A 129,062-nucleotide genomic window follows, 5' to 3' on the forward strand; every position below is an offset into this window, starting at 1 on the left:
TATCAAGTATAAAAAATCATGTGGTTATTCTTTTAGGTGACAAAGTCAAGGTCAAGTGTCATTTCAGGTCTGCAAACTTAGACTTTGTTGTGGCATCAACACCAAGATTTTGAATTTTTTGCGTAATTTCAAAAGTGTTTGTTCAAAATTCCAAGAAACTTGTACCCAAGGGTTATCAAGTATCTCAAATCAGATGACTCAAGTCCAGTTCACGAGGTCAAGGTCAAAGGTAATTTTAGGTCAATAGACTTGAATTACGTTTATTCTCAAATCACAACTTAATATGAGAATTAATAAATCAATTTTTGTTCATATTTCATGAAAGTTATCAATCTTGGTACAAATAATAGTAAACAATTCTTCTGATGATTCTTAGTCGATATGCACTTCAAAATGCTGATGATATACAGAAGATTTCATATATAGGGGCTTTTTAATTAGCCACCCTGCATATTAATAATGTCCAAACCTCAATTTGTCATCAAGGGGGGGGGGGGTGCAAACCCTTGTTGAATCCTTGTCTACATGCACACGGAGGTTCATTTTGTCTTCCTTGAGGAAGAAAGTGAGGTTATAGAACTTGCCTAGAAACGCCACCTGTGTACAGTGGCCAGTATTCCCTTGGATGTTTGACTGTATTTGAAATAATTTGCTTGTTTTGTGTGGTAAGATGAACACAATCATTTAAAGATCACCAAACACGCAGTCATATGACCCTGTTGATTTATATGCCTGTGCTACTGTGATCCAATGTGTTTCTTCAAAACTTCCAAGGGGGATTTCACAGGGACTCCAGAAATATGATTTGATGAAGTGCTAAATAAAATTTCATTGTAATCTATTTTTTCATGCAGTGAAGTAACCCTAGTGTAAATTAATAGTTATACCTCTTTCTTTGATAGTGGGCATTTCCATGTACTTTGTCCAACGGGAAGTCATGTTTCAATTTAATTAGATATCTACATTCTATTATTCCTTTTAGCAGATGACCCTGTAAATATAGGAGTGGAAGATCACAAATCGTTCATCAACTGTTCACTAATTGCGTTCACACCAACACACAACGTATTCTAATCAGAGGGGGCGGAGCGATTTCCAAAGTGGGGGGGGGGGCACCAACAAAAAAAGGGCACTTTCAAAGGGAAATCTCACAGCGAAAATATACAATTGTTTAGACATTGTTATATAGCCCTATATTGTGAGTACAGTATCAGGGATGATTTCAATATTTGTTTCTCTTTATACCTTATATAAGATATTGCTTAAGCATCATACTTTGCAGTTGGATTTGATGGTCTGAAAATGTTAAAGATCTGTGAGGTCGCAGTGCGAAAAATTATATCTTATAAAGAGAAAGAACCCAATCATGATGGGATTATAAGCACATTCTCATAACAGAAGACTGAAAAGACCTTTGATAAGTTACATAATTATAACATCCAAAACTTACTATGAGCGAGCGTAGCGAGCAAGCTTTGGGGGAAATTTCTCTTAGTCGCTTGAAATTAGGGGCACGTTTAATGATGAGAGGAAAAGGGGACACTAATCGAAATGGTTAAGACACCTATTAGAAAAGAAAAGGAGCACGTGTAAAAAAAGGCTATTTATCAGAGGTGAAAATGGGCACTTCTTACACCTAAAAATGAGGCATGCGCACCAGGGATAAAAAGGGATTTTATGAAAATAGGAAATGGGCATTTGTCGATGGAAAAGAGGCACCATCAGATTTTGATAGGGGCATTTTTAAGAAGTGAAAAGGGCCGTTTATGAGAAAGGGATAGGTTCCTTATAAGAAAGGAATAGGGGGAACATATCATTGTTAAAAGGGTAATTATCAGAGGTGAAAAGGGGCACTTATCGCATCTGAAAGGGGCACTGACCATACATGAAAAGAGGCACTTATAAGAATTGAAAAGGGGCACTACAATAAAGGGAAATGTGCATTTGTTGAAAGAAAAGATTTTAATAGGGGCATTTATTGGAGGTGAAAGGGGGCTTTTATGAGAAGGGGAAGTGGCTCTTATTAAAGAGAAAATGAGGCACATGTTAAAATAAACGGGGCACTTTTCAAAGATGAAAATGGGTAATTATGAGAAGGGGAGGGGGCACTTATTAGAAGGGAAAAGAGCATTGATTGGGAAAAAGGGGAACGTGTCAAAAAAGAAGGGGCATTTATAAGAGATGAAAGAGCACTTATCAGGAGGGGAAGGGGCACTTGTCAAATTAAAAGGGACACTTATCAGAGGTGGAAAGGGGAAGGGGCACTTTTAAAAATTAATAGGGGCACTTGTCTCAAAATTGAATAGGATGCATATACAAAAGATGAAAAGGGGCATTTATGAGAAAGGAAAGGGGCTCTTTTTAAATGGGGGCACTTATCATAAGGGAAAGGAAAGGGGGCACATGAGAAAATATAAGGTGCGCTCATCCGAGTTAAAAAGGGGTAGTTATTGAAAGGAGAAGGGGTACTTTTTACAAAGGAAAGGGGAACTTGTCAAAGCAGAAGGGGTACGTGTCAAAATAAAAGGGGCACGTATCAGAGGTGGAAAGGGGAAGGGGCACTTTTAAAAATTAATAGGGGAACTTGTCAAAGTAAACCGGGCACTTTTCCTTTGTAAAAAGGGGCACTTCTTACAAAGTTAAAGGGGCACTTTTCCTATGTAAAAAGGGGCACTTTTGGGGTACTTGAACAAATTGGGGGCAATGTGTCCCCCCTGCCCCCGGGATCGCCGCTTCTGATTCTTATACGACTATGGTTTGAGAACTTAGTGACTATACGATGTAAATATGACTTGGTCAATTTAGCGCCCTATGCAAAACCAATTTGTATATTCAGGTTTGATGGGAGTGCTGAGAAAGTTACATATTTAAGACATTTTACATCTCCGTAAAGTCTTTGTTAAAACTTATTTTACCGAATAACTAAATGAGTTCAATTTTCTTTCTTTTTCCCCTCAACATATCTTTCTAATATTGATTGTAAACTCTATAGATGTAACCATCTACTCGTTAAAGCTTCTTGGTGAAAAGATAAATGAAGGAACACTTTCTTTAGCGTCCCGCTCCAGTCCTAAACGTACATGCTGGTACATCAAGATCCTTGGAACAGGAACTTATCCCAATTGGCATGTCAGTATCTAGGGTTTGAAGGTAAGACATTATCAATGTCAATGGCCTTCCATTTTTGGTTGCAAGTTTGTTCAGGCTTTGCCAAATGTGTGAGCCGTTGCCTTCCCCTGCTTCTCTTTTCAGCAATCTTCCCTGATAATACATAAATATATTTCTCTACATTTATCCTTACTGTATGATTATGTTACCTACAAATTGCATTTGCTTCTTTCTTATTGTGTTGATGAGTCTTGATTTTCTAAACACTTCTTAATTATTTATTTTTTCATCATGATATATTCATAATCTTACTCAAGAACCGGGTCTCTGTGGCCTTTACTTTTCTCTCAAGCTCTTTGACTATTGTAAGCATTGCAATTTTTTCATTTATCTCATGAATACCTTTCCAATCTGATGCTGCAGTGTACCCAAGGTATTGCAATGTGGACTTGCTTTATTGTTTCCCTTTATTTTTGAGATTCCATGGAGGTGTTTGAGTTTTTAAATAATACACCATGTTTTCTTCTTTTTAAATGTAATTTGTTTAAATAATTTATTGTAAGTTATTTATTAATGAAGTTACTCTTTTTTCTTCAAACACTGGTATTATAATCAGTAGTATATATATTTTGGTCGAGTTGGAGATTTTAATTCCATTTTATAAATGAAGTTTCTCCCTCTTCAACCTTAGTCCTTTTCTTATACTTTCCAGGTTTCGAAACGCTTGTTTCGGGAGCCTGGCCAAATTGTGTATGGTGTATGTCATCCTAAATTAGTTCTTGTGGTACCCGATAAAGTAAATATTAGTGTTGTGGTTTGCATTTATTTTCTTCAAAATATTATTGTGACTACTCTGCTATCCTACTTTTTACTTCAACTTTATTGAACAAGGAGTATTTGCGACGGTGAGCGGTCCGCTGTACGAGTCCTCGTCCGTCGATGCTCTAGCTGAAGCCGAATCAGTGATCTGCCCTCCTAATGCCACAAACATCACAGACTGTTGGTACAGTGAGACTAGAGTGGGACGGGTAAACGAGAGTGAAATTATTTCCATTGTGTGTTGCCCAGGTGAGTTATAGTAATAATGATAAAGGTATTAGTAATCATGATTTTAAAAAAATATTATAATTGTAATGGTAATATTTAATTATATTAAAAAATCATAATAATACTGATTGTTTTTATTAAAATAAAAACGTGTTCTATATGTACAGGGAGTCTAAAAAAAACGGAGATACATTTTGATTGGCAATATCTTTAAAAATGCTCGACCATCCTCGATACAAATTGATTGAACACATGCAGTAGCATCTCCTTAATATAGTGGTTCTGTGAAATTCAAAATAATGCCAGCAAAAAAATACTAACTTACAATCAACTCTTATTATTATAGGCTAATCTCTAATTTTTTCATTAAAATTCACGAACATGCATGAACGTGCATTCAAATTTACATAGGGGTCGCTCGCAGGTGAATTTGGACATTCAATTTCAAAACCCGAGCAATCGATTTAATTTTAATATCGGCACTCTTTTACTTGTTCAGTGAAATCAAATTCACGAATGTGCGTACAATTTTCTACTTCGTGCATTCAAATTAACGCGGCACTCACGATGAGCCTGTTTGGGGCATTCAATTTCATTTTTCGGTGATCAATCTCCTACTACGTGCATTCAATTTAGTTTAATATTGAGAGGGATTCCAGATAAGAGGGACACTTTGATTACTTGGAATTATTGCTAATCACTGTTTCAAATGATATCTCCACAGTCTAGTTAATGTTCATTGTTCAGTGAAATCAAATTCACGAATGTGCGTACAATTTTCCACTTCGTGCATTCAAATTAATGCGGCGCTCACGATGAGCCTGTTTTGGGCATCCAATGTCATGTTTCGGTGATCAATTTCCTACTACGTGCATTCAATTTAGTTTAATATTGAGAGGGATTCCAGATAAGAGGGACACTTTGATTTCTTTAAATTGATTACTTGGAATTTTTGCTAATCACTGTTAAGATCTCCACAGTTTAGGTGTTCTTTGTTCATATGAAATCAAAGTCACGAATGTGCAAACAATTTTCCACTTCGTGCATTCAAATTAATGGGGCGCTCACGATGAGCCTGTTTTGGGCATCCAATTTCATGTTTCGGTGATCAATTTCCTACTACGTGCATTCAATTTAGTTTAATATTGAGAGGGATTCCAGATAAGAGGGACACTTTGATTTCTTTAAATTGATTACTTGGAATTATTGCTAATCACTGTTACAAATGGGATCTCCACAGTGTAGTTAATATTCTTTGTTTATATGACAACTGCTGCCTTTTGATCATGTATTTGATGATCATATATCTAATTATATATACATAATTATATACACATAATTATCCTGTGCTACACATTTCTATCAATATATATATATATATATATATATACACATTCGAAATAATTGGAAACATTTATATTGTTTAAAAACATAAAAACTAGTGATTTGGAGGTGATGTCTGCTATAGTACTGTGGAAATGCATTTTTCCTTAATTTAAAAAAAAAATGCAATTACTTTGAAATGCATTTACACAAACTTGAATGAATAGACTTTTTAATGAAATTGTTCTTTTGCATGATGTATATATACCCGTGATGTGTTTGTGTTCCTCTCTCTCTCTCTCTCCCCCCTCTCCCCCTCTCCCTCTCTCTCTCTCTCTCTCTCTCTATCACACACGTTTCTCTCTCTCTCTCTCCCCCCTCTCCCCCTCTCCCTCTCTCTCTCTCTCTCTCTCTATCACACACGTTCTCTCTCTCTCTCTCTCTCTCCCCCCTCTCCCCCTCTCCCTCTCTCTCTCTCTCTCTATCACACACGTTCTCTCTCTCTCTCTCTCTCCCCTCTCCCCCTCTCTCTCTCTCTCTCTCTCTCTCTCTCTATCACACACGTTCTCTCTCTCTCTCTCTCCCCCCTCTCCCCCTCTCCCTCTCTCTCTCTCTCTCTCTCTATCACACACGTTCTCTCTCTCTCTCTCTCCCCCCCTCTCCCCCTCTCCTCTCTCTCTCTCTCTCTCTCTCTCTCTATCACTGTCTCGCTCTCTCTCTATCTCTCATGTCACCCTCTCTCCATTCTCACTTTCACACTATCTGTCTCTCTCCGTCTTCAATTGCTTCTCTCCATGTCACCATCTCCCCATTCGCGCGCTCTATCTCTCTCCCTCTTTCTCTCTCTCACTCTCCCCCTCTTTCTTCCTCTCTCTCTCTCTCTCTCTCTCTATCACTGTCTCGCTCTCTCTCTATCTCTCATGTCACCCTCTCTCCATTCTCACTTTCACACTATCTGTCTCTCTCCGTCTTCCATTGCTTCTCTCCCATGTCACCATCTCCCCATTCGCGCGCTCTATCTCTCTCCCTCTTTCTCTCTCTCACTCTCCCCCTCTTTCTTCTCTCTCTCTCTCTCTCTCTCTCTATCACTGTCTCGCTCTCTCTCTATCTCTCATGTCACCCTCTCTCCATTCTCACTTTCACACTATCTGTCTCTCTCCGTCTTCCATTGCTTCTCTCCCATGTCACCATCTCCCCATTCGCGCGCTCTATCTCTCTCCCTCTTTCTCTCTCTCACTCTCCCCCTCTTTCTCCCTCTCTCTCTCTCTCTCTCTATCACTGTCTCGCTCTCTCTCTATCTCTCATGTCACCCTCTCTCCGTCTTCCATTCCTTCTCTCCCATGTCACCATCTCCCCATTCGCGCGCTCTATCTCTCTCCCTCTTTCTCTCTCTCACACTCTCTCTCTCTCTCTCTCTCTCTCTCTCTCTCTCTCTCTATCGCTCGTTGTCTCTCTCTAATCTCTTTCCCTCGTCTTTTATTCCTTTTCTCTTTTACTAGCCCCCCAAACTTTCTTTATATATTTTGTTTACTTTTTTTGTTGGTAGGCCTAATCAGATATGATAAGCTGAATACCAGTCATTGATCCAAAGACACTTCCTATAAAGACATAGGCCTACTTTGCTAATGAAATCACAAATTATCAAACACGGATAACACCCTCTACAAGAACAAGTACTTCACCCATCATCAGCTCAGCATACACAATGTTACACTACTCAGACATCACCGAGTCCACCACATAATAATCAAAACTTTTGAATTTGTTTTATCTTAGGCATATCTTGTTATGTGCGTTTATATATTTTGAACATGCCACGAAAAGTGTGATATTTGTACAAAATTTGATGAGTTGAAAGGGAAAAAGAGTGTCATTTTGGATCCAGTGATCATTGACACTTCACACAAAAAAAATCGATCACAGTTCTTAGGCAGTTTCTGCAGTTTTCATATACACTTGTATACAGCTTTTTGTTATATGTGTGTGCCATGAGTAATATGGCAAGTTATATATTTATGCATGTGTTTAACTTTTGTTTAGCCTACAGAGTTTACAAATGAGAATGATTGAAGATAATACTAATGTCATGTTAATGAAACCTACATTATTCACAAACTGAGCAAAAAGCTTCTCAAAGACCCCAACGAAACTAAACGCAATATATATTATTGAAATTGAATGCACTTTTTTCAAACATGCCTGCTCATTCACAAATTTGAATGACAACCGAGGTACCATAGCCGATATTAGACGAATTTGAATGCTCTTTGCATGAAATGTACGCTCTTAGTGAACAATATTGAATGACCCGATTTAACAACTGATTGCACGGATAGTGAATTTGAATGACGGATTTTGAATTTGAAAGCTGATTTAATGCTGCGAGTGCGATTTGCGCGAATTCGAATGCTGGGAATATGAACTTGAATGAAAAAAAGTGTAAAATTGGCCGTGAATACCTTTATTATTTCTGTATTGCAACCAAAACTTGAGGTTGGATTTGAAATACAAATATAATTACAAACATATAGGTAACAATGTTAAAAATAATGTTCGCAAAGCTAAAGAAACTGTTGAAACTGTTACATAAACATATGACTAACAATGTGCAATAATCAAATCATTAAACATTGCCAAATAAATTAATGTAAGCTTATGAGTACAACATTTCGTTAGGAATTTTTTACGAGTCATTGCTACGATGAAAGTGCATTAACTAGCATCCATGCACAATTAGCGTTCACCTGGCGCCTGAACGATTTGTTGCAAGCTCTCAAATATTTGTACAAAAAGGAGTTAATTATCATATACACAATTGTCTTTATTTGTTGCACAACCTATAATAAAACAGTAGAAAACGAAATACAGTTTTTTTTTTAAAATCAATGCCTTGTGTTTCCTACAGAATATTACTTGTCGTATTGATTGAAATATAAATGAATAGAAAACGAACGTACCTCATATATTACTTCAAAATCTTCTTGAAATGCTTTCTTTTGCATGTTGTTCTTAAAAGATGTTTTAAATACAATATGGTTTCATGACATTGGCTAAATGGAAATATTTGTCTCGAAATACAAAAGCAAAATGTTTACGCTAGATATATCTGGGCACTGATGCTTTTTAATGAGATATCTTTGTAAATATTTAAAAGATTATACATTTTGCTAAAATTATGTTATCTCTGTAGTCAGTTAACTTATAGATTGTAAAACCTTATAAACGCACCCGTCAGCTACATAATCGCCTCCGTCAGATTGCTCACGGGGGCGATTGCATAATTAAAAATCTCACTCGTGGAATTTTAAATTAAAGATAATCTTTTCTGTTATAACTTTCACACAATATTGAGTTTCAACTTTCAAACCTTAAACCAATGAAATGGAACTATGGAAGTAAGTTTAGCATGCAGGGTTTCTCGCTCGATTTTTTTTTTGGTGTCTAGAGGCCACCATATTGTAACCAAATGTACGCTTATTCGCCGCAAGATCTTCCTATATCATATAAAATGACTTTACACACACGGACTTTTGCTGAAAGGGGGGGGGGGTGCTGAAAAAGGCTCGTATAACAAAAGAGAAAGGTCGACCCGTATTGACTTTACACACCAGACTTTTGCTGAAAAGGGGGGTTCGCTTGGAACACGTATATGCGTACCCTAAATAACACTGAGTGGGGGGGGGGGGGGGGGCCGGGGTGGACACTAATCTGACATATATCATCTTTTATTTTCGTGAGCCGGAAGAAATCAGAAAAGTGTCAAATTGCAGGTTTTACGACTGTCAAATTTTACTATATTTCACAAATTTAAACTGCTATTATACAATATAAGCAAATTTGTTGACACAGTTAGGCTTTTGTATTCATATTTTATCATCTGTTCGATTTTCCCTATGTTTAGTTCAAATAAAAAGTGGGATATAAACGATACTTCGTTGTGAACAAAAACACTACTCAAGCTTTCCAATGATATTGGTGGCTTCGAACCTAGGACATCAAAGGTGACAGCACACATCTAGATTCTATTGTGCAACCTTAGAAAACGGCAGCTGCTTAGAATAAATTGTTGTCAGTTGGGACTCCACCTCTTAACACTATGAATATGACGGACAAAGAAAGAGGACAAAATATACAGTTCCTCATTCTACCCTCAACAATTGCAAAGGAACATCCCTTCACTGCTATTTATGTAAAAATGTGTATAACAGGTGTCACATGCATATTCACCTGTTCTACACATTTGTACTCTGTAATATGCTCTTATTATTTCTTTACTTTATTTCCTACAGTGAACCCGTGTAATATATCTGGTCAACCACTAGGCCTTGAAAGTGGTGCTCTTCCCGATTCTGCATTATCTGCATCATCCTGCGACTCGGAGCCCTTCTGCAGCAGTTTTGGTCGCCTGAACTCTAAGACAGCGTGGATCCCAGACTCTAACAACCCCGACCAATGGATACAGGTCCATTTTGAGTCAAGTTATATCGTAACGGCCATAACGACTCAGGGTAAAAATGACGATGATCAATGGGTGACGTCATACATCGTTTCATCTAGTTTCGACAACATGGCTTGGACTGATTATTTGAATGTATACTCTGGATCAGTTGAGGTAATTGCAAAACTGCGGTTTCTCAATTACATTAAAAAATTAATTAATCAGTGGTCTTTGTGTTCAGAGATAAATGTAAACTCGTTGAAACTCTATTAAACTATGGAAAATTTGTTGATGTACAGCTTTGTGTGCCATGGCTGAGAACCCCCCCCCCCCCCCCCCAAAAAAAAAAAAAAAACAAACAAACAAAAACAAAAACAAACAAACATACAAACAAACAAACAAACAAACAGTATATACTACTTAAGAATAAAACTGATTTGATCGTCTTGCAGAAGTTAAAGTTAATATAACAATGTTTTTAATAACAATGTCCCACTGTAATTTTATATTTAAAAATTATTATTACTTATTTTTTAGGCAATAAAGAGAAGAAAAATTAAATCAGATAACAGGAACTGCCATTTCTCATTTTATATATGTATAATGGGCAGAAGAAAAGTCAAAATAGCAATATACATAATATAAGCCTGCGCATATTAAAACCTCAGAGGATCATTATCAACCCAATAAGGATTTTAAAAAAAAAATTATTAGGAAAAAAAGAATAAAAACTCTCAAAAATGACACCTTGGTTGAGCAAGCCATGTTAATAGGGACGTTTCGACCACCCCCGAGCGATGGAACTCGGGTTGCTCTTCTTCTTTTTACACGATACTGTTCAGGATACTGAGATATGGACTTGACAAAAAATGGAAAAAAGAAGAACAACAAAAAATGGCCATGTTATTTGTAATTGGCCCTTTTTGACAACAACGTGTGTATAGTCAGCATCGTATTAATTCATATGCCGTATAGGTTAATGAACTAACGATCAGCTTCATTACGAATGAGTTTTCTTTGCAATATTACTTAACGTCATTCTCATTAACTATAGATATTTCCGGGAAATTATGACCGTGGTTATGTGACTCACACGCTTGCTAGGCCGGTAGTCGGACGCTCTTTCCGGATCCATCCAAAGAACCGTTATTATCCCGTTTCTTTGAGGATGGAACTATATGGGTATGGACCTCTAACTGATGCCATAGGTAAGTGCAGAGTAGGACTGTTACTTAAAGAGAAGGCTTATACATATAGATTTGTCGGTGCTGAACTCAATGACTTTTTTAGGTGAGATCGTCGTCCCCCCCCCCCCTGAAAATTTGTAAAAGTGCCACAAAAAAAATGTATAGCAAATACTGACTAAAGGCTGGAACATACTTTTAGGCTCTAGAGGGCCCAAGAGTGCAGCGTTTAGACAAATAAAAATGCAAAAATTTTCTCGTTCCGTTGCGTAATATCCTTCAAAATATACAAGTAAATACTGAGAAAAGTGAAGTGTGAAAATAGTATATTGTTTGTTTTAATAGTATAGTTTTGCTAAGGAATGTAATTTTTTAATACAACAAAACTTCAAAAACCTATGCGGGGGTATTCACTTCCGTCACCTTCACCCCTCTCGTTCACTGTGCTCCCTCGCCCTTGCGTACTGATAGGGGGAGCTAATGGGGCAGTCCCCCCCAAACAATTGCATGATGGCATGATTTTTCCCTGAGCTTCCAGGGGCTCTGCCCCCTGGACCCCACCAAGGCCCTAAGGCGAGCCCCTGGTTGATCAACTGACCGTTATTAAATGCCTAAAACCCCTTAGCTTCCGGGGGCTCTGCCCCTGGACCCCACCAGGGCCCTAAGGCGGGCTCCTGGATGCTCATCTGACTGTTATTAAATGCCTAAAACTCCTGAGTTTCTGGGGACTCCGCACCCTGGACCCCACTCCTATTAGTGACCTGCATGCCAGTGTCACAAATAAGGTATAAGAATATGCTCATCTGACCTAAATGCCTAAAACCCCTGAGCTTCATGGGTCTCTCCCCTTGGCCCTCGCCGGTGCTTTGCCTCTGGACCCCACTTCAATTTACGCTCCACTTGCTTCGCTCGCTTGGCTACCTGATCGTAAATACTTAAGCCCCCCCCCCCCACTTTGAAAAATGTTCCGCGGGGCCTGCATGTAACATGTAAGGGTGGTGGTGATGCGGATTTGTTTTTCTGACACCCCCCCCCCCCCCCCAAAAAAAAAAAAAATTAAAAAAAAAAAAAAAAAAAAAGCTTTTGCTCATTGCGCCACTGCTCCCTCGTCCCCCCGGTCATGAAAAGAAATCGCCGCCCTTGGTGCACTATTAAGACCGACCCTCTATCCTGTTCAGCAGAACCGCCTCACCGCACACTACACCATCCTCCTGCGATCTGATTTTCGAAGATTAATGGTAATTACATAAGTGATGGAAATCTAAACAGTTCAGTTCAGTTCAGTTCAGTTCTGAATAATGTTAAGAATAGTATCCACTGGAATCTTGATGGATTTAATTCTTCTAGTCATAATAAACGCCGAATCGGCTTCAAATTGTAGACAATCGCACTACTGGCCTGACGTCACTACGAGTCAGAGCCGATTTAGCATGTCCTCCCTCAAGAAAGTTTCAAATCCCTCAAAAATTAAATTGGATAATTCATGAGAGTGATGAGACTATTTGGACCCTCGATCAATAAGATTTAGTTAAGTTCGAATGTCCTATCAAATGTTGTTGCAAATGCTTCCTAAATCAGTTCGTAGTCAGATCGTATTTAGCGTGCGATGGGTTTAACTCATCCATCATAAATCTCCCTCATCCGAATGCTCCCCGAGCGCAGAGGCAAACTCAAGACATTTCCAGGTGGGCCAGCGATGGTACGTGCGGTCGGGTTTCATTTCTTTAAGATTTCAACGAATACGGTGATAATTTGATCACATTATGTCAAAGATTAATTTAATTAAATCGGCAATTGCCAAACGGTACTACTCTTAAGAATAAATAATTATCTTTTCCATCAATATAGAATTCTCGTTTGGGTAACGAGATGCCCGGCCCCCCCCCCCCCCACTCAGTGTTATTTAGGGTTCGCGTATGCTTGTTCCCTCTTTTTGAAAGCACCCCCTATCTGAGGACAGCCAACATTTCCGAACCCCCCTTTCGCGGGCTTTTCGCAGGCTTTTCCTGCCTTGGAGACCCCCCCTAAATCATGAAAAATGCACAATGTACCCCCCTAAATTCGGAATAATTTCTCAGGAGTCCAAAGAGATGAGAGAAAAAAAGAAAAGACAACCCCTTTTTAAAGAAATCTCAGGGTGAAAAGTTAATACACCCCTTTTTTTTACAATTCTCGGCCCGGCCTTTGTCGCACGAAAAGTACCCCTTTACCAGACATTTGGTAACACGCATGGGGTCCGTCTGTTCTCGGAGTGGGGGGGGGGGGGGGGGGGCCGGGACGAGATGTCGCGGGTTGAACGCCTGGACAGGCCGGCACCCATCTGTTTAAACATGAATATTGTAGGTGATTACAAGAGCATCCTGTCACACGAATGCTGAAGGAATACAGGAAAATGCAGGAACTCTTGTGTACCAATATGACAGGTGTTTTTATTGACACGCAAAAAATCAACATACTTGTATATTCATAATCGTGATAATTATTGGTTTCCTAAGATTCGTACTATTCCCCGATTAAAATTCTTTTGTTTCCTTCTACAGTTGTTGTTTTTATTTTGTTTTGTATTCCTTGCTCGTTTGTTCTTATTAATTCGTTGTATAACTTGTTGACAGAGTAGATTACCGGATTACATTCATAAAAAATACATTAAAAGGACAACCTTGCCTTGCGAGTAAGTAGGAAATATACAAAAGTTAGTTACAAGGTCAGTTAGTTGTCTTTGTCTTTTTTTGTGTGTGTGTGCAGCGTCGCTGAACCTCGATGCAGAATTTGGTTGTAATCCTCCTGTCCTCGGTGAGGGGCTTGGTGTGGAAAATAGCCGTATACCAGACTCTCAACTGACCTCGTCATCGAACTATAATTTTGTATATGCAGCTTACAAAGGAAGGCTGAATGCCGTTGTCACTGCATGGGGTCCCGCCATGACAGACAAGAATATGTGGGTTAAGGTAATTTGCTCTAGCATGTATGCGCGTTGAGATGATATCAAAAGATAATTTGTGTACAGCTAAAATGCATAAAAATCTAACTTCTCTTCGTGATAGGCTGCACCTTGACAGATTATTATATTATAAGATACAAACTAGGATACAATGCTATAACAAAATTAAAAAAGTAAGGGCTGGTCAGACTCGACCTTCAACGAAAACGTAATTTTCCTCCTGAGGTCCATCCTAAATAAACATTAAAGCCCGGTCCCACTGCACTTACGGATGTAAAACGTAAAAAAATCTTGCCATCCGTTGGAAAACGCTATGCATCCATTGTGTACTCATTGCATACGTGTTTCATACGCTCTATCCATCGAGCATCCGTCCACTTTGATTTCATCCGCGCAAAAAGTTTTGAGCTGCACAAAACTTTTAGAACGGATGAACTTACGCCGTGTACGATGTAAATCCGCGACAAATACGAGCAACAAACATTATATGTCCTTTATCATCCGTTACACGTCCGATGTATCCGATGGGACCAGGCCATTAAAGGGCGTACCTTCAATCGAAAATCCCGCTATCGCTATCATTCAAATCTGACCAGCTCTTTCGTTTTGCTCATTTTGAAAGCAACAATTGTGTTCAAATATACATAAAAATTATGTTTGCTTGTCCTTACTATCAAATGCAAGATAATCTGCCATCGGATATATTAATATTTTGTCTTCTTTTCATCATTAAAATCACCAAAAGGTCGATCTCGGCAAGAATACTTTGGTAACTGGTGTTATCACACAGGGTAACTATTATGCTAACCTATGGGTTACGTCATTCCAAATCTCCTACTCAAGAGATGATATGATTTGGACCTTTGCTCTAGAAGAGCATTGCGGGGTACGAAAAGTGAGTGTCATTTTCGCACTTCCAGAAAAGGCCAATTTTGTTTTGGTTAAATTTATCATCTTCCTTGTTTATTCATGTTCTTTTAATTACTTGTATATTTAAATACTTGTTTAAAATTTCCTTATTTAATTTTGCATGCAATTTTTCAACCATATCTACATACGTTTACACATCCAAAAGGATGAATTTCCTATGCAAAATTAAAGGATTTGAAAAAAGTATTTTTGAAATATGAAATCATTCATGTGCCTCGGATACGATATCTCTAACATTAACCAACGTTTGCCATTCTCCACCTAGGTGTAATTCAGTACCTGGAAGTTTCCGAGGGTCATAGGGATTGCGGGGCACTTGGGAAGAGCATAAATGATACTCATGATGAGCCTTTACATGGTTACTACAAAAATTATAGATCACTATTATTATCATTATTAGAAATAAACATTATCTATCGCTTTCATTCTTTTTCAGACTTATGCAGGAAATTTTGATTCTAACACACATGTGACCACACTGTTTCCTGAGCCAGTAACCGCACGGTACGTCAGGTTTCATCCTAAAACATTTCGTTTTCGGACGAGTATGAGATTCGAAGTACTTGGTATCAACACTTGAAGAATAACGAGTTATCATTAAATTGATTTATTGTTTTATTAAATCTTTTTTATTCATTTAGCGAGTTATCATTAAACTGATTTATTGTTTTAATAAATCTTTTTTATTCATTTAACGAGTTATCATTAAATTGATTTATTGTTTTATTAAATCTTTTGTATTCATTTATTTATTTACTTTTTTTATTTTGTTATCTATTAATATATCTATATATGAATTAATTCATTTATTTAATGAAATAATTATCGTGCTATAGCATCTAAATAAAAGGGTTTGATTAAAATTCTAAATGATTTGAATATAGCGCCATAGTTGTGTTGTCATAGGATTACACGATTACAAGTGACAGCAAGATCTTTAACTCTAATAAGGCCGGGGACCATTATGGCCCCCCCCCCCCTCCGCGATTTTTATGATTGTTCGGGAATGCATACGGATGGCGCCCCGCCGCTCGCTGACTTTTTGGTTGTTGGGTCTTGTTTAAAGTTTAGGTGTTTGTGTTGGGAGTCAAAATTGTAGTTAGAAATTTAAAAAAAATATAAAAAAATACAATAAAATACAAAAAAAAAAAAATGAAATACATAAGAAATTATCAAAACAAGAGATAACATAATGAATAACCTATCTCTTCCAAATTTTATGTCGTATTATTGTTTCAAATAGTCTAACGAATACATGTAGTGAAAAAGAATCCTTAAATATAAAGAAAATATGATTTATGGGTAAAAATGTTAATTTTATGACCTTATTTGCATACATTACCATAGATATGCAAATGAGTGAATTTTTCAAAAAATTAAATTTACCATAGTATTCTATACACTTCACTTAAAATGCGTGCAAAGTTTCGCAGCGATCGGCCGTTTCACGGCCGAGATCTTAAGGGGGCCATAATGCCCCCCCCCCCGGCCGCATCAAAACCTCAAATAGTCCAGCCTTTTTAGAGTTAAAGATAAATAATCTACTTTCTTTTTTTTCATGGAGATTTTATACCATGTTTGTACCGGGTGTTTACCCGATATTAGCTGTATTTGATAACCGAGGGTAAACTTTACATTTAGGATGGAGTGATAATTAAGTCTGAAATGATCAACAATATACGGCAAACTTCGATAAACCCTACTCCTATGGAAAGCTCATCATCATAAATCTCCATAGGTAGCATATATTGGCACGAGCTTTAGTGGAGTCATGAATATTCATTAGTCCCTACGTCACAGACGTGCGGCGTGCGTAGTGTGTCATATACACAATGTACTAGTACACGAGTACGTTTGTAAGTATTAGAACATGACTTGTACGTTGCTCCGGAATGAAGAGAATCGCTATAAAGGACGAATTACTCCGTGAAGCCAAGTACGAACAGAGAATTGAAAGCAACCTAATCTAGCTAGTTTTGTAATAACAAATAGGTATTTTTTTTTCATAATAGTTTACTCTTTCGTGGCTTCGTACTAAGGAACCTTCAAAAAGATGATTTGTAGAAAAAAGAAAACTGAAGAAAAGAAAACATGTGCACCCAGCAGTTCAATGCAGTTCCTACCTACCTAGGCCTACCTAAACCCACCTACAAAATATTACTTGCATGTTGCTTAAATAGTTGACAGCCACAATATTTAGTAAAATAATAGGCGTTTCATGTATTTTAATACTGGTAAGTTGCTCGATATGATTTGATTCGATATAATTTATATCTCATTAATGAAACCATCTCAAGGCTATAAGTCTCAAACATATCTTCACCATTAAACCGAGTGCCAGCAGCATTAAACCATGCCCCCAAATTTAGTGATCTTCTTTTGGATATCGAAAAACCGAGGTTTCACTGGTTTATTTAGCAAAATGGAAATTGTAATACTATAATGTTCGAGTACATCACTTTGTATATAATTTGATCCGAGATATATCTCATTAATGAAACCACGCAAAGGCATGCTAGTTTCAAACAAACCATCACCATTAAACCGAGGGCCAACACCATTAAACCATGCGCCAAATTTAGTAATCTTCTTTTGTGCATCGAAAGACCGATCGAGGTTTCCCGGGTTTAATTAGAGAATTGGAAATTTGATACTATAATGTTCGATTACATCACTCAGTATTTGATTTGATCAGATATATATCTCATTAATGAAACCATCTAAAGGCTATTATAGTCTCAAGCAAACCATCACCATTAAACCGAGTGCCAACACCATTAAACCATGCGCCAAATTTTGTAATCTTCTTTTGTGTATCGAAAGACCGAGGTTTTCCGGGTTTATTTAGGGAATTGGAAATTTGATACTGGTAAGATGCTCGATAACATCACTAAGTCTGATTTGATTAGATATATATCTCATTAATGAAACCATGCAAAGGCATTCTGGTCTCAAACAATCCAACACCATTAAACCGAGTGCCAACACCATTAAACCATGTGCCAAATTTAGTAATCTTCTTTTGTGTGTCGACAGACGAGGATTCACGGGTTTATTTAGAGAATTGGAAATTTGATACTATAATGTTCGATTACATCACTCAGTATATGATTTGATCAGATATGTATCTCATTATGAAACCATCTAAAGGCTATTATAGTCTCAAGCAAACCATCACCATAAAACCGAGTGCCAACACCATTAAACCATGTGCCAAATTTAATCTTCTTTTGTGTAACGACAAACCGAGGTTTCACGGGTTTATTTAGGAAAATGGAAATTTAATACTAGTAAAATGCTTGATATTAAACATCGGTCAGTCTATAATTTGATCCGAGATAATGTCTCATAAATGAAACCATCTAAATAGTCTCAAACAAACCATCACCATTAAACCGAGTGCCAACACCATTAAACCATGCGCCAAATTTAGTAATCTTCTTTTGTGCATCGAAAGACCGAGGTTTCCCGGGTTTATTTAGGGAATTGGAAATTTGATACTATAATGTTCGATAACATCACTCAGTATTTGATTTGATCCGAGATATATCTCATTAATGAAACCACGCAAAGGCATGCTAGTCTCAAACAAACCATCACCATTAAACCGAGGGCCAACACCATTAAACCATGCGCCAAATTTTGTAATCTTCTTTTGTGTATCAAAAGACCGAGGTTTTCCGGGTTTATTTAGGGAATTGGAAATTTGATACTGGTAAGATGCTCGATAACATCACTAAGTCTGATTTGATTAGATATGTATCTAATTATGAAACCATCTAAAGGCTATTATAGTCTCAAGCAAACCATCACCATAAAACCGAGTGCTAACACCATTAAACCATGTGCCAAATTTTGTAATCTTCTTGTGTGTAACGACAAACCGAGGTTTCACGGGTTTATTTAGGATAAATTATTTTGATCCGAGATATATCTCATTAATGAAACCATCTAAAGGCATGCTAGTCTCAAACAAACCATCACCATTAAACCGAGGGCCAACACCATTAAACCATGCGCCAAATTTAGTAATTTTCTTTTGTGTATCGAAAGACCGAGGTTTCCCGGGTTTATTTAGGAAAATGGACGTGAGGGTCGCTATTCATAATGCGGAATGAGAGTCTCTATTTATAATGGTCATTATCATTCATAAAGATGTTGTATTGCCCTTTAGCCAAAAAATTGGGTCGGTCGGGTTTTTTTTCCCTCCCTCTTTGGGCTGATATTTCTCAGTTTTGTAATTATTTTTATTTTGTATTCATTAAACATTTGCGGGGGGGGGGGCGCCACGTGACCCCGAATATTTGTAGAAAACATTTATTGAAAACATTGAAAACGTACATTTCTGAACCAAAAAAGAAAAAGAAAAAAAGGCGTGCCCCAAATATGTACGTGAGCCATCATCCCAGTCCCCAGGCCCCGCCCCTTAATCAGTCCGACCACGCTGCGCCATTCGGCCCACTCTCCACGCAGTATTCCCTTGGTACAAGTATATTACCGACAATTCTCGTCCAATTAGTTCATAGATGGTGTAGCCTGTTTATGTTTCAAGGAGGGAGGGACAGTGGGGATGTGGCAGCGTTGCCATCAAGGGGCTGATCCAGGCGCGGATCCAGGGGAGCCGAGCGGGCCTTGCCCCCCCCCCCCAAAAAAAAGAGAGAGAGAGAGAGAGAGAGAGAAGGAAAATATGGGAAAGGGAAAGGGAAAGAGGAGAGAAAGTTTAAGAAAGAAGAGGCAAAATAAAAGTAAAGGGGCGAGAAGAAGGAGATAGGGGGGGGGGGGGCGAAAGGGTGTTACCTCCCCCCCCCCCCCCCCCCATCAAAAAAAATTAGAAAAAAGGAAGGAAAGGGAAAGAACAAATGAAAGAAGAGAAAAAGGGAAGGATAAAAAGAGGAAGAAGGGGGATATCAGTTGCAATTTTTCAGCCAACAAGTTGTGGATCGGGGGAGGGACCACAAGGCTCTTCCCTCCCCCCCCCCCCCCCTGCCAAAAAAAGAGAAGTGAGGTACAGGTAAAGAGGAGAGCTGAAAGGGCACAAAAAGAGGAAGAAGAAAAGAAAAGGGTGAAAAGAAGGGGAGATCAGTTGCGATTAAGCCAACAACGTGTGGATCGGCGGCGGGGGGGGGGGGCAAAAGGCCCTTGCCCCCCCCCAAGCAAACCCAAACGAGAGAGAAGGAATGTAAGGGAAAGGGAAAGAGGAGAGAAAGGGAAAGAACAAAAAGAGAAAGAAGAAAGGTATAGGGGAGATCAGTTGCGATTTTGTCCCGCCAACAAGGTGTAGATCGGGGGGGGGGGGGGCACTATAAATAAAACATGGTTTATTTCTAATTCGATACCGGTGATTTACAAATGTGTATAAATGACATACTTTTCCGAGAATTTTCCTCACTTTTTAGTAAAGTATAATTTTTAAGGCATCCGTTTGTTGGAAAATGACAAATTCCTAAATTTACAGTGAGGCAAGAAATATGATTATTTAGAGGCCTTCATGTCAGAGCCCGCGAAATAGCGGGGCTCGGAGGCCTCGAGCTACCCCACACTTTTTTTGAAAAAGTATATTAAAGAGAATATAGAAAGAAAGGGAGAATGGAAGAAATAATAGTGTCCAGCGAGATTCACATAATAATAAGGTATCAAAATATGCTCATCTGACCGTGATTAAATGCGTAAACCCCTGAGCCTTCGAAGGCTCTGCCCCCTGAATTCCACCTAGGGCCCTAAGGCGGGCCCTTGGATGCTCATCTTTCGGTAATTTAATGCCTAAAACTTCTGAGCTTCTGTGGGCTTCGCCCCCTGGACCCCACGCCAATAAGTAACCTGCCAGTGTCACAAATAAGGTATCAAAATATGTTCATCTGGCCGTAATTAAATGCTTAAAAAACCGCTGAGTTTCTGGGGCTCCGCCCCCTCGACCTCACCAGGCTCCTTAATGCTTATCTGACCGGTATAAAATGTCTTAAACTCCTGAGCTTCTGGGAGCTTCGCCCCCTCGATTCCACGCTAATTAGGGTCATGCCAGTCTCACAAAAAAGTATCATAATATGCTCATCTGACAGTAATTAAACGCCTAAAACCCCTGAGCTTCCGGGGACTCTGCCCCTATAACGAATGACCCTAAGGCGGGCCCCTGAATGCTTATCTGACCGTATTTAAATGCCTAAAACCCCTGAGCTTCCGGGGGCTCTGCCCCTGGACCCCACCTTGGGCACTAAGCCGGGCCCCTAGATGCTCATCTGACCGTCATTACATGCCCATACCCCTGAGCTTCCGGGGGCTCCGCCCCTTCACCCCCATCGGGGCTTTGCCCCTAGACCCATCACCAATTTAAGCTACGTTCTACCTGATCGTAAATACTGATCGTAAAAAGACCCCCGACCACTTTGAAAAACGTTTAGCGGGGCCGCATGTATGAGCCCGGATTTTTGTCTGCCCTCCAAACGTTTTTGCTCATTACACCACTGCTGATCACCATTACGTTCCAATATTTGGCTCGCATGATTCCAAATTTTGGCCCCCCCCCCTTCTAAGAAATCCTGGATTCGCGCCTGGGCTGATCTATCATGTCCCTAATCCTCAGCAAAGGAAGGAAGCGACAGAGAGTGGAATTTGTTACCGTAAAGCATTATGCGAACGGTGGCGTCCCCTGTACTATCATGTCTTTTTAAAAATATATTTGTCTATTTAGCTTATAATATTATATGGAGACATCTTAATGATCTAGCTAATATTCTCCCGCTCCTGTGATGAAAATCTTGCCCCCCCCTCCTTCGACTGAGAGTCAAACTTGTGAAAATTTGATTTGGTGACAAGACGATATATTTTACAAGAAAACCACTTCAGCCCCCCCCCCCCCCCGAAAATAAATATAATTGTCCGACATCTGAATTTCCGAGTCGTCGGTTTAATGGGGCTGGTGTTGGTTTGTTTGAGACTCATATAGCCTTTAGATGGATTTATTAATGAGATATATATCTAATCAAATCAGACTTAGTGATGTTATCGAGCATCTTACCAGTATCAAATTCCAATTCCCTAAATAAACCCGGGAAACCTCGGTCTTTCGATACACAAAAGAAGATTACAAAATTTGGCGCATGGTTTAATGGTGTCGGCACTCGGTTTAATGGTGCAGGTTTGTTTGAGACTATAACAGCCTTTAGATGGTTTCATTAATAAGATATATATCTGATCAAATCATATACTGAGTTATGTAATCGAACATTATAGTATCAAATTTCCATTTTCCTAAATAAACCCGGGGACCTCGGTCTTTTGACACACAAAAGAAGATTACTAAATTTGGCACATGGTTTAATGGTGTTGGCACTCGGTTTAATGGTGAAGGTTTGTTTGAGAATGGAATCCCTTTGCATGGTTTTATTAATTAGATTATCTCGGATCAAATTATATACCTTGTGATGTAATTTAGCATCTTACCAGTATTAAATTTCCATTTTCCTAAATAAACCCGGGAAACCTCGGTCTTTCGATACACAAAAGAAGATTACAAAATTTGGCGCATGGTTTAATGGTGTTGGCACTCGGTTTAATGGTGTTGGTTTGTTTGAGACTCATATAGCCTTTAGATGGATTCATTAATGAGATATATATCTAATCAAATCAGACTTAGTGATGTTATCGAGCATCTTACCAGTATCAAATTTCCAATTCCCTAAATTAACCCGGGAAACCTCGGTCTTTCGATACACAAAAGAAGATTACACAATTTGACGAATGGTTTAATGGTGTTGGCACTCGGTTTAATGGTGCAGGTTTGTTTGAGACTATAATAGCCTTTTGATGGATTCATTAATGAGATATATATCTAATCAAATCAGACTTAGTGATGTTATCGAGCATCTAACCAGTATTAAATTTCCATTTTCCTAAATAAACCCGGGAAACCTCGGTCTTTCGATACACAAAAAAAGATTACAACATCTGGCGCATGGTTTAATGGTGTTGGCACTCGGTTTAATGGTGTTGGTTTGTTTGAGACTAATAGCCTTTAGATGGTTTCATTAATGAGATATATATCGAATCAAATCATATCGAGCAACTTACCAGTATTAAAATACATGAAACGCCTATTATTTTACTAAATATTGTGGCTGTCAACTATTTAAGCAACATGCAAGTAATATTTTGTAGGTGGGTTTAGGTAGGCCTAGGTAGGTAGGTTTTGAACTGCTGGGTGCACATGTTTTCTTTTCTTCAGTTTTCTTTTTTCTACAAATCATCTTTTTGAAGGTTCCTTAGTATGAAGCCACGAGAGAGTAAACTATTATGAAAAAAAATACCTATTTGTTATTACAAAACTAGCTAGATTAGGGAGTGTAGTTGCTTTCAATTCTCTGTTCGTACTTGGCTTCACGGAGTAATTCGTCCTTTATAGCGATTCTCTTCATTCCGGAGCAACGTACATGTTCTAATTTACAAACGTACTCGTGTACTAGTACATGTGTATATGACACACTACGCACGCCGCACGTCTGTGACGTAGGGACTAATGAATATTCATGACTCCACTAAAGCTCGTGCCAATATATGCTACCATCCAGAATGCTCTCCGAGACACAAAGACAAGCTAGAGTAATTTGATTCGGTGGGACATCAAGTTTCGCTGTTTGCGATATCGATATTCGTATACACGATAACTAGTAATTAAGCTCTTTCTTTTGTTTTGTTTTGTTTGTATTTGTACTTTTTGTTTATCTCTAATGTTTTTTCTTTTCTTTTGTTTTCGTTTTCTTATTTTTTTCTTCTTCTTAAAGACTAAGTGTATGGTTATTTGTTTGTTTGTTTTGTTGTCTGTCTTTTATATAGGTTCCGAATCATGGGTGTTAGTGCTAAAGGGTGTATTTTCTCATGTAAATTCAACACTTTAATTTTTCTTAACATACACTTAACTATAATGATGTTGATTTTGTTCATATGGTATTCATGAAGCACCGCCATCACTTCGACAGTGATCATTCTAAAATGCACAAGTGGGACGTATCCATAGTGTAAAAGATATGTGGATATTTGGGGGTCATGCGTTCCGAAGCTATTTACGAACTGGCTTATTATCAATTTTTGTTGAATGTTTACCAAATATTTATTTGTAACACCTGTGAATGATGGAAAAAATTAATTAACAAGATTAAAAGACGTCAAAGTCACCACCACAGATGTTGAAACGCTACAGGTACTGTAGAAAACAGCAGGGAAAGCTGCACGGAAAATGCTTTGCTATTCGCTAAAGCGTTTGCTAAATGTGGGGGAAAGAACTACTTCTCCGTCATGTGCAAAACCAACTAAAATCCAGAGAAAGTTCGTTAGAAATAAAGATGGGAAAACGGAGTTAAATGTATTTTAACTTGTATCATGTATATGAAATCCACTCAATGAAAACCAACTTATTATCAGGGTGGACTTCCCCTTTGAACCAGAATGTAGATGCTTACTAAAAGTGGCAAATCCGAAGGTCAACTAGGAGTATATTTGCAGTGTAATAGGAAGAAAAAATTCCCCCGAATCATTCTGCAAAATGATTGATATATGGGTGACACATCTGACTTGTGGTGTTTCGGTAGAAGTCTACAGCCACTAGAGTGATTGTACATATATTTTGAGAATGCGATATAAATCTGTGTTTCATACTATACTACTTACTACTACTACTACTACTACTTCTAATTATAATAATGAATTTATCTAGCGCATTTTGTATAGACATATTCAAACGCGATTTACATTTACTCAATATGATAATGTTGAAGGGTAACAGAGGATACGATAAAGCCATTCTCTGCCAAATGTTTAAGAATATATTTTGTATTAGATTCTGACCACGTTCCAACGGTAGTTTGTTTGCCAATTAGGCTTACGTCAGTTTGGGTCACATTGGTGACGTCGGCAGTTGAATAATTCGAAGATACAGATTTGGTATTGAGACCAACAGTAAATGAAAAGTTTGTTTTGCAGAGGTGTCGTAGTCGAGTGGTTCAATCTCTTTATTGGAAATGCTTAGGTCTTGGGTTCGAACTCCGGCACGGTAGTTATGTCCTTGAGTAATGTCTTATAAGACATTCCGGTAGAATATACGAAGTTCAAAAGGCGACCAACAGGAACGCTCCCCAGTAAGTGGAGAAAGTGTTCCATAATGTGCGGAATAGTTATTTAATCCAGCGACCGGGATAATAGTACGTGCTTTGGTATATATGGTAACGTTATATAAGTACCAGTTAAAGGAAACCAAAACCTTCATACTACGTTACTTTTATTGTAAAGTTTAAGATATTTGAAAAATATCAGTGAAAATTCAAACAAAATCAGGCAAGGAATAAGGAAGTAAGAGCTTTTTTAAATGACTAGTCACTAGAGGGCGGTATTCAATTTGATGACATCATCTGTGGACAACTCTCCATGCCTTTTGTACATCAAATTTCATGTTTTTCCTTCTTTCTTGTGATTGAGATAATGTACTCCCCTGAAAGCAAGATATAGAATGCAAAATGATATTCTACTTCACATGTTATGAAGTCGGATCAAGAACACAAATAAATACGAAGAAAACAAAAAAATTGTGAAATTTTATGTACAAAAGGCATGGAGAGTTGTTCACAGATGATGTCATCAAATTGAATACCGCCCTCTAGTGACTAGTCATTTCAAAATGCTCTAACTTTTTTATTCTTTGCCCGATTTTGTTCAAATTTTCACTGATTTTATTCAAATCTTTTAAACTTTACAATAAAAGTAACTTAATATAAAGGTTTTGGTTTCCTTTAATACTACTATTGTTATTATTGATTGACATTCCTTATTAAAAAAAAAGAAAGTATGTGTCCAATTATAAAGCAAAGGACATTAGTACTTGTTTTCAATGTGTCTTCATGTTTATGCAACTGCTGAAAGCTATTAGAATTTTATACTATCCCATTATACTGAAAGTACTGCAGTTGACTAATAATTATTCCACTATGCTGAATATACGGCAGTAGTGATTGTTGGCTATATGGAAAGCACTGTAACAGTAGTAGTTTGATGTAATTAGCATACACAGGTGTATTTAAAAAGATGTTAATTCATCAATGTTTTACAACTATTTGCATTTCATATACTCAATAAGGTGGGCTTTATATAATCATTGGTATTACTTATTCTATATAATTAAAATAATTAAACAAAACAAGAGAAGAGAAAGGAAAGGAACTATTAAAATGGTGTTAAAGAGTTTGAGACAATGACTTTTGATTTCATAAGTCAGAAATGTGTTTCTATTAGTTATATGGACTTGGTAATTGAACATTTCATCATTTTGTGAAGAAGTTTTTAGAGCCTAAGTGTAAAGCGTATTAACTTTTCTGGAGTTAGCATTTTGAAGTTTAAATAAAAAATGCTATATGTTCTAAAACAACTGAACATTTTATATGGACATTTCGGGAATTTCACCCAAACATGAATGTATAAGTTAATATGGTAGGTTTGGTGGACATTAAAGAGTTCAAAATGATTGCATGAGCAAATGTCAATTAATGGTTTTGTTTTAAATGGTAGCCATGAACAAAGAAGACGAAAGACTCGATGTATGGCTGATCGTCAACGAAACGGAGTTAAGTCTTTTGTCAACTCTGTTTGTTGCTACGGCAGGCAGCCAGTGAAAACGAACTCGTTTAATCAAATTATGGATATGCAAGCACTACTTTAAACAAACAGAACTTTGTTATTCCTGGCTCATTTTTCCTGATTGAGGTGTCATATGAAAGGGCAGAAATTGAACTTTCTCGAAATGTGATTTTCTCGTTGAAATTCAGATACCGCCTCCAAATGACATTTTGGTTTCCTCTCTTCAAATTGTTTTTAATCGCTCATGCAAAGAGGATCTAAGCTTTACAAATATGATAGTTGTGATTAAGTTATGATAAAACATCGATAATTCTCGGTTTCGTTTTTTTCTGGGACGCACTGTATACCTGTATTCGTGTATGATTTGGTGAACAAGTGTAGAATTGGAAACAGACTTGAATTAAATGTTACGTCACGACTTGACGCTCATGCGGGATCTCGATCCTTGTCAACTAATAAATAGTCTAGATATTTGATAATTTTACGGGATATTCGGCTAGCCTTAAATAAATGTGTTAAAAGTTAGATTTAAAACATATTATACCCCCCCCCTTCTCTCTCTCCCTCTCTCTCTCTCAATCCTTTATCTAGAACTCCCCCTCTCTTTCTCTCTCCGTCCCTCTCCTTTTTTCTCCATCCCTCACCTCTCCCCTATCTCTCACTTGCCATCTCTCTGAATCCCTCATATCTAACTCTGTCTCCGTCCCCCCCCCCCCACTCCGAACGGAGGGATACCATGCGTGTTCCCAAAATGTCCGGTAAAGGGGTACTTTTCACGCACCAAAGTCCGGCTCGTAGTACACAAAAATCCGGCCCGTATTGAGTTTACACACCGGACTTGGGGTGTTTTCAAAAGGAGGGAACATGCATATGCGTACCCTAAATAACACTGAGTAATGTTTATCATGATGCACAGGATCTTTTTAGAATTACAATCACATAAAATAATGATGATGATTATAATAATATTTTATATATTTAATATTTTAAATGCTGGCTTACAAAAATAGATAAACTTATGCAGCATAGCAAAAAGTGAAAATTGGACCCATCTTTACATCGTCAGTCCGAGACGGTGTCATCTATGAACAGATGTCACGTACAGGTAGATCTTTATGTATCAGATGTTTTGATTTTTGACACAGAGAATTAGATGTCATGAATTAACTATTCAAAAGAAAAGACAAGACACTTTGAAGCTGAAGTGAGCTTTTCGGTGGAAGACGGTCTGGACTTGAACATCCCAGTAATTGAATGTAAATAGTTGAAATCTCATAATACAAAAAGGGCTTGTTCTCTGAATATGGCAGAATACATTATAGTTCACTTGCAAAAGAATCTGTAAAATGATGTTCTACCTTGATTGAATGTGCCTATTACCTGAGTACTACAAATGCTTGTGTATATAACATACTTGTACAACATCGTAGATAATATCTACGTGGAGAATATTAAAGTAACAGTATCATAATCAAAGTAAATGTTATTCCTATGTGAATTTGTAAAGAAAACAAAGTGAAGAGGAAGCAGAAGGGAGAGAGAAAATGTGTGTGTGTGTGTGTGTGTGTGTGTGTGTGTGCGTGTGTGTGTGCGTGTGTGTGTGTGTGTGTGTGTAAGAGAGAGAGAGAGAGAGAGGGAAGAGGAGGGGGTGTAATGTAGGTATTAACATAGAGTGGAAATGTGATGAAAGTGAGAGGGAAGAAAAGGGCAGGGGAGGGATACTTGGAGACTGGCTCAGGTTAAAAACCAGAGCATTAAATTATCATTCACACAGAAATTGAAGCTAAAGATGTACCGTTCAATTATACAAGAAGATAATAAATGATACAGATTTTGCAAGAATATATGCATGAACACGTATTTTCTTTTTGCCTTATAAACAAGCGTATGCAAAATTCATTAACAGAAAGACTTTGAGGGAAGATGTGCAGACAAAATGGGATTAAATAGAAGGGCTCAAGACTGTGCACAGGATAGGAGAGACCCACAAAAGAGAAATGAATGAACAGAAAATCATATCAAGAGTAAGATGTATTAAGATTGGGAAAAGGGGAGAAGTGAGAAGAAAGAAAAGGAGGTGAGAAAGAAAGAGAGAGAGACTCGAGAGAGAAAAGCAGAAAAGGAATAAAGAAAGATGGAAAAATAATACTAAGAGTGAGAATAAGCCAAGAAATTTTGATTTATAGCTATTTATAAAGAAAAGAAAGAAAAAAAAATCCCCTTTCGTACAACACCTAAATGGAACATAATAACCTAGTATTAAAGCACATACGTGGCCAACCTACATGTATAGCTACACGAAGCTTTTCTTTTTGTCTTCCTCCCTAACAATTACATTTTGTCATTTCCCATTAATTTTCTGAAATGAGAGTGACCATCTCGTTAAAATCTTCTTTTTTTTTTAAAGAAGAAAAGTATTTACAGTATAACATTCATTGTCGTTTGTATTTTGAGAGACATTTTGTATCGATCAATTAAAAGAACAGTATAGTATTAATGACTGCTTTGAGAGAAATAGTTGTTTTTATACGCTCAAGGGAAGGTTAGAATTGTGCTATTACCCGAGGCGTGCCGAGGGGAATAGCCCAATTGTAACCTTCCCGAGAGCGTATAAAAACAACTATTTCTCGAATATTAAAGCAGTCATTAATACTTTTATATGCCGAAAACAAAAGAGTCAACTAATGACACCACCTTGGCCTTTCTCTAGTTTATCTGCACGGTTATTTTTTATGAGTGTAACTTTGAGAGTAGACTAGATCTAGATTCTAGTCTAAGCAAGATATTTTTACATTTTGGGGGTGAGCCGGCCCTGTGGGGAATATGGAGAAGAACCTGCGCTTTCATATGACACCTCACTTATTGAGTATCACCTTCAGGATCACAACAGATTATAAAGGTTTGAATCTCGAATTGAAAAAAAAACTTGACCTTAACACACAACATGCATCGGGTGCGCGATCAGACACCTGGCCTGACAACTGGATCTATTTTCGTATCTTTGAGAGTAGACTAGATCTAGATTCTAGTCTAAGCAAGATATTTTTACAATTTTGTGGGTGGGCCGGCCCTGTCGGGAATATGGAGAAGAACCTGCGCTTTCATATGACACCTCACTTATTGAGTATCACCTTCAGGATCACAACAGATTATAAAGGTTTGAATCTCGAATTGAAAAAAAAACTTGACCTTTTTTGCATGGTCGCGGAATGCACGTAGACTGCATAAGGAATGCATTGCGTACAATCTCTATGGAAATAATTTTAACACACAACATCGGGTGCGCGATCAACACCCTGACAACTAGATCTATTTTCGTATACAGTCTATACGTCTATGCTTTTTCAGCAACTAAACGAACATGTTTATGGATAATTTCACGTACCCTTTTTGTTGTTCTTGCTGTCAGCGAGTCTTGCATTTGATAAGTTGAAATCTTGGGAGAGATTCTTGAGCCATTTTTGTCTTGTTTGGAATTGTCTTGTCTTGTATGAAAATACCGACCAATTTTTCGCACACGTATGGTATCTTTGATCGCTCAAACCATTTTTTAACATGTAAACCTATGGGGTAACCATGGAGACTGACTTATTTTTTTAATAACCATGGTTATTAAAAATAGTGAAATGTTTTATGCATGGTTACCGAGAATTTTACAGGAACAGTTGAAGTTTATGAATGCAATTTCGACCAATCAGAGGGCTGGATTACTTAAGTGAGGTATATAACAGTAAATATGGACTTTGAATGAGATAAAATGGGTTTTAACATCAGTTTTTTTTCTTCGAAAATAAATTAAAAAACACTAGCTGGGTGTCGAACCTGATACCTTCCAGTTACCAGTCGATTGTCTATCCACTAGACTAATGTGTCACACTGGTAATCTTCATGTATTTTTTCATATTGATACTTATTGTTGTAGATGTAGCAAAAGACGTATTCTAACTACTTCAGAGAGTGTCCAATTAAAAAAAAAGAGAAGGAAAAGCCAATATCATGGGGGACAAGAAAAAAATGACACCAATAACATGGGGTATAAAGGAGAAACTGGGAGTCAAAATGGGAGTCAACTAGGCGTTGTGGCGTGCGCCTGTAATCCAGCTAACACTAACAGTGAAATTCACAAACTGATTCAGGCGAGGACGCAATTAAGCTCGAAACTGAGTCACGTCTTTCGGATGGTGACGTTTAAAGGTCGGTCCCCAGACGTAAATAATCATATCTGATTGATACACGTCTGTAAAAACCCAATAGACACACACAATCAGAATAAAAAAACTGAAAACAATAATGGACCTCTTTACCCAAGACTGTGGGTCTTTATTGTTGAGCAAGAAATTCACACAATCTTGCCCCAAATCGGTAACCCGACACATGCTCCGCCGACGATTGCTCCGCCGACATTTACTCCGCAAAACGCGACAATTGCTCCGCGACATTTGCTCCGCGACATTTGCTCCGACGTCAAATGCTCCGCCGACAGTTGCTCCGCCGACAGTTGCTCCGCCGACAGTTGCTCCGCCGACAATTGCTCCGCCGACAGATGCTCCGCCGACAATTGCTCCGCCGACAATTGCTCCGCCGACAATTGCTCCGCCGTCAATTGCTCCGCAAAACGCGACAATTGCTCCGCCGACATTTGCTCCGCCGACATTTGCTCCGCCTGAAGCGACACTTGCTCCGCCGACATTTGCTCCGCCGACAATTGCTCCGCCGACAATTGCTCCGCCTGAAGCGACAATTGCTCCGCCGACATTTGCTCCGCCGACATTTGCTCCACCGACATTTGCTCCGCCGACAATTGCTCCGCCGACAATTGCTCCGCCTGAAGCGACAATTGCTCCGCCGACATTTGCTCCGACGACATTTGCTCCGCCCAAAAAGTGTCCCATAAACTACAAATGCTACTAGTACTACGACAAATGCTTCGCCGACAATATTTTCTTTACACCTATTTTTTTCGTTTCTTTTTTTCTTCTTCATTTTCTGAATGCATTTCTTGAAATAATGTAGATGAAATGAAATGAATGAATGTTGATGAAGTGGGAGGAAAAAGGAGTTACCTAAAAGTCATTTCGAATATACTGAAATAACTTTCCATCTATCACTGTACGTCCCATATAATGTATACTAAACACTCATTACATGTCGTGGGAAGTTTTTTTAAAAAAGTAGAGCAGCAAGCCACATTCCCCAATACGCGCATACCTCCTGGTTAATTTCAAGTAGCTCATCAATATGTAATACCTGAAATTACCTCGATCAATGCATCTTACTAGGTAAAGCATTATACAATGTAATAGGTCATCATGGAAGTTTAGAAAATAAGTAAGGGGGATTTACCAAGTGTTGATCTTTTTAAGAGTTTTATAAAGAAACAAAAAGATATTGAATATTTCTCAGCGAAAAAAAGGAACAAGCTTGTTTCGCATTTTAAGAAATGGCGATTTGACTTATGATACTCATGTTGATTTAACTTTTATTCCTGTGCCCCCTCACTCCCCTTTATGCACTGGAGTTCAAACTATGATTTATATGTGTACAGTGTATTTTTTTTTACTATAATGTTTTTTTTTTTTAACTTTCTTGTCCTTTCATTATTGTTAGTTGTTCTTATACATATTGTTTTTTTTGTTTGTCTAATTATTACCAATGACTTGTAAATATGTAATGTTTATATGATTGAAAATTTAATAAACACACAAATATAAAAAAAAGTTTAGAAAATAAGGGCACTTATATACGTAAGGAAGAGAACCCATTCAGACGGGAAAATGAGATGGCAGCCTTTCTGCTTATTCACATTTATACAAATCGTTTTGTTGCAGTTTGATGTTAGTTCTTCATGATAAGCCAATTGCTCTTCTTCCGGTGGCTTCGTGAGTCCCTTAAATTATTTAGTGAAAACAAAGTACTCGAATGAAACGGAGTGTTTTGCACACGAACATATATATATTAAAGCTACATACACTTAACTAAAGGAAAGAAACCTTTAGAAAATGGACTGGATATTATTGAAAATATTATTCTAAACAAGAATGTACTACATGATTGTATTACTTTACGTTTCAATTTCACGAGAGAAATAGAACTCGAGAGGGGGAGCAGAGAAGAAGTGATGGAAATGAAAGAAGACTAATAGCATGAGAGGAAAGAAAAGAGCAAAGAAGACAAGAAAACGGTGTAAACAGGAAAAGGAGGAGCATGGGAGAGAGAGAAAGAGAGAGAGAGAGAGAGAGATAGCCTTGAGCTTTGGATCAGCTAATGAGTAATACATGAAACAGATTTTGAGCGGAGTAATTATCTTTCGCCGGAGAACTTGCGTAAGGAGCTATAATTTTATTTTTTATTTTTTTAAATCAAACATTATGGGGAATAGCAAAAAACGGTTGTCTTTTTTGCTCTTTTCTTTCCTCTCATGTTACTAGTCTTCTTTCATTGAGGTAATTTCAGGTCTTACATATTGATAAGCTGTTTGAAATTAACTAGGAGGTATGCGCGTATTGGGGAATGTGGCTTGCTGCTCTACTTTAAAAAAAAAAAACTTCCCATGACATGTAATGAGTGTTTAGTGTACATTATGTGGGACGTACAGTGATAGATGGAAAGTTATTTCAGTATATTCGAAATGACTTTTAGGCAACTGCTTTTTCCTCCCACATTATCAACATTCATTCATTTCATTTCATTTACATAATGTCATGAAATGCATTCAAAAAATGAAGAAAAAAAGAAAGAAACAAAAACAACCCGTGAAAAAAAAATATTGTCGGCGAAGCATTTGTCGTAGTACTAGTAGCATTTGTATTTAATGAGACACTTTTTGGGCGGAGCAAATGTCGTCGGAGCAAATGTCACCGGAGCAAGTGTCGCTTCATGCGGAGCAAATGTCGTCGGAGCAATTGTCGGCGGAGCAAATGTCACCGGAGCAATTGTCGCTTCAGGCGGAGCAATTGTCGGCGGAGCAATTGTCGACGGAGCAATTGTCGGCGGAGCAATTGTCGGCGGAGCAAATGTCGTCGGAGCAATTGTCGGCGGAGCATATGTCACCGGAGCAATTGTCGCTTCAGGCGGAGCAATTGTCGGCGGAGCAATTGACGGCGGAGCAAATGTCGGCGGAGCAAATGTCGGCGGAGCAAATGTCGGCGGAGCAAGTGTCGCTTCAGGCGGAGCAAATGTCGGCGGAGCAAATGTCGGCGGAGCAATTGTCGCGTTTTGCGGAGCAATTGACGGCGGAGCAATTGTCGGCGGAGCAATTGTCGGAGGAGCAATTGTCGGCGGAGCATCTGTCGGCGGAGCAATTGTCGGCGGAGCAACTGTCGGCGGAGCAACTGTCGGCGGAGCACCTGTCGGCGGAGCATTTGACGTCGGAGCAAATGTCGCGGAGCAAATGTCGCGGAGCAATTGTCGCGTTTTGCGGAGTAAATGTCGGCGGAGCAATCGTCGGCGGAGCATGTGTCATGGAACCCAATCTGTATAACATTGAAAATAGATGAAAATTACTGTGATCGAACGGAAAACCGATTGGTCTGACCTTGTCAAATATTATGATTCTAGGACACCTACCCCCTAGACATCTATCACCCGGATAACAGCCCCCAGTCAACTACCCCGTACGACAACCACCCTCTAGGACGACTACCCCCGGACAACTACCCCCCCCCCGGACAACTACCCCCTACGACAACCATCCTCTAGGACAACTACCCCCGGACAACTATCCTACGGGTAGTTGTCTGGGGTAGTTGTCCTAGGGGTTAGTTGTCCGGGGTTAGTTGTCCGGGGGTAGTTGTCCTAAGGGGTAGTTATCCTAGGAGGTAGTTGTCCTAGGGGGTAGTTGTCCTAGTGGGTAGGTGTCCGGATACGCAAATATATATGTATCTAAAACAATTTCACGCAATGTTGGCGTTCTATTCATAATGTATAATACTATGCTACTTTTGTATATAACATATTACTGTAATTATGGGCGAATTCCAAAAGTCTGAACAATTTTAAGATATCAAAAAGCATACGTATACTGGTTCTCGCTACAGAGATCACAGCGCCCCTTGTTTAAAACAAAAATGTTACCCTCAAAATTTCGGATATAATGGCCCGAATTCACAAAGGAGGTTTGTCGACAAACCTTGGTTTTCGTGCGTCATATGACGCGTTTTGACGCGTTTTTACAAACCAGGTTTGTAAAAAAAAACGCGTAAAAACGCGTCATGTTACGTACGAAAACCAAGGTTTGTCGACAAACCTCCTTTGTGAATTCGGGCCAATTTGTTTACAGACTGCATTGTGTATGTTTACCACGGCCAATTGCCTCCTGGCTTTGATTGCCCTTTTAAGCAAAACAAATATGTATATTCCTATCTGACACTATTAGACCGTCAAATAGTTTGTTCCACCTATCCATAATCCCAAAACTGCTACGGCACATATTACATCAATTATACATACAGTGTAGTGGCACTGACATATTGAAGTCGATCCCTGTCTTTTATTCAAATGATATTCACTCAGAGTTTGCATGCACCACCTCCTCTCCATATCCCTAAAAATTCCCTAAACTTTTACCGTATTACCATTTGCTATCCGCCTTCGGCACTATGCGACTAGACAATGTTCCTTTTTCACAATAAATTGAAGTCTCTCTCTCTCTCTCTCTCTCTCTCTCTCTCGAAATGATCCCTTTATCTGCTTATTCTTTGTCTTCTTCAATACCATTTGTGATGGAATACCTCAAAGGATTTATGTGAGTTCTAGTTTAAACACGTTGTTGCAATTCAATGATGAAACAAAGGAGACATCCGTTCAACTCATGTTGGTTCCTTTATTGTGACACTGTCGTGGACCATCATTGGAAAGTGAAGAGAAAAAATTCAACAACTGTGTGGGATAATTCCTGCAAAATACAACAAATGAAAACACTAAATACATGTTCTTGATGTACGTTTAACACTTAGAAATCCAATTTCCACATCCTCAAGTTCCATTCGTGTGTCAGTAATTCTAAACTTTATAGTTATAATAATATGCCAACTTTCGATAAACCACAAATCTATAAAGAAGCATAAATGCATAACCATAGACAAAAGAATAATCAATAACACAAACAAGAAACTTTCTCAAGCCCTAAAATGAGACTAACAATCATGAACTTATCACGTTATCTCTTAAATGATATTCATCCGCACATTAAATCGTGCATGAAGAGGTTCTCGTAACTAAGATACCTTCACACGTAAATACGCAAGTAAACATAGTTTGGTCTTAACTTATTCGAAGTCTACCCATGCTCATAACTAAGTTAAATTCACATATCATCTTCCTGACAACCATCAGTTTTAAACTACTTTATCTTTTCACAAAGGAAAAGGTCTTCAAAAGACCGTCTTAACTATCAATCAAACTTTCAACGAATCCATGTTCGCGATTCGTTTCACGTCACTACACACATTCATATAGGCTATCGCTTCCATCGTGCGACTGTAATCTCTCCAACTTGCAACTACTTTCAGTGGCATTTCACAGCACTGTATTTTAAGAATAACTCAATGAATAAACATACCTTAAAGCATGGGTGTCGATCCCGGGGGGATGGGGGGGGGGGGGGATATATCCCCCCCCCAATATTTCAGGTGGGGGGGGGGGGATGGCCTGTACAATCATCCCCCCCAATAATTCACCATCACAAAAAAAAAAACTAATGATGAGAGCCCGATGAGAGTACATGTAACGGTTATTATACTCGTCTTTTGTCTTCTTTCTCTAATAATTCAATGAAACATCAAAGCTTCCGCGCTTCGCGCTGAGGAAAGGGAACTTGATTCAAACAAGGATTAATAGTCGAGAACGGTACAACGAATCGTCTTCTTTCTCTCATAATGTAATGAAACGTCAGAGCTTCCGCGCTTCGCGCGGGAGGGGGGAACTGAATTCAGACAAGGATTAAGAGTCGAGAATGGTACAACGAAACGTCTTCTTTCTTTAATAATTTAATGAACTGTCAGAGCTCACTACCACCTCCTAAAATAAAATCCTGGTAATTACCCGCTTGAGAGGATAATAACCCAGGTAGCAAGCTCATGTGGGCCCCGCATGGGTCCCATATTCTCTGAAATGTTATCTTTATTGAGGGTGACTTGAAAAAGTTAATAACTTGGAAGGGAGGGGTGCAACCTGCCACACGCTTCTACCTCTTGGTTGCTTCGATCCATTGCCGAAAATATTTTGGCCCCTTTCATCCCCCCCCCCCCAACCACGGATACAAATCGACACCCCTGCCTTAAAGGATTATCTAAAGAGTTCCCATCTCAACATAGAAATGCAGGAACTGCAAGCAAACTGCCAAACTGTTAGCGACTGTCGTCGCTGTTGGCGAACTGCCATTACGTAGATAACAACTGTCGTCTTCCCCTTCTTCTCCAAACTATTTCTTCTAGTCTCGTCACAAGTCTTAAACATAACTTTCAGAACAAGAAAAGAGTCATTCCATGACACCATTGATAAAAATTGATCAACCTCAACAAATTACTTGAACCATAGAGGCTACTTTGAGGATGATAATGACATATCGAGGGAAGATAGAACTGTGGTAAATGAGGTCTTCTTGTAGACTCGGATGCTTTGCCCGTTACGGATGGCGAGTAGACAGCCAGTACTTGTCACAATTGGTTCGGAAAATGACCCTGGATACAGAGTGAAACAAATATGAACAGGGGGAAATCAAACGGCATGGGAATTTGAAAAGGGTTATTCACAATAACCATATAATTAATTTCCCTTCCCGCTATATCCCCTATCCTTTTTTCTTTTTTTTCATACTTCATCTGTCTTTTTACAAATCTGAAGTGGCTGTTGATCGCAATTGCACAGAAAAATAGTTATGAAACATACGTCCACAAAATGCTAGAATAATGTGAGAGATAATAATGTATAGGCTACACAACGAGCTTACCTTTCACTTTGTACTCCAAAACACCTTTCCTGATGATAGTCCCATCTAGTGCAACCTCGTCCATTCTGACGATATCACTGGCTTCTGGTTGGTAGCTCACATACAAGATGTCATCCAAAGGATCGGTTCCGCAAAGAGCATAGCCCCATTCTTTATGGTAGATTGTGGCGTCTTCGGTGCCATATTCGTTGATCACCGTGAACTCTGCTGGACCTGTGTCGACGACGAACTTCCCACCGGGTGTTACATGGAGCTTACCACCGATCTTCTTACTGCTTAGCCCGATCTTCCTCTTCTTTAGTCCAATCGTCTTCTGCTCCAGGTTATTTCCTGGTGTGCCTAAGTGACCTTTGACCTTGATGATGCTGTCAGCCCCATCATAAGCAACCATAAGGGCGCCTTTCTTATTCTCAGCTGCATAGACCGCCACAGGTTCATCCGTCTTGTAGTCCAACACTATTGGTGTCCCGTTCGTTGATGCCTCGTCCAGGTCAATTTGCGAGAGGTGTGCCTCATATTGCAACTCTGTCTTAGTGTTTTCACATGTTAAGATATTTTTGCCATTTGAGACACAGTCGGTGTAGTTACCTTTACCTTGAGATATGGGTTTTGATTCACCATTTTTGAGGTTCATCGCATGAACGGACCCTGATGCCACATCGATGTAAACAACTGTATCACCTCCAACGTAAGAACATGGCCACGGGTCGTGATTGAGGGGGTATTCCTGCTTCAATGTCCAAATGGTTGAAACCAGATTATTCTCTCTCAGCTTGTCTCTTCGGTCAGAGACGGCCCACACAATTTGATCTACATGAGAGTCAAGCTGTTCCAGTGCCTTCATCGTCACGTCGGGTGATGGGATACTATCATCTAATGTCCACTCTCTTGTCTCATCTCCAGGAACAGAAAGAGATTTTGCCTGGCCACTACTTTTGGCCACACCTGGTCCATGCAGAGCAGCAACAACCGCATTTGTCTTTGTCGTACTTGCGTCCTGTAGAACTGACAATTTATTCATGATATTATCTTTGGCTTTTTGAACACGTTCCTCGTCTTTCTTCGCTTCTATATTGTTGCAATTCAGCTGTGCCTCCTTTAGTCTCTCTATTTCCTCGATTTTGACTTGTGCATCTTTCCTTATTTTGTCTTCTTTCTGCTGACGGGTATTTTCGATCTTCGTCTGGCTCTCTCCCGTAGACGTATTGACGCCCAGCCGTACGGTCTGGAAATGTTGCTGAATTCTGGCAATGCTCTTGTCAGCAAAGTTCTGAAACTGACACCGTTCGTCCTCTTTGATCTTGATATGCTTAAGTCGTTCTTCATCATCGTCTTTGCGCTTTTGGATGACTTTCTTGAGTTCATCCTTCTCATGCGATGAGTGTGATGTCAATCCACACATCATACAAATTTCTCGCTTGCAGGTGTTGCAGAAAAGTTCCACTTTCCTGTCACTGTGATCGTCGCACATACGACTGTTCGGATCCGACGGTTCAGGGACGTTTTTCCGACATTTGTCGCAAAGATGCATCCTGGTTGTGACTAAATAAGATAGATGGGAGCCTTCTTTCGGAGGGTCGCCACATTCTCCGCAACGTACTTTCTTATCAAACCCTACCGACATCTTGTATTAGTACACGGGACCTTACTATAACTGTGCGCTGCCGCATGTAAGCTGGGATCCAGAATCAATAATGAAAACATCCAGATAGTCACCCTGGGCTTGTGCGATTCTTGTTTTGTTAGAAATTCCATGGGAGAAAGAGATGGGATTCCCCATGTTTTTTTTAAATAACCTTGTTTCATTTTCACTGTCAATATTAATTCAATTGCTTGCATTTATTGTTAGTCGAAGCGTAATGATACTGAAGAGAGCTAGTGTCCCGTTTGAATAGAGTATAAAGGTGAAGTCCTATTTTGAGCTGATGAGTCATTTTGGGGGGATCTTTTTCTGACATTTCGTGCTGTTTGTGAAGAAAGCAAAGAAAGGTTCTTTATTGAAATCTCAGTTACGGAATTCATTACTTAATGAATCATAAATGTACGCTGTTAAATATCTCATGTGGCGCCATATTATTCTAATGTGGGCGAACATCAAGAACAGCGGCGTAGATACGGGAGGGGATTGGAAGGCACCCACCCCCCCCCCCCATCGAATCCCCCTCAAAAAAAAATTAATAAAAGTAATAATGATGATAATAATAATAAATAAATAGATAAATAAAGAGGTGAGAGCGAGGGGAGAGATGAAGGAAAAGGAAAAAGGCCATGATAAAATATAATGAGAAAGATTGCTCACAAACTCTCTTCAAAGATTATAATAATTATTATGTCAGATGAGCATAATTATTTAGATACCTTATTTTTGACACTGGCAGGTCATTAATTGGCAGGGGTCCAGGGACAGAGCCCCCGGAATCTCAGAGGTTTTAGATATTTAATTACGGTTAGATGAACATCCAGGGCCCCACTAAGAGCCCTTGGTTGGGTCCAGGGGCAGAGCCCCCGCAAGCTCAGGGGTTTTAGGAATTTAATTACGGTCAGATGAGCATATTTTGATACCTCATTTGTGACATTGGCAGGTCACTTATTTTTTTCTCTCTCTCTCTTTCTTTCTTTTTCTCTGTAACATACTTTTTCAAAAAGTGAGGGGGGCTTCAGCCACCTAACCCAGCTGTTCTGCAGGACCTGACATGATCTCTTCTAAATAAGCATATTTTTCGCCCGACTGTAAATTTGGGAATTTCTAATTTTCCAACAAACGCATAAAAAAGCATGACTTACACAAAAATTGAGAACAAATATCGGAATATCATGTTATTTCAGCAACATTTGTAAATCACTGTTATCGAATTAGAAATCACATTTCACATTATGTATCAATGTGAACACTAAACGCATAACGATCATGCACCGCAAACAGGGGCGTACGCAGGATTTTTTCAAGGGTTTTTAAAAAATCGGGCCCAATATATTTTGCTCCCGAAAATTTGAAAATCGCCCGCCGGCCGAAAAGCCGCTCATTGGGGGGGGGGGGGGGGGGGGGGGGGGGGGGGGGGGGTAAGCGGACACTTCTTTTTTTTGGGGGGGGGGGGGAGTCCAAAAAAAATCGCAACGACTCTGCCAGCCGAAAAGTCGCTCAGTGGAGGGGGGGGGGGGGGGGGGGGGGGGTAAGCGGACAATGTTTTTTTGGTCTCAAAATTTGAAAATTTGACATTTTTTTTAGGTCACCTCTTTTAGGTTATAATTTTTTTTTTTTTTAATTTTATTTTTTTATAATTTAAACAAAAACAAAAACAAAAACAAAGGGGGGGATTAGGTTTTTTTTAGGGGGGTTTACACACATAAAAATACCAAAGGGGGGGTTTAACCCCAAAAACCCCCCCCCCCCCCCCCCCCTGTGTACGCCCCTGACCGCAAACATAATATATGCCACTTGAAATGCGGAAACAGAATAAACAAATTCTAGATTTGATTTTGATAAAATACTATTCGGCAATTAAGCATACTTTTTTGTGTGTTTTAGCTCTGAAATCAAATGAAAACTCAAACCTTTCCAGTGTTGTGTCATCATACACTCACTGAAGTGCATGTACATGTACTAGTTGGGGTCCAAACCTTTACTCATTGTTTGTGTAAACCTGCTATTGTACATCCCTTTTGTAGTTATCAAAACTTTCGCCAAAGTATATAAAAACAAATGAATTTCAAACATTTTTGTAATCCATCATGATTTGAAAATCTAGTGGCAACCCCCCCCCCCCCCCCCACCAACCATATAGGCTGAGCTATGATAGATAGACTTTATTTAAACTTTATGTTGAATAAATGATAAAATAATTAAAATAAAATATTTATTATGAACGTGCTTACAACTTGTTGTTATTATTATTTTTTTTGTATTATTATCATTGCAATGTAGTTGTGTTAATAACAATATTTTGAATTTTTAATATTTTAAATTTTATCATGATTTTAAAAATACTGGCATAAAAAATAAAAGCCTAACAGTATCGATAGCATAGATATAGCATTCAAGATCGCTTGCTATCCCGTTGTCAACTCAACTACTGACTTTCAGACATCAAACCGGCCCGTTTGAGGTAAGAATTTTGATACATTCCTGCCATCTTTATTGCTTTTTATATGATTATTTTTGTTGTAAAATGAGTATATGTCCATTTGTTTGGACAATTTGGTCGTATTTTATCGTAGAATATTGAATAAAATGACCTTGCAGAGCAGCGTGTCGCTTCAGCGATGAAACTGTCTGTGCCTGTGCCAGTGTGGGACAGTGAGGCCTCGCCTCGACTTCCCCACGCAATGATGATGCATGTCCCGTAACGTACGAGTACGTACGTGCTCTGGCTTCTTCTTGCATTTGATAACTGAATGCCATGTCGTAACGTAAGTGTTGCAGTTGCCATGTCAGATCTCGAATCTAGTGTTAGGGATGTCATGTGGATAAATCATCATGGACATTTGCATTTTCTCCTGCGGTCTTGATGTAGCGAACAAACTTGAGAACTTTGGCTTTGCGCATTGATTGAGCGCTGTACAGTGAGTGAGTTTACGCTCTCCCATTGGCCAATCCGCTCAAGTGGCTTCGAGTTTAAGTGAGAGAGGGCCTACTTAACTTAAGCGCAACTTAAGTTCAATGGCAATGCCAATGCTTAAAATTACATCACACCAAGGAGATTTCGACATGTCATGTTTTTTAAACAGGTGATGCACTTCACACATAGCTGACGCACACACATTATTTGTACCTCATAAAATAGACAAATCAACAAACATTTCAGAATAAATTTCCAGTTTGTACCTTAAATATGCAGTAAATGAGAATTCTTCAAACTCAAAAAAAGTTACGTAAGACTTAAGTCTACGTGAAAAAATTGTAACATTATTAAGCGGGTACCGGGTTTGACTGAAATATCATGAATTTGGTATCGGATCAAACAGAAAATTGCAAGTTTTCTCCTCGCACCAATAGCTTATAACATTGAATAAATGGTTGCCAGTGATAGCCAATAAGAAGGGCCCTTGTCGGCTATTCGCTGAGATCGGATGAACGTTATGTGCATGCACTAAATGTAAGCTAAAGTTCTACATACTTCTACGTGCACCGCCTACAATCTACATGTAGTAGTACAAATTCCGGCGCTAATTCAGAATCATCATTATTCATGCTTTGACCCATAATTCTGGCGTAGAGATACCGTACAGAAACATACCAAAAATCAACTAAATCTTCATCAATAATTCAATAATGGTCATGATTTAAAAGCCGTTATGTTTCTTATCTGTTTCGATCGTGTCAATTTTCTTATCTTTTTTGGAGTATTTTTCCACTGCAAACTGCTGCACAATACAATTGCAAACCGTACTGAAGGTGGGTGCGGCGCGTGCGGGCATGAAGTTAGCGACCGTAATGATGAATTTCTCACATGAATTTAATAAAGACTTGAAATTACAGCCGCACCCCGTCATCCGTACGCTAGACGGTATGCAATTGTATTGTACAGCTGTGAAACATGTGAGAAAGTGTATATTATCAGTCTTCGTTTCGGGGGAAAATACTCCAAAAAAAGATTTAAAAAATTGACATGAAACAGGTAAGAAACATTTACGACTTTTACATACACCATCTGAACAATTGATGAAGATTTAGTTGATTTTTTAGTATGTTTTAGTAGGGTATCTCCACGCCAGAGTTACGGGTCAAATTATGGATATGATTCTGAATTAGCGCCCAAATTCCAAATACAACTTACAACAATACAAGTGCAAACTACAAAACAACAACAACACAGTCGCCATTGTCACAGGAAATCTGCTAAACTGTGATCTGAGCTGAGTTCTTATTTATGTACATACGCTGTAATAAAAAACCAAGGCTTTCCGGAAGTTCATGTCATTGAAAAACAGAATTTGATTACATTTACAATTCACACCATCTTGAGTGGAAATTAGATATTCTACTATTGCTCTTTAGCAAGTTTAGGGAAGACTTTCTTTTGCGACAACCACCCAACTTGAAGAAGAAAAAAAATATTGGTACAGCTCAAACATGATAAACTAGGGTTAGATGGACAGAAGTCTGAACTATCTATAGCTAATATATCGCCGATCAATCTCAACTCGTTCTCGTAGATATATCGGGAGCATGCTGGACTGTAGACCGAAGGATCAGAAGCTCAAATCCACCCAGAGACTACGGTTTCTTGAAGTTTGAAGTTTGTGTGATGTGATGTTCTGTGCAATGTCAGAATGTTTGCTTTGATTGACAGCATGCAAGAGTATGAATAGATTGAAAGAGGAATGGAAGGAGAGAAGAAAGAATGTTGGCTAGAGGTGGCTGTCACAAAAAGAAATCTTTCCACTCTTTACAATTAAATTAGTCTCGAGCTTTTTACTTCAGAGTAAAATCTTTTCAGCCTAAAAAGTGGCGTGCAAAGGCTCAATTTGAGAATTATTTAAATATGTTATGAACGGAGGGCACAGCAATCTTCACTTTTTAGCTGGGTTGGCTTTAACAGCCTTAAAGGTAATACAAAGTTTTGGGAGATTTTTAAAATTGGCTGGATAGTGATTCTTTACAATTTTGATATATTTGGATGACCCTGTGGATGAAATATAAGCACTAGAAAATTTGGCCCTTAAAACACTTCTGCTTTCGAGAAAAATTGAATATCAAAATTTACCGGTGCTCCCGGTAAATTTTGATAAATTTCAAATAGCGCTTACGGCCATACAGTGGTACATGTAGCTGCGACCATGAAAATTTCAGAATATGTAGTTGTGATATCTAATTTCCAAACGGGAATAGCTAATCGGACGATTTTAGTCAGTAACCATTGTTGTATAGCTTAATTAATATCTTAATCTTAAAAGAGGGAGCTATACAACATAAAGAGTTTATCATTTACAATTTCATAACTTTAGACTCCATTTCAACCGCGACAACGATCACTGAATATTGTAGGATCGCATATGCTTCCAATATGTTCATTTGAACCAAAATGGCCTGCCATAGTTTAGTCTATTAAAGTTGAGCTTAGTCTTTGTGAAACACTCCACTGGTTTAATACCAAACTGTTGTTTCATCCACTTGGCTTCAGCAAAGTGAGCAAACCCATTTTCCATCTTAAAAGCAATGCACAAAGCGATCGCTCAGAGACTATGCTGACCAGTTTAAAATCCTGTCAGACAACCTAAATGCCTTTGTTCGTTTGTTACCTGCATTGTTGGTGCCTTGGTGACGATTCGTTTTACTCTTACTTTTATTTAAACGGCAGGGGGAAAAAATTGTAAAATTAATACATAAATACCTACCCTTTTTATTGTGGTGATTTTATGTCCTACTGCACAGCACTCTGTTCTCCTTGCCACAATAAATCATGTTTACGACAACAGTCGCCAAGAAATGGCGCTGCTCAGATTTTTTTTGATTTTTTTTTTTTTGCCGACGTTGTAGGAAGCACCCCATGCATGGTCCAGCCAGCAAGATGTAAGAGAACATCTTCCTGGTCCGGCTTACCGGCTACGAAAACCCATGCTATTTTACTGCGAGTTGCAATTGAAGGCTTGTGAACTGCTCACAAATAATAGTAAAAATGTTGTTTTTAGAACTAAAGATGACAGACAAATTATCCTCCAAGTTCAAACAGAAATCTGGATATTGGCAGCTAGTTTGGTCCTAGTTTCTGAGTGGTGAGTTGACAGTGACACCCTGTGTATGATTGAGCTGGGAAACATTTTTACTCACAGTACCATGACGGTGCTTTTCCGGGCACGGGTGAGCTTCGACCAGCCAGCACAGTGCAAGGTGGAGAAAAAAAATGGGCAAAAAAAAGTACATGTATTATCAGTAACAAGATAGATGGTTACTTGTCTTCTCTACATGGCACATCACTCCTAAATGAACATGTAGAAAGGTGTAGTTCTGTATGATAGACTATGTCAGTTTTAATGGAGACAAAGTGGCAAGAGGTATATCAATTAAAAGGGGCTTTTCATCACTTTAATGTGACAGGAGTCACAAGCACTCCCAAGTCATAATGTGAATGCATAGGTTCTATTAAAGCCACATGTGTTTCAGCATATGTACACTGTACACTGTACATGTAGGAAACAATTTTTGGCCACAAACCCAGGAAAACACTGCATCAGTTGAATTACAGCACCTAAGTTCCTCTTTGTGGTTAATACATGTACCGGTACTACATGTACATGTAGTGTCAGATTGCAGCCAAAATAAAAGGTGATTTAGACGGTCTTCTGATTTATGTGCGTACATGTACTTGACAAGATGCAGTACTTAAAAGCTTAGGTTTCATTAATATTTCAAGTTGCATACCATTCTTGATTTTAATTTTTTTTGATTTACGGTATTGTGTGTTTCATTTGAACAGTTCTGTTGAAGCAGACATTGAAGCAGCCAGGTTAATTCAACCCAGATCATCACACCAAGGTAAGTCAACTACATTTTAGAAGCAATTTTTAGGTGTATGCTTTGTAGTAGAGTGGTTAGAACACCTACATGTACATGTACATGTAGCTTGAAATTTGAATAGGTACATGTAGTTGTCATAACCCTTCAACTTAGTCTGAAGATACTGAATAGACTCCATTTGGTTTCGGTTCATTGTGTACCGTAATTAACGGTGTACATGTATAAACCGCCCTCGTGTATTAACCGCACCCCTCTTTTTCGCCCTAAAATATTTTTTTTTTAAATGCCAGGTCCGTGTTAAAAGAGAGAGAGAGAGACTTGAATTAGAGAAAGACAGAGAGAGAGAGAGATACAAAAAGATAGTAGTAGCAGTAGTAGCAGTGGTGGTGGTGGTAGTGGTACTAGTAAATGTAGGAGTAGTAGCAGTAGTAGCAGTGGTGGTGGTGGTAGTGGTACTAGTAAATGTAGGAGTAGTAGGAGTAGTAGCAGTGGTGGTGGTGGTAGTGGTACTAGTAAATGTAGGAGTAGTAGTAGTAGTAGCAGTGGTGGTGGTGGTAGTGGTACTAGTAAATGTAGGAGTAGTAGCAGTAGTAGCAGTGGTGGTGGTGGTAGTGGTACTAGTAAATGTATGAGTAGTAGCAGTGGTGGTGGTGGTAGTGGTACTAGTAAATGTAGGAGTAGTAGTAGTAGTAGCAGTGGTGGTGGTGGTAGTGGTACTAGTAAATGTAGGAGTAGTAGCAGTAGTAGCAGTGGTGGTGGTGGTAGTGGTACTAGTAGGAGTAGTAGTAGTAGTAGTAGTAGTGTCATTTCATGCTTTAACGTCGATCTGGCGCTGCTCAGTGGCTGCCGGGCTCACGATCAAATGGGCAAAAAGAATTTCCATTTTCGGTTTAACTTAATAATATTTGGAGTTTAAAAGATTATTATTATTATTATTATTATTATTATTCATCCCTTTTGTAAAGATCTGACCATGTTAAGACCTCTTTTACCTTAAAGTGCCCAATAATCCTCACAACAAATCTCAACACAACTCCCCTGACAATCTTTCCCAAATATGCATTCATTCAAAATGTGAACCAGGAATGGGATCCATTGATTTTATGACGCATGGCAGATGATTGTTCCCCTTCAGGCCAGTATGCATCTACCTGGATCTTACAACTCTCAGGTCCCAAGGATCTCATTTTTATTTACTTTTTCCTTTCAAAATTGAAGAAATTTTAAAAACATACACTCCACAAATGCCATTCAATCTAAGTTTGAATAAATTTTTGTAACTATCTACTAGCTTCACACTTCTAATTTTTCTATTTTTGTCCATCGTTGACTATACAGTACATTATATATAAATTATATAAATTGTGAGGATCCAAATTGTTATATTTTCCTGGTCGGTCACTTTTCGGTGATTTTTATCAATGCATGTCGTCCTCTTGAGGACTGTATGTCACCAATTACAAACATTAAGCCATTACCGAGGGTCTTTTTTTTTTTCCCCCTTGAAATGATTTTTTACACATTTTTTTTTTCATTTTTTTTTTTCTCCCTTGAAATTCAATTTTTTTTTTTTAATAAGAATTTGTTTTTTCTCCTTGAATTATCTCGAAATATTTTCCAAAAAAAAGTTGTTGCACTTCTTTTTCTAAAAAATGTTGATTGTCCCCCCCCCCCCCAAAAAAAAAAAACCATTTCCAGAAAGTTTGTTTTCTGCCATTTTATATGACACCTCAATCAAGAAAAGTGAGCCAGGAATAACAAAGTTCTGTTTGTTTAAAGTAATTCTTGCATTTCCATAATTTTATTCAACAAATTCGTTTTCACTGGCTGCCTTCCGTAAAAAGTACATTTGCCCTGACAGTCGGGCAATTTTTCAAGATGGCCGCCTGCATTTTTATTTTGTTTTTTTGTTTTTTTATCAGAAATACATCCATTTTAGCAGTGTTATTCTTGTGTTTTTGTTTTTTGTTTTTTTAATTAAAAAAAATTTAAAATTAAAATTTATTTTAAAAAAAAGAGGCGGCCCCAAAAAAGGAAGTGGGCGGGGATGCTAAACATGAATATTTTTTTTAATGGCCTTACATTGGGCAATATCCACTACTTCCTTCTAAATCAGAGAGCACTGCAGTGTATTATTGTAAATGTATAAACCTGATACTGTATCAATACTGTATACTCTATAGGTCAGAATGTATTTGTACATTACAGTTACACTCGTACTGTATACATGTAGTTTATACCAGCAGAACCTCCATGAAATTTGACACTTCACATTTGCCTTGTGTTCTGTGATTTGTTTGAAGATTAAGCCCTGCTGTGCTGTCAAGTTTACAAACATGTTTTCATTCAAAATAATATTCATCCTTAGAAATCGTTGAACATTGCTCTTTAATCAATGTTAACATTCATCATGATAGCACTTTTATGTACATGTACCATCAGCAACCGTGGCACTTCAAGTTCATGTTTTGAATTGCCAATTGTGAGGGCCTGCACATGAAATATTAATCAAAACATGACAAAATTCAAACAACAAAATTATGCGTACCAATACAAGTGTAACCATTGAAAACTGATTAAATGACAATGCTTGGTTGTACCATTGAATAACAACGACTGGATTTGATTTCAATCTTATCTTTGGGTGGGGGCTGGGGCATCTTTTGATACACCTGTACATATTGCACATATAACAATTTCATGTTGAAAATGAAACTGAAGATTATAGCCATTACATGTAGCCATTAGCCAATGATCTGTACAAGCTCAGAGTGAAATTAAAAATGAAAATTTAGAAGGTCAGAAAAACTGCATGTAAGAACACAAAAATGGATGATGAATATAAATTATAATCTCCCCTCCCTACCCCCCCCCTTTTTTTCCCCCCTCCGTCTCTCTCTCTCTCTCTCTCTCTCTCTCTCTCCCCCTCCCTCTTTTTCCTTCTCTCTGTCTCTCTGTCTCTTTTACCATCTCTCTTACTGTAATATACATGTAGTCAGATGTTCATGTCTTGTATAGCTGCATATTGTTCTTTTTAGATGATATACAGTATAAAACTCCATTTTTATGTAATTATCTTGTTTTATATCTTCTGAGTGTCAAGTGTCCTAGGCCTGAGGTGCCATACTACATTTATACGCCTTTTACCAGAACCCATTATTCTTTTTATTATTGAATAAAGAAACTACAGATTTTTATGTCGTTTCGTATTACAAACCACTGCATTTCCATTTTAAATGGGAAGAGCACTTTACATGTCGCATTCGTGAATGACCTTTTCTATATTGTGATACCCTTGGTGAGACACAGAAAGATAGAAATTGAGGGTAATAGACAGAGAGAGAGAGAGAGAAAGACAGACAAACAAGAGAGAGAGAGAAAGGTAAGGAAAAAAAAGAGAGGGAAATTATAAATAGAGTGAATTTGAAGAAGACAGAGAGGGAGAGAGAGAGAGGGAGAGACATCGAGTGCTTGAATAGCAAAGGAGAAAGAAAAATTAGTGACGATGACATCATACCCTCACTTTTGTTTGTGCATGTCTCTCTACTTCCATTTCCACCACCCTTATACCAGATTGGCGAGGGAGAAGTCGATCTCACGGTTTATCAGTACTGGGTAATATCACATCACAGGCAGGCAGGCAGTCAGGCAGGCTAGATCCACTTCCTTTCTGTTTTCCTGCATTTGCTTTATGTACCATAAATGTGGAATCTCGCCTTTTCTTACAATGTTTGGTGAGATACACAAGTGAAATTGGATATATTTGGTGGTGAGACTTGGCTGCATGTGAAGCGCCTTTCTTGGAGAAGAAAGTGTCAGAGAAAAGCAGTCCATTTGGGTAACAATTTTAATTGATGATTTAATGAGGATCGAGCTGCACTGTACAATTGCTTCTCTTCTGCCTTCTTGTTGTTTGTCATGACCCAACAGAATTATGACTGTACGTCTCGAGACTGGTGAGTGCATTGGAATTAATTTCTATCAAGGTCAAGAGATATTTGAGAGATATTCAGATTATATTTCCTCACCGAGTCTTCATCTACTCTCTGCACTGGTTGAAATTATGGCACCATGACAAAATGCCATACAACTTATAAATTGGAGAGCTCCAAAAAGGTTTTATAATCTAATTATCCATCAATCATGTACTGGAGATAGATTGTCATGAAAGTGGACTCTGCAGTTTTTATTTATATGGCCTTTTATCAAGGGTTCAGCCTGGACTGGATTTTGCTGTTTGTAGACTCCATTTACCAAATGTGTAGGTCATGCTGAAATACAATGTCATCTTGAAAATTGTGGTAATAAATACATGTAAATGAAATGAATTTTTGTTTAAATCCTTAGTCATACACCATATGTGTACAAATTCTGTGAAAGTGAATAACATCTTGAACTTGAAGCAGTCGGGTAAAATAACCACCACTAAAACCATGAACGTTTCATTTGTTGTTTTTGTTGTGCTGTTAATACATGTAATCTATTGTTTTTTATACGTGTAGGATTAGGAATACATGTACTAAATCTATTTGAACCATATCAAATATCCATGGTGTAAATGACTCTTAAAAAGAGTTTTAATCATGTACATGTATGTTGCAGTTATTGTTTTTGTTGTTCTTTTTTTCTGTTTCTTCTCTGTACTAGTATTTGCTTTTGTTTTTGCTGATCTGGATACTTTCTCAAAGAAATAACTGTACATGTGTGTAATTTCACTGTGAAAGGTGATAGTACATGTATACTGGTACTGTTAATGTTTTATCATTCCATGATTCAAGGATTCTGTCTACTTCCTGTCTGATTTCCTGAACTCAAGAAAATGTTTAGTTCTTGGAAGACTTAAGGATATTCATCCAATTTGTATATTTTATTCTCCCGTGAAAGTATATTTCCTTTCAAGATGCATTAAAATCATTCTGAAAAATTTCTCACAATTCATTTTAGGCATATAATTGGCATCCATTAATTTCACAAGTACCGTTGTCAATTTGTAGTACATACATTGTACATGTAGTATACACGCACAAGTGTACATTGTATGTTTTATATGGATCATTATTGTGTATTAATATGTATTTCATAATTTATATATTTGTTTATCCGTTAATTCATATATTTATTTATTCATATCCATTTATGAGTGTTATTTTTCCATTAGCTTCAGAGATATTTGTATAGACCAACATAGAGCGTAAATACCGGTAGCTCACTATTCTTTTTCAACCCAACTGAGTGACCCTTTTTTTCAGTCAACATCTTTAGCAAGATTGGTAACTCTCATTAAAGTTTTGTTGGTCTGTAGTGAGATTTATGGCACCAAATGGTAGCCCTACCAACTTTTCTGGTGTATATAACAAATATAGCTGGGTGAGACACTAGCAGGTGCCCCGGACACATGGATGCTCAAAATCTGAGTCTGGACCCCCAAGATTTTAAAATGTTTTTACATTGGGCTCATGCATACATGTACAGATTGTAAAAAAGTTCAAACTGGACCCCTTTCCAAAAAATTGAGCCCTGTGTATAGGGAATGCAATTTTGAGAAATGCCCCAGTGACTGATTACTGTAAAAGTAGAAATATTTGTGTTCATTAATTTTCGCGGATTTCGAGCTACATGTACTTTTGTCAGTTCGGCAAGTGCAAATTTTAGAACTCGCAAGAATATTAAGCATGACTTCTTTCGTGTGTTGTGAACGGGCTGAATTGCGTGCAACGAGAATTTAAGAACCAGCTAATGTGTTTTGGGGTCGCTCAGTGCGAAAAATTAATCAGGCAAAAATAACAGCGTTAAAAGTAATGGATATGAATGCACTTACATGTACTGTATGTAGTATAAGATGAACTTAAATGAGATTAGCAGAGCTATGAATGAATGATGAGTGATGAAGATGAAAATTCATGGTTGTTTGAAATGAAGGCAATACGTCTTGAATTAGTGACAGAAGATGAGTGCCATGGGAATCATAAGCGATAAATGTGCCTGATTATTAAGAGCATTATAATCAGCAAAAATGTGCGTCATAGGCCTTTGGAACGTTCTTGGAGCAGAGCACCATGATCTGGTCAAAGTCAATGTTTTCTTACTTCAGTGTGGGCTGGCATAATTGGAAACGGTAGTGATGCCTTTATGTGAAGGAAGCACAAGCACAATTACATGTACCCGTATTTGGGCATTTACAGGAAATAATGTGTCAGGGGTGTCAAGAGAAAGTTTGTTGATTAAAGGTAAATTTCACAGTCTTGGTCAAGGTAATAGAGTGCTAAAAATGCATTTTTCTTGTTGGTCTTATGACTCTTATCCCCTTTAGAGTTTAGACTACCAGCATTCATTGTATAGCTTCATGATTCTCGTATAGATAAACTAGGTAATTTTTTCTTCCCTAGTCTGTATATCGAAAAGCCAGTATGAGCGTCGTTTTAAAGAAAAACTAGTTTGAACGTCCGATCGTATGGAAATCATTTAACTAGGCAAGGCTTATTGTGAGCACTCTCTGATCTGGCTAATTGGTCAGCTAATTGGCCAGCTATCATGTCAATTGAACTCTTCAAAACTGGTTTCTTTAATGCAATTAACACTGTACATTTCTTCCTGCGATGTTGATCTCTAGTCTATATTCTGTATGCTTCTTTAGCTACTGTACACAATGATTCTTTATACAACATTTTTTTATACAAGTTTTCTATAGTTTCCCTGAAGTCATAACGTGCTACATGTATACACCAGTCTGTTTCAAGTGCTGGTAGCTTTGGGGGTATTATTAATAAAGGTGACAGAATAGAATAATTTGGATTGATCTCTTGCCAGAAAAATCTGTTTTCTTAATCAATATGTTCAATTTGCCTGTAAAGCGACAGCAATTCAATTCAATTCAATTCATATTTTTCCACTAAACTCATATTAAAACAGTAGAATTTGTAAAACAATGCAGAAATGAAATTGACTTATTATAATAGAGACAAAAACGTAATCAATGAAGAATGATACACCCTTAAAATGATAATTGAGTATATATGTGAAGGGCTAGCTAGCAAAGGCCCAATGCCTATCAAGGGGTAATCACCAGCGAGGTTGGGATGAGAAAGTAATTGAGCTCAATAAAATTATGCAATCGGTTAAGATAAAATATGGAACAATGCAAACCTATAAATATGCCATTCTGAATTTTCCATCATGCTATAAGGTGTGTTTTTTTTACTTCTAGAGAGTGTACAAAATATACTTACATGTACACATGTAGACCCACACATATATCTACCTTCATGTAAACAACAATTTGCAGCAGAACTTGAAAACCATGATGTAATCAAATTTATTACACAAATCTGTGTTACATTGTAAGTGCCCCATTACAAATTTGTTCATTCATCTGTTACGATTAATTGTATTTCAATAGTAAGAAATGTGAATTGGATACACCTTCTGTGTCATTATGTAGGACAAGCCATAATGTTTTTCCTTCCAAGCAACATTAATGTATGCAATCTGCACTTTTGAAATACAATTATTTGTATCAGGTGAATGGAATGATTTGTAACATGTCACTTAACAACCTGCATGATTACTGTTCATTACGAAAATGGCCTATTGAAACATCATGAACACATAATGGGACAGCATGATCTATTTGACAGCTGACTGTCTAGTGTCTGCCTTAATGTTTTAACCTTTTTTGCGTGTTTGTCGATCACCTTCATGGATTATACGTATTTCTTAGTTATTAACCAATTTGAATTCTCTCATTGTGAATTTGATTGGATTCTGTGACTGAAGATTTTGTTTTGGTTTTTTTTCTGTCGTTACTGGAACTCAGACTATCTCTAACCAAAACTAAATCAACGGTGGTTTGTTCTGCTTGATTTCCTTAGAGTATATCCCCACTAGGTGTGTCTTCATCAGCTCGAGATTGCCAAATATCCAGCTATTTGAACTATCCCGATCGCAAACTATCCAGCTAATTTGCGTCCTCATCAGACCAAAGTAGCAATTAGCGGGATATTTGGTCGGGATTGTCATCCCAAGATATCTTGGGCTAGATTGCAAAATATCTCGCTATTTGGTAAAGTATTCCGCTTTTTGTCCTGTGCGTCTTCACCAGCCCCGAAGACTCGCACTATCCGCGAACGCTGAGCAAAATATTTCGAGCTAATTTCTTGAGCTAGAGATTCAAGTTTCGAGGTCAAATCTCGAGCTGATGAAGACGCGATTTGTAACTTCAGGATTATTTCCCAAATCAGAAATAGCGGGCTATATTTGGCAATCTTGAGCTGATGAAAACACGCCTACTGATACCTCAATTTCTATTACAAGAAATATCCTGATTGAAATCAAGTCCTGGGGAGGGATCACTATGGAGGAGGTAATCTTTCTCTCAACACATTATCATGGGACATTGGATTATTTTTGGGGATGATATGAATTCATTATTCATAGTACTTAGCACTTTGAAATCTGGGTGAAATTGAGTGGGAGAAGCCATTGTACTATACAACCCGAACATGATGCTTCATATTATATGTCATTGCAGTTCCTATTGCGAAAATAGTAATACAATAGACTGAATTTGGAGTTATTTTCAGATCTCCATAAATAATATACCACAGCCTCTATTCAAAGAACAACCTCCCTCCCCCAGAATATGGAGTAATTTTCAGATCTCCATAAACAACATACTGTACCAGAGCCCTTTTAAATTCAAAGAATAACCTCTCTACCCTACAGTTTAAGATCAGTCCCCCTGTCCACACACAACATTTTCCGTGATTAGTTATACCGTTTCGCGATAGTGATACCGTTTCGCGATAGTTTTACGATGAAATTGTGTGTGTGGACGCTCACTAACGATACGTCGTATAACGAAACTAGTCTAACGAAATGCAGGTTTGGGCATCGTTTCGAACTGAAAGTCAATAAAGAATCACGCCTAATCACGAAAATGTTGTGTGTGGACAGGGGGAGTGTAACTAGTGTAACTAACTGGGCGGGGCTTAACGTGACCTCGAGCGAAAGGAGACCAGACTGTAGAGTTTCAGGATTACTTTCTTCTGTTTATGGACATCCTTGAATTTATACGATGATTATTTATATGACGTTTCTTGTGTGTGGACACTTTGAAATTTATACTATGATTCTTTATACGACGTTTTGTTATAGAGTTTCAGGATAAATTGTTTTGTGTGTGGACACGCTGTATGTCTGTTCATGAGTTGTAATATTGTGATAAGCTCCCAGCCCAATATCTATTTTCCATTTTACATGTTGATGGATGTACACAATGTACATGCAGATCATGAATGTCATATTATTATTGGAAGAATATGCTTTGCACTTGGCTGCCACATTTCATTCTTCTTTGTGCAAACATTGACCTCATTAAGGGGGATGTGCGCTCTAATGATATTGACAGACATTGACAATGCAAACACAATTTCCAGTAGACACTACCAGAGTTTCCAGGCACTCAAGGCATGTTATTCATCTTTGCAGTTTACATTTATAGTACATGCAGTTCTTTGGAATTTTGTACAAAGACTGATAGCCTATCTTACATTTCAGGTGAAAATTACTACGGGCTAAGTAAAAAATCAACATCAATTGCATTGCATGTACAAATGTAGCAATATAAAATGTTTGATCTTTGTTTCATTTGAATAAAACATTTCAGCCCAGCCCCTACAGTATTTGTATATTTGCAATTACCTGAATATAGCTGTAACTTGTTCTGTTCTCTATTCATATTGGAAGATGATATATACTTTTTAAATGCACCACCAGGTTTTGTGTTGCATTGTCTTGTGAGTGATACCAAGCCTTTGCAATTCAATGCCTTGCTATACGAGCTACAAATGTTACAGGTACCCACTCCCTAAAAGATGATGATTATTTTTCTATTTGGCAGAAGTGCACGGTTATTTCTAGACCACTGTTTTCAATTTTTTAAATGATAAACACTATAGGTAAAATATGGTACTTTAAAACCACCTTAGACGTTTAATAACATATATTTACATTTACATGAATGTACTCACTTTAAATGAAACTTAGGTGAACAGGGTTTTAAATGCTCTTGTCCTTTCAAGTGCTTGTGTACATTCTGTACAAGTGGTAGAGGAAGGTAGGATTAATTGATTGTTTTCAATCATTTCTCTCCATTGCCCCAAAGGAGGGAAGCAAATCGGAAAAAGTCACATCAGATACATTGTGTATGAGTGATGATGTAGCTCTCCTGCTTTGCTTTATCTTTCAGTAAATATTTGAATACCTGTAGGTATAGAGAGTGACTTTACAAACATTTGGACTGTCATGACTCATGAATGTGGTCTAAGGAATGTTTCACTATCCTGATGTTACCACATAATGTACCTTCCTCTGGATGTGAATTCCTTCCGTTGAGGTTTCCATGTCCACATTTCCCCTGTCCTGGTGCTCTTCTATCTCTCTCATTTCCCATGTTCATTCCATCCTGGCATATCCCCCTTCTGGTACTTACATGTACCTATACCGGTATGTACTCTTGTTGAAGTTACTGTACGTTATATCCTCCCCACTTCCCTGTTTTATTCCTGGTAGAGTAGCGGCAAGAATAATTTAACCTTACATTTGTTAAAGTTACACAACCATTTAAAGACCATTGTACTTTGTATCTTGCCATGCAGGTACAGTAAGATGACTTCCCACCAGAACATGCGTAAGATGGTCGAGCAGCTGAAGATGGAAGCCGAGGTGAAACCCATGCTGGTCTCCCAGGCTGCTCAGAGTCTCAAAGACTACTGTGAGAAGCACTACTCAAGCGACATGCTGTTGACTGGAATGTCCCCTACAGGAGACAACCCGTACAAGGACAAAGCCAAGTGCTTGCTACTCTAAAGCTAGTTCATCATCAGCTAGTCAATCCTTCCACCCACCCACCCACCCACCCACCAACCCTTCATTTTCAGCCAGCATCCGTGCTAGATCAATATTGTTTGAACAGATCTCCTTCATCGTAGCTGTTCTCTGTGGGACAACCGTTGGAAAGTACTGTACAGCCATTTCCCTGTTGCCTGCATGTGCCTATGTGCAAAGTTGACAGGAAGTGATGACACTACACTTCCAAATCATATAAGAACAGACCTTTATTCAGTGGATTTACATTTTGTTAACTACAAGTGAAATGTGACAGATATGGTTTATTCGGAGCAAGAAGGGCTTTAACTCTTTTGAAGAATGTGAATTGGCGCCCTTCTGGCTCCAGGCAGTCTGTACATCTGCCCCTCTCCCTACAAATTGGTATCTCTTCATTCAAATCTACCTAATATCCTTTCACATCTGACTAACAGATGTCTACGAAAGAAAACCCAAATTTGTGAAATATCATACATGTTATTGTGCAAGTACAATCAGAACAGTCAATGCATGATTATTTCTGTTTAACATTCTTGTATTACTTAGAGAAGTACACCTCTTAATTTTTGTATGTAGTATTTATTTTTCTCCTTTTTCTGATTCATATCATTGGATCTGCTTTTGTTTGTTTGTTTTTGCCTATTCTCATCATAGCATGTTAAATAGGAGGTTATTTTAAAGTTGTGTCAAAATAAGAAGAGGTTGATATAGTCCTGTGGGAATACACCTGAAATACTCTACCCACGTGTAATGCAAATGTGTGGAAAATAAAACTTGATAGTGGAAACGTCCTGTGATGTGTGGTACAGATTGGATGCATTAAGTGTTTCTGTGAGAGCATAGGGATTTATCTGAGATTCCCTAATTCTTGTGGGCAAAATATCAAGAGAGAGAAAAATAGTTTTCAAGGTAATGGAGAATGAAAGATGTTTATGCCACACGAAGCATGTAATTGCATTCAGGTTTGTAAGTGCTCTGACGCAGTAACACCGCAACTTTCCAGTGCAGAAGCTAAATCCCAACAATAACCATCTTCTCAATGCAAGCTTCAATGACTAATTTTGAGTTGACGCTTTACATGCATCCTTGCGTTGTCTATGTTGGACAGTGTAGGAAACTCACGTCACAATACCACACGTCAGAAATGATTTATGCACAAAATCGCACATCTCAAACTGCCATTATATTGTGATTCTACTTTGGTCTTTATTTTTTTGCACAATTACTCAGAGTGCTTCTTCTCAAAAGAATTAAAATTTCAGGGTGAGAAATTCATCCGTGCTGATAGTAAACAACTTGTACATTATTTTGTTTTTATAAATATGTACATGTTTATACAATATGATTATTGTAGTTAAAAATTGAGAACATGTTTTACTTCATTTGTTTTGTTAGTGCATCATTGAGCTCTATTTTACAAATGGAGTTATGAGAGTGTAAAACCGTAAAAAAAAAAAACACACATCAAAGTGTAGGTATAATCTGCAGTGGGTAAATTGACTTTTTCTAGATAAGGTATGAAGCAAATACTTGTATCACATGTGGCGATTTTGAATTTATTTTATTTGTATTTTGCTTTAAATGTACATGTATGTGCCAGTTTTTATTTACTATTTTTCTGAACTTAGAGAGTGAGGATGACCAAAATAGACAGGTGGTGGTCTGTTATGATTTAGTAAGTGCCAGTGCAGTGACACTCTTTATGTATAATATTTGAATATTTTTTATCACAATTTGTGTGATAACGTTGAAAATGAATACCCCCTCTCATTGTAAAAGTTACATTTCCATGATGCCTTATGATATATTTTGACTGATCTAAATAAGAGTCGATGCACTTTTGCACACTGTTCCAACCTGACCTTCTCTGAAGAAATCAAGGTATTTAACGTATTAGGAAGCGAATGAAAACTGCTCAGTTTATATGAACCAATGTCTGGCTCTCCCGAGTCATATATAGGGAGATATTAGCAGGAAATAGAAATCAATTTGAAGGGGGAAACTTTGATCTATAAAATGTGCTCCTCTGTGGCTCTGTAGTCTGTAGATATTGGTTGCATCCTAATTGTGACTTGATTGATAAATTCCTAGGCAGTTTCACTGAACATGGCTGTGTAATGAAAATGAAAGTGCAGTTTTATTACATTGAACATTATGAAGTGGTTTTTATGAGTCGGTGCTTTTGGTTTATCACTTATCAGTGCTAGAAAGCCCAGGATGTACAGGTAACCGTTCATTCAATTATTAGAAAGAAAAACTCCCCACCATCAGCAATGTCTATGCAAGTGAATAAAACGAAGCAAAGTCTGAACTGAAGCCTGTAATAATCTGCAAGTATCATCAAATAATTTTTTATAACAATAAAACAGTGATGCAAATTAATTTTATTCACAAAGAGGATTTTCCCTACAGATCAACTTTTTTGATGAAGAATATATAGGAAAAGGAGCAAAAACGATCAAAGAATGCAAAGAAACAGTATTGATGGATCAAATGATGGACAAATTGGATTAATTATGCAGTTAGTTTTTCTGTCTCTTTTCTACTCAAACATACTTTGTGTCTTCATTTTTACATATATATATGCCTAAGAAAGTGACTGCTACAATAATAATAATATCTGTAAAGTGCTTAGAAACAGTATTTCGTATTAAGCACAATATAAATCCAGGTTATTATTGTTATTATCATTACAATCATAACAATCATAATTATCTCTAGATTATTACAGTGAGTTTCCTATCAAATTAAATAATCAAGACAAATAATGAGCTCATTATTTTCTCTTTATATCATCAAATGTTTGAAATGGCTTCCAGTATCATGACAAAGTAATTGAAATTAACTGTACATAGTAGATATTGTGTCTTGTTTCTGTTTCAATCATTAAGACTTGTACAGATATGCTACGGACATGGTTAACCATGGATTTCTTTTCCTCATAATGATGTAAATGTAATGTGTCTCACATTTCTGTATCTTGAACCACACAGAGCTAAGTGAATACACGCATAGGACCTTTGCTAGGCGCAGTTGCTTTCATTTACACATTGTTATAAAAAAAAAACTCAGAGGCTTACCATGGCATATCTGAACTAGCCGTTAGGCTTCAAGTTTTTAATAGAGGTCCATTTTGAAAATCTTGATTCTTGAATCTAGTGAGATTTTTTTAATTGTCATTTCGAATCTAAACTTGTTGCGGTAGATTGGGTAATGACTGCGTGTAGATGGATGCATTTGTATGTGTGCCATCTGCGCAATCACCCATGAAAAGCCCAATTAAGTATGTGTTATATGACAATTGAAATCATTTCACTGAAATCAAGATCAAGTAATTTTCAGAATACCACCCCTGATCTTTCTTCATCAGCAAGGATAGAGACCATGAGATGAAACTATAGCCTTTGTTTTTAGAAAATATTCTTTATTAGAATGGGCATTATTATAGGTTTGACCTTCATGACATGGTTTGACCTTCATGACATGTTTGACCTTCATGACACAGTTTGACTTTCACAGCATGGTTTGTCTGTTAATCTAATATTCTTTGAAATCAAGCTTATATTGAAGCAGCAATCATGTTAGGAAATTTACCCCTGGACAAATTACTAAATACTCATGAGTAGTTAGTGCTATGCCTTCTTCTTTTGAATTTGCACTTAATTGCACGATTTTCAGAATCTTAAGCTATGTCAGGATGGTGTAGTCAAAGAATTTCTAATTACTTGTAAAGACTCACAATGCCTTAAACAATTTCTGGGTATTTTTTCTTCTTTGCTTCTATGTACAGTGTAGCACTCACATGTAATAAAGGTAGACTTTCTTGTATACGACTGATTTTCCTAGTCCTTTCTTTCTGTACTCGCACGTCGTATGTCCTGACAGGTTTTCTGGACAGTTGGTTTAAAACAGTTATTTGAGGGAAGTTAATCTTTGAAGACGTATGTTAGACAGTATTATTAAGCACAAACAATTATGTTAGTTTATAGAGGGTGGGGCGTTAGATGAAGAGATGAGAGAAAGAAAGAAGGGAGGGCGGGGCGTTCTTGGTTCTTGGTTGGTTGGTTGGTCCTCCAAAATACTCGTCTGAGTTTTAACTGGAGGGCGTTCGATGAAGAGATGAGAGAAAGAAAGAAGGGAGGGCGGGGCGTTAGATGAAGAGATGAGAGAATAAAAGGAAGGGAGGGTGTGGCATTAGATGAAAAGATGAAAGAAATAAAGAAGGGAGGGGTGGGGCGTAAGATGAAAAGATGAGAGAAATAAAGAGGGGAGGGGAGGGGTGTAAGATGAAAAGATGAGAGAAATAAAGAGGGGAGGGGTGTGGCGTTAGATGAAGAGATGAGAGAAATAAAGAAGGGAGGGTGGGGCGTTAGATGAAGAGATGAGAGAAATAAAGAAGGGAGGGCGGGGCGTTAGATGAAGAGATGAGAGAGAAAGAAAGAAGGGAGGGTGTGGCGTTAGATGAACAGATGGGAGAAAGAAGGGAGGGCGGGGCGTTCTTGGTTCTTGGTTGGTTGGTCCTCCAAAATACTCGTCTGAGTTTTAACTGGAGGGCGTTCGATGAAGAGATGAGAGAAAGAAAGAAGGGAGGGCGGGGCGTTAGATGAAGAGATGAGAGAGAAAGAAAGAAGGGAGGGTGTGGCGCTAGATGAACAGATGGGAGAAAGAAGGGAGGGTGGGGCGTTAGATGAAGAGATGAGAGAGAAAAGGGTTGGTGAGGTCCAATTATAGGGAAAAAATTAAACTGAGAGTTCACGACAGGGAAATGAGTGAGAGAAAGGAAAAGTGGTCGATGAAAAAGAGAGAGAGAGAATGGAATGCAGAAACGATCGATTCAAGAGAAACAAAGACCAGCTGCTTCTTGAGGGAACAAAATAGGTTGACAAAATTAAAATTGCGAATAAGCTCCGAAATATTACACGCAAACTTGACTGTCAATAAATCAGGGCTGAGTATCGTCGTATAGAAGTAGAAGTATAGAAGTAGGGCCCTTCCTTATTAAGAGTTGTAATTATCTGGTTTGACCACCTCCAGTCAAAACTCTTCGGAGTATTTAGGAGGAAAAGAATCCAAGATCCAAGATCAGTTTTAAGTTTGATGAGCTTTTAACAAAGAAGGTTCCAGGCCCCGTGCCCCCTCTTCCTCTTCCTCCTCCTCCTCTTCCCCCTCCTCCTCCTCCTCCTCCTCCTCCTCCTTCTTCTTATCCAGACCTCCTCCTTTTACCATTATCATTATAACCACCTTTCCTTCTTTTATTATATTCTTTTCCTCCTAGTCTTCTTTTTTGTTTCATTCCCTCCTCGTCTCACTCCTTAATCTCATTTTTTTCCTCCTTCTCTACTTGTTCTTGTTCTTCTTCTTCTTCTTCTTCTTCTTCTTCTTCTTCTTCTTCTTCTCCTCCTCCTCCTCCTGTCCTCCTCCTCCTCCTCCTTTCCATGTTACATGCTCTTCATTTTCTCTAGCGCGTATGGGCGCAGTCTGGCTGAGCTTGCCTTGTCTAATGCGCGCTGCGCGGAATATATCAACGCAATATATACAGCACACACGTGAGTGCATAATTAATATGCATAATTATATGCAGACTAGAGAGAACGTACCTTCTGTGGATGGGTCATATAATTCCAAAAATTGTTACTCCTGAGTTTTTGATCATATTCACTGAACTGCAACATACTATTGGTAAGTGACAATTATATCTCTGCATTATTGTTATCCCATTCAAAGTATTTTGTTTTAATTAATTTTGTTTTCTAAGAAGAGGGGATGGGCGCAAGCAAAATAAAAATGCGTTCTCCAACTCTAAAAAAAATAATGTTAATCTCTCGGGTTTAATTTAGATTTTAAGCAAAATATGAATTAAGTAGCCACATTATATTCTATTTTCAAATATCTTGCATGAAAGAACCAAAAAACTCGACAATGTTGTTATGTTTTTAATAAACAAGTTCTAGAAGAATAGGAAGAAGGTAAAAAAGAAGAACAAGAACAAGAACAAGAACAAGAATAAGAAAGAAAAAAGAACAAGAACAAGAACAAGAACAAGAACAAGGAGAAAAAGAGGGGGTAAATTATTTCATATAGACTAGGTCTAGATCTACCTTCAGTTACAACTAACAGTGAATAAGGTGTTTGTTCATGTATTTGATCCTCTGCTTTCTGTATTGTATCGGATATCAATTATTTAATAATCATATCTTTGCTTCAGCATTATGATTGTAGTCTTCTTCATCATCGCGAGCATCTTCGTATTGACCGGATATGGGAACGGTAAGTCATGCATAATAATATCCCTCCCTCCCCCCCCCCCCACCCCCCCCCCCCCGAAAAAAAATCAAAATCAGTATTAATCAATCAATCAATCAATAAATAAAATTTAAAATATAAATAAGTAGTCTAGACCTAAGTGGTAATTCCATTAACTTGTTGAGCATTACAACAACAAAAAAAAATAAATAAATAGCTGTTATTATTTCAGAGGTGACTCCATGACGGAATATGCTCTATGTATATAGGTTTCATTAATTTTATTTGAACCAGCAGAAAATGATATCCGACTATAGGATTTAAGGTTGATGTGAAGAACTTTTATTTACATGAATGCATGGGACGTGACTGAAACAGGATAGTGTTCATAAGAGTATATTGAGCAGACTGTCTCAAAAGGTACAAATTGAATATAAAGATGAAATGTACTCACAGTGTTCAATCGATTTAAAACGTGATTCAGCATGTATATGATTCCTTTAAATTGATAATTATATAGATCCATATTAGTCTTAAGCAGCTCTTTTATCCTACCACGTGAGAGGGTGGACAGACAAACTCGGGGAGTTCAGAGAGTTTTTCTATGGATCGAGAGGCTCGATATTTTGGCTTGAGGGCCGGTCGATTTGTGGTCTGAGGGCCGCTTAATTATGTACGATTGACCGGTCGCTTCGAATTTCTCAATTGATTTTCAGTCCTAGTGAGCCCCCCCCCCCCCTCTCTCTCTCTCTCTCTCTCTCTCTCCCCCCTAAGTCTACCCCCTCTATCCTCAGCATCAGTCTGAATTCGACAAAGATTGTTTGGGAGGTTTACCAAATTTTATTTGTAATTTTCATACTTTTGACCTGGCTATGTATATTTTCATAGCATAAAGTGGTTTGAAATAAAAAAGACGGCGTAGTTTTTAGATCCCTGTTTTTTGTTGTTGTTTTTTTTTTTGGGGGGGGGGGCGGGAGGAGGGCCTTCATAAGGATTTAGGTTTTATGTATGTTCTTTTTTATGTTTGTTTGCAACACTATTTGATGATATGGCCATTATTCCCTCTTGTATAGTGGTCGATGTAGAATACACAGCGGATGTCTTGGATCTCTTTGGAGTGCACGTTATGACATCACCAAACAACCCTTTTGATTTCGATGTCGTGCCTCCTATAGCAGCACCGAATCAAAACGAGTTCATTCTGAGGTTCCGGGTCAGGTCTGGAGCTGATACTCATGTTGCTCTCTCGACCAACGGTCGACAAGAGATTTATGATATCGGTAAGTCATTGATTTACATCATCAGGCTCAGAAAGTAAATATTGAATGAAATGAAATAATCTTTATTTATTCCATAACATTTTTATAAAGTTTGACACTGCAGCAAATGGAGGTACACAATAATTGTTTGTTCTATATATCATGATGAACAAAACATCCAGTACAGCCAAACTTTAACTTTAGATTCAAATCAGAAATAAAAATCAAAGTGTCAAAAGTATACCAGTCCTAGACGTTGTTAGTCCAAACAAGCTCTGTTTCCAGACAGTACTGTTGATTTAAAACAGCAATTTGAAAAAGTTTACGTACAACATTTCATAAATCTTCAAAAACTTAGTATACGGTTAGCAATATTATAAAGGACCAACGAATTAATATTCATGATGGGTAAATGCTATTTGATAAATATTTTTCGTTTCGATCCTACGGCAAAAGAGAAGTCTTCATGTTTGTTAAGTGTCCGGATTGACACTCAACCCCCCCCCCCCCCCCCCATAAGTCAGTCTACGCAATGTCGTCTGTCTACCTCGTCCGGAATACATTTTCAAATAATATCTTCTTCTTTAAGATTTATAAGTGAAAGACTTGGATGAAAATTAATTCACATTAAGCTCAACATTTTGTTAACATTATTGTGACATCAAATCCTTGTTTTTAGTATTTAGACATATTTTATTTATAAACGGGAGGGGCTAATCCCCCCCCCCCCAACTACTTATAGAAATATATATTTCTATGTCAAGCGGAGGAAGGTAGGACGGCCCCTTGCCCTGCTAAACACGCCACTTATTTGCATTTCTTTGTTGTCGTCTCCCCCCCCCTCCCCCTCCCCAGTTTTCGGAAGGAACAGGAACCGGTACACAGCCGTGAGTCAATGTTCCAATAGTGGATGTAACGAGTTAGGGGCAGTTAAAATGCCAGATGCCGTCAGCTTTTATCAGATCCAAGATCTGTGGATAGGATACGACTACTCTCAACGTATCATACAGGTCAGTATGATTATCAATATCTATACAGTAAACAGGAATAACATGATAAGGCAAAAAAAAAATCATTTGGTTGTCCTCGATTGCTTTTCTGGAGTAGGGGCGGGCGGGCGGATTTTTTTTAAAATTATTTTTAGGGGGGTCTTTTTTTTTTTCTTCTTTTTTTTTGGAGATAAATATTTTTCCATAAATAAACACAAAAAAAAAAATCATTGGGATGTCAAGCATTTAAACAAACGAAGTCAATAAATACTTTAATATGGTAAAAGACTATTTTAATGTACAATGAATATCAAGACCAACACAGAAAGTATTTTTGGCTTTGAAATACAGCATCTTTTAAATCCCCACTGTACTACGTATAGCTATACTTGCGCCCTCTATATAGCAAACAATGCCTAATCGGTGACCATTGGTCCCCCATGATCCTCTTTATCTTGTTAACTGGGAGCTGATTTGATGAGATAGCCACCTGTCCAGTGACTTTGCAGGGTGGTCTAATCCCTCCTGTAAACTAGTACAGATGGGCTTTAAGGATGAGTTAAAGAATGAACAGCATTTTGACATAGACAAATAAAAATGGCAAGTTTAATAAATACAGAATTGCCAACTGAAATGACCAAACTGGCAACGGGACCGATTTTGATCCTTGCAAAATGCATAAAATGGTATGTTTGGCGTATAAGATTGCTCCCCCCCCCCCTCCAAAAAAAAAAAAAAAAAAAGTGAATTAAAAAAAAAAAAGATATATATATATATATATATATATATATATATATATATATAAATACGAGCGGCCCGAAAATGACGAGCGGGCGGTCGAGGACAACCAAATGAATTTTGTGGGGGCCTATATATGGAATGGGCCTATTCTCTTGATTTGATTTGATTTTTTTATTTCTTTTTTATTTTCTTTTTCTTTTGCATTTTACAATATATAACGAACAAACACTGCAAATTTACACAATTGACAAAAGAATATAATGTAGAATAAAGTAAGGCTGGCTGTAACTAATCGAAAACATCAAGCAGGAGGGTTTACAAAGTAAGCAAAGCTTGATAGCATGACTACCATCAATGGGTACATAATAAAACTTATCTTCTTCAATTGTTTTATTTTTTTATTAACCGTATAGTCAGTCGTCGACGCATAGGCCCAAGTCGCAAAGACTGATATTTATATTTCAGATGAGAAGGAAAACAATTAGGGGATGGGGGCACTAATTAAAACAACTTCATTTAAAATATCCCTCCCCTCCTGAATAATCATTTTAGACAGTAGGCCTACTACCCGAAGTATGAACAAAACACATAAAGTAGACAACAGAACTACAATGAAAATCGCATGGCCTGCAGGAAGAGCAGTATTGATACTGATGCGGCTACCTTGGGTAAATTTGACCCAATTATTCATCATCATGATTGTTTTAATTCAATAATTATTATCATCGATGTGTTAAAATCGAATAAGATTGTTTGTTTTTATGTTTAGGTTGGTCGAGGAGCAGACAGCATCCCGAGGCTTGAAGTGGTGGTTCCTACACCTCTAAGTCTGGCTGAACTTGGATTCAGTACATCTGGTGGTACCGAGGGATACTGGTGGTTACCCGATGATTACCTAGTCCAAAGCTGCGGTGAGTAAGATGGATGTTTGAATTCATTAAATGTTTCGATCGGCTTCTATAGATTAGAGTTCATTAATTATGCTCTTTAAAGTGATCAGGTAACATTGTTGAAAGTTGATGAAAAAAATGCGTATTTTTTGTATGAAATGTTACTTTTTATATTCCTTCTACTGTATTTAGCCCTCTAACATTAAAAAAAAAACCTGAAAAAATTCTCAAACCACAAAGATATATTAATGGTTTACTCTGAAGGCGTCACTGTGCAACAGCCTCTGACAGTAAATTCTCCCGACCAATTTTGAATATTCCCAACCCATTTTCCTTGAAAATAAGACATAAGACAGGCTAGTTCAGGGTATTATTTTACAGCTTTACTTTCAGCTTCTTCTAATTAATGTGCAAAATCTTTATGATAGCTGTAATAATTATTAATATGACAAGACCTGGGGCGGATCCAGTCGGCGGTGAAGGCGGGGGCCTAAGGGGGGGGGGGGGGGGGGGGGGGGCTCAATTCGTGAGATTTTTTTTTTTTACTTAACACGCCCACCCCCCCCCCCCTCCCCGCTCTTTGAGGAAAACAAATGTAAAATTGTGGTTACCATCTTATTTTTTTTTTTTAATTAAAGGTGTCTTTTATTCCTTTTTTGCCACCCCCTCCTCCTCCATGTAGACAAGACACTTCACTCTATTTTCCTCTCCTTTCTCACTGTAGGGTCATTGTTGTACGAGACTGATGGGATATATTCACATCGCTATACCCTCCCTGTCATACCCCGGTTATCTTCTAGAAGTTTCGAGTTCGATTTTTACGTCATGGCCCTCGCCGATGTCCATATCCTTCTCGCATCAGAGGTAGAGTTATCAGACGATGAACCGGCGTACGAGATTGGTGAGAACATTCAGCTGGAGAGGAGGCAGAACTTTTTTTGAAATGCATCATGGAGCTGTTGCTCACTCCCTCCCTCCCTCCCTCTCTCTAAGTCTCTCCGTAACCACCCCCATCTCTCTCTCTCTCTCTCTCTCTCCCTCCCTCCCTCCCTCTCTCTCTCTCTCTCTCGTTTATCTTTCTCTCTTTTTATCTCTCTTTCCCCTTTCTGTCTGTCTCTCTCTCTGTCTCTCGATTTCGTTCTCCTCACTCCCACCCTCCGTTCTACTCTCTCTTTCTCTATCCTCCTCCTCTTATCCTCTGTCTTTCTCACTCACTCACTCTCTGTTTATCATGGATGATGAATGTAAAATATAATCGGCTTATAAGATCATCCTGTTCGAGCAGTACTCCAGAAATGTTTATACCTAATACCTGAATACCTGTAATTCGTAAATATCAACCAAGGAGGCAGCTTTAAAAAAAAGTATTATATTTAAATCATCGTGTCTTGAGTATTTCACCCCCCCCCCCCTTCCCTCTAACAAACAAAAACGGATTCTTGTATACCATTTTCGCTCCTATAATGATTATTTAGCCATATGCAGTCTTATAATCACAGGACTTAACGCGATTAACATTTCGATGCCAACATGCTTAAATTTCTCCCTTTTTTGTAAGTATATTATTTATTACATTTTGAAGCTGTTTTAATAAGATTTCTAAATATTCGTCTAGCCAATGAAACAGCCTCAAATCATTTTCACTCGGTACGTGTGTATTTGTTACTTCTTTCCAGCTCTGGCTGCTACCTCATGCGATTATTAACTCATACTATATAATTGTTTTAAATGTGTTGATTTTGTAAAAGACTAAGAATCAAATATAGTAGTACTTGAGTAACTTTACCAAAATAACAATTACAGTTATTATTATTAATACTTTTTTCTCTTCTTTCCTTTTCTTTATTTTTATGTATGCATCCTCCCCCCCCCCCCCCCCCCCCCGTTTGAAGGACCAGTATCAACAACACTTACACTGGGCCACGGGAGCTGGCATGTGTGTACGGCAGGTCCATCGCACCCCTGTATATCGGGGGGGGGGGGGGGTTGTAAAAAGATATGGTGCATTCTTAGAAATGAATGTAAAGCAACTTAATATCAAATCAAACAACTCATACTGGTTTTCTTTGCCCACATACAGTGCTTGGCAGTGCATCGAATACTGAGTCTGAGATCCGTCGATGTAAGCTTACAATCGAGTGCTGTCCATCTATTGCCTCCGCTCAAACACCCCAAATATTGAGCGAAGTAGCACTCTTGAAATTCACTATCAGGTCTGTTCATTTATTTATTTATTTTTTTTGTTTATTAATAGCAGTAACCCCCTGAAACAGTTTGCAATTTGAACATCAATCAGTGAAGTGTGCATGTTGAACCCTCGTGGTGCCGCCTGTGGCATGTTTGTAAAGAGAATTTGAAACAATAATTATTTCCTATAGTGTGTATTCAAAAAAGGTAAGAAATGCTGATTCATTGCCCGTAAAGAATACTTCTCCATATGCCTGAACCATCTTTGCTGGTTATAATGTTAAAGAAACTCTAGACTGTTCGCGATCCCTTTTGCAGCAAACATCAAAATTCTGTAGAATTTTCCAAGAATTATGAATATGTCACGAATGTCCTATATATTAAACGTTAGCAGCGTCCTGGTATTCAAATTATGCAAGGAAACCCGTTCACTGTCAGACACTATTGAGTGACTGACTGACTTTTTTTTTTCTTTGGTAATAACATGAGCTTTTGTCTACATCAATAATACCCCACTTCTTGTAATGGCCAAAATTAAACCGATTGAATCTTTGCGCAGCACAAAGCATATACGACCATTCGGTACAAGGGTCTGAAAATCAGACTATTTACTAAAAGGATTGCAATCTCTAAAGTCAACTCGACAACTAACGGTCGTTATTTTCACTCGAAAATACATTTTCAAGCCCTTTCGTTTGAAGGAAGTTCTAAAGTGGTATTATCTTCCAAATGCCGTTGGAATTTAACATTTTCTTTTTTCTTTGCCTGCAGATGGGACATACTGACATGTAGTACCTTTAACTCAATATTTCAAGTGATTTTCCGAAAAAATAACTTACGATCTTCTACCCCTAACAAATCATGTGGGTCTGCTCTCCTAAGCCCCCCCCCCCCCCCTTTCCCTCGTCAGTAACCACCGGATCACCCCTTCGTTAAAACAAAGGTATAATCCTTTTTTATTTCAAAATCAATTGATGATAATATGAAAATCGTCTTTCAGCTTGGATGTTAAAGGTACTATGTCCCATTTGCAGGCCAAAAAATTAAAATTGTTAATTCCAACGGCATTTGAAAGACAATACTAATTTAGAACTTCCCTAAAAAAAGAGGGCTTGAAAATGTCTTTAAGTGGGAAAATAACGAGTATTAGTTGTCGAATCGACTTAGGAGCTATACAGCCAGTAAGTGATAGTGTGATTTTTTAGACCATTGTACCGAATGGTCGTACGTTTTATGCTGCGCAAAGATTCAATCAGTTTAATTTTGGCCATTACAAGAAGTGGGTTATTGATGTAGACAAATGATCATGTACCCTTTACAGCTCATTTTATGTATGATAATACCAAAGATGAAAAAAAGCCAGTCAGTCACTCAATAGTGTCTGCCAGTGAAGTCTAGCAATTAAACGGGTTTCCTTGCATAATTAAAATATTAGGACACTGCTAACGTTTAAATTTCACAGATAGGACATACATGACATATTCATAATTCCTGCAAAGTTCTACATAATTTGATGTTGGCTGCAAAAGGGACATAGTATCTTTAAAGTAAATAAATCTTCAGAATAATACAATATTATTATGGTAACATTATTAACCAATATCTGCTCTGTGTTCAGATATAATTATGGACTGTTGAAGATATTCTCTGGTGATGAGGAGACACCCTTTCTCAGTGTCCTTGACCCCTCCCCCATCTCAGTACGAACTATCGCCTACTCAACAGGACCTAACAATGGGGGCATCTTTGAGTTTCCCTCAAAGGGTATTACGTCAGGTATTTGTTCCATTCATTTATTTATAGGTTATTTGTGCAAATGAATAGACCCAATGTAATTTAGAGTTATTCAAATTCTATTCATGTGAAAGTAATTATACCTAAAAAACATATTAAAATTCCAGTCAAAATAGGAAATTTTAAGGGGTAACCCATAACTAATTGCAACATTTTTATTCCACTACTATCATTATACAATAGTGCATTGGAGTCCGGTCCAATTATTAACGTACTAAACTTTTAGACAAAATGTGATTGTGAAATATAAGACAAAATATTATTTTTCCCACATATCTTTATCAAACACTCAATTGAAACTGCTTGTTAGTGTTTACACTAATGATTTTAACTGCTTATAAACATGATGACCCCATTCTCATGTTTTTCCTAGGTTTATAGATGTTCACACTTATATTTTTAATAACTGCATGCAAATTACCATGATGAATTATTCTCATAATTGCCTAGGTTTATTGACGTTCGACACCGAAGCGGATAGCCCTTTCAACCTTGACCTCCCTCTCGTACCCGTGGAAAAGGCTTACAATGTAAATTTTACATTCCTCGTCAAAGCAGAAAAATCTGTGGTCATTGTCTTCTCACCTGTAATCAACATCAATGAATACAGTGGACTGCTCTATGAGATAGGTAGGTAGACCGGCACAGGGGCCAGACCAGGATTCAAGGTGGGGGGGGGGGGGGGGTCCGGAAAAAATGACAAGCAAAACAAACAAAAAAAGAAATTAGTCAATCAATGAATAAATAGACAATAAAGATTCTACATTTTTAATGTTAGGCCTTCTCTATTTTCCGGGTCTCAAAATAATGTGATAGGCGGTCATAGTTCTGTTGTGTATAAAAGGTATGCTGGATATTTTTTGTTTTAATTGTGCCCCCACCCCCCCCCCCCCCCCAACACACACACAAATATACACTCCTTAAAGCACCACTGGGTAGACGCACCAATTCAGCTTCATTATGATCCGCCTATGTTTAGCTACTTTTGACAGGGAAAGTTACTGTGTTTACAATAATAATGATAAGTATTTAGATCAATTGATAATGGACAGGAAGAAATTGATATGGGAACCCCTGGTTTATTCAGGGAGGTGATAAAGAAGGAGTGGAATCAAGCCGCTCTCCTTAGACCCCATGCTCCTTATATAGCTCCAAGTCGCCGAAAAGTTATGCGCTAATCTGCAACCGTTGACCAGGTGGTGAGATAAAAGAACGCGTGAAATATCAGGATTTAGGATTCCTACATCAGAAAATGGTATCTCAGCAAATGTTCGCTGTCCCTTTCAATGATTTCTCATCAATTGTTGAATGTGTAATGAGTTGAACAAGCGAACTCAAACTTTTGTAATTTTTATACTTTTTTATCGACTGCAAAAATACAAAAAGCACGCAAAAGCTCGCATTTGCAAACTTAAAGTTATCGAAGATTGTAAATCATCTATTTAATGACGGGATATTGAATCATGCGAAAATAATCGGACTATCCTAAAATATTGAGTTTTTGTCAGGATCTAATTCTTCTTTTACCAACTCTGACACACAAATTATAGGAAGGGCTAAATACTAAAGTACTAAATTTGAAAAATTGTTTTATGCACTATTCCCAATACAATCCCCATATAAAGTTTATAATTTACACTAAAAATTGTCTGGTAATTTAATAAAATATGAAACTGGTGCCTGGCCTGCGAGATTCCCCGCAGTGGAAGAGTGGCTCTTAGCATGGAACTTCAAAGCCAAATGGAATGTGGTATCCCATTATTACGCTTTAGAACTCACGGATGCGTTTTAAGAAAATAACTTCTATATCACCTCCCTGGTCAGTCAAAACTTGAGGGCTGTTACATGTATGCAGTGGCGGATCCAGGGAGGCGGGGGCGGGGGGCAGGCCCCCTCTCCGGCCCCCCAAAAAGTAAAATCATTTTTATTTATTTATTTTTTGCTCAATGGGGGGGGGGGGGGGGGGGTGTTGAGTTTTTTTTTAAAGCACTCATTACCCCCCCCCCCCTCTCTCTCTCTCTCTCTCTCTCCCGCGTTGAGCAAAACAAAATGTAATCCTTACCCTAAAAGTTGGTCGGGCGCGTAATTCACCAGATGTTGGTTAATATTAGCCAAGATAACAGACATTATAAAGAAATATCTTTTTTTTTGTCCCTGCTCCCTCAGTGATCGGCGGTTTGAACGGCCTGACGACCATACGTTTATGCTCGGATTGCGACACATCAGCAAGTGTTGAGGACCATCAACCCCTCAATCAGAATGAATTCCGTCGCTTCAGGATCAATTTCTACGATGGATACATCAACCTGTTCGAGGAGCGGAGAGATCAGCCAACACTCTACTATCAAGATACCAACCCTCAAGGGGTGAGGGCTGTCGGCTTCACCACCCGTGATGGGGCAACAGGACGTTTTGTTTTCTCCACCTGCAATCTATACTAATGAAACTGAACGGTGATGGTCTGTTTAATATCTCTTTGGTCTGTTGGTCAACTTGGGTCATTCGGGTCAAACAAAATGTATTTCAGTGCCACAGGAAAATGTTTTGTTGCAGAGAATTCGTTTAAAAAAAATATGATGAAAGAGAGAGAGAAAGAAAGAGAGAGATAGAAAAAAATGGGGGAAGGGAGCGTTGGTAAAGTTGTATTAAGGATTTAGAATTAAGACAGTGAGTAGATACCAAAATATAGTTGTTATAAATCGTAATTAATAATAATCGTACTATATATACCGGTATATTTTTTTGAAGCTTCGTCATTGTTTTGTGTTTTAATTTGGGAAAGATTTCTTTTCATTCAAAATAATTGAGTTGTGTATATTGTGTACTCTATATGCTATGTAATGTAATTTGAAATAATTTGTATTTGTGTATGGTGTACATGTAGACATAATTTTTATGTAGAAATATTCTGTATATTGGGTATGTTGTTAATGCTGCCGGACTTATCCAAGTGTTTGAATTTTTATTTTACGCAATATGCATGTCAAACTCACACAACACATAAAAATGTGTGTATGAGTATGCAGTGGGTAGGGCACTATTTTTTCAATATGAAAATGTTCAATTTATGTTTATTTCATGGAACTTGTGGTAGATTACTACCACAACCTGGCCCCAACCCCAACACGTGCTACTACTAGGCCTGCTGCTACTGTTGAGAGAGGGAGGGAGGGAGAGAGAGGGAGAGGGAGAAAGAGAGAGAGGAGAGCAAGTGCGGATCTACCTCCTTCCACTGAGCGAAATATTGGTCGGCCCGATTTTCAAATTTCGTCCCCGCCCCTTAGCAAAAAGCTAGATTCGCCCCAGGAGAGAAAGAGAGAGAGAGAGAGAGAGAGAGGGTAGAACTGTACATGCAAGACCGAAGATTATTTTTTCTTCAAATGATATTCCACTTTTCTACAGTAATTTTTGTCTAATATTGTAATAAAAAATATAACCACCAGTTAATAATGTCTCCACCTTTGTTGCAGTTGGCATTGTTTGTTTGTTTGTTCTCAATAGATGGTTTATGTTGTCCCGTCTGCCTTGCCTTTGGATACATTCATAATGTCATACATAATATAAACTGAATAAGAGCGCGACACTCTTATGTAAAACATGTCTTCATGCACTTTATACTCACCGTCCTGGCCCGCAGTGGCGTAATGAGCAAAAACATTTTTTTGGGGGGAGGCAGGAACAAAAATCCACATCACCACCACTCTTACATGTTACATGCAGGCCCCGCGGAACGTTTTTTCAAAGTGGGGGGGGGGGGGGGGGCGGGCTAAAGTATTAACGATCAGGCGGAGCGTAAATTGGCGTGAGGTCCAGGTTAAAGCCCCGGCCGGGGTCAAGGGGCGGAGCATATTTTGATACCTTATTTGGGTATTACTTGGCCTGGCTCCTGGGGGCAGAGTTTTGGTCATTAAATTACTGTCAGAAACTGATGAGCATCCAGGGGCCCGCGTTAGGGCCCTTGATGGGGTCCAGGGGGCAGAGCCCCCGAAAGCTTAACGATTTAAGGCATTTAATTACGGTCAGATCAGTATATTTTGATACCTTACTATTTTGTGACACTGGCAGGTCACTACTTGGCGTGGAGTCCAGGGGCGGAGCCCCTAGAAGATATAACATAATTTTCAGAAAAATGAAGGAGGCTCTAGCCCTGCCGAACTGCGGGCCCTGACAAGTCATGTAGCCTTCTAAATATGCATATTTTTTTGGCCTGACTTTAAATTTGTTGTTTTTCTACAAAAGTATAACTAACAAAAAAAGTGAGAAAAAATCCCCAAAAAATCATTTCAGCAAAATGTGTGAATCACTGGTATCGAATTAGAAATAAACCATGTTTGCATTTTATTTGGGGGCAACTGCCCCCCCCCCCTCCCCCAATCAGTTCGCAAGTGGTGGCTTAGAAAGATATTAAAACAATTTTTCGAAAATTATTTTCGAGATGAAAATACTGTTAGCTGTGATGCATATACGTTGATAAAAAAATTAACATAGATGTTTATTTGAATTTAAAAAATATACTTTTTCACATGCCGTATCAGGCGTATAGATGGAAATGTTGGTTATTCCAAGGTTGGGCTATCCTTTTTTTTTAGTTCTTGACACCAATAAATATTGGTGTCATTGGTTTGGATGACGTTGAGTGTTGTATAGGCAATATCCAACGGCCTTGATGCCCCGTGATGTTTTAATTTAAATTTGACTAATCCTTACAATAAAAGTTGCAATATTTTGAACAAATTATGCATTGCCATTGGGAGCCTCCATGGCCGATTGGCAGTGATAGTTTAGAAGTGGGTTGGGCTGCATATATGGATTAAGCTCCCGCCTTGATTTGTTACCACTATAACAGTACCAGTAATCAATATAGGGAAGGAAAAGCATTTTCTCAGAATTGGTTTGGACGGGGGTGTGCCGCTCAAGCCTCGGTACCCCTACCCATTTTTAAGGGTCATTTAATTAGCGGGATTTTTCTCGAAATAAAGGCCAACTTTTTCACAATTTTGAAAAAAGCGAACCCATGTTTAGGGATATAAATTTCTGTTAAAAATGGGACGCATATTTAGGGAGTTTTTTTTTTGGTATAACTTACAGTGACCCATTATAGCGATATCCCCCCCCCCCCCCGGATTTTGTCACCTAGCTATCAATGCATCGTTAGCTGCAGCTGCACCAAGCGTGATCATCATTTGACCTCGATTTATCCGACCATTTACCAGCAGCGCATGCGCAACATACGATCTCAAAGGTTACTGCATGCAGTGATCGTGAGAGATCAGTGAGTGATACAGGGTAGACGTGGAGAAACTACAGTCTAAAGATGGATTCCGCAGCTGCAGATCAGGCAAAACGACCCCGGATCGGACAGTCAGCTTTTGCTGCTATCGAACAGGCCCCACCAGTGGCTGTTTTTAAGCTTATTGAAGCTTTCAAGGCAGATCCATTCCCGAACAAGGTTAATCTCGGACCTGGGAGTAAGTAAACCGTGGTCCCATGTATTGATTATTATGTAGGGGACCTAACTGTAGTGTAAGTGTAGGCGCTATAGTATAGAGTAAAGGAGCCGGTAATCGGCCAGCTCCAGTTTTCGGCCGATTGGTTGGATGCAAGGTAAAATCACTCTAAAATACATCGCATAATAGCATAACACATATCCCACTCATACCATACCATGCCAGTGTCACTGAAGAACCACATTTGCAATGAAAAATATATCCTAAAATATCACATATTTTACTAACTGTCAATTGTAGCGATGTAATCGGCGGTCCCGCTACCCGAATCTGAAAAATCAAGTATCTTACGTGTGTATTTAAGAAATATGGGTACCATAAAATCAGCTTTATTTCAAGTATTTTTCAGATTTAGAGCCCGATTTTGTGTTAGTCGCAAGCTCAAAAGTATCTCATCGCATGTATTAAATCAATGCAGCCGGACCCTGCCACGCACACACGATATGTCTGTCTAATTCAGATTCCAACTTCCGATCACCTCTGTGCCTGTCTTCGGCCAGGCGAGCACCAGGGAGCTCCGGCGTGGGATACCTGCTCCGCCCGCTTGTGCTGTACATCAGCGCGGAAACGCACGGCGCGCGCGAGCGCTTCCTATTGACTTTGTACATGCAGCCATAAATTGAAACGCTCGGCCGATAACTGGCTCAAAAACAGTGAAAATTGAAATGAATATTGTCATGGCAATTCGTGATTTTTTTCTGGGATTCTTTTTTTGTTTAAATAATAATAATATTTGCTTCATGATTTGAACAAAAAATGATAATAAATAGGAAGTAAAGGGTCCTAAAAATAGGATTTTGTCTTAAGTGGCCGAAAACGGGCTCCTTTACTCTAGATCTAGGCCTAACTGTCAATTGTCATGACTGTGTAAGGCTAAAATGATGAATGAGATGAGATGCGGAGTCTGGATGTAAATTCTAACCATGCATAGTCATATCACTCAAAGTGTGTGTGAAGTTAGCGACTGTGATAATGGTCATCATCCTCATGATGCATGATGTGGACTAGGTGTCCGTTTCTCGAAACCAACTCCATGACAGTCATATCTTTGTTGCCGACCTACGGAGATGTCATGAAGTGGTTAAACCATTTCACAAAGCCATGACAGACATGATATCGATATATCACGATACTAGCAGCTCAAAAACATAGTCTTTGTCACGATCCATTTGATTTATCAAGAATAACCCAAAACAAGTTTTGGAGCTAAAATTGTTCAAAAAGAAATATATACATATAAATTCTCCTAAAATAAATAATAAATAGTGTCATTATCATATTTACATCATCAAACGATTTGCATATTTCTGTAAAGATTCTTAAATTGAAGAAAAACCGGTGAGTATTTTTTTCTGACAGTCGAATGAAAAGTTAGTTGAAGGATACCGTAATGTGATAGTTTATCAATACATACTGTTTTTTTTTGGCCTGACTTTAAATTTGTAGTTTTTCTACAAAAGTATAACTAACAAAAAAGTGAGAAAAAATCCCGGAAAATCATTTCAGCAAAATGTGTGAATCACTGGTACCCCTTCGTCGGTACGGTATGCAATGGTATTGTAATTGAGAAAGTGTATATTATAATGTCTTTGTTTTTAGGAAAAATACTCCCCAAAAGATAAGAAAATTGACACGAAAGGGGTAAGAAATATAACGACTTACATGTATATCTTGACCATTATTTGAACAATTGTCTTGAAGAAGATTACTAGTATTAGTTGTTTTGGGGGTATGTTTTAGTAGGAGTTATGGGTCAAAAATGGATAAAAAAGTAATCTAACGCCTATATGAATATATGTGGGCTGTTTTAATAGGGAGTTTTATAGAGAGAAATGTTGCATGATTTGGTGACTTTAAAGGAAAAGAGTACTATTAAAGTCTTTACTGACACCTTCTTTTAATCAAACTGATTTTTGTTTTCCTGTTGCAAACCAGCGTATCGTACTGATGAGAGCAAACCATGGGTCTTACCAGTCGTGAAAAAGGTCGAAGCAGAGATGGCAGCTGATAATACTCTAGATCATGAATATCTTCCTATCGCTGGTCTCGCTGAATTCACCACTGCAGCTACCAAGATGCTGCTAGGAGCCGACAGTCCAGCCTTAAAGGAAAATAGGGTGAGTTTGGTAGAATATTCTACAAAAGATTGGGCATTCCCCCCCCCTTAATACTTGGTGTGATGAGCTGACAATCCTGTCATCAAGGAAAATAAAATGAGTTTAGGTGAATATTGTTTTAAAGATTTGTTATTATGGTAATCCCTGAATACTTGATGTGATAATACTCTTTTATCTTAGTGTCTACATGTATCCAGGGACAAATGTTTTGGTTTTGAAAACTCAAAAGGCAGCACTGCATTTTTAACCTTTTTTATACTACTGGTCCTACTCCTTTTAGGCAATGGGATTTCAAGCTCTGAGTGGAACCGGATCCCTTCGTCTTGGATGTGATTTTCTGTCTAGGAGGGCAAACTATAAAATCGTCTATGTACCTGATCCAACGTGGCGTAAGTTAACTCTCCTCCATCTAGCTTTCATGATATTGTCTGTTCTAACCCTGTAAGTTGGAGCTCTGATCGGATCGGAAGATCTGAGCGACACCCTCACACCTATGATCGGTATCGGATCGGAAGATCAACCAAAAAAATCCGCTGATTTTTTTTTTTTTTTTTTTTTTTTTTTTAATGACGAAAATGTTCAAGTTTTTGGCTATCAAATGCTCAACAAAAATTCATGGCTGGGATTATTTTGTCATTTGGAGTTGTTGTAGACCATGTTTGTTGATATTTAGTGCCTTTTCATGACTTTGAAATTAATAATATTGGTCTAAGAGAAGAGGCAAAACATGCGGGCTGCCATCTTGGATTATAATATAGGCATGCCAATTTTTTTCCGATCATTTTTATTGATCGGCGATCAGAAATTATTATCCGATCACCCCTGATCGGATCGGTATTGGCGTCCGATCCGATTATCGTTTACAGGTTAGGTCTGTTCAGGGCCAGAAGGGCATTAACTCTGTTTAAAAGTATGTGAGTTAATGCCCTTCATGTAGTCATGGTAGGGTTCTTTAAAGGAAGAAGATTGCTTATTCCTTTTAGGTGCTATTTAATAGTTACATGTAAGATGACCTGACACAAAAATATATTGTTTTTTAGAAAATTCAAGGTGTTTAAAAAAAAAAACACTTTTCCCTCCCTCATACATTGTGTAATCTGTACTTGCATATACATGTAAATTGGAAAAGTTTAGATATGAGCAATAACACAACACATAGACTTAATGCCCTTTTGCTTGATGATATAGTGAAATATAGATCAAACATAATAAAGAGAATACAGGAAGTACATTGTTTGCTTAAATACAAGAGCTAAGCTGCTCTCCATGCTTTTATGCACTATGCTGGTACTGCAAGGTACATGTAAATGCTTCATGTGCTGATTGTGCATAATGATGGCATACCCTTTGATCTACACACTTTGCTTAAATGAGGGGATGTCAAGAATACCAGCACTTTTGAACGATGTGCACATAAATGGGGGATGTTCTTCTTTGGTTCATCCATTCAGGAAAAATAACCATTAGTTAAAGCTGCATGCGCCCCTAACATACTTGAATGTAAATACAAAGTGTTTACAGAATTGCAATATATGTAAACATACTTGCTCATGTATACCTGGTAGTTATTCATATACAATGATATTAATAATAAACCATTCTTATATAGCTCATATCACAAAAATAAAATTAAGTCCCTATGCACTCAGAAAAAAAGAAAAGAAAGGATAATAGCAGACATGAGGGAAGAGAAAGAATTTTTTTTTATTCCTAACCTCAACCATTAACCCAACAATGTATCTGATCATAACCCGAAACATAAGTACCTGACCTTATATTATATCTTTAAGATTATATTCTTTTAGTAAAAGCAAAGAAATAATAAATCACATATATCTGGGATGGTGAATTAACGTTTGCTCTAGCAACAATGATAAAGGTTTTATCTTGGGAAAAAGAAAAGGATTGGGGTTAATAAGGCAACCCTTCCCTAAGGATATGTTTTAAGGTCAGGTAGTTATGTTTCAGGCTAGCGTACTCAGACTACAAAATTTAATTTAAATGCATTGTTTACCGGTAACAATGTTTCCAGTTTTACAAATCTGGGATGCATTGCCCTACGTGTTATTAGTGTCTCTGATATGGTGTAAAATTGAAGCCCTAAAAAGATTGCACTTCAAAATGATCATGAAGTGCTTCAAAAAAGTAAAAAATCTTTGAGTGACCGGTTTTACCTTACTCATTTTCCCCCAGAAGACTGTAGTGTTATAAAAAAAACTGAAATTTCTAATTTCAGTCATAAATATCTTGATAATCAGACAGGCGATCGGCTTGTAAACATCATGGGATTCCTGACTGACGTAAAGGTTTATAATTATTATTGCAGCATGAGCTAAATCAAGGATTTTTTTAGAATCTGAGGCATAGATACCCATCCCTTTAAATATGACTTACTAGTATTTTTGTTTCATTTGTATTTGTTCAGCTAATCAATTTGCATTTTGCAATTACTCAAAGTACAAAACTGTCATCTGAATGACCTGATTAAATTCTTCTTGTTTTGTTTTTTTAGCCAACCATAATAGTATTGCTCAGAATACAGACATGGAGGTGCGGAAGTACAGGTATTACAAGGAGTCTACCAAAGGTCTAGATCTAGAAGGCATGCTGGAAGATCTCAAGGTAAATAATGAAAAAGAATTATTCAGTTAAATTGTATACAAAGCTTGTTGGAATTGGATCATTAAGCTTTATTTAGATATGCAGCGATAAACTCTGGCAATTTTGTAATGATAATGTAAAATGAAATACATTTAACAAGTTCCTGCCTTGTAAGACAGAGCTAGGTTTTTTAATGATGATGTGACGTTTCATACACTTCCTAAGTTTCTATCTTTTAACACAGAGCTAAGTGAATACACAGCAGGACTTTCTTTTTTTCTTTTTTCTTTCTTTTTTTTTGGGGGGGGGGGGGGGGGGAGGAGGGCGGTGGTTTACCACGTCATATCTGAATGAGCCTTTATTATATTAAACCTAGAAGAATGACAAAACTCATAAATAAATGTGTTGCAGAGACAGTCCTTTTTCCTCCTTACCTTGATTTTGTAAATACAGAAAGTCCAGAGAAATTGGGCAAATTCAATGAAAGTTGGTTAGCCGGTATAATAAATTATATTTCATTTTATTTACCAGGTATTGCATTCTTATTAAATTGCATTTATTCATGATGACATGATTCAGATATTTTTGTTTAAAGTCTGTTTTACATCCTGGTTCTGAATAGATACCAAAGTGATACACAACATCTTATACAAAAATAAGAAAGAATAAAGTTTGGAAGATTTGAACGTCCCTATACCAGTCCAATTTATGTTTGAACCCCTTCAGTTTTATGTTTTGCGGCCTAGACTCCTTTCTTTTTCTGAAAATTTACCTTGAGAGATGCCTCGTTGGAAGGTTGCCACTTAATTATCCAAATCTTTGTACATGCATTTAGAAAGCATTCATTGGAGAATATATTGTGGGTATATATATATATATATATACTAGATTACAGTACCAGAGTAATGAGGGCAAGTAGATCCCTGCTGTTGATTGCTAAAATGCCTTTGGTTTCCCTCAACTTTATACACTGACCCTTCTGTTTGTTTGTTACCAGGGAGCACCATCTAATTCTGTGGTCATTCTTCATGGATGTGCTCATAACCCGACTGGTGTGGATGCAACTCAGGAGGACTGGAAACAGATTGCTGAAGTTGTCAAGGTAAACAAGTCTCACTGTTTAGCCTTGTTCACACGTGCCGTGATTAACCTCCTTAATAACACCATGGCTAAATTACTGTTGTGTGCTTCAAATTTCTGGAACTGATGACGCACAAATATGCTTAGGCGTGTAAATTTTCTTGTTGAGATCTTCTTACTATTTGTGTACATTTAGATTGTTTGATTTTGCCGCATCTGTATTTTTTTCTTTTTGTAGGCTGTTGATATTGTCTGATGTGAACAATGTTTTTATGTGCAGGTAGTAAAAATGACTTACAGCCATGCCACTTGATATAACATATGCTTATCTTGTTTAAAATATAACTTTATTCATCAAATTCTTGAACTTATCACGAATTACATACATGTACTACACATGCCAAGGTAGTGATATAAATGTAATTAAATAAGTTTATGAGTATGTCAATCTCTTTCTGTGCTGCTGGCAATGTAATCATCTAAATCTTACTATTTTATCTCATTCTTTTTGACTAAGAATGGCTTGCTACATTTCTTAAAGTTCAAAATTGGTTTGTGAGATGTTTGGTGCTATAAAACTCTGTTCCATGATTCAAATTTGTTGATTGAATGTATAATAGTTGTAATACCAAGTAGGATATTGATGGAGCCTTAAAGTAGATTCCTTTCCAACATCAATTCAGTTTATGACTTCCCACAATATATCCTGTTTGATTCAAGCTGAGTAAAATTTCCCAAGTTAGTGAGCTTTCCTCTTCATGTTAGGTAACCCCCTCACCCCCCCCCCCCCTCCTCCCTCCTCTCCCTCCCCCTTTTCATTGTGCATCATCATGTGGAATATTTTGTGCTTTGGCATTACAGAAAACAGGAGCTTTTGTCTTCTTTGACTGCGCCTACATTGGCTTTGCAACAGGCAGTGTAGCTAAAGATCGTTGGCCCGTGCAGTACTTTGTGGACCAAGGATTTGAATTCTTTGCAGCTCAGTCTTTCTCCAAGAACTTTGGTCTATACAGTGAGTAGTTTACAGCTAAGAAATGTTTTTATGTTGTTGTTTTAGGTATAATGTTTAGGATATCATGGCTTAAAGAATGATGTGAATATTGACTGAAGGCAGTGAGCAGTGATGATTAAGTCTTTTTCATTTGATGGGCTCCCAAAGCTGACTGGCAAACAAAGTTATTGATCAAAACTTCATGCCATGGATGTATGTTTATAAAAAAGATATATTACATACTTCATCATTATTGTATTGTAGAAAATATCATCAATGATATAAACAGACATCATGCTTTAGTATCTAACTTGTATTGATGATTTTTCATAGAAAATTCAGGAGAATGGTTGAGTAGTTAACATGGGTAAAATGACAGTTATCAACTCTACAGGTGTCCAGGACAATTTACCCTTCATGATTGAAAAGAAATACAAGTGTTTTCTTTTAAAGAGATACAACAAGGACCCCTTTCTTTGAAACTATTCCTTGAAATGACCCCTTTACATAATATGCTAATAGAGAAAAGCCCTTATGCACATATAGGAAACCTGCTATTGTTTAGAACAGTCAGCTATGAGTTTTGATCAGAAGTTGTGCCGCAGTAATGTGATTGAGATTTACACATATAATTGTGTTTCAGATGAGCGTGTAGGAAACCTGACTATTGTGTTGAACAACCCAGACCCCAAACCTCGCATCAAGTCACAGCTGGAGAAACTAGCAAGAGCTCTATGGTCTAATCCACCCAATCACGGAGCTCGCATCGTTGCCATGGTGCTTAATAACCCCGCCCTCAATGAGGAGTGGTAAGTAACTTGCACATAACATGCTCAAGCATACTGCTAGCATCATCTGTGCTTACATATCAAAGGATTATTTACATGAAATGACGTGATTTACCACTGCGTTAATGAATCATGCACTATTTTTATTATTTCTTGTAGTAAACATATTATTTAAGGAGGGCATTGTGTTGAATATTTGATCAACAACCAATAAAAGATAAGCAATTCAAATTATGTTATAGGGGAGGGTTATTGCTTCATAAAGTTCAACCTTTGATACCTGACCATGATTAACAAATGAATTATGTCTTCTTAATCTCATAGACATGATTTCTCAATTCCAAGGCACGTGGTCCTGTAACAATAGCTCCACATCAAATTCTTCCACTAACCGATTTCTTAACTTCAACCCTGGACCCAACACTACCTAACTCTAACCCTAAATCTATCCTAAACCTAATTGCAAGATGAACCCTAACCTTATATCTTTAAACAAAATAAAGCATCAAGCAATTGTCGCGGGAGCAAATGTTGCATCATTTATTTTTCTCAACCTTTCATTTTCTCCATTTAATTTCATGATGATTTCTGTGATCACCGTCATCTATTCTCTCTTGCTTGATGTTACAGGGAAGGCCACATTCAAACCATGTCTAATCGCATCATGGCCATGAGGGATCTACTCTACAGCAAGCTGAAGGAGCTCGGTACGCCCGGTACATGGACCCATATCACAAACCAGATTGGCATGTTCAGCTACACAGGACTAGGACGTGAGTAATCACCTATTCAGACTTGATTTGTTTAAACTTTTTTTCGGAAAAATATCATGGCAAAGTTTAAATGAATAGTGCACTTCAGGGTCCTATTTCACAAAACTTGTCATCAGTGACAAAAGACAGTTTTTGTTATAAGCTAGTGAAATCCTTGCTTCTGATTGGTTATCAGCAGATTTGTCACCCATTTTTGTCACTTGTCATTCGAAAAAGGCTTTGTGAAACAGGTCTCTGATTTCTGTATCTACTAACACAGCGATCAGTAGTATTGTGTTTTGTCTATATTAGATCTTTACTTTTTAAGATACATGTATTGCCAAAAGATAGATAGCCAGAGTAATCTGTCCTAATCCACCAATATTATTTACAAATTTCTTTTTGTGGCAGGTTTTTGAAGTGATTTACTGTGTTGGGTTTGAATATGACTAATGGGAGTTGGAAAGAGGAACGGGATGGGTAGGGCAAGAGATGAGAAGAGACAGAAGTAGAATGAGGAAGATTAGGAAATAAGGAAGGAAAAGAGAGGGAGAAGGTCTCAGAAGAATGGCTAGAGTGATACAACGAGGAGGAAGATACATCACAGAATTCTGAGGTCAGATAGAATTTCCAGAATTCTGAGGTCAGATAGAATTTCCAGAATTCATGCAATTTTCCCAAAAAAGATGTAAGAGGGTATGGTATAGTATAGGTAGGGGCTGAAACATGATGAAATATCATCTCTTTGTAGTTCCAGTGTAGACATATTCAAAAGATTGCAGTCCAACATTTACTTGGTTACTCAGTAAAGAGTCTCTATCATTCAGCCTTACCCTAAGGTTCTGCACACAGCAGTTTTAATTGATGTCTGTTTTCTTTTTCCAAACAGCCAAGCAAATGACCTTCTTAAAGGAGAAATACCACATCTATGGGATGCAGTCTGGCCGTATCAACATGTGTGCCGTCACAACAAAGAATTGCGAGTATGTTGCCAAGGCAATCCATGAGGCCGTAACCACGGTAACCGAGGACCCCAAATTGTAAGATGGAAAGAAAATGTAGGAGTCCACCTTGGAGCCAGTTTATATGGCTGAGAGTTTCATAGTACAGCATGAAAAATATGAATAAGCAATGGTAGAAGGTGAAACAAGAAAAATCTGCTTTGAAGAAAGATGGGAACAAATTTGTACCTCTTTGATTGTTATTACTACTATATATCTTCCATTAATCAATTGTGATTTTCACAGCTTTTGGTGTGGTACTTAGTAATGCATTCTTTGTGCTTGAGTTGAAGTTATGTGTGTGATTCATTATGGTTGTGTCATAGTTTAAATATAATGCCCAGTTGTTGCGGCATTCTTTACAATCTATAATTGAATAAACCTTTTCAAAGAAAAGCTGTTTTTGTTAATCCCGCTCATTCCTTCTCTCCCCATCGGTTAATCTTCTTCTTCTTTTTTGTTTCTCAGTGATTTTTCTTTCATCATTTTCTTTATATTCTCATGTATAGCAGCTAGGTCTTATAGACCCAAAACAAATCATATCAAAAGATTATGTGTACAATGGACATTATTTGGACAGCCAGCTGCCTTTATATATATATATATATACCGGTATATATATATCACTGATTTCTTGTGTGTATGATTATTGATGAATTGAGTTTCAGAGGGATAATTCAAGAATATGTTCTTGTGACATGGTATTTTTTGAGACATTCAAATGTCCTCAAATATTTTCAAATATTTTGTTGAAACACGCTTCTCCATATCCATCATCGTAGTCCTCAGTATTGCATATTTTATCACTATAATGTTACATGGTATTTGGTATTTGGTACATATAAGGATATAATATGATATGGTATTCTGTAACTCCATGTCCTTACAGTATTAACATGTAAGCATTAAACAGTCAAGCCTGTCTTTTACGGTCACCCAAGGGAAACTGAAAAAATAAGTTGCCAGTGTAGGTCAGGTGACCTTTCTAGACAAATTTTACACCACACATTTCTTACTTGAGGGAGACAGAAATACAGGGTTGCTATAGGCAGGTGGTCTTTATAGAGAGGTAGCCTGCTAAGACACATTTGACTGTACTATTGTGTGATCAGTGGTATTTCTCATACAGGTCATCTTGTTATAAACCTCTTTAAAGTTACCCATTTTACATTATATTTTGAAAACTACTGCAAAACTTGAGGGTATGATGTTTTTAGAAATTATTGTATCGTGTAGTATTTACAAGGTCAGTGTATACCCAAAGAAAATTATATACATATATTGCCAAAAAAATAAAAATCTACATTAACTATCACATGAATAAAATTGTTAAATGCAGGGAGCAATAGATTTGTATTTGTTAATAATGTTAGTGTGGTGACATAAAAGTGTGATACCCTGTATCTAAAATATATATCATTTTGCTTTTGCAGGGGTAAAATCATATGTACTGTAAAGTATTGTGATGCAGTCTGAAATATATGATATTTTTCAGTAAATCATGGTAATTGACCATGATTTGCCCTATCATAGTTTGAGTCCCTCTTACGTGAATCGTATTCAGCATAATTGATGTGATATGATGAATGCAATAAAGGGACAGATTTTAATCAAACTTTCTGCGTCTTATTTTTGTATCATGTTTAAGGACTTAATTATTACATTTAAAACTTTCATTTATGTAGGCTAATACATTGACACCGTAATCAGAAGGACAGGTTGAAAAATATCCTAGTTATTTGAGTGTGAATAAAACTGCATTGTAACCAAAAGTATAAAAGGGAAGGAGTAATGTAATAAGTTAAAGAGAGAGAGAGAGAGACAGACAGACAGAGAAGGGGGGGGGGTGCCTGTTATGTTACAAAAAGATCTTTCCCTTTCTGATTTGTAGCTTGGGAAACACTTTTGACCGTTCTATTCTCTCTTCTTTATCCCTCCCTCTTCCTTCTTCCTTTTTTTTAAAGGAGGGAGGGGTCTGTCCCAATAATTTCTCTCCGACTAGAGCCCATTTCATAAAATTGGTTATCAATAACAAGTGTCACATTTCTTTAACAAATTTGCTCTCAGTCAATCAAATGCAACAATTTCAGAAGCTTATAACAGATATTGCAACTTGTTAGTCATGACATTTAAATCATAAAATTGTACTTTACTTATTGAATATAACAAGGGAAATGTGTAAAAAGGAACATTCAAGCCTAGGCTACTTTCTGAATACACAGGAAAGCACAAGGTGGAAATTAATACACATTTTGATACATTTACAAACAAACAACAACAACAAAAAACACAAAAATAGGATAAACAATTAAGAGATGGAAAATGCAATGAAAGAAGAGGAACACAAACAGTATGACTTCTAGTATGAAGCAATCACAGACCAATAAGCAAATTTGGTATATTCTAACACAGGTACATTGTATATGGTAATCGTTATTCTGTAGCAATATGGAAGTATTTATTCACTTTGTAGAAGTGACATAATCATATTTATTCACTTCACTCGAATGCATGGCAAATGTTCATGTACATGTTATAAGAAACATCAAATCACCGTGGTTATTTGACCAACTATTTGACCAATCAGCGGCAAACATGTTTTGAAGTGGGCGGAGCGTAGCTACAGCAGGTGCATCAAGCTAAAACTTCTGTTCGAGAGACTACAATATTTTCTTATTTTGAAACATTGTTCTGTCATTTTATGGTTCAGTATGGTGTTTGACTTCAGGAGGTATGTTTATTTTAACGTGTAATATTTGAATTATTAAGTTACCATTTAGTTTATCGTACTAATGAATAAAATAATGCAGCAAGTGTTCTACAAGTGGTGTCCCATACGTTCATATTTGTGTGTGTGTCACAGTTAGATCTACCTGTGAATTGATATCGAGTATCGTGTCGCTGAAAAATCAAAGAGCATGAATGCCATAAATAAGATATGAAGTCTCGTTTTACAATTGTCGTCTATTGATACCCACCGCAAGGAGCTGTTGATTCCAAGCGACATTGGAGGAAAAGTTTGGGTTGCAGTAAGGAAAAGAAATTGAATAGATTGAGAGAAAGAAGAAGAAAGAAAAAAAGTTCAAAATTTGAAACATGAAAATTGAAAGGCTGAGCTGAAGCAAAGGAAGGATGGATTGAAATTGAAGTGAACAAACAAGGATGAATGAGGGGGGAAATTCATTTGTCAAAAACCAAATTAACCTTTCAAAGCTCATAAATGAGACAATAAATCTATTTTTAATATCAATTCATTTGGAGTTTTTAGATGGATAATAGGCCTAGACCTAGAGGTCTATATATTTTTTTTAAATTTAAAATTGGATACATCACAATTTTAGTTCTAAGTAGATATCATAACTGTTACTTTCGTTTAATAGCCTGCGGGTAACAAGCATCCTTCATAGTAGTGTACATTAAACATCGACCTCAATACATTATAGTTGATGAACATAAAACAGATTGTTAAAAAAACAGGAAAAATAAAAACATATCTTGTCGTTTAACGTTTGCGGTCTCCTCCAAGACACAGAGAGGGATTCCCTCAAGCCAGATGTAGTCTTGGTGTAACTTATCCAAAATAGCCCTTTTTACTCAAGGATGGACCAGGTGAATGGTAAAAAAACATTTCACAATTTTAAAAAAGCTAGAATGAGATTTAGGGCAAACAAAATATGAAATCGGTTAAAAAGTATGGGTTTTTCGAGATGAAAGAAAAAACTGTAAAAATTATACATCAATGATGTAATATTAAAATCAAAATGTATCTGTCTTAGTCTGACTACGTTTTCTTGTTCTTCTTCTGTTAGAATTGGTGATCAGCTCTGCCCAGTTCAGTTGTGCATAACTTAAAAAAACAAGGTTGTCTCATATCAGTCACCTCGTGTCCTTTAACACCTCCCCTAAATGATTTCTTACAATAGATAGCTGAGACGAGTACTTGAATTCTCGAGTACTCACACTGTTTTCAACTACTTGAGTATGATTACTCATACTCGTATACACGGCCGCAATTTTTTTTTTAAAGTGCCGATTTATGCCCCTCCACTTGGCACTGTGCCTGCCGAAGCTCAACCGTGCCCGGAAAAGCACCAGCATGCTACCATGAGTAAAATTGTTTGCCAGCTCAGTCATAAATGGGGTGTCACTGTCAACTCACCACTCAGAAACTAGGACCAAACTAGCTGCCAATGTCTGGATTTCTGTTTGGACTCGGAGGAAAAATTTGTCTGTCATCTTTATTTCTAAAAACAACATTGTTACTATTATTTGTGACAAGTTCATAAGCACAAATCGGCACCTTCAGCTGCAACTCGCAGTAAAATCGCGTGGGTTTTTTCGTAGATGGACCCGGGATGCTTCCTATGACGTCAGCAAAAAAAAAATCTGAGCAGCGCCATCTCTTGGCGCCTGTTGGCGTAAATATGATTTATCGTAGCAAGGAGTTACGAGTGCTGTGCAGTATAGTGTAAAATAACCACACAAAAAAGGCTAGGTATTTATGGTATTGATTTTACGACAATTTTTTCCCTGCCGTGTCTATAAATAAAAGGGGTCTGGAAAAAAAAAAAAAAAAAATGAAGGAAAAAAATGGCCGCAGAGCACTCGAGTATCCACCTGTATTTAATCCTGGGCGTGTACTTGAGTACCTCATTACATGCTTATGCACAGCTGTTTGTATTGATCAAGTTAGATCTTATTTGTTTAGCTTCCTCCAGTTTAAAGAACTGCAGTTCTTGGATCTTGAATTGTTAACTTTAAACAAATAAAAATAAAATCATATTCCACGGAGGTGTAGTTGCAGGTGGTCGTTCATTTTGGCAGTGAGGATTAATTGGGACAATTAAAGGGCAACCGCCGCAATCCAACCCTTGGAATTATTTATTTAATTTGAAGTGCCCATACATACAGTGATTACAACTTCTAAAATTCCATAACTCTCTCTCTCTTTTGTCCAATTTCGTTCGTATGAGAAAGAGAGGGACAAAATATCAATTTATCTTTAAACTTCTTATTTGTAGCAGAGTACTTTGGCATATATGAATAGACCCTGAATCGAGTCATCATGATCAGGGAAATGTCAGATGTTATCAGGGAAAATAAAGACTTACAAATACTCCCTCCACTCTGTACCATATTAGAGTGGAATGCTATTCCTCCAAGTGCAAATAATGATCCTGATGAGTCTATATCTTTAAGTAATAATTTATGAAAATAATTTAACTAATGCTAGTACTTTGCTGGTTATTAGACCATGCGGAAAGTAGATAGGCTGCGTGTAGACCGAACGGCAATTCACCATACAATGGTATTGTTACTCATTCCGAAAAGCATGACATTTTCTAGTGGCATTTTCAATAACAATATGATTGGCAAATGACCGATCCAATATAAAATGATAGCTCGCTTACAGAGACAAATGATTTCTGAAACCATTCTTAAAGCTGTAGCAAAGAGAGATCACTGGTTTGGTAGGGGCATCGTTTTCTCTCTATTTACTACAACGATACATCATACATTGCTTTCAATGTTAATAATGTATTATAAAAACTTTTTTTTTTTAAATACTTGTATCGTTATTGCAGGTACACTAAGTGCTTGTCTTCTCCCCACCCCCCCCCCAAAAAAAAAGTCGGCTGTTTTAAACATATCTATTTTAATTCTTTAAAAGGCATCGTTTAACAATGTTAAATCTGAGATGTACGGCCCTACATGTTATCAGTGTTTGTGATATGGTGTAATATTCAAGCCCTAACAAAATTGCGCTTCAAAAAGCGCCTCAAAATCTAAAAATCTTTGGGTGACCGGTTTTACCATACTCGTTTTCCCCAATAGAATGTAGTGTTATAAAAACCGTTTGGCAAACGTTTTTCAAAATTAGTAATTCCAATCATGAATATCTTGATAATCAGACAGGCGATCGACTTGTAAAAGTCATGGAGTTCCTGACTGACCTGAAGGTTTATAATTATCATTGCAGCATGAGCTTTTTGTTTCAGAATCTGAGACAAAGTTACAGGATCACTTACATTCTTGTATTGACTTTTATGACATACTGGGAATTTTGTAACTGTTGTATTTTTGATAACTTGTGCAATGTGTTAATGGTTTTTAGTTACAGAATCTAAGTCCTATTTTTTACATATATCTTTAAAAATGTTATCTATTGTGTCGAACATGTAAACATGAATATTCCAGCCATGACTGTCTTTCATGTAAAATTGTACTTGTATGAACATGTTTGTGCTATAATAAAAAAACATTTTTGAATTGAATTGAATGTTCCATCAAATGCACTTTAATAGCATGCATGGAGGCCTTTACGACCTGTTGACATTGACATGGAGGAATGATTAAGACACTCACACTAAAAAAAGGAATATTAATAGCTGACTTTACGTTGTAGACTGTAAATTGTATTTTGAGAGAGAGACATGGTTTAATAAATTAATTCTGAACTGTTTAAAGGCTCACTGCACTACTGGTAGCTACTTGCGCCCTCTATATAACAAACAATGCCTAATCGGTGACCATTGGTCCCCCATGATCCTCTTTTTCTTATGTTAACTGAGAGTTGAGTTGATGAGATAACCACCTGTCCAGTGACCTTGCAGAGCGGTCTAATCCCTCCTGTAAACTACAGCAGATAAGCTTTAAGTCCCTGGCTAGCTTTGCTGTTTTGACCAGCAAGGTTTCAAGAAACTACGTATACCTGTACCCCTCCCCCCCCCCAAAAAAAAAATGCTTGAAATCTCATATTTTCTGTAAAGCACAGCATTTATATGGGACTAAGTGTCCTGATACTGATCATGCGTGGAGCATGCAACAGCGCAATATTGGTTTAAACTCCGATATTTGGAGAAAATTCAAAAAAGTCAGAGAAACAGCTAGGCGTAGGATTTAGCATGTACATGTCCCGGTGGGGTCACTCCCCTGCAAAGAGTGACACGTATGACCGTTACCACCAATGCATATAACCCCCTTTTGCGGTCAATTTCAAGGACATTTTGTGAAATTTAACCCCCTTTTTTACGTCAAAACAAGGACAAAATCGTACTTTGGAATACCCCTATTTATAAGATTGTAAGGACACTTTCGCAAATTTACCCCTATTTTACCATATTTCAAGGACAAAGACTCGGCTCCGAGAATTTTTCTTCCCGGTTTTCTCTTTTCCCTTTACCTGACCCCTATTTATCAATTTCGGGGACACCTGTGCCCCCCTATTTTCTTTATTTCGAGGAATATTTTGTCCGCGGACATTGCTTGAAATTGACCCCTTTTTCCGCGATTTTGGTAACGGTCATGCGGTCCGGAAGTCACATTGAGTGACCCCACCGGGGTACATGTACATGTTATTAGATGAGAAAAAGAAAGTTGTAATGAATAAAAAATTGGACGAGTGGATATGTCACCGGACTGTCGATCACAAGGTCAGCAGTTTAAGTCCCGCCGCGGCACTAATGTCCTATGGCAAGACATTGATTTACATTTGCCACACTCTACCCAGGTGATGTAAATGGGTACCTGGCAGGAATTAATTCCTTGAAATGCTGGAGCGCTGTATAAACGGCTGCTAGGCTAAAGCCAGGGTAATAATAAATGTGCCTCGGAATAGAATTATCTAGATAGATGGCGCTATAGAAATGCCTATTAGTATTATTACCTTTTAATGTTCTCTCCCATTTGTGCTACTGGAAATTTGATCATTTCCCTCATTATTGATGAAGAATTTTTTTTTTTTTCATACAGGGATTGTATCAAATATATGTGCAATGATTATATTCAGGGTGCATGTATAATTGAAACAAATTGTATAGAAGATAGGAATTTATGTATCATTTATATTACAGGACAAATTGGAATTGAATGAAACCTATCAAATTAGTGAATTACTACCGGTAAATTATTAGTGCTATTTATGAAAGTTTTAGTTCACATATTTAATAAGAATTTTATCCCTAAAAAGATTACCTTTACATTATCTTTATTTGAACATTGAAATTTATCAGAAATTATTGACTAATCTCTTGAACTGAACATGTACAATGGAATTAATCTGTTGTTTTGACAGGTGTTTGTGTAAATGTTAGGAGTCCAAAGTTTTGTTTGTTATCGTATTTTAAGGCAAATAATATTCTAAGACAAACAGAGTCATGCTCACAGTAGACTACAGTATAAAAATTTAAAATTCAAATTCAACTAATTTATGGAAATCAAATCCTGATGTGATGGGGTCATCATCAACCACAAAAAACAACAACAACAAGTAAAACAAATAAAACACGACAAAGTAGTTACCAATACATACTAAATAAAAACAAAACCTCACCTAAACGAATGCAAATTGTATAAAAACAGTACTGTAGATATAATCACATTACACAGTGTTTTTATTTACACTTGGAAAATACTACTTATACTGTTTTCACACTGGCAATATGTTGTTTAACCCCGTACTATAGGTGGGGTTAAGGGGGGGTCTTAGCCCCACCTATAGTATGGGGTTAAGCCTATTCCACTTTCTGTTCAGACTGGTTTTTACCAAAGTGGGCTAAAGTTGGCTAACCCCACCTATAGTACGGGGTTAACTACCCTGCAAAATAGCAGGGCTAACTCCGCAATTGTGGTGCTAACTCCTGCTAACCCCGCAATTGCGGTGCTAAGCAAATGAATGAGAACAGAAACGAAAAATAGTCCGGTACTACGCAATGGAGCGTATCGCAGCTGGCCAGATGCGAAGTATGTCCAATCATAACATTCACGATATCCGGGGTTAACGAAATGCAGTGAGAACAGCGGGAATTTTCTTATTCTGGAATAGGCGCTAGTACGGGACTAAAAACATCGTGTGTGAAAAGCCATAAAAAATAGTCCGGGGTTAAGGATAGTACGGGGCTAAGCAAAGTACGGGGTTAAGCAAAACCAGTGTGAAAAGAGTATTATAGTCATACACAGTTTGTTATACATGGTAAGTTCAAGTTCAATTGTATTGATCATGCACAAGAATAAATAGTCATTACACTAAGTGCTCTGTATCCAATTACCGGTAGTATAGATGAAACAATGTGATTCTACACTTCAAATGAAAAGTGTGTGGTTCTGTGTACATCAATGAGATTGCCTAGTGTTTCCAAAAGAGTGATTGCATTAATACATTGTACTCTAACTAATTTGTCTCTGTTCTTCCATTATGAATGAGGTGGATAAATGACCAGATAGTCGACTGAGCTGGTATGGTAGATTTTATCATACAAAAAAAAGAATTGTGGCTCAATACTGAATTTGCATATATATGAGTGATATTTCCCTTTCAATTGAGAAGCGTTTGGGTGTGCAACAGATGGTATCCACTTTGGTTGATAGATAAATCATGATTCCCAGTCAGCCTTCAAAAATTCATCAACATAATATGATTTACATTTTTATGCAGCCTATATGCCACATGGTAGTATTTCTTTTGTTCTTGTTTGACTACAAGCAGCTATGTAGATTGGGTGAGGGTAGGACAAAAATTGTAAATCAGTGGCATCGAGTGGTCTTGATGTATCTCTTTATTGTATGTCTTTGTAATTGCGCTTATTGTAGTTACAATTTTAGTTTATCCAAACAAGATTTTTTTTTTTTTTTTTTTAATTCTCCCTTAATCATACTCCTCAAATTAGTATTCTTTTGTTACAATAGCCTTACACATAAGCCTACATGTACAACATGTCACTGTTGGTATATGAAGGATTTCTCATATTTTCCATCTAATGACAGCATCCTTAAGATTTTTCTATTAAATGCTTTGTTTTTATTTCCTCATAAACAATCAAGTGCCTCAGTTATTATATTCAAATACTGGAAAATTTAAAATGCAATGTTTTCAAATGTATAACCTTCAAGTTCCAGAGCATTATTGTTAAGCCTACTTAGCATTCCAGAATGAAATATCATGACAATATTTTTTAATTCTTTATTTGTGAATTGCCTTGCACCCAGTAGTACTCATTGCCAAATTCATTAATGGATTTTTCTATTTAATTTTCATGCAAAACGTGTCACAATACTTATGACTCATTTCATCCCTTGATCAAAGTATCGTTCTCTTCTTTTTTTTCTGTATAACAAGATAACATGCATTCAGTAAAATAATAACAAATAGAATAATGAATTACAAGATCAAATTTCCTTGCAATGTGTCCCATACATCATTTATCTTTTGATTTTTATCCACTTATTTCAAAAATATCTTTCTATGACCATTGACTAATGGGTTCTCACTGGTATCACTATATCATATTTTTCATTTTTACATTAATCAATTGATAGAGGATAGATATCATATGGAAATATTGCTCTGAATTTGCTCTTGGGTTGATTTGTCCCTTTAAGGCTGTCCTGGATTGAGGGCATTGATTTTTTTTTTGTTCTTTGCCACGTGGTGTACATGCATATTTTCTCAAGTACTGCTTGTACAGAAGAGACCATTATCATTGTGTAGTGTGTTGACAAAGCTCTTGTTTCATAGTGTAGTATTCTATCCTTGGATCTGGGTATAGAAACATGGGATTTAAGAGGTATGACTTGCATGTAACTGTATTTATTTTTGAGAAATACTGTAAATTTGAGGCCTGTGTCTGGCAAGTTTAAACAGTGTTGGATTCTATCGATAAGCTGCGTATTAATTAAAGTTTGTATTAGCGTGTTTGAGGGTTGTACATTGTAGATGTAGCAAGTTAAGTAAATTTGCTTTGTAATCAGAAGTGAGATACGAACCGCTACAGCAATTCTCATTATTTTGAAACCAGAAACTTTCATGAATTGTTAATGACTGCCGTTTTAAGATTCATCATTTTGGAAAGTGGGATTTTGTCAAGTGTAAATCAATGTTTCTTCTTTCCTCCCTTTCACAGATTGGACGTCTACAGGAAGATCCCTAAGGATCTCACACAACCAACCTATGCAGGAGCATGTGGTAAGACATAAGATCTGTCATTATACTCCCTTCTGCGTCTCCGGACAATGATCCATAAATTTCTATTCATAATGAAATGACCTCCCTCTTCTCCTCCTCCTCCTCCTCCTCCTTCCCCTCCTCCTTCCCTCCTCCTCCTCCTCCTCCTCCTCCTCCTCCTCCTCCTCCCCTCCCCCTTCCCCTCCTCCTCCTTCTCCTTCTCCTATTCCATGTCCTTCTTGTTCTACTTCTAATTACATCTTTTCTTTCTCTTTCTCTTCTCATACTTCTATTTCTCCTGTTCCTTCTCTTTTTCCTCATTGTCCTTCCGATCCAACTTCTAGTTCTCATTCTCATTCTTTCTTTCTTTTTCTCCTCTTTCTGGTCCTTCGCATGCTTCTACCATGAAACTAATAGGTTCATGGTCTAACATTGCTTGAGGCTAGAGACTAAGAATAGTAGAAAAATGCATCTGAAATCACATATCGATATGGAAAATAGTTGATGATTATTGTCATTACATTTCTCAAACGTTGGATGTATTTCTGTACATTACATACATAATAATAATAGTAATAATAAATTATATTTCTATAGCGCATATATATATCTGGAATTTCATTTTTAAGGCCTGAAACAAATATTGAGATATGCTTGATGATTGTGTTGCAGATTAAGATAATTTGCACTACTGGTATGTAATGCTTGGATTAATTTGTTGAAATATGAACAATATTATTGATTTATTTCATATCATATCTCTTACAGTTTCTCTACTGAGTATGCTGTTTATCACATTCTTACTACTATCAGAGTTTATGTCCTTCATCAGACCAGAAGTGTGAGTATACTTCTTAAATAACCCGTTTTATTCCTCCAAATCTCTTTTGTTTTTAATTCTTTCAATTGTGTATTACCAGGCATGGTAGAGTAGAGATTAAAGGCTGAACATAATCAGAGATTATGGGCATTAGAGTAAATGAATTGGAAGTGGCAAATGTTGATAAAATGTATTTTCGATAGAGATAAGCGTATTGGCATAAAATTGTACCTCATAGCTTGTGATATACAGTCTGTATCTGTAGACCACAAGATACAATAGAAAATATCCTTTAGAACAGGCCCCATATGAATTTAATTGTGTTTATTGTTGTTCTTTCAAGTCTTTTTTTTCATTCATTCATTTATTTTATTTCACTGAAAGCATAATATAATATAATAGAAGATACATTAAGAAAAATAACATGAAATACCAACAACAGATAGATACTTGTATGCTGGAGTAGGAAGCAGCCAAAAATATGAAAATAAGTGTTTTGGCATTCAATTGAACCCCATAGCTTGTGATATACAGTCTGTATCTGTAGACCACAAGATATATTTGAAAGTATCCTTTAAAAAAGGCCCCATATGAATTTGATTGTGGTTGCTGTTGTTCTTTCAAGGCTTTTTTTGTTCATTCATTCATTTATTTTATTTCACTGGAATCATAATATAATATAATAGAAGATACATTAAGAAAAATAACATAAAATACCAACAATAGATAGATACTTGTATGCTGGAGTAGTAGAAGCCAAAAATAGGAAAAGGCCCTTACACTGTATATGAAGCTTGTCGTTATTGATTGTATTTATACAGAGTTAGTGAGCTGTATGTGGATAATCCTGGTGAGATTGAAAGGTTGACGGTCAGAGTTAATCTTTCATTACCCAAGCTCCATTGTGGAGGTGAGTACCGGTATAGAATTCAGTCCACCCAGAATGAGAGAAACAGTTCTGTGAAAATTTGAGGAAGATCCTATTAAATAAAGAAAGTTACCAATCAGTCAAAATATCATTTTCTGTTGTCAGAAAACAATCTGCCTCCATTACACCCAAAATATAATTTTTTCAAATAATTTATTTGTACACAATGCCTTTATGAAATAAAACCAAAAAAATGAGCGAGATGCTGCATAGGTAAATCACAAAGTTGCCACCTTGTGTTTGATCAGTTACAACTTTCATCAAACTTTCACCGATCTGATTAACCGGTATTCATTATCATGCTTTTATTAAATCCGACTTAATATCAGGTTGGTATTCTCCTGGAAGCATCTTGAGATAAATGTTTAATATTCTTACTGCCGGGTATACTGGATTGAAACAAATAGACTTCCAGTTAATTCATAATCCCATTTTTGATAAGAAAGTTGTTATATATTATGTGATATAATTTTCTTATGATGTTTTGATCATTAGATTTGTTTGCCCCTATGTAAACATATGCTGTCCTGCCTGTCTAGTTTTGCATTGAGTTTTATGTGCATGATTCGATACCCCTCATTTCAGAATGCATATTATTATAACTAGATTTTACAGGTATCACCTTATTTCATCAATCTGAACCATATGGCTATATTTATGAGCGCTGACAAAGTTAATCTGGTGTGACAAGGTCCTCTGATTTATGGAATGCCAAATGTGAACCTCTCCATTTCATACACAATTACCTTTACAAATGTATTAAAAAGTAAGGAATAAACAAAATAAGTGAGGCATGAAAAGAAAATAAATTTTATGGTTACATGATTTTTTGTATCATTCAGTTACAGAATTACGGTAGGTTTTTTATGGCATGAATAGATTGAGAAGTTTATCATGCATCTGTAAACATCAATATACTAATTCTACCCTATTTGGTCCAGTTTAAACCTGGATTTGATGTTATTATGCTAGTTTGGGTACTAGCTCATGCATTCTTTGATAACTGTAATATAATCTGTTGAGAGGCAGAAAGGCTTGAACTTTGAGTTAAAGTATACGAGTTAACACCCTTCTGGCTCAAAATAGATATTACTGTATTTTCATTCTTTTTAAATGCTACAGGGCCACACAATCAGATGAAGTATCATTTTCTTAGATTATCTTGATCATTAATGCATTCTCCTTTGTGTTTTTGTTTTGTTTTGTTTTATTCAGTTGTTGGGTTAGATATACAGGATGACATGGGACGGCATGAAGTAGGATACGTAGACAACACAAAGAAAATACCCCTCAACAATGGTCTAGGATGTCTTTTCTATAGTGCTTTTACAATTAACAAAGTAAGTATTAAGTATGAAGCTTCAGATCTTGATTTCACTTTCTTTGTCGTTCTTACTTTTTGCAAGAGAAAACATCAATAACCTTTTGATTTTGTCTTTAACTAATGCATCATTGAATGATAGTAAAAGCTTACATTTGTTGGTAGTTGGGTGTAGATGTAGTCGGAAGAAAACCAAAATCTCACCTATTCATGCACTGTCCATACATTCATTTGCACCTTTCTACTGGATCTGCAAGGAAATATAGATGGAAATGGTTTTTGGAAAGACATTTTTTCTTGAAGACCTCACAATCCTGTCACAGATGTAATATTGTAAATTTGTAAAAGAGTTTATAAATATAATTTCCAGAGTAAATGTTTTTTTAAGTGTTTGATGTATGCGTAGTATCTCTATGATGAATTTAGTGGAGGAAACTTTTGAGCTGCCATGATTGAACCTTTGACCATGCCTGCATCTCAACTTCCTCTCCCAGTATGTCATGGTCTGTAACCTATCCATGTCTGTCTTTCAGGTGCCTGGTAATTTCCATGTCTCTACTCATGCTGTCGGGATGAACCAACCTCAGTCTACTGACTTTGCTCATATCATACATGAAGTATCATTCGGAGATGACATCCAGGTTAGTACATTCTCTTGATTTAAAGCCCCACTGTACTAATTAAAGCTACTTGCGCCCTCTATATAGCAAATAATGCCTAAGCGGTACCCGTTGTTCCCCCATGGTCCCCTTTTTCTTAATGTTAATTGAGAGCTGATTTGATGAGATAACCACCTGTCAGTGACCATGCAGTGAGGTCTAATCCGTCCTAGCCAAACCAGTGCAGATTGGCTTTAAGACCCAGTGCCATATACTCGATGATGATAATTACTATCCTATGTACTGTACTAGTGGAAAACAGCATTATGAAACACAGCACTTGTGCTGATAAGGGTGTTCCATCCCACAATGGTAGATAAATGACTTTAATTTGCTTTATGACACCTTTGTAAACTTATCAATAGCTTGTGATTCACGGTTCTATTTTTGTGATTCATTTATTTCATGACATGGAGCTTTCATGTTTGTATGACTGACAATAGTCTCATTTTGAAAGAAAACAAAAAAACAAGGGCCTCCTTCTTCCTATCTTTTGAAAAAACAGGACGCTAAACATGTTTTTTTTTTTTTATTTGGCCTTATACACTTTTCATTTATGTATCATGTATGGGGATTTTTCCTTCCTCATCGTAATGTTACAATCTTCTTCTTTTACCCTGTCCTGTACTATACCACTTCTGTTTTCCTCTCCTTTTCTCCTTTTCTCCTTTTCACATCTTCCTTTTCCCTTTCTCTCTATCCCGGTGCTCCTTGTTATCACATGTATTATTGCACTGTAACTTGTATTGTTATTGTTAATGTACTTTGCTATTGTATATATTGTTCATTATAACCTGCCGCCCAACCCATTGGGTTGATGGGCCTGTTTTTTTGTGTGTTCATGATCTCTAATAAAGACTTGATTTACCACCACCAATAGTCTCATAGGAGAGAAGGATAGATGTTATTGACATGTGGTAAGGAGAGAGGAAAGCCATTGGCTGTCTCAAAATCTTGTAGTAGACTTCGCAAAGCTTGGAAGAAGAGATAAGAAAATGGTATGAGAGCTTCCAGCCTTACCCAGGATGCCATTAAGGAAATAAACATTTGACCCCACAGTATAGGAGAGATGGAAACTAAATAAATGATGATGATGACGATGACATTTTCATGAATCTCAACCATTCTTTGATAAAAAGCATTATTTTTTACTATTTAATCTCTTTTTTTATTTAGAACAAGACTCTGGGTGCATCCTTCAACCCTCTGGAAGGGAGAGATAAGAGAGATAGTAAAAGTAAGTAGATTTATTTATTTCTAGTTTTCTATCTCTTTATAATTGATAATTTAGCATGTCAAGTAGGTGTTATCTTAAATTGATTAATGCTTTTATCATTTTTGTCTCAGATGTATGCTTTATGTTATTGGACTAGTTAGGGCATTTTATTAGTATTAATCATTTGCTTAAATGATCTTGTAATGTAATTATATCATTTTTCAAAATATTAAGCATTAACTTCATATTTACAAATCAAGCTACTGGTGAAAGTATTTTATAGAACTTAGCATATTTAGGTATACCGGTATACCTCAGATTGCATTAAGACAAATCTGTCATATTTCGTATTTACATGTTGATGAATCATGGTAAATTAGTACTTCCATAATTTCATGATAGATATTTAACACAAAGTTATATGCAAGTCAGTGGAGGAGAGTAAAGATTTTAATAGCTACATTTATACTACAAACATACATGTAACTTCCAAAAGGACATAATGAAAATAACAAAAACATACATGATGAAACTTGAATGAATAGAACATGTTTCAGAGTTCACAACTCCATTTTCTGCTTTCATGTTTAGTGTTCCACATATTTTAAAGGATGAGGGGAATCAGCAATTAAAAACAATTTTTCTCTTTAACCATGTCTTGACTTGATTTTGTTTACAGGTGATTTATCTCATGATTACTACATGAAGATTGTACCTACCGTCTATGAGGATCTCTGGGGTACCAAGAACGTCTCCTACCAGTATACCTATGCTTACAAGGTTAGTATACACATCAATTTACACTGTTTAGCAATGATTTGATTCATGAAAGACATCCCAGAGAAGCCATGGCCACATCTTACAAAGAGTTGATATCAATTGCAACTATGTACATAAGAGATAGGAGACTGCAAACTTGTGATTGATTTGGATCAATCGCAACTCTTTGTTAGACGGATCCCAGAGCATCGTCTTGTGAAAGAGTTGCGATTGGTTACAAATATTTTGTGATTGATATCAATCGCAACTCTGTACTATCACGTCAGACATGAGATGCGATTGAAATCAATTACAAATTATTTGTAACCTACCACAACTCTTTTATAAGATAAGCCCAAGATGTCATAGATTCAAAACTATTATTTAGCTTTTGCTGTTTGAAGTTCTAACGAAAATTACAGTGTGCCCTTTAATGGGTGAATATTTATTCTATTCAGTGAACAATACAAATAGCAATTGATGTGGCATATCTGAAGTTGCACATGTCACATTTTCCTCAACCAAATCAATTTTGGGGACCAAACTATGCAAAATCTGTAATTTACACTTCTGAAGTCGAATTTTGCATATTAAAGGGGAACTTTTTGTTTGTGGTCCAACCAAATTCAACTGATGCAGAGCTAACTGTATGATTGAATCAGTGCTCTTAGCAAATCAAAGTTGAGTCACATGTAATATACTTTCTTCCCAATACTGACATCATCATCATACACTAGATGACAAAATCGCATTTCTTATAGAGTACCGAAGCTGTGTCGTCATAAAAATCTATTTTTTAGAATTTCTCAATTTTTTCTTCATTTTCAAAAATAATGTGCAAATGTCGAAAACCAATTGAATATGTTAAGTATTGGCTGAGATATGACCATCTGAATGAATATATTTCCTATAGGAACTCAGTGTTAAATGCTCTGGCTCCTAATCGTTAGAAGCCAGAGCACATAACACTGAGTTCCTATAGGCAATCTTTTTGATGACGTCACACTTCACCACTCTATTACTCTCATCTTTAATACTTGCATCATATCTTATCATTTGTAGGACTATGGATCTCAAGGTCATGGAAGGCGAGTCTTACCAGCGATCTGGTTTAGATATGACATCAGTCCTATCACAGTCAAGTATCATGAAAAGAGAGCTCCATTCTACACCTTCATCACCACAGTAAGCATCTACTCTCTCTCTCTCATATCAGTGTGAAACCTGTCTATAAAGACCACACAAGGGAGACAAGAAAAGTGGTCTTTATAGGCAGGTGGTCTTTATGTACAGGTTCCTTTAGTACATGTTTCAATGAGAAACTATTTTCAAGGGAAACAATAAAAATGTGGTCTTTGTAGACAGGTGGTCATTATATACAGGTGGTCGCTAAAACAATTTTGACTGTATCATGTACTGTACAGTATTGTAATTAGTCAGTTTGGATTGAATGAGATTCAAAATGGCATTGTACACAAAGTTGACATTAGCTGGTTTTAAAAAAACATGAAGGAATGAAAGTTTATATGATTTCATGCAATGATGTTAGAATGCATGTTTATTCCAATATTGAAGGAAAATAAGTTGGAAGCATTTAATTATTCAGTGAGAATGATCATTTCAGTGTTGTATTGTGTGGAATTGATATTGCAGTTTTATACCTTCCCATGTAGGTCTAGCTTTTGTAGGATATTTGATGATATTATATTAATTTAATTGCATTACCTCTAAGCCATTGAGTTCCATGTATATGTATCAACATGTTCTACTTAGTGGCATGAATGATGATATTTTCCAAAGAACTTGCAGCATCAAAATTTGGTCCCAATTTTTGAAACTATTTTTCTTATTGCTACCATGATGTTTCTTCCAGACAGCCATGGTAAAGATTTAGAAAGCTCACAAATTATTTATCATTTCTACTGGAACTCATTCTTCATTTGAATATGTTTTTATTTCAGGTATGTGCTATTGTAGGAGGAACATTCACTGTTGCAGGAATCTTTGATTCAATGATCTTCACAGCAGCTGAAGTCTTCAAGAAAGCAGAGTTAGGAAAACTCAGTTAACCAACCATTGTCATCATCATCATCATCATCCTCATCATCCTCATCATCATCATCCTCATTCTCATCACATCTGTGTACATATTTCTTTTTTCTTTTCCTTGTTTTTGATGAGACTGCTTACAAGTAATAGACTTTATGCTTAGTATAAACGATTCCTAGTTTCTTGTTGCTACCATCCTTTTTATCTTAATTTTCCATTGTTGTTCTTGGTCCAGTTATATAAAACAATATTGTTTTGGCATTTTATTTAATGAATAACAATTATTAGATATCTAGACCATACAAAAACTAGTGCAAGTGTCAATGATTATGACTTGCTTTCAAACTGCATGGAAAATTAAAATTTTATGAAGGAACTTGTTTTGAGATTGGCCTACATTTATAGCTACTTATCTGTGGTCGAAATAGGACCTACAACATGTAATCTCATTGCATTTTTATGTACAGTAAAAATATTAAATATCAGATAGCACTGAACTCCCTTCCCCTCATTCTGAACGGATCCAGACAAGAAACTTGGAATCAATTTACTTAGTCTTATTTTAAAGATGAAATTGAAAACCTTTTTTGGGGTCATTTCACTCTCTGGCCCCCTGCCTCTCAAAGCCCCACTGCACTACTTTAGCTACTTGCGCCCTCTATATAGCAAACAATGCCTAATCGGTGACCATTGGTCCCCCATGATCCTCTTTTTCTTATGTTAATTGAGAGCTGATTTGATGAGATAACCACCTGTCAGTGACCATGCAGGGCAAACTAGTACAGTGGGGCTTTAAGGCATTTTTTTTCTTCTGTGCTTTAATTTATTTTCATTCAACTCGCATGTCAAGTTCGCTGTCCGTACACCTGTTAGTGGTACATTCTCATGGCTTCCAGCAGATATGAATTATTTTCTGTGTATATTTCCAGGGTCTCTGTATATCTATGTGATGTATCATATGAGGTATATTTGCATAACTGATGCAATTGCATGTTAATGTTGAGTATTGAATGTTATCTCTGTACAGACAACTGCCTTATATATGATTATCCATCAAACTAATTGCATGCTCTTTGATAATTGAAAGTTATAAATACTATTTCTTGCAAGCTTGCATGGCAATGTTAATTTTGTTTACTCTGAATGGGGTATATAATATTTAGATATTATAATGTTGATATGTACATGTATTCTTCTGTGTACCAGACATATGAGGAATAGTCTTAAAGTAGCTGTGCAAAGAAATTTCACAAATTGGGCAAATTATACATGTAAGGAAAGCTTATATCATTGAGAACACAAATCATTTGCTTTAAGGTTGTGTAAATATTAATTAAACACTTCAATCAGCATTTTCAAAGTTTTTATTTTTTGAACAGCTCTCACTCATTGGACCCAAAAAACTCGTAAATTTAGAAAAGCAAGAAAACAATTAGTTGCATACGTTCACTCCCAAATATTAACATTCCATCCAGAATAAAACAAATGCAATAGTAAATTTATTCAGCTCGTAGCTGTATAAGATCAAGGAATGTATGATTTTTCCTTCAAACTTCTGTCTTTGTGTTGCAATTTAGGACCTATCACAGTATTTTGTCACAATGTTTAATGTTTGCTGAAGATATTTTGCCATTCAAATAAACTTTGCAAAGTATTAATGTATATATGCAATCTATTGTGTACATGTAAATGGTACAGTTTTTGCCTATTTGGACCTGTTGGGGGCATGTTCGGGGGCGGGGGGCGCTATATGGAGCAGTATCAATCCTAATATTATGATCTGCAAGAGAGTCATGTTAACAAACGTCAAGTGACATTTATTTTCTCCAAATGATACTGTCTATCTCCAGACTCCAAGCTGAAGTGCATCTTTATTATCGCTTTGAAAGTTTTTGTTCGCCACATTAGGAGCTTTGGATTTAGGCAACATTAAAAAAGTTATGACATTTTCATGTACCAGCTAATGTATATATTCATTAAAATTACATTTCTTAACATATTATTTATTCATTCAGACTATCGGTCTTCTTATGAAAGCTCATTTTTAGCGGGTATGATTATTTTTGTGTAAATAATTAGAGGTTTTTATTGATTACTTTGCTTTCATTTGAGCATTGAGAGAGAAATTGAAATCAAGGCGGTGGTATTTTATTTCTTTACTGCTAATTGGCTGCCCATCCAATGTGTAGTTTATGAACTCAACAAGCAGTTGATTTGTAGCACTGTCATGATAGATCAGTAAAGTGATTATTTAGTAATGATTAAATTCTTGAGTTCAACTGAAACTGTTTGATTCAGTTTGAAAATACTCTATGTACTCCTTGATATTTCATTACTTCATTTTCTCATATTTTATTTGGGCTGACTTATGTCATTTATATAATTCATTAACATTTTACTTCTATTCACTCTGTAAATCTGTTCAGCAGATCCAAAATTCAGATTGTTTGTTCCATTTGGTGCAAAATCTGTTGTGTTCTATTCATTGTTTGGCTATATCATGAAACATGTAGTATGTTTACTTCTCATGATTATCAGAAATTAAGTTGATCCTGATTGAATACTTTTCAAAAGGTCATAAAGGAAATATTAAAAATTTTTAAAAAAATTAAATGGGAAATGATGTCATGTGGTCATTGCTTATGTTGAATTGCAACTGTATAACATTATGTTGCCATTACGGTAACAATCTTTAAATCAAACCCCCCCCCCCCCCCCCCGGTGTAATATGATACACTTACTTGGAATGATTCAATGTGATATCTAGATGAAAGAGATAATTATGATGTTGATTTAAATCCCTTTGGATGTCATTAAGACTGAATATGATACATTAACTTACAATGATTCAATTTTATATCTACATGAAAGAGATAATTATGATGTTGATGTAAGTCCCTTGCCAGGTAAGTGAATACCACAATGAGATCAAATTACAGTAATTTTCTGTTGTTGTTTTTTGTATCTCCTATTCTTCTCTGCCCCCCCCCCTCTCTTTTGATATCTCTCGCTCTCTCCCTCTCTTTCTCTCTCTCTCTCTCTCTCTCTCTCTCTCTCACTCTCTTTCTCCCTGCTTCCTCCCTCGCATTTATATCCCTACTCTCTATATTTATCTTTAGTTGTTCTTTGTATTCCTGTTTCTTTTCCTACCTTCTCTATACAATTTCCATTGCGATTATTTTTGGGACCAAAAAAAAAAAGTGTCCTCTTACCCCCCCCCCCCCCCCCGCTTATTCAGCGGCTGACTGAGTCGTTGCGATTTTTGAGACCCCCCCCCCCCCTTGAAAAAATCCTGCGTACGCTATACCGACGATTTCTCCCCTGTCGTCTTCGATGTCGCGGAATTCTCCATCATCCAGGTCTATCGCATCTCAAGCGAATTGTTAAATTGATCCTAGATTATTTTGAATGACAAATATTATACGAGCATACAGCAACGTTGTTTTCTCGTCAGACAATTTGGTTAGAGCTCTGGTTCAGGTGGGCTACAGAATACTTAAAGCTTTAGGAATAGAAAGTTGAATGATATTTTGACTGCCATGCCTGAGCGTGGGTGTGTCTTTCTGGTCCCTGGAGGCTGCATAGAGCGAATCGAAAGATTTGTTTGTGCTTACAAAGTACAGCAACGATCGTCTGGAGCGTGTCGATTAATGAACTACGGCTGCTATTGCTAGCCATACAGTATAGTGTGACAGGTGACTTTTCAAAATGTATTGTCAATTATCGAAATAAAATATAATAATAAATCGTAACAACAAACAGGTCAGTGCATAATTAAATTGTACGTCTCCTATACGGAGTTGGTATATAGGGCTATTTATTGCCTAAACCCCCCCCCCCCCCCCCTTTGTTTGTTTTTTAATTTAAAAAAAATAATTAAAAAAAAAAAAAAAAAAAAAGTGGTAATGGGTGACCCAAAAAGCTCCCCCCCCCCCCCCCGCTTATTCAGCGGTTGGCTGAGTCGTTACGAAATTTTTGGGACAAAAAAATATATATCTATGTCCTCTTACCCACCCCCCCCCCCCCCCCCCCGCTTATTCAGCGGCCGGCTGAGTCGTTGCGAAATTTTCGGCGTGATCTTCAAATTTTAAGCCCCCCCCCCCCCCCTCGAAAAATCCTGCGTACGCGCCTGGGTCTTTCTATAGGTGCAAGAATGCAAGAGAATGAGAGAGAGAAAGAGGGAAGTTTTCGGCGTGATCTTCAAATTTTAAGCCCCCCCCCCCCTCGAAAAATCCTGCGTACGCGCCTGAGTCTTTCTATAGGTGCAAGAATGCAAGAGAATGAGAGAGAGAAAGAGGGAAGTTTTCGGCGTGATCTTCAAATTTTAAGCCCCCCCCCCCTCGAAAAATCCTGCGTACGCGCCTGAGTCTTTCTATAGGTGCAAGAATGCAAGAGAATGAGAGAGAGAAAGAGGGAAGTGTCTATAAGGAGGGATCGCATCATCTCTTTTTCGGGATGCCCCCACCCCTCTCTTTTTATCCAACCCCTCTCTATCCATTCCAAACTCTCTCTTTTTCTCTCACACACACACGTCCCCTCTCCCCTTTTTCTCTTTACCCCCTCTTTCTATCCATTCCAACTTTCTCACACACACAAACACATAATCTCCTCTCTCTTTCTCTCTCTCTCTCTGTATCCAATCCAATGTGCCCTTTCTCTCTCTATTTATCCATACTCTTTCTCTCTCTCCCTCTTTCTCATTCCCTCATTCTCTCACATGTTACCCTTTTGTCCCCATGCATTTCGCCTTTCGGTCGTAGGCTGCGTGCTGCTATGCTAAAGCTAGCCACTACCCAAAAGTATTCCATTAATTATATACCCCTTCACTTTTAGTGTTGACAGATTAAGGGCAACATTTTTTTTTGTATCCACTTTATTTCTCAAAGCTCCAATTCTTTTTCGTACATAACATAGTTTATACAAAAGTGTAACATAATTTTAACAACGCTTTTTTGTCATTTGATAAACAAACATAAATACAACATAATTCATTGTAACATTTCTTCTCGGATCACGGCTAGGAATATTGGCTAAATCTTCTCTCGTAAATACAGAGACAAAAAAATTGTTCAAGGTATTAGCTTTTTTCAGTGTCTGTTTCTGCATAGCCACCATCAGGTTTCTCCAGTGACCCGATTGGAGATTTTTGTCTTTGTTTTACTTTTCACATATTTCCAAAATCATTTTGCATTGTTTTTCAGATCTGAAGTTAGTTTCTTTTCAAAAGATTTCTTTGCATCAGTAACTATTCTGGTGACCTCGTTCCTAATCTTCTTGAACTTATCTCTGTCTTGTTGGCTTCTTGTTTTCTGGAAACGATCCCAGGCTTTATGTTTGTCACAAATTACTTTTTTAACAGCAGCATTCATCCATAATGGTCTATCCTTTGCTCTCGATTTGAATTTAGGCACAAAAGTATTTGTTACTTCATTGATCCGTTCCACAATAGCATTGCAAGTACAGTTTAGCACATCATCTGTATGGGTCACATGTATATCAAACACCTCGTTTTCATAGACAAATTTCCTCATTCCTTCAAAGTCTCCCTTGAACAGTGCATAGTGTTCCAGGTTGGTGGTATTACAAGACATGTTCGACACCAATACTTTGAATTCAAGTACTAGATAGTCGATCTTGCCTATTGGAGAAGAGGTAAACAATAATTCAATCATGTCTTCTTGGTCAGTAATAATAAGATCCAAAACATTCGATGTTTGTCCTTCTCTCATTCTAGTTGGTTCAGTTACTAGTTGTGACATATATAAATCTTGCAGCGTATCTACAAACTCATGAGAAAAACATGTATCTGGCCCAGTTGCTGAATTGATATTTTACAGAATTGATATTTTGAGTTTTCTTTTATTAAAGCACGATCTATCCCAAAACTTTCGCCCATGGTTATAGGTGAACCCCGTTCTCTTCCCATGCAAATCAAATACTTTACCAGAATTAAAAAGTGATGTACCAATAATTATTGCTCCTTTCCTTGATCAATTCATGTTGTTCGCCTTTTCAAAAAAATACCTCTTCTCAACTTAAATTAGGTGTGGATATAAAGCCAAACATATTATGGGCTACAAGAGAAATTATCTCGGACTTCTACACATCCCCTTTCAAACTTAAGATCAAAGATGACAATATTATTATCACATGCATTTTTGTTCTTGAAGTGATTATGATTTTAATGGAATGAAAAACTTTTATTAAAATATCAGAAAAATATTTCCAGGTTACAGCCAAGATCCACTTTTAGCAGAAAAGTGACAGCAATTCGCAGCAGACTCTTTATTATATTGATTGATTTCAATATTCAAGTAAACCTGTAGGCTTAGGCTACATGAATTTACATCATAAAATATACAACAGAGAGATTATATCATTAATATTGACAGGATCACACATAAAAGCTAATTATTAGCTTATTTACAATGAGGTTCTACCTCCTAATAATATTAAAAATATTTCATATCCGAAAATTAATAACAAAAAAATATTGGTCTTAACAATTCAATCGCTTTTTTTTAAATATTCATTAATTAAAGATGACCACTTCATGAACAAAACGAAAAGAACACTTGCTTCACATGCACACACCCACAAGCACACACTTGCAATTTTCTTTTTCTTTTCTTTTCTTTCTTCCAACTTCCAACTTCCAACTTCCAATTATGTTATAAAGTAATTGTTTGGATATTTTGTATTTGATTTTTCAATACATGCAGAAACATCTGCCCAAAGAAATTGTCATGGGTATTCTATTTAAATGGTAATGTCATATTTCCTCTCTATCTGATTTTATTTGGCAACTTTATCCAGTCTATTTGAAGGCATCTTTGACGTTGTCGACCCAAGTCTTGATATCCGTTGGTTCTTTGCCCGTGATCATCTTAAAATCTCCCATGTCAGCGATGTCGGCAAGCGGCGACCCTTCGTTGACGAGTCGGTACAGCTCCATGGCGCCGTCAGCTTGCCACTCGGCCATTCCAACCCCCATAAATGCTTGCTTGCCTGCCTCGTACGGTACGTGTTCGTGCACGATCTCCCGACCCAACGCCTCACTGAAGAGTTTGGCGAGCTCTCTGAATGTGAACCGGGTGCTTGTTATGGTGTAAGTCATATCTAGGGGGAAATGAGAGGAGAGAGAATGAAAGAGAGGGAGAGAGAGAGAGAGAGAGAGATAATGTAGAAAAGAGTTGAAAAGGAATACAGTAATTCATGCAAGAGAAGAGACCACGGAATATAATATGTTCACAAGTGAAGTATAATCTGCGAGGCCAAAATCATCTTAAAACTTTAACTTCATATAAGCAGTAAACATTACTTTAAAATGTTTTTAATCAGCGTATCATCTAGGGGACATTTCAATATTTATTGTTTGATGGCAGAGTCTATTGTTTTTCTGCACATAATTCCAACGAACCACATACACTTGAACTCACGCTTTTCCTTTCATAAGGCCTTTTCAAATAGTCATGTACAATCATATCCCGATAGAAGACCCATTAATGATAAAAACAGACACGACATACTTGCGTGTTTCTCATACGTCGCCATGATCGTCGCAGCAGCATCACCGATATCACTGACCAGGACAGGGCAGTAGGGTTTATCTGATTCAATCGCAGCGTAGATCTTAGACTGACCAACGATTCCGTCTCTCGCCATGAATAGGTTGTCGACGAACATCGGCAGTCGCAGGATTGTGTACGGGATGCCGAGAGATTTCGTTCCTATTTCAATAGCCTGCATGCAAGGTTTCAAGAGGGGAAAGGAAGGAATCAGTTGCGTGATGTCCTCAACTTGAAGAGACAAGCAAATACTTAGGTCTCATTCTTCAAATTAACCGCTGAGGCCAAGTTTCTAAAAAATGAATAAATTGGAAATAAGAGAAATAGCGGCAATAAGCCCAAGCAGCGCCGGAAAAAAAGGAAAGACTACTAGAACTTGTTAATTATTTATATTCATACACATGATTGTATATAATTATACTCCGTTCTTTTCAGAGTCTTTCTTTTTAGGGTAGGGCAATCATTTTCATGTTTTAAAAAAATTAAAGCGAAATCTGATGATTAAGACATTTGGAATACTTTCTTAAGTGCCGGGAAAGGGGAGTATAGGTTAACTTTCCCATTCGTAATCGTTAGTGATGCTTTTTGTGCCTACCTTGCATTGTCGACCAAACAAGATATCGAGATCTACTGGTGGAAGACTGATGACGACGACATGTTTGACGCCGGCTTCCTTGCCTGCTTCCATGGACCGGACGCTGAGGTCGGCTCGATCTTCCGTGGGTGGGACGGTCACGAAGATGACATCTACACCTTCATCGTTGGAAAGCCAGAGAAGACAGAGATGTGATTAGTGGCGTAGCATGATGCCGGTTATTTAGAGGCACGATTTTTTTCCTTCTATTTATATCCTCTTTCGAGGGACTTTATTTGTTCATATCATAAAATAACAGCTATTTACAACAGTGTTTAAATACAGAATTCATGCAGTTGTAACATATCATACATAGTACAAAACATGAAACTAATGTGACATAATCACTAACTAAAATAATGAAAACATTTTTGTAACTTTTGTAACTTCGTTTGTATCGAATTTCTTTTGATTACATTTCATATTGAGATAGGTGCGAATTTCCACCTTTAACTCTTTTATCAAATATACAGCATGTATCCTGTGCTTTTCACTTCCATTTAGAGGCACGATGGTGTGGGGGAAGGGGGGCAGCAATCTTAAACAAGGTGCAAAACATTGTGAATGCGATCTAGAAAAACAATTCTTTTTGAGTCAAGGAAGGATGTGGGGGAGGATCGTTTCGTTTTATGTTCACGTTGTCCTCTTTCCGTTTTTGTCTTTTTTGGCATATTGATGGGGGAGGGGATGAGTGCCTCTTTTTCTCTCTGTCACTTTAGATGGTAAATTCTCGTACTCAACGACTGGACACATATCTTAGAAGAGGGAGGTAACGTTGATGTAATTTGCATGGACTTTATGGGCTTATGAAAGCTTTTGATTATACCCCATTATCGATTGCTGCAGAAAGTTGAAGCCTTTGGCATCCAGGTTGAGATACTGGGATGGATCAAAGCATTCTTAGTTGGAAGGAGACAGCGTGTAGTAGTGAAGGGTCAACGGTCAGAATGGTCATCAGTGCTGAGTGGAATTCCGCAAGGGAGTGTACTCGGGCCGCTGTTATTCCTGATCTACATAAACGATCTTCCTGATGTCATGGAGTCCAGAATCAAGCTTTTTGCAGACGACACAAAGCTGTATGCCAGATGTGACACCTTCGAAGATTCCCAGAAATTGCAGGATGATCTGATAAAGATGCAGGAATGGTCAGATACATGGCAGCTTAGATTTCACCCTGATAAGTGTACTGTGTTGAAAATTGGCAGTTCCCCCTCAAGTTATGAATATCGCATAAAGAATGGCAATGAAACTACAATCCTGAAAGAATCTAAAGTGGACAGGGATCTTGGTGTGCTTGTCGATTCTAATTAGCTGACCTTCAAAGGCCACATCTTCCATGTTGTATCCAGGTCTAACAGGTTACTGGGGTGATACGAAGATCATTCGCAAACATGGACACGGACACTTTCAAACTCTTGTACATAGGCCTTGTAAGGTCTGTCTTGGAGTACGGACAAGCTGCATGGTCACCATACAGGATAGGTGAACAGAAGAGACCCTGAAAGCGTCCAACGAAGAGCTACAAAGATGGTACCTAGTCTGAATTCCATACGAAACACGTCTGAGATACCTGAAGCTACCGTCTCTTGCCCATCGCAGGAAGAGAGGAGATAAGATTGACGTTTACAAGTACCTCCATGGCCTATACACCACTCAGACCAACCTACTACATTCATGCAAGGAAAACAGAACACGAGGCCATACCCTGAAACTAGAGAAGACATTTTCACATCTCGACATCAGGAAATTCTTTTTCTCGAATAGAGTAGTGGACACATGGAATAGCCTATCTGAAGAAGTGGCTAATGCCCCATCTGTAAATGCCTTCAAAAACAAACTCGGTAACTATTGGAAGAAATAGAAGAATGCAGAACTATTCCACCCTCCACACACACACCTCGACACGAAACCACAACAAACTCAAGTATTGATGCAAAGGAATTCAATCGATCGATGAACAGGCTCTGTCCTGCCAACATCGATGGATTAAAGTAAAGTAAAGTAAGACTTGTATATAGCTGCCAATATAGCTATCGTTTGAGACACATGTCATGGGCCTGCTTCGATTTCGGTCATGCATATCAAACGCAACAAGGTTTTCAATACCAATCTTGAGTAAAACGTATGCATACAACTTGAATATGTTAGTAGACCGGTCTATTAAAGGAAACCAAAACCTTTATACTAAGTTACTTTTATTGTAAAGTTTAAGATATTTGAAAAATATCAGTGAAAATTTGAACAAAATCGGGCAAGGAATAAGGAAGTAAGAGCTTTTTTAAATTACTAGTCACTAGAGGGCGGTATTCAATTTGATGACATCATCTCTGAACAACTCTCCATGCCTTTTGTACATAAAATTTCACAATTTTTTTGTTTTCTTCATATTTATTTGTGTTCTTGATCCGACTTCATAACATGTGAAGTAGAATATCATTTTGCATTCTATATCTTGCTTTCAGGGGAGTACGTTATCTCAATCACAAGAAAGAAGGAAAAACATGAAATTTGATGTACAAAAGGCATGGAGAGTTGTTTACAGATGATGTCATCAAATTGAATACCGCCCTCTAGTGACTAGTAATTTAAAAAAGCTCTATCTTCCTTAATCCTTGCCCGATTTTGTTCAAATTTTCACTGATATTTTTCAAACATCTTAAACTTTACAATAAAAGTAACTTAGTATGAAGGTTTTGGTTTCCTTTAACTCACTCTTATAGCTATACGAATTCGATTTCATCAGAGGGCTACCAGACGTCGCTTGTCATTTGTTTTATATTGTATTGTAATATAATTGTAAATTATAAAAATCAAACTGTAGCAGATTAAGATAAAAACATTGCCCTAAATCAGGTGGCAGTTACCCCAGAAATATTTGTTATATTTTCAACTCCCTCATCATAATATGCCTGTGAATCCAGGTGAAATACTAGAACGAATGTAAGATAGTATACCTTTTAGAGTCGATGTCAGACTATCTTTATCACCCATTTGTGCAGAAACCACAGTGACACCTTTCAGCTCTCGAAGAGAAGATGCCTTTTCCATACTCGATTCCCGAACACCGGCCCTGATATCCAACGTATCTCCGAACTGAGCAGACAGGGCTCTGATCGTGGCGCCGCCGACATTACCCGTACACCCGAACACGAACACGACTGGCTTGGTGGGTTCCGACGATTTCTCCCCTGCGACATCATTCGACGTCTCCTCTCTGGGTTGAGCAGGTTCGCTCCCTGCCGTCTCCGATGTTGCGCAATTTCCCATTATCCAGGACTACCGTATCTTTAAGAGAGGATGGTTGAATCAGGGAGGTGAGACTATTGACCCTAGATTATTTTGAATGACGAATATGATATACGAGCGTACAGCAATGTTGTTGTTACGTCAGACAATTTGGTTCTGTTGGGCTACTGCATACTTAGAGCTTATGAATACAAAGCTTTATGAATACAAAGTTGACTTATATTTTGTCTGCGGCATGAACGTCACTACGTCAGTGTGTCTTTATGGTCCCTGGACCGAATCGAAATAATTGTTTGCATGCTTACAAAGCCTTGCAGCAACGATCGCCTGGAGCGTGTCGATTTAAAAAGGCTGCTGTTGCTAGCCATAGTGACTTTTCAAAATGTATCGTAAATCATCGAAATAAAATATTATTATAAATCGTAACAGCAAACAGGTCAGTGCATAATTATAATTGTACGTCGCCTATACGGAGTTGGTATATAGGGCTATCTAGAAATCTTCGTTCTAATAAGAAAAAATTGTTTGTTATTCCACCAGTGATGACCAGGTCATATGGTGAACGCAGCTTCGCTCACACTGCCTCAACGTTATGGAACAATCTCCCGAAACATTTAAAAAAACATTGACTCCATTGTTAAGTTTAAGATTGCTTTAAAGACGCACTTATTTAACATTTAATTCATCCATTTTGTCTGTTACCCAGTACATCTTGTCTTTGTATTCTGTTGTGTTTTTCTCTAGAGCCAGGGACATGTTTAAATACTATGTGTTATGCGCTATACAAGAACGGTTAATTATTATTATTATTATTATTTATCGCCCAAGCACATTTTGCTTGCCAACCCCGGACAATGTCTCTCTGTAAGTTATTTCCTGACTTAATTGCCTACCACATTAATTCACAATATACGAGGACTTTAATAACTGCATTATTCCGCGAGCCAAAAGTGGGCAGTGGCCAAGGACGATAACTACTCCTGCTGTAAAGCAACAGTCCTTTTCAGGACTACACACCCTCAAGAAAGATTACCGAGAGTCCTTTTCAGGACTCCTCAATCCTCCCTCTCTCTCTCTCTCTCTCTCTCTCTCTCTCTCTCTCACACATGGTGCACCCGCAAGCCTACTGGATAAAGCAGCTATTGTCTCCATGTTGCCTTCATAACTTTTAAACTCCTTCATTGCCATCATAATGTCACTATGCTTTTCTAATTCCTTATCAGTAAAAAATTAGGTATTTTATTAAGCTGGGGACTGCCTCGACAGAACCTTCATTTGGTTCATTTGTAATTTTCCATTTCATGTTCATTATCTATTTCTTTGATTACTTACTCTTGTCTTTACTTCTCTTTTTAATTGCGGGTTTAAGATTCAATGTATACTGTGTATCTTACATGTAATTATGTTCTCAATGTACAAAGTTTTTCAATGTACTTTTTTTTTTAAATAGACTTGAATGAATCAAAGTGAATTAAATGGAATTGAAAGTACATTACACAAGTCATGAACATTACAATTTCATTGTATTATGTTTCGCATGAGAAATAAACTCATTTGAATAAAATCAGAGAGCTGTGTCTCACCCCTGGGAGTCCCATTCATGTAGATTACTGTAAACATGCGTGACCACAGGTTTACTAGACACCCCCTAAACGAGGATATCTTATCTGAAGCCAAAAATACACCCTAAATAAGGATTTGCGTGGTTTTCCCCCGAACCCTGGTATTTCAAAAGAGGATACTCCTAATAAACAAGTATTTTAAAATTGTAACTCTTTGAGCATTTTGAAGTGCGATAGGGATTACCATTTAAAGATAAACTTGAGTGGTGGTACTGCGATTGCATTGTTAAAGAAAAGGTGTGGAATGGATCAGAAAAATTGATCATATAGCATGTAAGTGGTGTGTAATGCAAGATTCTGGAGTCATCAAAATAAATTTGGCAGAGTCTTGGTAAAGTAACAATCACTTACACATAATATGGGACAACACACATGGTGTCGGGGCTAGTACTATACCCTGATTTCCTTATCTTTCTATGCTCATTACTCAGCTAGTATACATTTTCTTCCAAATTGTTTGGCACATGACATTTATTTGTAATCTTGAACATTCAGTGTAAGTTTCGTTAGATTCTGTGAGAATTCATTTTCTTTTTTTTACCAGAACTCAAGTTTATCTTTAAGTTGTTAACAATGTTAAATAAATCAAATTGCGCTTCTGACGTAAAACTCACAATGTAAAAATTTATTTCAATAGAGAAGCAATAAAATCAACCTGTACACTGCCAAATGGGTATAATAACCAGCCATCATAAGTCCTTTCTTTGAAAAAAAGAATAATATTACATTTCAAATTTGATCTATATATTTTATGTAAAGTAGATGTCGTGTTAAAAAAAAATTACACAATGTACAATTAATGAACAATTACTATACACTATGAAAAACAAAATATAAGGGACCAGCTATACGCGTGAGACTTAGTAGGTCTGGGTCGGTATCGTGTGCATCCATCTTGATCTACAGAAGATCATACCGGCGGGCGCAGGCGGCGACCGGTAGTCTCGCCAAAAGGCAATTATTACCCCCCCCCCCCTTCCCCTTTTTACCCCGATCTGGCTCTGAGGGCTAGCAAAATACCCCTAACTAAACGCGTTTACCGGCGTAAACAGCAGGATTTTGAACCATTTTGAAAAAGTATCCTTTTTCTTGAAAATGGCCCCAAATGGACGTTTTTGAACCCCTTAATGCGGCACCGCGTGGACCGCCCAATATACCCCCCCTCCCCCCTTTATACGCGTTTTCGTGGTCACGCATGCTCACCGGAAGCAGTCTGGGATTGCCGGGGGCCGAACATTCCAGGGGGCTCACCTTCTAGGGACAGTGGCGTAATGAGCAAACACGTATTTTTTTTTGGGGGGGGGGGGGGCAGAAGGAAAATCTGCATCACCACCACTCGTACATGCACATGCAGGCCCCGCGGAACGTTGTACAAAGTGGAGTATTAACGATCAGGTAGAGCGTAGCGAGCGTAGGGTCCAGGGGCTTAGCCCCGCCGGGGGTCAAGGGGCTCAGCCCCTGGAAACTCAGGGTTTTTAGGCATTAAATTACGGTCAGATAAGCATATTTAGATACCTTTTTTGTGACACTGGCGGGTCACTAATTGGCGGGGGTCCAGGGGGAAGAGCCTCTGGAAGCTCAAAGGTTTAAGGTATTTAATTACGGTCAGATGAGCATCCAGGGGCCGCCTCAGGGCCCTTGGTGGGGTCCAGAGGGCAAAGCCCCCGGAAGCTCATGGGTTTTAGGTATTTAATTACGGTCAGAAGAGCATCCAGGGGCCGCCTTAGGGCCCTTGGTGGGGTCCAGAGGGTAGAGCCCCCGGAAGCTCATGGGTTTTAGGTATTTAATTACGGTCAGATGAGCATCCAGGGGCTGCCTTAGGGCCCTTGGTGGGGTCCAGAGGACAGAGCCCCCGGAAGCTCATGGGTTTTAGGTATTTAATTACGGTCAGATGAGCATCCAGGGGCCGCCTTAGGTCCCTTGGTGGGGTCCAGAGGGTAGAGCCCCCGGAAGCTCAGGGTTTTTAGGTATTTAATGAAGGCCAGATGAGCATTTTTGTACCTCATTTGTGACATTGGCAGGTCACTCACTGTTTTTCTCTTTTTCTTTCTTTCTTTTTCCCTTTATCATGCTAAAAAAAGTGGATGGGGGGACTCGAGACCCCGAGCGCCGACATTCTGCACGCCCTGACAGAAGGCGTCTAAATAAGCATATTTTTTCGCCCGACTGTAAATTTAAGAATTTGTAATTTTCCAACAAAAAAAAAATGAGAAAAAAGACCGGAAAATCATGTCATTTCAACAACATTTGTAAATCACTGGTATCAAGTAAGAAATACCCCCCCCCCCCTCCCACCCATCAGTACGCCAGTGTTCATGGGCTTATATCTTTTCACATCTATAATAATAAAAACACACACGCTTTCCCATCCTCTCACAATATTTCCACGGAATGCGCGTATCGCTATTAGAAAAAATTCCATTGACTATAGGGGCATGCGAAATGTATAGGAAATTTAAGTCCTGTTAACTTTCCTTTTCTTTGAATGGAATATAATTTGTATGTGATTCAATTCAGGTTTTTATTATTTTCATGTTCTTTTGGTTGAAAAATACAAACCATCTTTACTCCTATAATGCTTTTGTGTTTTTTTTTTTTTTGTTTTTTTTTGTGTGTTTTTTTTGTGTTTTTTTTTTGTGTTTTTGTGTTTTTGTGTTTTTTTTTTTTTTTTTGTTTTTGGGGGGGGGGGGGAGAAACTGCGTTTTGCCCCCCCCCCCCACTTTTTTGTGTTTGTGGGAGCCCCCCCCCCCTCCCCCACTGCCCCACCCCCACTTCCAGCGCCTATGCGCATGCTTTCAGTATGATGTGACCGAGGGCGTGTTTATGCTCAACTTTTTCTGGCCAGAATCAGGCATCTGTTACGCGTTTAGTTTAAAACACGATTGCGTCCTTTCTCACTTTTGTAGAATTACCGAAAAACGGCGATCGCCGATCGTAAACTCACAAAAAGGTGTGTTTACAATTTGTAAACGCGTTTAAATGGGGTCAACGCACTGACCTCTAGTGGGTCTACGTAGCATGCACAGTGCATGTTTGCGAATCCAGCTGCAAGGCCAATTAGGGCCACCCAGCAAGAATTGCCTGGAGGAGCCAGAGAAGTGAGCATAAACAGTACACCGTGGAACTGCGATTACGATGAGCGTTTACGATGAGCGTTTCATATCGCTCATTCTGCCTTCAAAATTGAGCTTAAACGCAGCCCGAGAACCCCGGGGTCTCACCTCACTGATTGAATTGAATAGAAAGTTCACTAATAAACCGATACCATTGTCAAGGGATAAAATGGTCTAAGCAGTATTTTTGGATTGCTGGAACCGTACATGACTGTGTATATTCTCTTTATGTTTTTGTTTCTCGTTAAATCTATACTCTTCTCTTTCGTTATGTATTTCTATGTTTCTCCTTCAATCTATCCTCTTCTCTTTCGTCATGTATTTCTTCGTTTTTTTCCTTCAATCTATCCTTCAGTTCTCCTTCGTTATGAATTTTTTCTTGTTCTCCTTTATTCTATAATCTTCTCTTTCGTTTTATGTATTTCTATAGAAAGACTGACCGTGAGGATATGAGTGATGAGAATAAAGTTTATAAAAGTTGCTCATGAGATAAATTGAAATGAAATGATTATCCAAAGTGGAGTTGTCCACAAGACGTTTGCTCCGGCGGAAATCGCTCCTGGCGTTATTTCGTCAACAGTATAAAGGCGGTTTTAGGTATAAGTTAGGTATCGTATTTGGTCCAGGGAAGGGGTTGGGAATTCGGTAAGTGTGGGATTAAATGACGCAGGAACCGAGTTAAGTTGGAAAGACCATTTTGCCAGTCTGAGATTCACGCAGATTTATAGTCATCTGATTTTTCAAGTATCATAATTATAGGCCAAGCTTTCTTACTATTTTTCATCAAATTTATTTCAAGCTTTCACTAATCACTTTTCCTGATATTATTTTTTCACACGGTGCAACTTGTTAACACGATTTGGTTTCCTTTTAATTTCGCCAAACATCAGATGTGGAAAAACAGAGTCAATCTCGTCCATCCTGATAGAAAGATATTAAAAGAAAAGGCTTGAAGAGTTGAAGACGAAAGTCAGCTTCAAAATTGTTATATTGGTGTACAGGTTTTAAAAGGGTGTATTTTAGGGTGTATTTTGGCTTTAAAAGATATCCTCGTTTTAGGGGGTGTCTGGAAAACCTTTGGTCACATACTCATGTTTACAGTATGTCTACATGACTGAGACTCCCAGGAGTGAGACACAGCTCTCTGATTTTATTCAATTGATTTTATTTCTCATGCGAAACATATTACAATTAAATTGCAATGTACATGATTTCTGTATTACAAAAAAATATGGCTAGCAATAGCAGCCGTATTTCATTTAATCGACACGTATATGCACAAACAAATCTTTCGATTCGCTCTATATGCAGCCTCCAGGGACCACAAAGACACACCCACGCTCATGGCAGTCAAAATATCATTCAACTTTGTATTCATAAAGCTTTCAGTATACAGTAGCCCACCAGAACTAGAGCACTAACCAAATTGTCTGACGAGAAAACAACATTGCTGTATGCTCGTATAATATTCGTCATTCAAAATAATCTAGGATCGATTTAACAATTCGCTTGAGATTACGATGAGGAGGATGGAGAATTCCGCGACATCGGAGACGGCAGGGGAGAAATCGTCGGGACCCACCAAGTCAGTCGTGTTCGTGTTCGGTTGTACGGGTAATGTCGGCGGCGCCACGATCAGAGCCCTGTCTGCTCAGTTTGGGGATACGTTGGATATCAGGGCCGGTGTTCGGGAATCGAGTATGGAAAAGGCATCTTCTCTTCGACAGCTGAAAGGTGTCACTGTGGTTTCTGCACAGATGGGTGATAAAGATAGCCTAACATCGACTCTAAAAGGTATACTATCTTACATTCGTTCTAGTATTTCTCCTGGATTCACAGGCATATGATGATGGGCAAAATGTCTTATTTTTCAAAGAATGTAATGTAAGCGGAATTTGTAAAGTCAGTGGTGTATTTGAAAACGGTCAATGGATATCATGTAAAACTCTTTACGAACGTTTAGGTACATGTTCTTTGTTACATAACTTCAAATTTTCGAAACTAAAAAAGGCTATTCCAAAAGTATGGGCAGAACAAATAAGAAATGTCAATTTTAATTCAATTGAAACGGAAGTTTCTGAAGAAATATTTGAGACATCAAACTGCGACTTGATTCAATTAAGTCTCATGAAAGAAAAACACTTTTATATTATCTTGAACGAGTTCAACAACAAAAAATCCTACGGTGTCATTATTTTGGCAGAAAATACTGCAACTACCAATCAATTTTGAGTGGAGGCATGTTTTAGATTTTTATTAAAAAAAGATCAAAGACAACAGAGTATGACAATTTAATTTCAAATTGCTTCATAAAGTTTTACCCTTCAAAGATAATCTTTATAAGTGGAAAATTACATCTGATATGCTTTGTACATATTGTAATGAACCAGAATCGTTCCTACACCTTTTGCTTAGATGTCCCCAAGTCGCAGTCTTTTGGGAAAAAATTTATCGTCTAGTAATGAATTTGTTCCAAAAAGATATTGTGTTAGGGGAAGAAGAAAAAAATCATAATTATTTGTTTCAACATTGATGATGCGAAGTCTCTGCTCATGAATGTACTTATTGTTTACGCACAGTATTTTATAAGGTGCATATACTTAAACAGTTTAGAAGTAATTCCTTCAATAGCCATTCAATTTGGATGAATTTCAAAAGTAATTATGAGGGGTCGAAAATATAACAAATATTTTGGGATAACCGCCATCTGATTTGGGGGAGTGTTTTTATATTAATCTGCGACAGTTTGTTGACAAAAAATAAATTTGTATTACAATATCAAACAAAGGACAGGCGACGTCTATTAGCCCTCTGACGAAATCAAATCTGAATGCCTAAAAGTTAATGGACCGGTTTACTAGCATATTCAAATTGTATGCATACACAAAGGTTGTTATTGACAAACCCGAAAGCTTGCTAGAGGCTTGTCCGAGGCTGCCGAGGCTTGTCCGTCATTTCGTGTTAAAGTCATCTTGTTATTGAATACAAATAACTTAGGATTTCGTAATTGTACTTATCCAACATAATGATGGCTGGTTGTTATTGTTGCGTTTGATGTGCACTACCGAAATCGAAGCAGGCACGTGTTTCTCGAACGATAAGATAAGGAAAGATAAATTATTTTATTGATCCACATTCAAAACATAGACAATTGACCTCCACTGGCGGCACCTAAACAAAATACAATGTAGTTGCGAGATAATTGATAAAGGTATATACGCCACACCCTTCTTAGACTCAAATGTATATTTTTTTCTAGATCGCATTCACAGTGTTTATCGTACTCACTCTGCCCCATTGTTCATGAAATTGAAAACACTGAATATATATGACTTATATTTTTATTCAATTGCCCTGCTTGGATTCTTTTATTTTCAAAATAAACTACCGTAAAATATTTCGAGAACGTTGACTTAAAATAATGATGTTCATAATTATAATACTCGTGGGCGAGACTCTTTTCATCTTTAGCCATTAAAGATATATATTTGAAATTTGTAAGAAACAATTTTTCCTGTTATTTGGAACTCTATTCCTCCTGAAATATCTTCATGCAAGTCTTTAACATTATTTAAAAGAAACTCGAATCAGCATCTTATATCTAAATACCATTGATTCTTGTACCAATATTCATATTATACAACATTACCTCTAACTGTTTTCAAACTTATGATTTTGTAATGATAATTTCCATTGGTATTACCTGCCATGAACGATGCCCCTGTCATGTTTTGTCCTGTTTCGTTTTTTTAGTTTTGTTTGTATATGTAAATCTCTTAACTACTGTTCGGGGAACTATGCCTCCACAAGGCCATGTGGCCTTATTTTTTAGTTCCCTATTTTCATTTTCTCATATATTGCAAAAATTAATGATCTTCTTTATATCATCACTGTATTGTTTTTATTGAAAATTATAATTAATCAAACTAGTTGAATTGAATTGAATTCACCTTGATTAGGATCGTTGCCCCCCCCCCCCCGACACCATTGTTCCCCTTAAATAACAGGCCTTATGCTACGCCACTAATCACCTCTTTGTCTTCTCTGGCTTTCCAACGATGAAGGTGTCGATGTCATCTTCGTGACCGTCCCACCCACGGAAGATCGAGCCGACCTCAGCGTCCGGTCCATGGAAGCAGGCAAGGAAGCCGGCGTCAAACATGTCGTCGTCATCAGTGTTCCACCAGTAGATCTCGATGTCTTGTTTGGTCGACAATGCAAGGTAAGCAAAAAAGCGTCACTAACGATTACGAATGGGAAAGTTACACTCCCCCAATATAAGAGGGTCGACTTTCCCGGCACATACGAAAGTATTCCAAATGTTTTAATCCTCAGATTTTGCTTTTAAAATTATTTAGAAAAACACGAAAACGAACGCCCCTCCCCCCCCCCCAAAAAAAAAAAAAACTATATATATTTTTGCTTTTTGCAGGTGCTGTTTAGGCCCTACATGTTTTGTATTTTATTGCCACTATTTCTATTATTGAAAAATTATTCATTTTTGGAAACTTGGCCTCAGCGGTAAATTTTGAGAATGAGACCTAAGTATTTTCTTTTCACTTCAAGTTGAGGACATCATTAGAACATACCAGTAACTCTTTCCTCCCCCTCATGGAACCTTGCATGCAGGCTATTGAAACAGGAACGAAATCTCTCGGCCTCCCGTACACAATCCTACGAGTGCCGATTTTCGTCGACAACCTATTCATGGCGAGAGACGGAATCGTTGGTCAGTCTAAGATCTACGCTGCGATGGAATCAGATAAACCCTACTGTCCTGTCCTGGTCAGTGATATCGGTGATGCTGTCGCGACGATCATGGCGTCGTATGAGAAACACGCAAGTATGTCGTGTCCTTTTTTATCATTAATGGGTCTTCTATCGGGATATGATTGTACATGACTATTTGAAAAGGCCTTTTGAAAGGAAAAGAGTGAGTTCAAGGGAATGAGGTTCGTTGCAGTTATGTGCAGAAAAAACAATAGAATCTGCCATCAAACATGAAATTGAAATGTCCCCTAGATGATAGTTACGCTTATTAAGAACATTTCAAAGTAATGTTTATTGATTGTAAAAAACTAAAATGTTAAGATGATTTTTGGCCTCGCAGATTATTTCCCTTGTAAACATATTATATTCCGTATAGTATTTTCTCTTGCATGCATTGTATACCTTTTCAATTTTTTTTCTACATCCTCTCTCCTTCCCTCTCCCCCCCCCCCTCCCCCTCTCTCTCTCTCTCTCTCTCTCTCCCTCTCCCCCTCCCTCTCTCTCTCTCTCTTGTTCATCCTCTCTCCTCTCATTTCCCCCTAGATATGACTTACACCATAACAAGCACCCGGTTCACACATAGAGAGCTCGCCAAACTCTTCAGTGAGGCATTGGGTCGGGAGATCGTGCACGAACACGTACCGTACGAGGCAGGCAAGCAAGCTTTCATGGGGGTTGGAATGGCCGAGTGGCAAGCTGACGGCGCCATGGAGCTGTACCGACTCGTCAACGAAGGGTCGCCGGCTGCCGACATCGCTGACATGGGAGATTTTAAGAGGATCACGGGCAAAGAACCAACGGATATCAAGACTTGGGTCGACAACGTCAAAGATGCCTTCAAATAGACTGGATAAAGTTGCCAATTAATGGCAGATAGTCTGAGGGGAATGTGACATTATTAATCAAATAGAATGCCCATGACAAATTTTTTTGCGGATGTTTCTGCATTTCTTTAAAAATCAAATACAAAATATTCAAACAATAGTATAGTTTATAACATAATTTGAAGTTGGAAGTTGGAAGAAAGAAAGGAAAAGAAAAAGAAAATTGCAAGTGTGTGTATGCAGGTGAAGTAAGGGAGTGTTCTATTCGTTTTGTTCATGAGTGGTCATCTTAAATTAATTTATATTAACAAAAAACGACTGAATAAATTTGTTAAGACCAATATACATTTTGTATGAATATTTGGATATCACATATTTTTAATATTATTAGGAGGTAGAATCTCATTGGAAATTAACTTTTAATTAGCTTCTACGTGTGATACTGCCAATACTTACAATCTCTCTGTTGTATATTTGATGATGTACAATTATGTTCAGGTTTACCTGAATATGGAAATCAATCAATATTAAAAAAATAATCTACTGCGAATTGCTGTCGCTTTTCTGCCATAAGTTGATATTGGCTGTAGCCTAATGACATTGTTCTGGTATTTCATTTAAAGTTTTCATTCCATTAAAATCATGATCATTTCAAGAAAATTAATGTGATAGGCTTATTATTAATATTGTCATCTTTGAACTTAAGTTTTAGAACTTTAAATGTAGAAGGGATGTGTTGAAGTCCAAAATAATTTCTCTATTATTATTATGTAGCCCCATATGTTTTTACACGTACAATTATCATGATTTGTGTTGCCCTTAAAGGGATTTGGTAACATTGTAAAGATGAGAGAAAATGGTTCTAAGGTAGTGACTTAAATGCTAGATGTAAGATAATCTGAAAGTTTGAGTGAAAATGGACCATTATTAATGATACAAATTGAGAAAAACTGATCTAGTCGAGTCCCTAAATCTCCCAACTATAGTATTACAATTTAATTACATTATACATGTAGGTAAATTTAAATCGTCACGAAGCAATGAATAATAGCTCTATATACCATTCCAGACGTTTAAGTGTTTTAAGGTTTTAAAAAGCCTGTCTTATGTCTTAAAGATTGGAACTTGGAGATTATTACCCCGTCTTGAGCTGCGCTGCCATTACGGCGCTCTATAGTATTTCAAAGAATTAATTCCTGCCAGGTACCCATTTACATCACCGGCAATTGTAGATCAATGTCTTGCCAAAGGACATTTAATTTAGTGACGTTGCACAGTGACGCCTTCAATGAAAACCATAAATATCTTTGTGGTTTGGGATTTTCTCAGGATGTTTTGCCTGTTAGAGGATACAGGCATGAGAGGGTAAGGACAGTAAACTAATAGGAATATAATAAGTAACATTTCATACAAAAATTACACAGTTTTTTCATCAACCTTTTTCACAAAAAACATACACAAAAAATACACATAAAAAAAACTCAAGGGGGGGAGGGTAACCCCCTCCCCCTCCCCCCCCCCCCCCCCCCCTCCCCCCTGCGTACGCGCCTGGGATCAATACTTAGACAGTAACCCGGTTTTAACCGCCTTCTTTATAAAAGAATACAAATACGAATAAAAGTCTGGGCCGGTGTGTCTAATGGATTTGAGAGCTAATGCGGTTTTTTGATTTCTTAATTTCTCATTCTCTTGCATTGTTGCACCTATAGAAAGACTGACCGTGAGGAAATGGGTGATGAGGTTGTTCATGTGATAAATTGAAATGAAATGATTATCCAAAGTAGTTGTCCACAAGACGTAATACATTTTGCTCCGGCGGAAATCGCTCCTGGCGTTATTTCGTCAACAGTATAGGCGGTTGCAATTGTCGGAATTTAGGTATAGGTTAGAATTGTATTTGATCCAGGGAAGTGGTTTGGAATTCGGTAAGTGTGGGATTAAATCCGGGGATTAAATGACGCATGAACATGTTTCGTAAAACCCGCAAGTAAATGAAATTCACGCAGATTTAGTCATCTAATTTTTCAAACATCACATAGGCTACACTTTTTTTTTTACAATTTTAATCAAATTAATTTCAAGCTTTCACTATTCACTTTCCTGACTTTTGTTCTTCTTTCATATACGGTGCAACTTGTTTACACGGTAGTTTCCTTTTCGCCAAACATCACAAGTGGAAATACAGTCAAAGTCATTCACCCTGATAGAAAGAGATTAAAGCTTGGAGGGATTACTCGGACCGCCCTGCAAGGTCACTGGACAGGTGGTTATCTCATCAACTCAGCTCTCAGTTAACATAAGAAAAAGAGGATTATGGGGGACCAATGGTCACCAATTAGGTATTGTTTAATATAGAGAGGGCGCAAGTAGCTACAAGTAGTGCAGTGGACCTTTAAAGGGAAAGGCTTGGAGAGTTAAGACGAGAGTCGGGTTCAAATTTCTTTTATGATTATTGGTTTACAAGTTGTTGTTTTTTAATCCACCTACAAGGTCGCTTTTCCTGAAATCAGTGGCCTTGGCTAATGCCAAACCTACTTTTTCTGAAAGCAAAGAAAATAAGATTAACAAGATATTAATCCCTTCAAGTGAATAAATGCCCATCCCGCGATGAAATTAGTGACTCTCTCATTCGGAAAATTGAGCTAACATTTAAGGGGCGTCTATCCCGGCGGCGGTGATGTCTTAATAACTTCAAGGAATCAAATATCATAGGCTTGATTTTTGTATGTTGCAATATTCTGGATGAGGACAGACTTGAAATATTAAAAAGCGTGCTGGTGTAT

The 129,062-nt window shown here is 37.5% G+C and overlaps 6 protein-coding genes and 1 non-coding gene across 8 annotated transcripts in view; 6 read left to right on the plus strand and 1 right to left on the minus strand.

Moving 5' to 3' along the window:
* LOC100888574 (coagulation factor VIII-like) overlaps positions 1-15,637 on the plus strand; it is a 16,391-nt gene extending 754 nt beyond the window's left edge. The window contains exons 2-8 of one of the 2 annotated variants that reach the window (XM_030986279.1): positions 2,993-3,150; positions 4,000-4,176; positions 9,768-10,090; positions 10,971-11,124; positions 13,846-14,048; positions 14,787-14,936; positions 15,408-15,637. In XM_030986279.1, coding sequence (XP_030842139.1) covers positions 3,081-3,150; positions 4,000-4,176; positions 9,768-10,090; positions 10,971-11,124; positions 13,846-14,048; positions 14,787-14,936; positions 15,408-15,551 — 1,221 coding nt within the window. In that variant the 5' untranslated portion in view covers positions 2,993-3,080 and the 3' untranslated portion in view covers positions 15,552-15,637. The remainder of the gene's footprint in view (positions 1-2,992; positions 3,151-3,999; positions 4,177-9,767; positions 10,091-10,970; positions 11,125-13,845; positions 14,049-14,786; positions 14,937-15,407) is intronic. The other variant, XM_030986280.1, reaches the window with a different exon arrangement.
* A 25,891-nt stretch (positions 15,638-41,528) lies between these two features.
* LOC756235 lies at positions 41,529-49,945 on the plus strand. The gene is made up of 3 exons (XR_004064231.1): positions 41,529-41,635; positions 45,947-46,005; positions 49,918-49,945. It is a non-coding gene; the product is annotated as an uncharacterized LOC756235 (transcript).
* A 12,379-nt stretch (positions 49,946-62,324) lies between these two features.
* On the plus strand, positions 62,325-73,723 carry LOC105445286. The gene is made up of 10 exons (XM_030986281.1): positions 62,325-62,550; positions 63,077-63,138; positions 64,188-64,394; positions 65,229-65,383; positions 66,873-67,014; positions 67,718-67,894; positions 69,074-69,206; positions 70,799-70,956; positions 71,425-71,604; positions 73,141-73,723. The coding sequence occupies exons 2-10, from the start codon at positions 63,081-63,083 to the stop codon at positions 73,413-73,415; spliced, it is 1,485 nt and encodes a 494-aa protein (XP_030842141.1). The 5' UTR covers positions 62,325-62,550; positions 63,077-63,080; the 3' UTR covers positions 73,416-73,723.
* A 2,465-nt stretch (positions 73,724-76,188) lies between these two features.
* LOC589279 (aspartate aminotransferase, cytoplasmic) lies at positions 76,189-87,426 on the plus strand. The gene is made up of 9 exons (XM_030986282.1): positions 76,189-76,442; positions 78,417-78,598; positions 78,879-78,987; positions 81,111-81,220; positions 82,197-82,301; positions 83,141-83,291; positions 83,914-84,079; positions 84,689-84,831; positions 85,700-87,426. The coding sequence occupies exons 1-9, from the start codon at positions 76,289-76,291 to the stop codon at positions 85,852-85,854; spliced, it is 1,275 nt and encodes a 424-aa protein (XP_030842142.1). The 5' UTR covers positions 76,189-76,288; the 3' UTR covers positions 85,855-87,426.
* A 126-nt stretch (positions 87,427-87,552) lies between these two features.
* LOC754642 (endoplasmic reticulum-Golgi intermediate compartment protein 1) lies at positions 87,553-105,069 on the plus strand. Its single transcript, XM_030986284.1, has 10 exons — positions 87,553-88,542; positions 96,710-96,771; positions 97,519-97,591; positions 98,392-98,480; positions 99,714-99,838; positions 100,353-100,460; positions 101,655-101,715; positions 102,374-102,474; positions 103,516-103,638; positions 104,415-105,069. The coding sequence occupies exons 1-10, from the start codon at positions 88,523-88,525 to the stop codon at positions 104,520-104,522; spliced, it is 870 nt and encodes a 289-aa protein (XP_030842144.1). The 5' UTR covers positions 87,553-88,522; the 3' UTR covers positions 104,523-105,069.
* Positions 105,070-110,663: 5,594 nt separating this feature from the next.
* On the minus strand, positions 110,664-115,997 carry LOC100890580 (NAD(P)H azoreductase). Its single transcript, XM_030986283.1, has 4 exons — positions 115,659-115,997; positions 112,666-112,823; positions 112,032-112,245; positions 110,664-111,621 (listed from the first exon to the last, which is right to left on the minus strand). The coding sequence occupies exons 1-4, from the start codon at positions 115,969-115,971 to the stop codon at positions 111,320-111,322; spliced, it is 987 nt and encodes a 328-aa protein (XP_030842143.1). The 5' UTR covers positions 115,972-115,997; the 3' UTR covers positions 110,664-111,319.
* A 5,911-nt stretch (positions 115,998-121,908) lies between these two features.
* Positions 121,909-126,939, plus strand: LOC100890658 (NAD(P)H azoreductase). Its single transcript, XM_003727072.3, has 4 exons — positions 121,909-122,479; positions 124,750-124,907; positions 125,315-125,528; positions 125,999-126,939. Exons 1-4 carry the CDS (start codon positions 122,206-122,208, stop codon positions 126,298-126,300), a joined length of 948 nt encoding a protein of 315 aa, XP_003727120.2. The 5' UTR covers positions 121,909-122,205; the 3' UTR covers positions 126,301-126,939.
* The last annotated feature ends 2,123 nt before the right edge of the window (positions 126,940-129,062 follow it).

This window comes from Strongylocentrotus purpuratus, unplaced genomic scaffold (genome assembly GCF_000002235.5).
Source record: "Strongylocentrotus purpuratus isolate Spur 01 unplaced genomic scaffold, Spur_5.0 spur5_scaffold_15, whole genome shotgun sequence".
Classification (NCBI taxonomy): domain Eukaryota; kingdom Metazoa; phylum Echinodermata; class Echinoidea; order Camarodonta; family Strongylocentrotidae; genus Strongylocentrotus; species Strongylocentrotus purpuratus.

Coding starts and splice junctions, on each gene's coding strand:
- LOC105445286 (XM_030986281.1), top strand. CDS start 63,081: ATGATTGTAGTCTTCTTCATCATCGCGAGCATCTTCGTATTGACCGGA. Junction 64,395..65,228: donor ACAAGAGATTTATGATATCG/GTAAGTCATTGA, acceptor CCCCCTCCCCAG/TTTTCGGAAGGAACAGGAAC. Junction 67,895..69,073: donor TGAACCGGCGTACGAGATTG/GTGAGAACATTC, acceptor GCCCACATACAG/TGCTTGGCAGTGCATCGAAT.
- LOC589279 (XM_030986282.1), top strand. CDS start 76,289: ATGGATTCCGCAGCTGCAGATCAGGCAAAACGACCCCGGATCGGACAG. Junction 81,221..82,196: donor GCATGCTGGAAGATCTCAAG/GTAAATAATGAA, acceptor GTTTGTTACCAG/GGAGCACCATCTAATTCTGT. Junction 84,080..84,688: donor CCCGCCCTCAATGAGGAGTG/GTAAGTAACTTG, acceptor TTGATGTTACAG/GGAAGGCCACATTCAAACCA.
- LOC754642 (XM_030986284.1), top strand. CDS start 88,523: ATGGTGTTTGACTTCAGGAG. Junction 88,543..96,709: donor ATGGTGTTTGACTTCAGGAG/GTATGTTTATTT, acceptor TCCCTTTCACAG/ATTGGACGTCTACAGGAAGA. Junction 103,639..104,414: donor TCTACACCTTCATCACCACA/GTAAGCATCTAC, acceptor TTTTTATTTCAG/GTATGTGCTATTGTAGGAGG.
- LOC100890580 (XM_030986283.1), bottom strand. CDS start 115,971: ATGGGAAATTGCGCAACATCGGAGACGGCAGGGAGCGAACCTGCTCAA. Junction 112,824..115,658: donor TCTGACATCGACTCTAAAAG/GTATACTATCTT, acceptor CCAACGATGAAG/GTGTAGATGTCATCTTCGTG. Junction 112,246..112,665: donor TGTTTGGTCGACAATGCAAG/GTAGGCACAAAA, acceptor CCTTGCATGCAG/GCTATTGAAATAGGAACGAA.
- LOC100890658 (XM_003727072.3), top strand. CDS start 122,206: ATGAGGAGGATGGAGAATTCCGCGACATCGGAGACGGCAGGGGAGAAA. Junction 124,908..125,314: donor TGTTTGGTCGACAATGCAAG/GTAAGCAAAAAA, acceptor CCTTGCATGCAG/GCTATTGAAACAGGAACGAA. Junction 125,529..125,998: donor GTCGTATGAGAAACACGCAA/GTATGTCGTGTC, acceptor ATTTCCCCCTAG/ATATGACTTACACCATAACA.